General features: G+C 38.6%; 11 protein-coding genes, 1 long non-coding RNA gene and 1 pseudogene across 13 annotated transcripts; 1 reads left to right on the top strand and 12 right to left on the bottom strand.

The window, feature by feature from the left end:
• Positions 1-3,988: 3,988 nt before the first annotated feature.
• On the bottom strand, positions 3,989-13,456 carry LOC120739177. Of its 2 annotated transcripts, XM_040040875.1 has the most exons (6): positions 13,273-13,455; positions 12,801-13,145; positions 12,677-12,718; positions 4,900-5,010; positions 4,741-4,814; positions 3,989-4,265 (listed from the first exon to the last, which is right to left on the bottom strand). In XM_040040875.1, the coding sequence occupies exons 1-6, from the start codon at positions 13,316-13,318 to the stop codon at positions 4,146-4,148; spliced, it is 738 nt and encodes a 245-aa protein (XP_039896809.1). In that variant the 5' UTR covers positions 13,319-13,455; the 3' UTR covers positions 3,989-4,145. The 2 variants fall into 2 exon arrangements, with proteins under 2 accessions (XP_039896809.1, XP_039896810.1); XM_040040876.1 differs by lacking the exon at positions 4,900-5,010 and having other exon boundaries at positions 13,273-13,456.
• Positions 13,457-18,616: 5,160 nt separating this feature from the next.
• Positions 18,617-22,508, bottom strand: LOC120739161. Its single transcript, XM_040040859.1, has 6 exons — positions 22,239-22,508; positions 21,761-22,105; positions 21,544-21,600; positions 20,535-20,630; positions 20,410-20,444; positions 18,617-19,329 (listed from the first exon to the last, which is right to left on the bottom strand). The coding sequence occupies exons 1-6, from the start codon at positions 22,282-22,284 to the stop codon at positions 19,207-19,209; spliced, it is 702 nt and encodes a 233-aa protein (XP_039896793.1). The 5' UTR covers positions 22,285-22,508; the 3' UTR covers positions 18,617-19,206.
• Positions 22,509-23,972: 1,464 nt separating this feature from the next.
• Positions 23,973-26,627, bottom strand: LOC120739167. Its single transcript, XM_040040865.1, has 6 exons — positions 26,319-26,627; positions 25,785-26,129; positions 25,658-25,693; positions 25,429-25,536; positions 25,325-25,347; positions 23,973-24,209 (listed from the first exon to the last, which is right to left on the bottom strand). Exons 1-6 carry the CDS (start codon positions 26,362-26,364, stop codon positions 24,087-24,089), a joined length of 681 nt encoding a protein of 226 aa, XP_039896799.1. The 5' UTR covers positions 26,365-26,627; the 3' UTR covers positions 23,973-24,086.
• Positions 26,628-30,549: 3,922 nt separating this feature from the next.
• Positions 30,550-31,849, bottom strand: LOC120739169. The gene is made up of 3 exons (XR_005697130.1): positions 31,770-31,849; positions 31,629-31,660; positions 30,550-30,808 (listed from the first exon to the last, which is right to left on the bottom strand). It is a non-coding gene; the product is annotated as an uncharacterized LOC120739169 (long non-coding RNA).
• Positions 31,850-45,621: 13,772 nt separating this feature from the next.
• LOC120739164 lies at positions 45,622-47,707 on the bottom strand. The gene is made up of 6 exons (XM_040040861.1): positions 47,655-47,707; positions 47,148-47,492; positions 46,994-47,032; positions 46,792-46,902; positions 46,651-46,682; positions 45,622-45,932 (listed from the first exon to the last, which is right to left on the bottom strand). The coding sequence occupies exons 1-6, from the start codon at positions 47,698-47,700 to the stop codon at positions 45,813-45,815; spliced, it is 693 nt and encodes a 230-aa protein (XP_039896795.1). The 5' UTR covers positions 47,701-47,707; the 3' UTR covers positions 45,622-45,812.
• A 20,464-nt stretch (positions 47,708-68,171) lies between these two features.
• LOC120739168 lies at positions 68,172-69,976 on the bottom strand. Its single transcript, XM_040040866.1, has 5 exons — positions 69,534-69,976; positions 69,380-69,418; positions 69,178-69,288; positions 69,037-69,068; positions 68,172-68,316 (listed from the first exon to the last, which is right to left on the bottom strand). The coding sequence occupies exons 1-5, from the start codon at positions 69,898-69,900 to the stop codon at positions 68,197-68,199; spliced, it is 669 nt and encodes a 222-aa protein (XP_039896800.1). The 5' UTR covers positions 69,901-69,976; the 3' UTR covers positions 68,172-68,196.
• A 3,934-nt stretch (positions 69,977-73,910) lies between these two features.
• LOC120739166 lies at positions 73,911-75,908 on the bottom strand. Its single transcript, XM_040040863.1, has 6 exons — positions 75,829-75,908; positions 75,294-75,638; positions 75,167-75,202; positions 74,963-75,073; positions 74,828-74,856; positions 73,911-74,109 (listed from the first exon to the last, which is right to left on the bottom strand). The coding sequence occupies exons 1-6, from the start codon at positions 75,872-75,874 to the stop codon at positions 73,987-73,989; spliced, it is 690 nt and encodes a 229-aa protein (XP_039896797.1). The 5' UTR covers positions 75,875-75,908; the 3' UTR covers positions 73,911-73,986.
• Positions 75,909-79,263: 3,355 nt separating this feature from the next.
• On the bottom strand, positions 79,264-81,953 carry LOC120739162. Its single transcript, XM_040040860.1, has 6 exons — positions 81,176-81,953; positions 80,706-81,050; positions 80,547-80,585; positions 80,279-80,386; positions 80,145-80,173; positions 79,264-79,466 (listed from the first exon to the last, which is right to left on the bottom strand). Exons 1-6 carry the CDS (start codon positions 81,222-81,224, stop codon positions 79,344-79,346), a joined length of 693 nt encoding a protein of 230 aa, XP_039896794.1. The 5' UTR covers positions 81,225-81,953; the 3' UTR covers positions 79,264-79,343.
• A 2,730-nt stretch (positions 81,954-84,683) lies between these two features.
• On the bottom strand, positions 84,684-86,996 carry LOC120739165. Its single transcript, XM_040040862.1, has 6 exons — positions 86,621-86,996; positions 86,168-86,506; positions 86,016-86,057; positions 85,784-85,894; positions 85,650-85,678; positions 84,684-84,978 (listed from the first exon to the last, which is right to left on the bottom strand). The coding sequence occupies exons 1-6, from the start codon at positions 86,664-86,666 to the stop codon at positions 84,856-84,858; spliced, it is 690 nt and encodes a 229-aa protein (XP_039896796.1). The 5' UTR covers positions 86,667-86,996; the 3' UTR covers positions 84,684-84,855.
• A 1,578-nt stretch (positions 86,997-88,574) lies between these two features.
• Positions 88,575-91,274, top strand: LOC120739180. The gene is made up of 3 exons (XM_040040878.1): positions 88,575-88,759; positions 88,856-89,221; positions 90,140-91,274. Exons 1-3 carry the CDS (start codon positions 88,729-88,731, stop codon positions 90,583-90,585), a joined length of 843 nt encoding a protein of 280 aa, XP_039896812.1. The 5' UTR covers positions 88,575-88,728; the 3' UTR covers positions 90,586-91,274.
• Positions 91,275-91,541: 267 nt separating this feature from the next.
• LOC120739091 lies at positions 91,542-94,340 on the bottom strand (annotated as a pseudogene).
• A 385-nt stretch (positions 94,341-94,725) lies between these two features.
• On the bottom strand, positions 94,726-98,622 carry LOC120739019. Its single transcript, XM_040040628.1, has 5 exons — positions 98,502-98,622; positions 97,686-98,351; positions 96,996-97,118; positions 96,878-96,900; positions 94,726-96,723 (listed from the first exon to the last, which is right to left on the bottom strand). The coding sequence occupies exons 1-5, from the start codon at positions 98,554-98,556 to the stop codon at positions 96,589-96,591; spliced, it is 1,002 nt and encodes a 333-aa protein (XP_039896562.1). The 5' UTR covers positions 98,557-98,622; the 3' UTR covers positions 94,726-96,588.
• A 7,198-nt stretch (positions 98,623-105,820) lies between these two features.
• On the bottom strand, positions 105,821-107,379 carry LOC120739093. Its single transcript, XM_040040757.1, has 3 exons — positions 107,325-107,379; positions 106,782-107,126; positions 105,821-106,691 (listed from the first exon to the last, which is right to left on the bottom strand). The coding sequence occupies exons 1-3, from the start codon at positions 107,377-107,379 to the stop codon at positions 106,324-106,326; spliced, it is 768 nt and encodes a 255-aa protein (XP_039896691.1). The 3' UTR covers positions 105,821-106,323.
• Positions 107,380-114,063: the final 6,684 nt, after the last annotated feature.

Consider the following 114,063-nt stretch of genomic DNA (forward strand, 5'->3'; position numbering starts at 1 on the left):
CCTTGTGTTGGCTTGTCACCACGCCCCCTTTTTTTTCCTTTTTTTCCCTTTCCCCCCCCCCACTCTTCACACACTGATAGCAACAAGGGAAGCAAAACTAATCCCACTGAGAATGGAAAACGAGACTGAAAATAAAACAGGAAACATAATGAGATGTAGAAATGACAACACGAGCTTGAGAATAGGATGTGGAACACGCAGACATGAAATACATAACAGACTGGGAACACAAGGAGAGGAACATGGGATCAGATAAGAGGGACAAGGGACGGACATAACTAAAAGTATAGCGGAAAAGAGAGAATTAGACAGGAAATGGGAAAATGACACAAGCGAGGGAGCATGGAAGATAATATTAACTAAAACCCAAGACACACTAAGGAATAACACGAGAACTTAATATCCTAGTACATCCTAAGAACTCAAAAATACAAAATAAACTCACATTGCCCAGCGCCCTGATAAGTGCGCTTAATCAGCATGAAGTCATACTCTGCCTCTTGTTTTCCCTGGGTTTTTTTGTGAGTTTTGCTTGTTGAATGTTTCTTTTGTCTGCCCCTTTTCGCTTTGCCTGTTACAAAGACTGTCTTCCCGTATGACTGTATGAAGGAAGCTGCCATATACTGGCCTTTAACAGACTGGATTAGCCATAAGTTTTTAAAAAACTTATGGCTCCAAATTATTCATTGAGAGAGCTATAGCTCTGTTCAAATCACACAAAAACAACAAGAGTCAGGCGACATGAGGAAAGCTGAAATTCATGTTGATTAAATTGCCAACAGATATTAGCTCTATAGTGTTATTTATTAAAACAAACAAAAAATGTTTTACTAAAATCCATATATCTATCAAAAGTTACATTTTTATGGTTGTTTCTTCAGTTGTTTTCCCTCTGATTTTCATCTGAAAGGAACCTATTATTTACCTATTTTTATTAAATGTGTGGTAAACAGAAACAATGGAACCTGATGGCTGTCATACTTAGAGTGAGAGTCAAATGGTCTGAAGGGGGAGGAAGAGAGGGCTGAGTGAAATTACTTATCACTTCACAGGAAGAAACAGCACAGTGTGATCTGAGAGCAGCTGAAATCACAAGGCCTCTGCAGCCAGTAATGCTATAGTGAAACCTGGCCTACCTATTGTTTGATTTTATAGGAACAAGACAGATGTTGCAGGTAATGAACAAAGTCTATGCAACAGTAAGACTTCACCAATAATAAGAAATATCAGATGTTCTTATTGATTTCAATGGGAGTGCTCCTTGAAAAAGCTTTCCACTTGCTGATTTACTTATGAATGTTACTTAATATTGTATCCAGTATCGAGTAAATGTATGTATGTATGTATGTATGTATGTATGACAAAAAGAATAGCTTTCTCCCTTGATATCTGAACATGTGTAGCGGCCCACCCCATTTTCTGCTGTGTTGACAACACTGTATAATGAAACCTATATACAGAAATAGCATTAACTGCTTTCACATTAAAGTTTCACATCTTTCTTTTGGTTGTTTAAATCAACTTTTTTAATGCATGTAGACAAGATCAAAACAGTCAGTTGAGGAGGAACGGTGTGGCATCCTTCTGGTGAATAAAAAAATGGATCCAGTCCGAGGCTGTACCCTTACTCTTAAAAATACTTGCTGATAGTAGAGTTTTGAGAAGAATGAGAATGTGAACACTGCATGAACTACATGTAGGACAAATCTTCATGTACTGTAGTGTTTATAACCAGTGTATTATTACCACTGAGTGCAGTGGATAAGCATGCTTAGTTACTGTTGCCTTATGATAGCTGAACCCAATCTCCTCATTCTCCTCTCTCAGATCTCATATTGTGCTGTTTCTTCCTGTGAAGTGATAAGTAATTTCACTCAGCCCTCTCTTCCTCCCCCTTCAGACCATTTGACTCTCACTCTAAGTATGACAGTCATCAGGTTCCATTGTTTCTGTTTACCACACATTTAATAAAAATAGGTAAATAATAGGTTCCTTTCAGATGAAAATCAGAGGGAAAACAACTGAAGAAACAACCATAAAAATGTAACTTTTGATAGATATATGGATTTTAGTAAAACATTTTTTTGTTTGTTTTAATAAATAACACTATAGAGCTAATATCTGTTGGCAATTTAATCAACATAAATTTCAGCTTCCCTTATGTCGCCTGACTCTTGTTGTTTTTGTGTGATTTGAACAGAGCTATAGCTCTCTCAATGAATAATTTGGAGCCATAAGTTTTTTAAAAAGTGGCTAATCCAGTCTGTTAAAGGCCAGTATATGGCAGCTTCCTTCATACAGTCATACGGGAAGACAGTCTTTGTAACAGGCAAAGCGAAAAGGGGCAGACAAAAGAAACATTCAACAAGCAAAACTCACAAAAAAACCCAGGGAAAACAAGAGGCAGAGTATGACTTCATGCTGATTAAGCGCACTTATCAGGGCGCTGGGCAATGTGATTTTATTTTGTATTTTTGAGTTCTTAGGATGTACTAGGATATTAAGTTCTCGTGTTATTCCTTAGTGTGTCTTGGGTTTTAGTTAATATTATCTTCCATACTCCCTCGCTTGTGTCATTTTCCCGTTTCCTGTCTAATTCTCTCTTTTCCGCTATACTTTTAGTTATGTCTGTCCCTTGTCCCTCTTATCTGATCCCATGTTCCTCTCCTTGTGTTCCCAGTCTGTTATGTATTTCATGTCTGCGTGTTCCACATCCTATCGTCAAGCTCGTGTTGTCATTTCTACATCTCATTATGTTTCCTGTTTTGTTTTCAGTCTCTTTTTCCATTCTCAGTGGGATTAGTTTTGCTTCCCTTGTGGCATCATGTTTATTTGTGTCAGCTGTGTTTGCTATGTGTTTCCACTTCCCTCGTTACTCTTATGTGTATTTATGTCTTCTGCCTCCCTTTGGGGTGACTGTGGCTCAGGTGGTAGAGCAGATCAGCTATTGAGTGGAAGTTTGGTAGTTAAATCCTTGGCTTCCCCAGTCTGCATGCCAAATATCCTTGGGCAAAATCTTAACTAAATACTGCTCTCCAATGTGGCCATCAGAGTGTGAATGTTGGTTAGATTGCTCTTGATTATAGAAGGAAGTGATTGGGTGAATGAGGCATGTTGTATACAGCACTTTGAGTACTCTGGCAGAGTAGAAAAAAGTGCTATATGAGAATCACTCTATTTACCACTTTGTTCATTTTTGGGTCCCTTGTCCATCTTATCCTATTTCTTTCTAGTCAAAAACTACATTGTCAGGTTCACATTGTTGAACACACACACGCACGCACGCACACGCACGAGTGCGCGCGCACACACACACACACACACACACACACACACACACACACACACACACACACACACACACACACACACACACACACACACACACTTACCTACACAACGCACAGACTGATACTCTTTATTCACATGTATACCTATGTAAGACGTCATATGTTAATAAACCTATGCATATTCATGTAACCTCAATAAAGAGCAGTGTTACGAGGGAGCAGACGAGAGCAACTAAGGTCAAGCGAAGGAACAGCGCTCGTCCGGTTCTCTCCTTCATGCATGAGTAACACAATGAACTTTGCCTACTTGTGTCTTGCTTTGCTGTGTAGTAAAGTTTTCTCGTTCCAGCGGTGGGGTTGTGCTAGACAGACCCATCATACATATAAACTACAAAAACTACAACAGAATAAGTGAAAATTATTTTCTTTACAAATAACTCTCACTAAACTAACACAGCCAATCACTCAACATGTTTGTTCTCTTGGCTCATATTGACTTCATAGTCAATGATGTTTTTGCTTTTTTAAGACCTTAACTTAACATTGCACTCAAAAACAAACAAATCCACCCTAACAAAAAAAAAAGTAAGTTCAAGGACCAAATTGCATTAGATTTCTTCATGTCAAGGTAGGGGTGACAGGGAAGTGGCCCACGGGTCACGAGTTTGAGACCCCTGCTTTAAATGAAACATTCAGGATGCCATTGTTTCGTCATTTATATCTGTAGAGACCTTGTTTCAGTTGTGTGTGACAAATCACAATGCCTTTGTCTTTTTCTTTTCAGGAGAGAGCTGACATATTAGGACAAAATAATAACCATAACAAAAACACCATTGTACACACAGAGAATGCACTTTATCTGCCAACATAATAAACAACGTGAGTTTCCACTTTTCTCTCTATTGCAGGCCTTCTGCTTCTTGTTTTGGCAAGAAGCCACAATGCTGCAGAGTCCAGGTGAAGAGAGCCCTCATCCTGCAAATGAACAGTTTAGAGTCACATACAAAAACAAAAGCAAAAAAAGAGACTGTCATTGCACCCATCTTATTCCTGACAGTCTGGTGCCTTGTAAACAGATAATTTTGGACTTTTAAAAAGCCATGACTGAGTGCACATCTGAGTGATACTGCTGAACAAGTACAAAATTGCTTTCCTTGAGTGTCATCTACTTAAATCAGAGATATCAGAGAAAAATCTGATGAAGCTCTAAAAAGAGTAGAAGAAATCTAACATCAAAAGGCAGAAAGAGTGCTACAAATAGGATAAGACAGCTTTGCTGGCAATACACGGTTAATGTTGCAAGATCATACTTTATATATATATATATATGTGTATATATATATATATATATGTGTATATATATATATATATATATATATATATATATATATATATATATTTGAAATTACTTCTTTTTTCTAATATAAAGGCTATCACAGTTATAAATTACCTGTAACACAGCTTTTGAGTAACAAAAAATGTGCTCCATCTTGTTTCTTTCAAGATGCAGCTCGTTCTTTGAGGCTAAAACACAAAGTAAAAAGTTAGAAGTTTGTACATGATTGTTACAGATATATGAGGATGTTTGATAAATCACTTGTTTCTGTACCTGCATGAAGCTGCCTGACTTTAATAGCCAAAGCAGCAGAAGTCATCATGAAGAAAACAGCCATGCTGATAAACATCACAGTGCCAGCTTTTGTATTTCCATTACACTCTTCTGCAGTAAAGATTGAAAAGGTATTTAAATGGTGTTAGAAAGTTACCCTAGCACGCCAAACTGTTTAAGTGGATGTTTATCAATTGCAAATACAAGACCAATCAGACCAGGAGTGACATACAGTGGGGCAAAAAAGTATTTAGTCAGCCACCGATTGTGCAAGTTCCCCCACTTAAAATGATGACAGAGGTCAGTAATTTGCACCAGAGGTACACTTCAACTGTGAGAGACAGAATGTGAAAAAAAAAAATCCATGAATTTACATGGTAGGATTTGTAAAGAATTTATTCGTAAATTAGGGTGGAAAATAAGTATTTGGTCACCTCAAACAAGGAAAATCTCTGGCTCTCACAGACCTGTAACGTCTTCTGTAAGAAGCTTTTCTGTCCCCCACTCGTTACCTGTATGAATGGCACCTGTTTGAACTCATCATCTGTATAAAAGACACCTGTCCACAGCCTCAAACAGTCAGACTCCAAACTCCGCCATGGCCAAGACCAAAGAGCTTTCGAAGGACACCAGGAAAAGTATTGTAGACCTGCACCAGACTGGGAAGAGTGAATCTACAATAGGCAAGCAGCTTGGTGTGAAAAAATCAACTGTGGGAGCAATCATCAGAAAATGGAAGACATACAAGACCACTGATAATCTCCCTCGATCTGGGGCTCCACGCAAGATCTCATCCCGTGGGGTCAAAATGATCATGAGAACGGTGAGCAAAGATCCCAGAACCACACGGGCGGACCTGGTGAATGACCTGCAGAGAGCTGGGACCAAAGTAACAAAGGTCACCATCAGTAACACACTACAATGGCAGGGAATCAAATCCCGCAGTGCCAGACGTGTTCCGCTGCTGAAGCCAGTGCATGTCCAGGCCCATCTGAAGTTTGCCAGAGAGCACATGGATGATACAGCAGAGGATTGGGAGAATGTCATGTGGTCAGATGAAACCAAAGTAGAACTTTTTGGTATAAACTCAACTCGTCGTGTTTGGAGGAAGAAGAATACTGAGTTGCATCCCAAGAACACCATACCTACTGTGAAGCATGGGGGTGGAAACATCATGCTATGGGGCTGTTTTTCTGCCAAGGGGACAGGACGACTGATCCGTGTTAAGGACAGAATGAATGGGGCCATGTATTGTGAGATTTTGAGCCAAAACCTCCTTCCATCAGTGAGAACTTTGAAGATGAAACGAGGCTGGGTCTTCCAACATGACAATGATCCAAAACACACCGCCCGGGCAACAAAGGAGTGGCTCCGTAAGAAGCATTTGAAAGTCCTGGAGTGGCCTAGCCAGTCTCCAGACCTCAACCCCATAGAAAATCTGTGGCGGGAGTTGAAAGTCCGTGTTGCTCGGCGACAGCCCCAAAACATCACTGCTCTCGAGAAGATCTGCATGGAGGAATGGGCCAAAATACCAGCTACTGTGTGTGCAAACCTGGTAAAGACCTATAGTAAACGTTTGACCTCTGTTATTGCCAACAAAGGTTATGTTACAAAGTATTGAGTTGTATTTTTGTTATTGACCAAATACTTATTTTCCACCCTGATTTACGAATAAATTCTTTACAAATCCTACCATGTGGATTCATGGATTTTTTTTTTTCACATTCTGTCTCTCACAGTTGAAGTGTACCTCTGGTGCAAATTACTGACCTCTGTCATCATTTTAGGTGGGGGAACTTGCACAATCGGTGGCTGACTAAATATTTTTTTGCCCCACTGTATTTAGCCGCATGTTCTCCTTAAATTGCTGACTGTCTAAGTGGTGTCCAAAGTGGTGGTTCCTGAAAACCCTCTCCTGTCTGATCATTTCCTGATAACATTTACATTTACAATAATGGATTACACAGCAGTGGAGAGTAGACTTTATCAAAGTAGATGTCTTTCTGAAAGCAAAGACATCTTAACTCAGTTTAAAAATATAATCCACCCACTGTTATCATCCTCAATGCCCTGTACCAACACAGAGCAGAGCAGCTACCTGAACGCTACTCCAAACCAAGGTTATTATCGTTAACGAAAACTAGAAGTGAAAAAACATTTTCGTTAACGGAAATAAAAATAAAAACAAAAAAAGGAAAACTAACTAAAACTGTAATGAGTGTTCACAAAACTAACTAAAATTAACTGAATTTATAGCAAAAATGTGTTTTGCTTTCGTAGATGTGCGTGTCATACAATAGTCAAGGGTGAAAATGAAGTTTAGTTTCCAGATTTTTTTCTTGCTGTGTCTCATTATGCCAGCAGGCGGCAAGTACGTTAGTCGAGTCGTCTGTGTTGCTGCGTCCACGCGCAGAATCATGTCAGGAAAAGTCAGGAGAAAGCGCCAGAGTCCAATTTGGGATTACTTTGAATATGACTGTGTTTTGGATAAAGCAAGTGTCTTGTAGTGGAAAGAGACAAATTATGAGGGACATTTCTAAAGGGAAAAAAATCCCAGAAACCTTAAAGTGCACTTGAAAAGCTCACACAAGAAGGCTAACCTAGCTTACCTTGAGAAGGCAAGGGAGCACACTCAACCCTCATCCCCAGAAAACAGAAGCTAACCCCAGGCAAGGCAGCGTGATGCATCCCGAGACAACAGGACTGGGATATCTACACAACTGTGGGAGTCAATTGCCTTCAAAAAGTTTATCAATTCACTTGAACCAAAATTGCGAACACCCGGTGCTGCAAGAGTTAATAGTCTCATTGGGGCCAAGATATACATTTTTATAGTTGCCTGGTATCAATGGTTGTTCATCTGCCTTATTTATTTATTTATTTAAAGAACCCATAGGTGGGAATGTGAGTTGTCTTTCTCTGCGTGTTAGCCCTGCGACAGACAGGCGACCTGTCCAGGGTGCAGGGTATGGTAGCTGGAATAGCAACATACCCAAGGATAAGCAGAAGAGCATGACTGATATGATGAAACTGGGATTTTGTTACACATAATTATTGCAAACACAACTAAAACTATAACTGAAACTAATCAAAACTAAACTGAAACTAAGGATTTTCAAAAAAATAAAAACTAAACTAAACTAGCAAACAATTGGTAAAAACTAATTAAAACTGATATAAAATTGAAAATCTGAAGTCAAAACTAAATAAAAAATAAAAACTAATGAAAATTGCAAAACTATTAAAACCCTGCTCCAAACGAGGTCGATTATCTTGTTAATAATGTTACCTCCCTACTACGTACAACTCTGGATACTGTAGCTCCTGTGAAAACTAAGGCCTCAAATCAGAAGTACCTGACTCTGTGGTATAATTCTCAAACACGTACCCTAAAGCAGATGACTCGTAAGCTGGAGAGGAAATGGCATGTCACACATTTAGAGGATCATCATTTAGCCTGGTGAAATAGTTTGTTGCTTTATAAGAAAGCCCTCCGCAAAGTCAGAACATCTTACTATTCATCACTGATTGAAGAAAATAAGAACAACCCCAGATTTCTCTTCAGCACTGTAGCCAGGCTGACAAAATGTCAGAGTTCTTTTGAGCCAACCATCCCTTTAACGCTAACTAGTAATGACTTCATGAACTTCTTCACAAATAAAATTTTAATCATTAGAGAAAAAATTACCCATAATCATCTCACAGATTTAACATTATCTACAGCTACTCTTAGTACCATTGATGTTAAGTTAGACTCTTTTTCTCCAATTGATCTTTCTGAGTTAACTTCAATAATTACTTCCTCCAAACCGTCTTTTAGACCGCTTTCTTACAAAACTGCTCAAAGAAGAAGAAGAAAGAAGAACCTTCCTTTCATATCAAAAATCCTTGAAAGAGTAGTTGTCAAACAGCTAACAGATCATCTGCAGAGGAATGGCTTCTTTGAAGAGTTTCAGTCAGGTTTCAGAGCTCATCACAGCACAGAAACAGCTTTAGTGAAGGTTACAAATGATCTTCTTATGGCCTCTGACAGTGGACTCATCTCTGTGCTTGTCCTGCTAGACCTTAGTGCAGCGTTCGATACTGTTGACCATAATATCCTATTAGAGCGATTAGAACATGCTGTAGGTATTACAGGTACTGTGCTGCAGTGGTTTGTATCATATCTATCTAATAGACTCCAATTTGTACATGTAAATGGAGAGTCCTCTTCACACACTAAGGTCAATTATGGTGTTCCACAGGGTTCGGTGCTAGGACCAATTCTGCTTACATTATACATGCTTCCCCTAGGCATTATCATTAGAAAACATAGCAAATATTTTCACTGCTATGCAGATGGCACCCAACTCTATCTATCTATGAAGCTAGATAACATGTTCTTTAATTCAGATAAAACTGAGGTTATTTTACTCGGCCCTGAAAATCTTAGAAATATGGTATCTAACCAGATTCTTACTCTGGATGGCATTACCTTGGCCTCCAGTAACACTGTGAGGAAACTTGGAGTGATTTTTGACCAGGACATGTCCTTCAACGCACATATTAAACAAATATGTAGGACTGCCTTCTCCATTTGCACAACATCTCTAAAATTAGAAATATTCTGTCTCAGAGTGATGCGGAAAAACTAGTTCATAGATTTGTTATTTCTAGGCTGGACAACTGTAATTGATTATTATCAGGATGTTCTAAAAACTTGCTGTAAAGCCTTCAATTAATCCAAAATGCAGCAGTAAGAGTACTGACAGGGACTACAAAGAGAGAGCAGATTTCTCCTGTATTGGCTTCCTTTCATTGCTCGCTGGTAAATCCAGAATTGAATTCAAAATCCTGCTCCTCACATAATAACATACTCATAAATATCTTAATGACCTTATGTACCACATCACCCTAATAGCGCATTCTTTCCTTTTTGCTAAAGCATATAGTTAGAGCTGGACCAGGTGACCCTGAATCCTCCTTTAGTTATGCTGCAATAGGCATAGGCTGCTGGGGGATTCCCATGATGCATTGAGTTTTTCCTTTTCAGTCAACTTTCTCACTCACTGTGTGTCAATCCGGTCTTTAAGTCCGATGACATTAGCCGTGCCTGGGCTCAAACTCTGCTGCAGGTCCCTAACTGTGGCATCACTGAGAGTTAAAAACTGTCTAAATCCTTTCATCTGTAATAAAATGATCACCATTGCTGCTCTAAGTTTAACATCCAGCCATCCACGAAAACGGAGTTTAAGAAATTTAGCAGAGTTAGAAGTTAGCATGAAGTTAGCTTGCTACTTTGCATCTACGTGATTGCTAGCGACACAGCTATGTTAGCATAATATAAACAGTGAAGGTGGAGGATGAATGCTAACTTTTTTCCACTCAATAAAAGTTAAGGTGAGGATTCCCAAAGGTTCGGGACAAATGCAATCGCATGTCAGGATGCTGTAAACGGACTGAACTTCAATTGGAAGAACAACTGAGATAATCCATGAACAATACGAGCTTAGTTATCAATACACTGCTGCATGGGCTGAGCTGTAGTTATATTGTAAGGTTTTAAAAAATGAGCTTTAAAATGATTAGCGATAATAAAAAACGAGAGGGCCTGCCAGTGATCACTGACTGCTTTCAGGGGCTTGTTGAGATTAAGTAGAACAACAAATAAAGCATTAAAACATGCAAAGAACACAAAAGCCTTATTAAACGTGGAGTCGTTTGGGCCCGGAAGCAGGATTCATCACGTCATCACTTAAAGACCGGATAGACCTCTCTGCATTGAATCATGCTTGTTATTAATCTCTGTCTCTCTTCCACAGCATATCCTCTGTACTGTCTTCCTTCTCTCATCCCCAACCGATCACAGCAGATGGCCCCGCCCCTCCCTGAGCCTGGTTCTGCAGGAGGTTTCTTCCTGTTAAAAGGGAGTTTTTCCTTCCTACTGTTGCCAAAGTGCTTGCTCATAGGGCGTCATTTAATTGTTGGGATTTTCTCTGTATGTTTTATTATAGGGTCTACCTTACAATATAAAGCGCCTTGAGGTGACTGTTGTTGTGATTTGGCTATATAAATAAAATTGATTTGAAAAATGTAATTGATTTGAATAGTTACGATTATGTATTTCAGTTGCACATAAAAGTTTCATACATTTGGATTTGATAGTTAAAAAAAGATGTAATACACTTGGTCAATCAAAAATTAAAAATGAAGTAACCTAAATTGATGTTAAATATTTTTACACAGCAAATGTATTTAAAACAAAATATGTCGGTTTATTTACTAGATTATTGCTGTGTTTTAAAACATAAAAAAACAGATGCTTACTTTATCTTTAAATGGCAAATATACAACACATTGAGTTACACTGTTACACTGTTACACTCTTTATGTTAAAATCATATAATCCAAATTTGATTTTTTTAGATACGCTGACCTGTACAATAACTGTTGATAATAAAATATAACTTAATAAGTAACAAAACTTAAATAGTGCTGAACTAAATCTAGTGAACTACTGTTTAATGTATCGGTCTCCTTCAAATAATATTGACATGGGATTAATTAATTAAAGCAAATCACTACACAGGCAATAACAGATATAAGATCATGACTAACCAAGCCTGATTATAAGAGTAACTTAATTAGCTTTAAGCTACACCGAGACAGGCCATCAGATCCATAATAATATTTACTTATATGGAAAGAAGATTATAAATAAATACACTGAAAGACATGGAATTACATCACCCCAGTTCTGTATGCTTAAAACTTATTTTAAGCGTACTCGCTCTTAACAGATCTTTTGCCCAGGACTCTGGAATGACCTGTCTGACATACAGCTCACAGAGTCCATCCATCCATTCGCTTCCGCTTATCCTTTTTAGGGTCGCGGGGGGCACTGGAGCCTATCCCAGCTGTTATATGGCGAGAGGCGGGGTACACCCTGGACAGGTCGCCAGTCTGTCGCAGGGCCAAGAAAGACCCCGGCCTGATGGGGGAATAGAACTCAGGACCTTCTTGCTCTGCGGCAACAGTGCTAACCACCGTGCCACTGTGCTGCCCAGCTCACAGAGTCATCCGTGCATTTTCTAAATACTTGTCATTACATGACATATCTGTTATACTATTTTATTCTCTGTTATAGAGGCTAAGACCACAGTTGAAGCCACTGTGGTGTTCATTGGTGGGGTTGACGCAATGCCACTGTTATGAATGAAACTTGTAACCAAGTCCAATAACTCCAGCCATACTTATCTTGTCCATTTAACATCTGTATGGTATTCCATCAGTTGCATTTGTTTTTGAACACAGTTCTCTTTATCCAAAAACATTTATCACAACAGCACGACAGTCACAAACTGGTTCTTCTTCCGACCAATAACACCTGGCGCCAATTACGTATGTCTACCTTAAATATGGTCCCATAAACACACCATACTGTAAAACACATTAACACCTAGCAGCGCATATAAGGTAACAACACAAAAATTGCTTCTACATCAGTTTTCTTGTTTCAGTTGTCTTGTTCAATATTCATTAAATATTTTATGTTTTATTTTCAAAGGTGATATATAAATACATTTTTACTAGATCTTTTTTTTACTCATCCATGTATGTGTTACTATGAATGTGTTTCTAATTTTTACTTCTTTGAAATTTGAGGAAATAAAGTGCAAAGGCATATTAATCCACTTGTATTACTTTAGGAATGAAAATTATGCTACAAAACAGGTCACAGTTTACTAGAGTCAAGTGACAAAAGAAAAACATTTTAGAGAGATAAAATTAACCATACCTTGACTACTGAGTTTCACTTCATCATTGGGTTGACCATTTCCTGTAGGCATGGTATAACTTTATACATAACAATTTGATGATAAATCATGTGCAAGAAATAAGCCTTTACCCCACAAGCTTACCTTGAATTCTTAACTCTACTGCATCAGAAATAACTGTGTGTTTATTTGTGTAAAATCCACAGAAATACAGCCCAACATCAGATAAATTCACTTGCTTGATTTGAAGAAAGACAAAGGTGATGTTGGAACTCATAATAAATTTTCCATTTTGAAATCCATCGCAGAACGATGCTGAGCCACGAGATTCAAACATAGAAGAGACACAAGTGGGCTTAGTTTGGTTGACCACTTTAAACCAGTCTGCCTGTGTTTGATGGTTGGAGATGTTGGTGCACTGCAGTGTCACTTCTTCACCGGGCTGGACCTCCACAGTCTGAAACCCAGAACCTGAGACAGAGATCCAGCCTGAAACAAACACCACAGACAAATTAGTATTAAATTAACTGTAATCATTTTCACAGGGTTCCAAAAATATTTAAATTCTGGTAGGATCCATATCTTGGACTGAGAATCATTAGATGCCAGTACTTACAGTGAATACAGAAAAACAACGCTGTTATAACGGTGAAGCTCCCCATTGTATGCTTAATCCAGTTGCTACTCGGACATTTAGTAAACCACACAGCTATTACAAAGGCTTTTAGAGGGCGAGGTGTTTCTAGTTTTTCATCCTGTCAGTGACCTGTTAACACATTGCAGTACCTTGGCTTAAAAATCGTCAAGCCACTTCCTCTTGGTGGTGACGTGCTATTGGATCACAGCGTTGTCATTTCACTTCCTTTGCTAGTGGTGTTTTTTCTAATCTGCATAGCGCATTTAGTTACAAACCTTTACATAACAATTTAGTAACAATGTTTATTTGCTCCTTGGCCTCCTTTATTAATAAAGATACCTATAATAAATTTAGCCTGGTTGTACCTTTGGAGATCACACTCAGTTAACTGAAGACCCAGATCTGCACCCTTGACAACCCTGTAACCAGCCAGGCCCCTGTGATATGTGCAGGTGAAGGAAGCTAAGCCACTGTTAGGTATTCTCCACCAGATTATGTGTGGGCCTGGACCTTCTCTCTGTATGTTGCTGAATTGTTGTTGATTATCATCTGTGCCATGGATATGTTATCTGCAAACTTATATATGAAATTTGTGCTATGAATGGGATTGTAGTCATGTGTGAAAACTGAATATAAGAGTCGACTGAGACCACAGCCCTGAAGGGTGCCAGTGTTAAGGATGGTATGACTGAAGAAGAGAAACTGAAGGAAAATAGCATTATTTCATTCATTTTTTGCTAAAAAAAGAAAAAAGAAGAGGGTTTTGTTGCTCTGTACAAATTATTATAAAGAATCCCTAAAGCTAAGAAGCCCATAAAGCCAGGAAAGCTTAATGTTGAATAAAATAACATTTAGTGAAGAAAGTAAGAACTCCAGGTTTCATTTCAGCACTGTGTGAAGACTCAGAGTCAGAGATCTGTTGAACCAAGTACTAATTTACCATGAAGCTTAAAAGCCAAATACTACTAGCTCTCAGGTAGCTGTAAATAAATCATTACCTAACGCATCACTTGATCTAGCTTTTATTCTTCCTGTCCTGCCACTCCTGCATCCGCATCAGTCATATTTCTGTAAAAGAAAGGATGGACAAAATGCTGGAAACGAGACCAAGAGTGTCCAATTCTCTTTGGTCCACCTAGCTTACATCTTCATCTACTGCTGCCGACAGAGTACGGGCAAAAACAGAAGCTGCACGTGTCGAGCTCTCCTTTGTAGCTGAGCAATAACATACTGACAAGGTCACAGTGAACTTTCTTAAAACTGCATATATATATATATATATATATATATATATATATATATATATTAGGGGTGCAACGATATTCGTATCGATATTGAACCGTTCGATACAGTGCTTTCGGTTCGGTACGCATATGTATCGAACAATACAACATTTGTAATTTATTTTATCAATTTTCCTTCTGACGATGCTGTCTGTGTTGAGCGCTCAGTGAATCTGTGTTCGACTACTCCGCCTAGGCTGCACTGTCGAGCGCAGATCCACTGAGCGCTCAACACAGACAGCATAGTCAGAAGGAAGAGCACAGGGCAAGCTAGCGAGACAGAAGTTAAGCTCTACTTGCAACATTCAGATCTGGCGTTTGGAATTATTTTGGTTTTCATGTGACGTATGACCCTGAAGGTAAGCGAGTCATGGACTAAAGTAAAACAGTATGTTGGATGTGCCATGCAATGCTCAATTACATTGGTGTGAACTAGTGTGTTAGCACAGTTAGCTCGTTAACCGTGTTTGCCGTCTAGCCCCATGCACAGAGCGATCGGCGGTAGCTCGTTAACGGAGATTTGCCGTGTTGTGGCGTTAAGGTCATTTCAACGAGATTAACCTGAAAGCACTAGTGGGAACACAACGAATATGACTGCACATTTACGCCGACATCATCCTAGTGCAAAGACAAGTGGAAGCAGACAAAAAAAAGCAAGCATGCTACTAACTTTAGCCGAGTCATTTAGACAGCTGTTAGCACATGATTCTCCTTATGCTGCTGAGAATATAGCCCAGAAGAAGCGGATAGTATAGCTTTTACTTTGGAAAGAGACATTTCTCTGTAATAAACTCTCTTTTCCAAAGATGAGTGATTCCTCAATCAGATACAGGGCTTGCAATATCGCTAGCCCGACGTCCCGGAGCTAGCGATTTTTTCAGTCGGGCTACCAAAATCTATCTCTGCCCTGCCCGTCGGGCTATTGTAGGAAAAATATATGTCAATGCTTTTGCATTCTTTCAGAAATGTAGCTGGGTAATTATGTCATTGGCATCGGTGAGCCACTGTCAATATGTGACATATTGAAGTCGCGTTTGAATTTGCGCTTGTTTTTTTGCTTTCACTTTGCAATCGTGCGAACTGTGTATAGAGAGCGACAGCACTGATCTGTGAGTGATGATAATTTGTGCACCAATTCCTCTGACATCGTCTTATTAATCGTTAGCTTACTATGCAAACATGACAAGTGAAATCTCCCGCAGCAAGCTTAAACATGTGAGAGGTTGATCGCGCAGAGAATCGCTGAGCTTATGTGAGTGAGCGTGTAAAAGCATTTCAGTTCTGCTGAGCCAAATAAGACAGGTCAGGGTGAAGAAGTGACAGCCAAAGAAAAGCTTACCACAAAACGGAGAAGTTATGACAAATCAGACTATAAGGCAAAAAGAAAGTGCAGCTTTATGGTTTCATGGACAAAAGAATTTCTGTGGCTGCAATATGATGAGCTAAATAACCAGGGCTGCACATAAGTGGTCCGCAGGTGCGCATTCGCTGTCAAAATAAAAAACACGCACAAGGGTTAGGGTTAAATTTAAAAACTGTACTTTTGAGTTAAAATATATATTTATAATTTTAATAAATGACAAATTAAAAATGCATGAACATTTTTTTGTATCGAAAAAATATCGAACCGTGACACCAAAGTATCGAACCGAACCGAACCGTGAATTTTGTGTATCGTTGCACCCCTAATATATATATATATATATATATATATATATATATATATATATATATATATATATATATTTATACTTATATTTATATAAGTATATATTTATACTTATATATACTTATATTTTAGTTCTGCTGAGCCAAATAAGACAGGTCAGGGTGAAGAAGTGACAGCCAAAGAAAAGCTTACCACAAAACGGAAAAGTTATGACAAATCAGACTATAAGGCAAAAAGAAAGTGCAGCTTTATGGTTTCATGGACAAAAGAATTTCTGTGGCTGCAATATGATGAGCTAAATAACCAGGGCTGCACATAAGTGGTCCGCAGGTGCGCATTCGCTGTCAAAGTAAAAAATGCGCACAAGATATGAAGTTGCAACGCGTGTTTGCGTACATAAGATTTTCAGGAGGAGGACAGACATTTGTTTAGAACTCTTAAAGATGTCGAAGAAGCTCCTTTAAGCAATTACTGTGATGTTCCTCCACCTCCAAAGAAATGTCAGAAGGAGTCCGAACCACAAAAGAAGCGCGTATTCTCGGAAAAGTAGTTGCAGGAGGTGAGCTGGCTTCAAACAAATGATGAACGCACAGAGATGTGGTGCGGAATGTGCCGTGAAAATTTAATAAATGACAAATTAAAAAGGCATGAACATTTTTTTTTTGTATCGAAAAAATATCGAACCTTGACACCAAAGTATCGAACCGAACCGAACCGTGAATTTTGTGTATCGTTGCACCCCTAATATATATATATATAGATAGATAGATATAGATGTGTGTGAGTGTATTATTTAAATGTAATTTGTTTGTAATACTAAGGTTCCACATGCCACTGTTGTAGTAGGGCATTAATGATGTTGCATTTGTGGGGGCTCCCAGCCGGAGTCGTATGGACTTCACGCAGGTAAGGCACATTTCCTCCTCTCCCTGTACTAAATTATAAGTTTAAATTTGGTGTATTTTGTTTTATTAAGCATTAGTTCTGAGGGCTAAATATCCCCAAAGTGCTTTTGATTTCTTTGAACGACGAAAATAGTAACCAACAGCCTTATATCTATTATACCACCTATTTATGTGTTTTAATGGGGGTTTAAATATTAAAAGTGATTATCAGTAGTTTATTTTTGAGTATCCTTTGCTTCATATTTGTCTCAACTTAACCCACTATTACATTTGATTTTGATTTTGCTGTTGAGAGAAACCACACCATTGTTTGATATTTGTATGTTTTTATATACTGTGGCCCACAGTGGGATGAAGAGGCGCCTGCTGCTGTGTGTGTCCACTGATTTTACTGCTGCATTTTGTCTTTTGTAAAATAAAGCCATATTTTGCAACTAGTCCCTGTTTTTCATCACAAGGCAGTCTACCATTTGAAATCTGCTACACAAGCAGAAAGATAACATCCTGAAACAGGATGAACAGCTTAAAAGGAAAACAGATCTGGATGTGACTCTACACATACTCAAATCACAGAAAGCAGCTGCAGCTGCATTAGCTGAGGCTCAAGCTTGGGAAATTTCTGCACAAGAAAGTGAACATCCAAAACAGCCCCAGCTGGGCAACATGCAGCAAATCAACCCAACAGAACAAGTGCAAGAGTGTATGTGGCAACAATCAGTACTCAATAAGGATCTGCAGACTCCGCAATTGGGCAGCCACTGCCATCGAGGCAACAGTAAAAGCTCGCAAAGAACCAAGTATCTGTCAGCCCAGTATAACCAACAACCAAGAGTTCACTCCTTTGCCAGTCATCTGTGTTTTGAACCCAAAGAGAGTCTTGCAACTGGAGTTATGGTGAACAACCAGAAAATAATGATCGATTTCACCATCATCAGTCCAAGATTTGGGCACCCATACATGTAAGGGGTAGACATGCTGACTCTTCAGATCTAACAGAATATCTAATATGAAAGGGAAATGACCTCCACTCCAGCATCTGCCCCACTTCCTTCTTCCACTTTATGGTACGATGCTAGTATGTATTTGCGTGTGATTATCCAGATGAGCTCTTAGAGCTGATCATTCACAAATGACACATTGCTATATAGTAGGGGAGTTAGTTTTACAACATGCATTCAGACAACACGAGTGGTAATTTGAGTTGCCTTTCTGCCACTTTGGTACTTTGTAGTTTTTGACAAAGGAACCTACCAGTTAAAAAACAGGCTGTTAAAAAATGTAGAAAAAAACAATTGTGTGCAAATAGTACAGGATGTGTTGTTTGTGGTTTTAAAGGCTAGTCCTTCTGTGGCTTTTTATTTGGCTTATACACAGAGCCACTGCAGTGGAAAAAGACAGGGGGAGGTGCATAAAACTTGCCAAGCTTTGCACATAGACCATGGTCAGGGAAGAAAGCTGCCCATATAAACACTGGCTGTGTCTTTATTTGCCCCTTTTGTCAGTATACAAAAAAATAACAATTTCAACATATCTAGTTAGAGAACACATCTAAAAACATATGAAGGGATATACCCACACAAAATAATTCTAGCAAAAACACTGATGTTGCCACAGAATTTATTGTTTTATCATTTACATCAAGAATGAAACAACAGCGTTCTTTTTAATGTAGCATTATTCTTGGTGTTGAAATCAACAGTTATTTGATATTTGTGATGAATGAAAAGTCTTTTTCCTTAACTGTCTACACGTACAAAGGCCGATGCGAACTAGTAAAAAGCAGAAAGTCAAATTTCACCAGCTGTAGAGGCCTTGTGAGTTCAGCTGTGCTCAGACCACAGTGTGAAGTCTCTTCCTGTGAAGTGATCAGTATCTCACTCATGCCTCCCCCAAAGACCGCCTGACTCCCCTATGAGTAACTTTGTGTACCCTCATTTTATTGAGATGAAGACAAATTAAGGCAGAAAAAAAAAGACACATAAATGCTTAGTACAGGGTTAAAAAAAAAACTTAACCACTAAGCATGCTTTCTCATCATGAACACAGAGAATCAGCTCTATGCACTGGCAGCATAAACAACATGAGTTTCCACTCGTGTCTCTTTTGCAGGCCTTCTGCTTCTTGGTGTTTGTGGGTGGAGTCTCAACGCTGCAGAGTTCAGGTCAACAGAGTCCACATTCTGTAGGTGAAAAATTTACAGTCACATAGCAAAACAACCACAGACTCAGTACTTTCACTATCCTTGACTGTGACAGTCTGATAGCATATGCTAGATTATTCTAGGCTAGACTCCAAAAAAGACAGAAAGAGAGCCAAATGATTTTTGTTTTAAATGTACCTCTGAGTGATACACTACCAAATAAGTGTGGCATTCATTCATTACATTCATTTGAAACCTTCAGATAAAGATAATAGGGATTGGGACTATCAACTTTGTTTTACAATAACACCAGGTTTCTAATTCAGACTTTGTGTCCACTCACACTAAATTTGGTGTTTGAGGTACAATATTTTCTTCACAAAATGGACCCAGGGCTACCTGCTTCTTAGTGGTTGGTAGATATCTTCAGAACAGAAGAAATGTAACATAAAAATAAGATAAGAGATCTTTTCTTCAATTCTTTTCCAGCCCTTATCCTATTCGGGGTTGTAGAGCACCTGGAATCTATCCCAGTTATCACTGGACAAGATCTGGCTAGGCTTTCCTTTCATACATAGAGCCCAGCCACTGGATTCAAACACTTCATTAAGTGAATTTATGACTATATGATATATACAATTGTTGTAACTTTACAACAGAGCGTCCTTTCGTGGTCAACAAGGAGCAATGCAATAAGCTGGACGTGTGAAATAAATGTATCTCAAAAGTGCAACTTTTTCATTTAGTGAAAAAGTTGCACCTAATTTGCAACCTAATTTGAGGTGACCATTGTTTTGATTTGCTGCTATATAACTAAAACTGAACAAAATAAAACATGTAAGAGATTTCAAGCAAGAAGTTTCCAAGCACCATAGTGCTCCAGCATGGTACAAAGAGCCATGATAATGATAACTTCCAGCCCATTCACACTCAATATGCTGTTTGGATCACCTTCTCCAACATCGTCAATGCTGCTCTGCACTGACCTTAGTATCTTCCCTGGGATATTTGAAGACTTTGAAGAGATTATTATTATTTATTACACAGCATCATAATCACAAGTGATGTATTCTAAGCTTTTTTAGTAAATGTAATTTGCATTTTTTTTTAAAGCGTCACCTTGTTCCTGGGAGTATGCTGTTCTTTGCCCACTGCTGAAAGATAATATAAAAAGGTACATTTTGAGTGTTAAAAGTCATTGTATCACATGTAATAACTCTTAATAAATCCCTTGTTGTATGTACCTGAAAAAAGCGGCACAATCTTAACAGCCAAACCAACGACAGCCATCACAAAGAAAACAGCCAGTGTAGCAAACACCACAGGCACAAGGCTGGACTCTGCAACAGCAAACAGCACTGACTGATAAAATATGTTGTTAAAATGCAATAACGTGTATTTGCAAAATACTTTTTAATGTGCTTTCATGCAAAAAGTCACATTTACTAACTTAAATACAAATCCATACTCTGAAAAATAAAACAGGAAATGCCTTTAAAAAAATAGATTAGATAGTTTTAATATAATCAAAATATCAAAACTGGTGTGGTTATTTATTAGTCCAAACTGAAACTGGTAAAACAAACGTTATTATTATATTTAGAACACTTGGGTTTATTTGTTTAGTTCATGATTTATTATTATTAGTAATGGCTATGGTTATGAATATTCATACTGAGTACACTGAATGCTATATGTGAAAACTTCCATTAATATGTATTATTTTTGTTTATGTCTTTAATTTAAAAAAAACTGTAAATAATGACCAAAATCAAAGTCACTCTGACTGTAAAGCAACCACAAATGTAATTTTACTTTATATTATGACTATTATAAATATAGCAAAATTAAAATTAATGTAAACTGAAATTTAAGACCACTCTCTTGGGCCTCTTCTGCTTTCAGCAGACAGCTGATACTCCACAGGGACTTCTGCTGGCTCCCTTTCGAATTGTTACAAATAATTTTAAAGCACATTAATTTCTCTGTCAAAACACTTAAACCTATAAACTGAAGTTTATTAAAGCTCTGTTATTGTGTATCATCTTATAATGTTGATTAACAATGTTATTAGCGATGATTAGATGCTTATTTATGTAAAGTTCAAAGAAACACAGGCAGAAACACAGGCAATCCATGTACATGAAATGAAGGAAAGAAAAAAAAAACCAAAGTTACCCTGGAACTCATTTCAAATGTTAATATAATTAAAAACCTAAAACTAACTTTTAAGAGAAAGGAAAAGATGCTTACTTTCCACTCCATTCACTTGATCATTAAATTCCACTCCATCATTTGTTTCATCCGTATCTGTGAAGAACCATGGCCATAAAATTATTTTTATGCATAAAAATGTTCTGTTACTCTTTCAGCTCATTTCATGGTACTGTAAAAATAAAATTGATGACAAAAGCTAAACATTACACAAACACATAGGAACATATAAATAGATCATTAACTCCAATCTTACCTTGAATTCTTAACTCGACTGCATTAGAAATGACTGTGTGCCCACTGATGTAAAATCCACAGAAATACAGCCCGGCATCAGATAAATCCACTCGTTTGATTTGAAGGAAGACAAAAGAGACGTTGGAACTCATATTAAAATTTCTGTTTCTAAATCCATGACAGAATGACGCTTCGCTGTCAGATCCATACATAGAAGAAACACAGCTGGGCTTAGTTTTATTGACCACTCTGAACCAGTCTGTCTGCGTTGGATAGGAGGAAATGTTGGAACACTGCAGTGTGACCTCGTCCCCGTGCTGGACCTCCACAGTCTGAAACTCAGAACCTGAGACAGAGATCCCGCCTGAAATGAAAGAGCACAAAATTTATTTCTGTCTCTACGGTGTTAACGTTATTGTGACTGGACAATTGTCAATTAGTTCTGTTTAATGACAATCGTTTAACAATTTACAAGGTAACAAGAAGCCAATACTTACCAAGGCAGAGAAACAAAGTTGTTATCAAGACAAAGCTCTTCATCATGCATTTAATCCTGTCACTGCTTTGATAGTTTCTAACACACAGCTCTTATAAAAGGGTTCAGAGGGGCGGAGTGTTTCTTTTCTTCTTCATCCCACCAATGACCTGCAAACCTTTTCACTTTTGTCCCTCGTTCAACAGGTTCTTTTTAGGGTCTTCCAGCTGTGTGGTGCATGTGAAACCTGAGATCTAGTTGTAGTTACCTGCGACACTAAACAGGAAAGCAGACAGATGATTTTTATTACTCAATTTACAGTAACAGTAAGGTGGTCTTTACTGATATTTTAATGGGCTCAGAGAATCTCAGATTATGCAGAACAAAACTGCAATCTTGGAAAGATTAAAGTTTTTTGAGAAAACTTTAAAAAACCTCAAATGTATTTGTTTCTTTGAACTTCTTCTTTTTTGAACATCTGCATCATTTTGTGATTAAACAAGAGTTTCCAACAGCTGACAAGGTTCTTGCCTTATTGGTATTATCTGGTACACCTACAACTCTGCTAGACTTGCCTATACAAAGTCCTCAGACAGCAGGCTGAAACTAACCATGTTATCAGCAATCCTCACAAGAAACACACAAAACATGCTGGAATTATATCGCTCCCGTCTAGCCAATACTGAGTCAACTTCAATACCTAGACTCAGCTGTAATTCAGACTGAAACAGCTAAGCATAACCAGCTATCCACAAATAAACTCATTTCCTGAATTCCAAATTGAACTTACCAGCATCCATACCAGCATGATTTTGAGAGGTCAAAGTTCCTCCTCCTTTTGCTCCCAATGCTCGGTTCCATTGACAGTTGATGTCAGTGTTGTAGGGACACGTACGGTGCTCTTGAGCATGCTCAAAAAGTAGACCTCCCAGTAGCTTATTTTTCTCACAAATAAATAACCAACATGTCAAATAATCTACTACTGACAACGAGACAAGACTCAGGTTCATGATGTCAGAGAAAAAAATTAGTAAATTATTCTTAAAAGTAGGAACGTGTTCATGCTTTAGCAAAATCTGTTCTTGCTGTTTATTTTTTAACAAAAAAGACATCACGTTTGTGTGAATTTTAAAAAGCTTGTGCAATGTAATGGTCTGTGAAGTGATTGACAATGCCAGATGCGACTGATGGAGGGAAATAGTATTCTTTGCTCATACCTCAAGGCACTGACCTATTGTATTGTTACACAATTAAGATGTGGAAACACAGCAGCTGGTTTAAATAGATCATAATTCTGTTGCTTTTATGCTGTTTAAGAAACTCCAACTTTAGATTTTCAACGCAGTTCTGCTCAGATCACACTGTACTGTCTCTTCCTTACTACCTGACTCCTTCCACAGCAGACATTTAGACTCTCCCTATGAGACGTTTTCACAGTCATCAGTGTCATTTCTGACTTCTCCTCTATATTTACACTTTAATACATGTTTTTTCTCACACAAAAGGTAGACAAAGAGAAATAAAGCAATGGATGAAAAGTTGGAAAAAATGTTTTTATTTTCCAAGGACTCGTGTCAAAAAATATATCAGCATGTCTATTCCTCTCCTCCCAGAACAGACAATGAGACATTCCTCATAAGAAAAGTTCATATTCAGCGTCAGATCAATAACTTTTCCATCATCAACACACTTTAAAGAAAAGATGCACAATAAAAAAGACAGAGGCACAAAAGTAAAGATACAAAGACAACTTCAATGCAAATTTTGTTATTTTTATTTTTGTTAGTACGTTTTGCCACATCATCCACAACACATACACAAAACTACATCAGTGGGTTATTATCCTAAAATATGAGCTCCACCTCCTTGTCTACCGTGTGGCAGCATACACAACATGAGACTCCAGTTCTCTGTGTGTGGCAGGCCTGCAACTTCTTTTGAGTTTTGTCTGGAAACTCATAGCTGCGTAGTTCAGGTCATCTGAGCTCTTATTCTGAAAATCAAAATATTGTAGTAGTGGATTTGTGGGTTACATGACGAAAGATTTCATTTAAAGTAACATTTTAAGAGTTTTAAAGTAAAATATGAAAACAAGATGAATAATGACACTTGGATTCCAAATAATGGGTTTAAATACTGTTTTAATTTGTCAGTGCGCCCCAGGGCGGCTGTGGCTACAATGTAGCTGCCATCACCAGTGTGTGAATGTGTGTGTGAATGGGTGGATGACTGGATATGTAAAGCGCTTTGGGGTCCTTAGGGACTAGTAAAGCGCTATATAAATACAGGCCATTTACCATTTAATTTGAAGGCTTTATGTACTTTTCTACTGAGCATTTTAAACAATTTGCGTCATTCACACTAGCACTTTTTTTCTGCCTTTCTATGTAACACTCCATTGAACACACTAGAGTGCAACTTGCGATACTTGGCATGCACACTGGGAAAGCCGGGCATCAAACTACCAACATTCTTGCTAGTAGATGGCCTTCTCCTGAGCTACGGCCACCCTAAATTATACTTTTTCAAATTCAGCTATTATTTTTATATTATCACTGAGTCTTTTCCGTGCATGCATGTTTTGATTATCCACGTACTTTTCAGCTGAGCTAAATGAATGAAATGATAGGACAACATTGATTGCTTGCCTGAAAAACATGTTCAGGCTGATATAATTCACAGAATAATTAAAAGGTTAAATGGTCTAAGGAGCTTGGAAAGAAAAGCATCTGGACTTGTTTAAGTTGCCTGAAGACGTTTCACCTCTTATCCGAGAAGCTTCTTCAGTTCTAAGGTCAAATGGTGGAGAGTCCCAGATTTAAACGAACCTCTATTTGTCCCCCCAAAGAGGGACAAAGGACCCCCTGATGTTACTCTAATTACTTGAGCCAATTACTTGCTTGGAGACGATCCTCTATTTGTCCCTTTTTGGGGGGACAAATAGAGGTTCGTCTTCAAGCAACTTAAACAAGTCCAGACGCTTTTCTTTCCAAGCTCCTTAGACTACGATGACCTGGATGACTGAGAACCTTCACAGACATACAAAGTTAAATTAATCTTTTCAGTCATGACATGCAATTTACACAGTGTGAGTAAAAACACATTTACCTTGATGTTTCCTGGTTGGGGATCTGGAGTTAAATTGAAAATATAAAAGTGTGTTTAGTTTATTTTTACCAACCATAGAAATTGTCTTTTAAAAGCAACTTTACCTGTCTGAGGTGTTTTGATTTTTAAAACCAGAATGATGACCAGTATAATGAGTAAACCAGTCAGACCACCTGGGATGATGTTCATTGGGTGTATCATTCTCTCAGACTCTGCAAAAAAATTACACTGAAACATTTCAGGCTGTGTACTTCAGGTATAATACTGACAATAGTGAAATAACTATGATCCCAATAAAAATCACATTTTTTAGAGACAGAAAAATAATCTTACCTTCAGTCTTAAATTCTTCATCCTTCATTTCACCACCTGTAAAGAAACATGGGTATTATAATACTTTGTGACTTCCAATTCTTATTTAAAGTCTCATCATGTTGTTGTGCTACTAAGGAAAGCTTACCTTCAAATCTTAACTCTACTGCATTGGAAATAATAATATGCACATCCATGTAAAATCCACAGAAATACAGCCCAACATCTGATAAACCCACTTGTGTGATTTTAAGAAAGACAGAAGTGACATTGGAACTCATATTGAATTTTCCCCTTTGAAATCCATCACAGAAAGAAGCTTGGCCATGAGACCCAAACATAGAGGAGATACAGCTCGTTTTAGTCGCATTGATCACTCTGAACCACTCTGTATGTGTTTGACTTGTGGAAATGTTGGAGCACTGCAGTGTGACGTCTTCACCAGGCTGGACCGTCACAGTGTGAACCTCAGAGCCTGAGACAAAGATCCATCCTGAATCAAACAACAAAGACAAAATGAGATTCAACTCAAAGTGTACGGTACAACAGACGCTGTAACAGGGCAACAACTTTTCATTTGATTTAATTACGTCACTGCTTTCTAAACTCAAATTTAAAATCTGTTGGGCTCCTCGTTCCATTACTTATTTTAAGGTGAGAGTAGTGAGGTGCCAGTACTTACTGAGGCTGCAGAAAATCAAAGCTGTTATCAAGACGAAGCTCCTCATTGTGTGTTTAATCCTTCACTGCTCGGACAGTTAGTGAACCACGCAGCTCTTATAAAGGGGTTTAGAGGGGCGGGGTGATTTAGTTTGTCATCTTGCCAATGACCTGCCAAAGCAATGCAATGCATTTGTAGATATTTTAGCTTTATTCACTATGAGATAACTGAAAATTTTTCACTTATGATTTCTGAGCTTTGAGACTCACAGACTTATAATACCATGTTACATCCATTTCAGAACATATTAAACAGAGTCAAACAATGAGTCACTTATCAATGAGCTTCCTCAAAAACGCTTGGACTTTTGAGCAAATATTCTATTTTACTCCCTAAAAGTCTGGTGTGACACATAAAAGAAAGGAAAGGGGGGGTTTACAGAGGTCTGCCCCCTTCTTGGCAGTTATCCAAGGATGCCATTTAGATTTGATCATAGAGATGAGATAAGGAAGTAACTTTGTATCCTAAAGTTGTAAAATTGTTTAAAGTCTTACTGTTTTCTTGTTGATTCTTGTGCTCATTCCTGACATGACACCATCTAAAATTTTTAGATTTCTGTATGAAATTCAGCTTCTTTTTCAGACTTTTTAAACTCCTTTTCTGATTGCATGTAACGCTGGTGTGGAAACTTGAGTTATAGTTACATTTACTTGTTTATGTAACAACAAACAGCAATAGATACGTTTTTGATCTTTCTATTTAATGGTTATAAATGTTATATATAGGAAGGTCTTTATTCTGAATTACTGGTTGAAAGTGGCACAATGCTCTTTATAAACTTAATTATTTTATGCACACTTTCATGGTCTATAAATGTTTAACTGAGATGAAAATCAAAGCGTGAATTTAAAGATGTGTGTGGTCAGACCCATGATTACTAAAAATTGACTGCATGTACATGTCACCATTGTGTTGTCACCAATGGTTACCACTAGTTTCTGGACTCAGTAAAAGATTTTGGTCACAGTCATGTTGTTTTAATTCTAGCTGGATGTTACTGCATTTAAAAGAGTGGCTGGAGTTCTAAGTTCATCGGCTAATATTCTGAAGCTCGGTAAGCATGCTGCATGAAGACATGTTGGAATGTAGACATGTAAATATGCTGACTGACAATTAAAAGAACACCAACTTCGAGTTAAAGCCCTAAAATAATTCAAATAATTGAGTTACTAACAAAAAAAAATCACTCACAGCTCTTACAAAGGGCAAGAACCAGCCTACTCCTACTCCTACTGGCATTTCCAAGCCCAGACTGGTAGGATTGAGTCAGAATGCTTTACCAAATCATATTTGCAGCTCATCAAGAATGAAATTTCAGTATTAGATATTTGGGTCTAAGTTGACAACAATAACCATCTCTAGTGCTGTTGGCCAACAGGCTGCAAGTGGAAACTGTGCTACAGTTGCCCAAAGACAAAAGAAGAAGAAAGGGGGGTGTCCTGCTAGGAGGCAGTGGGAGAGAAGAAAAGGCAGGAGTGTGGAGGTGAGAGTAAGAGTTTAATGCCTGATCCCTGTTTCAATCCAGGGGGTCAATGTTGACATTGTAGATGACTATAAATACCTCGGAGTATACATTGACAATAAACTGGACTGGGCTAAAAACACCACAGCACTTTACAGGAAAGGCCAGGGCCAACTCTATTTTCTGAGGCGGCTGAGGTCCTTCAACATCTGCTGGACTCTCTTAGGGTGGTGATGGAGAGGCGAATGTCATCCAGGATAAAGACAATGTTGGATAATTCCTTCCACCCACTCCATGACGTGCTGGCTAGCCACAGGAGCACGTTCAGTGAGAGGCTAAGATTACCAAAAAACACCACTGAACGACACAGGAAATCATTCCTTCCTGTGGCCATCTCCATGTACAACTCATCCATCTAACATGCACTGCAATAGCTACACCTTTTTTGCACATGCTCTTCTTTCTTATTCAGATATTTATTAGTAAGTGACTTATATATATATATATATATATATATATATATATATATATATATATATATATATATATATATATATATGCATATATTGTATATGCATATATTGTATATATTGTGCTATTTCTTACTTCTTGTATTGCTTTTTTTTTTTATTACTGTTTGTACTGGAGCATCGTAACCAGCATAATTTCCCCTAGGGATCAATAAAGTATTCTGATTCTGATTTAAATGTAGGGCCTATGACCGGTAAAAGGAGAGATCCAGCTGATGTAATGATGAGAAGGAAGAGAAACGGGCCGAGAAGAACTTGTCTACTCTCCTGGAGTACTCAAAGTGCTTAATACACCACACCTCTATGATTTTTAAGTGCTTACTAACTAACATTCACACTTAGAGCAACTTATGGTTATGCTCTTGCCCAAGGATATTTGGCATGAAGACTAGGGGGAGCCAGGGATTGAACTACCAACCTATCAATCAGTAGATGATCTGCTCTGCCTCCTGAGCTACAGCCACCCATCAGTAAGCTGTGTGTGCATGAGACCAGGTGTGAAGTAAGGCCAGGAACACTGGAGGTGGGTTCAATCTGTTCTACAGCCTAGATATAAAGAGAAATGGAGTAATGGTAATCTTTAAGGAAGAATATGTGACTAGTGTTGTGGAGAGTGTCAGACAGGATCATGAGTTTGAAAAGGGTTGATGTTGAGTATTGTCAGTGTGTCCCACAGGTTAGATGTCAATTCTCGTGATCATCTAAAAGAAATTGAATTGAAGTGAATAACATTGAAAAAAAGGTATCTATGCTTTAATAACATGCAAACTGGAAACTGCTGCTTTTGTATATATGTTGGCTTGGGCAAGGCATTATCAGGATTGGAGCTGATGTTGCTGCACCATCTCCTGACTGGTAGACAAAAACATTGTTGGCAATGTTACACTGGCTGCCTTATGAAGTTATTTTCAAAAACTCCTACTTGTGAATAATAATTCAAAAGTCAGTTCATCAGCTTTTTAAGTTTGCCTCATAGCTGTGTCTTACTGTGAACAGCAGAAGTTGTATATGTTAATTTATTGTCTTTACTGATTTTATAGCTTGTTGTGTATTTATTGCTGTCTTTTTCTATGGATTGTACATTACAATAATAATGTCCATCTATAGCTTAACTAACAGAGCTCACTGCTAAATGGAGTCATAGGTTCCACACAATAAAGGGCGGTACCTAAGATGGGGATGCCACACCCCCACACAGGCACCTCCCACAGTAGACCAGTATAGTGCAGTTAGGGTCACAACATGTGTTCGGAGAACCTGAGTTGTTATTTCAGTTGTGTGTCTGTCACCTCAAGCTAGTCTGGCACTAATAATGTACTGTGACGAAGAGTACTGCCCCTCACTCACGTTTTATGTTATGAAGTTGTTTTTAATCTCTAAAACTCTATCAGTGAATCCATTTGAAAACAGTGAAACCAGCTCGTGGTTAAAGTCACACCTTTGTTCATTCCTCTGTTGCAGGCAAAAAAAGGAGAACGAAAGCAACGCATTTCTGTGAAAACAGCAAAGCATTTGTTGCGTGTGGTTTTAAAGGCTAGTGTCTGTGTGGTTTTCAGTTCATCTGATACACAGTGCTGTCACCGCAGTGGAAAATAACAGGGGGGGATGCATGAGATTTGTTGCACCCCAGAATGTGCACAAGAACGTGGTCAAGCAAGAAAGCTGCCCATATACACACTGACTGTGTCAGGGTGTGATAGAGGTGCAATTAACATTTACAAAGTTAAAATAAATTTAGATGGCGTCCATTTAGTACCACTTATGTGGTAGTAATGTTGTATTAAATCTGTGGTTTCATCATTTCCATCAGCAAAGAGAAAACTGTTGATTTTCTTTGTTTCTTGATCATCTGTAGTCTTAAAATCAGCAAATCCTTACTGTTCCACAGATTTTATTCGTGACTCTTACACTGCTTTTCATCAAAGTTTGCAGGATCAAAAAATAAATTTTCAATTACATTTCATTATAAAACATATTACTGTCTTGGAGTATTTTTCTAAAGTCTGTTAAAGTACAAAGCCTGACGTTATCTAGCTCAAGCTTCAATGCCGTTTCTTAAACTTTGCTGTGAACCATTACTGACTGTACAGGCCTTGTGAGTTCAGCACTCAGACCACACTGTGAAGTCTCTTCCTGTGAAGTGATCAGTATCTCGCTCATGCCTCCTTCCCCCTGAAGACGACCTGACTCTCCCTATGAGTAACTTTATATGCCCATATTTTATTTGATATGAAGACAAATTAAGGCTGAAAAACAGACATAAAAATGTTTAGTCAAGGGTTATAAAGACTTAACCACTAAACACGTTTTCCCATCATGAACACAGAGAATCAGCTCTATGCACTGGCAGCATAAACAACATGAGTTTCCACTTGTGTCTCTATTGCAGGCCTTCTGCTTCTAGGTGTTTGTGGGTGGAGTCTCAACGCTGCTGAGTTCAGGTAAACGGAGTCCACATTCTGTAGGTGAAAACATTTATAGTCACAGACCAAAAAAAACACAGAGTCAGTACTTTCACTATTCTTGACTGTGTCAGTCTGATAGCATATGAGAGAGGCTTCAAAAAAGTAGGGTGAGAACCAGTTGATGTTAGATTTCAGATGCTTGTGATTTAGAAAGCATCTGAAATCTACCACAGGTGTCAGTGGTCAAAAGGCTAGGTAGAACCTGACCAGGCTTTCATTATGTAGAAGTGGCCCAGCCGGGCAGGGGAATCAAACCTCACATTCGAGCTGCAAAAGTTTAACCATGGTACATGAGGTTACTCAGTGTGACTGTATTACAGTCTAATGAAGACAATGCAGAAACATATAATAGTCTGTGCCCAGATCAGTCAAATTCAAATTCAAATTCAGTCAAAGTCAAATTAATTTCATTAATTCAATATTCTCTGTGATAAATAGATTAATCAGTCTGATTGGTGTCACTGCGATACCAGCAGTGTAAAACGGACTATATGCATTACATAATCATGTAATCACTCAATTGATGCATAAATTCAATGAATATCATTTGGACCTACTTTGTTTCTGTGATGTTAGCAAGAAACTGCTGCATGTGTAACATGAAAATATGTTGCAATGAATGATGTCTGAAAAAGATTTAGTGACAATGTGGTGCTTGTAACCTTTGACAGAAACTCTGCTTTTACATTTTTCCCGAATAAGGGGAGAGATTTTCTTCCTTACTTGAAGGCCGAGGTTTCTCTTAGATTAATCACACATTTAATCCTCCTGTTAAATCGTAAACCTTTTAAAATTGCAATAAAGAATGATTTACCTCACCGCTTTGCTCTGGCTGCTGTTGTAGAGCTAAATGCCAAATATAAAAGTGTGATTAGTTTATTACCAACACAGTACTTTTTTAGGACTTGTTGACCAGCTTATAAGAGTAGGTGAAACAAATTATAGCCACATTTACCTGTTTGAGGTTTCCTGACTTATAAAACCAGAACAGTGACCACCATAGTGAGTAAACCAGTCAGACCAGCCAGGATGATGGAGGTGTGGAGGTGACAAAAGGTATATGAGTTTGAAGCTGGAAGTTGAATGGGTGCTTTCAGTGTGCCTGGCCCAAAAGATGGATGTCAATAGGAAGAGACAGAGGAACTATGGAGTTACATGGACAGGTGAACAGAACGGTGGGGGTGGGGGAGGTGTGTGTGTGTGTGTGTGGGGGGGGGGGGGGGGGGGGGGTGAGAAGGTGTTGGGTAATGATAAGGAAAGAAATGCAGACTGCCAGATAGCAGTGGATTTTTCAAAGGGATAAAAAAAAAGCTGTGGTGATGACATACACAAGGAGGGAGGAACATAAGATGATGCAAAAAGGCAAATGATGATTTGTATGTGAGGCTGTACACTAAGGAAACTGTAAAGGACTTCTGTTGGTTGCCAAGGCAAAGATCTTGAGGTGGAAAGGACCCAGCCAACATGCACATATGGGCCTCACCTGGGATTTGCTCGGGGTGGATGGGTACCATGTGGGTACCCCACTTGGGTTCCTCACATTAAACCAGTATGGACAATCCAAAGTGGGCACATATAGTAGGTCCTTGCTGGGTCAAAGATGGGAAATACTTAACTTGGTTCAAAATGGGAAGGACACGTTCACAGACTCACTTGGGTCAGTTGGGGCCCATTCAGTTTCAGATTTTCCCAACATAACACCAATATGAGCTTTTAAAATTGGGGCCATTATGGAACCCGTGTACAATCCCACTTAAAACACACTTTTTAGCTGTTGTGGTACCCAAATGGGACCCACACAAATTTGAAAGATGGGGCCCGGATGGGTTTTTGTGTACTTTGCCCAGTTGGGGCTCATTTAGTGACCAAATTTTCTCAACATAACACTTATATGGACATTTAACATGGGGCCATTACAGATCCGTGGTCATTCCTGTATGGGTTCATTTTTCAGCCCATTTCTAAACCATATGGGCCCCACATGTAAATGTTGGCTAGAGACGTTCAGCAGGTTAGGGTGATTTAGGATAGAGACGTAAATGTCATGTACGGCTTTAAATACTTATTACACACAATAAATATTGAACACTTTGAGGCAAGTCAGTTGCATCAAGAAGCCCTTTTTGTTGAAGACTCATTTCTTCTGTTTATTAGCTAGGTTACAAAATTGTCTTTTGTTTGCCTTTGGTTCACATTTTGTGATATTGCAAAATGTGAGCTTGCTCCTGAGGAAAGACATTGAGACATTTTCATAATGTGTCAGAAATGTTGAGCAGAAATGTTGAGCAGAAATGAGACTAAAAGCCTGAAATACTCAAATTACATCATCTGCTTAAAAAAAAATAAATGATGCATATTTTTGCAGACAGAAACACAAAAGTAAAGATACAAAGACTTTAGTGCAAATTTTATTATTTTTATTTTTTGCCAGCCAGTTTTTGCCATGTCATCCACAAAACATCCACAAAACTACATCAGCAGGTTACTATCATAAAGCATGAGCTCCACTTATTGAGTCTGTCTGGCGGCAGCATACACAACATGTGTCTCCAGCTCTGTCTGTGCCACAGACCTGCAGCTGCTTTCGACCTTCATCTGTATATTCATCCCCGTGTACTTCAGATTTTCTGAGCTCACTTTCTGAAAATCAAATAGTTACACAGCTGTGTTTATAACACATATGTGAAATGTTTATTGACTTGTGGTTTGTACCAAAAAATATTTTGCATTAAATGGGATTTTTTGATTTTAATTCCATAATACCTTATCTATACCAGCTGGGCAGCACAGTATTAAACAAAATTAAATTAAGAATCCAAGTTCAGTTAAAATATTATCATATCCAGTGAACTAAAAGAAATGAGGAGAATTTTAATGACATAAGTCCTACTGATGTTACAGTACTAAAATGTTTCCCTGCTGTGAGTAATAATGTTTTGCCTGATTCAGATAATATTTGGGATATTTGTTTTCAACTCATAACATTAAGCTCGTAAATTCTAATTTAAGACATTTTTTTTTTTACCTTGTTTCTCTCTGGCTTAGGTTCTGCAGATAAGGAGCAAATATAAACATATGATTAGCTCTTTAATACCACCATACTTTCCTTTGAATTTCAAATCAACTTATAAGAGGAGGCACAACAATTACAGCAAATTTTACCTGTTTGAAGGTTCCAGATTTTTAGAACCAGAACAATGACCACCACAGTGAGTAAACCAGTCACACCACTCAGGACGATGCTCATCACATGTGTATTACCAGGCTCTTCTGTAAAAGAGACTATAATAGAACATCACTCTAATTCAATCTGTTTGATTTACACGTAATATTAATAATAATAATAATGATCACAATGAAAAACAAAATGTTAAGAGTCAGAAAAGTAATTTTACTTTCCGTCTTAAAATCCTCTCCTTCATTGGTTTCACCGCCTGTAAAGAAACATGGCCATTATAATATTTTGTGATTTCCTTTTTGTCTGTGAGCTGATTTTGGCTTACGCATGAACATAAAACTAACCTGGAAGACAAAAGTCCTCCCTACAAGCTTACCTTGAATTCTTAACTCGACCGCATTGGAAATGACCGTATGCTTATTCACGTAAAATCCACAGAAATACAGCCCGACATCAGATAAATCCACTTGTGTGATTTTAAGAAACACAGAGGTGATGTTGGAACTCATATTGAATTTTCCATTTCGAAATCCATCACAGAATGAAGCTTTGCCTTGAGATCCATACATAGCAGCAATGCAGCTGGGCTTAGTTCTGTTGATAACTTTGAACCAGTCTGTCTGTGTTGGATGACTCGAAATGTTGGAGCACTTCAACGTGACTTCTTCACCAAGTTGGACCTCCACAGTCTGAAACTCAGAACCTGAGACAGAGATCCAGCCTGGAATGAAAGAACATGATGTTTATGTCTGAGCCTACAGTGTTACAGGACAACAACATCCATTATATCTGTTTAATGACTTCACTTATTCCATTATTTGAAAGTACTGAGGTGCCAGTACTTACTGAGGCTGGAGAGAAATAAAGCTGTGCTCAAGACGAAGCTCCTCATCATGCGTTTAATCCTGTAACTGCATGGATATGTTGTACAACACAACTCATATAAAGGGGGTTCAGAGGGGCGGAGTTTATTTTTCTTTTTTATCTTGCCAGTGATCTGCCTATACAATGTAATGCTTTTGCATACATTTCTGTTTATAAATCCAGTTACAAAGTTTCCAAATGTTACCAAAAAACTTGTAATATTTTCACAGTGTGGCAGAAATTCATAAAAAGTAACTCAGAAAATCCCACAGTCCTCTTCTCGGCCCTAAAATGGTTTACATTTAAAACGAAAGAAGAATGTGGTACTTTGGCATCATAGTGTTCCCATTTTGCTGTTGAATTTCAGCTTCACTGAAAATGCGTTGGAACAGACATTTATGAGAGATGTCCTGAAACATGTCAGAAGTTCTTATTTGCAGTGTGAGCTAAGTATTTATTTACTCAGGCAGAGGCAAAACCACGTGCTTTGTTTGTGGAGAACAGATTGCTGTATTTAAAGTGGACATGGAACACCACATTTATTAAGGCTATTTTACACCATAGAGCCCTACTGTCAAAAACTGTCATAGATGTAACACTGTCTGTGCAGCTGGATTTAAGAAATAAGTGCTTAAAGTTAAAGTTTTCAAAACATGTTTAGTTGGTTGGTTGCAGTCAATAGACTTACTTTATTTATGTTAGCTAACTAATAATAGAACCAATAACTCGACGACCCTAAAACTAAGGATATACATTAAGGATATACTGTCCACTTTCACTCTCTGTCTTATTAGGAGGTTCTTCATTGTTTGGCTAGCTGCACTGAGACAGAAAAACCTAACTGTTAGCTGTAATGTTCGGGTTTGTAAAACACTTTATAACACAATGTCTTTTCAGCTACTCCAAGCCGCTCTGCTCTTTGCTTTTGCTCTGGCTCAAGCTCTTTTCTAATCATCCACTCTGTCCCTCCTCAACTAGGGCTGGGTACCGTCACTGATTTCTACAACTGATTCAATTCTGATTCAAAAGATCCCTATTCAATTCAATTCGATTCCATCTTGACTGAGGAAGTCAGAAATATTATAATTCTGATGATTTATATTGGATATGTACTGTCAAAAGAACCCTCTAAACCTTGTAAATTAAAAAATGTAATTCCAAATTATTTGACTATTTCTCTGCAATCACAAACTCAATGTAAACTATTTAGGTATAAAAAAAATGACACTTGTGAGATTTCATCAGATGTTTTTGTGTCATGGTAATTCAAATATGAAGGAATTTTTCCTGGCCTGGCTTTTTATAGCAGATCAAAAAACAGAAGAAAACCATGAATCAACATATGAACATTACCTGATGCTGAAGTGAAGTAAAGTTACAGAGGTTTTATTAGAGACACAGCCAAGTGCTTTGCAATTTGGTATAAGTTTAAATTTCTTCAGTACTGAACAGCAGAAATAATGATTTCTTGTTGGAGGTCATTTTTGAAAAAAAAAATAAAAATAAAAACAGCGGCCAACAGCACTGAACACAGCGGTAGACTGGTGCTTAGTAAGCGAGTGAATAATGCACAAAATAGACATTTTTAATGGGAAACTGGTCTTGAAGTACACTGAGAAGGAAGTGTGATTTTATCATGGTGGAAGCAAACAGCAAAAGTAAGAGCGAATTCAAGCATAGTTTTGATCTTCTTTAGCCGCTGGTTGAGTGAATTTTGGTTGGAGAGTGACAAAACCTGCTGTTTCGGAACCTGTAAGATTTCAGTTTTCAGCACCCTGATAGTATATACGTACACACTATTGCTGTCTGGTCATCAGTGTTGGTCAAGTTACTTGCAAAAGTAATCAGTAATGATTACTTCCTGAAAAAAGTAATCCCGTTACTTCACTGATTACTTATTTTCAAAAGTAGTTAGTTACTTAGTTAATTAGTAACTTTTTAAAACATGATTTATCCCCTAAATAGGTGATAAAGCAATAGATCTTTCAGCCCAATTCTACTTTTTCTGCATAATCCATCATATAAAATGTAATCAAATGTAACTTTATGCATCAAGCAAACATTAAATTATATGCAACATTCTCTGACTGGAAGAAATATGTTTAACAATTAAACCTATTTTCTACACATTCCAGCACATAAAATAAATTCGTTTTTTGTGTTTACACTCACTCTTTCAATAGATGCACGTAAAACACAGCAGAAAATAAATAAAATCAAAGACTCAGCGGTCCCGTTGCTCTATTTTCACCTGTATAGCAGGAGTGGGGCAGGTATGCTCTGGTGCAGGTGTGCCGCAGTGGTCAGTGGAAGGATACGGCAGTTTCTCTGTGAATTTCCCATTACGTGGTAGCGTACTTGGTGCTTGCTCGGACGTTTAGGGTTTTTTTCACTGTAAAAAGAAGTTTTCTTCCCACGCAGTGAACAGTGGACGCTAATGTTTTTGTCACTTTTCATGGAATCAAACTCAAAGTAAGGTCAGTATTTCCACGCTTTAAACACTGCACGCTCATACTCTCTCCCGCACTCGATATATTATCCATTTTTGATCTGCACACAGCTGTTGCCACGAACGTCGCACTCGCGTACGTCACTGTCATGAGACACACTCGCAAAAAAATCACGGTTTTAGTAACGCAGCGTGCTTACGGGAAAGTAACAGTAATCTAATTACCGTTTTTGCAATAGTAATCCCTTACTTTACTCATTACTTGAAAAAAGTAATCGGAACGCGTTACTGCCCAACTCTGCTGGTCATGCTTTGTGTTTACATATTTTGGGCAATCAGTTTACCTGCTCTTTAATCGTTTGTTGTTTTAGCTGTTTGGCGTTTGTGGAAATACTTTTATGAGCTTTAAGCTGAGATTCTGGCATTTCTGACAAAATACATTGATATTTAAAATCAATTTCAAGAATTAATGAATTGATATTGCATTATTCACATTAAAATTGATTTGAATCAGGAAATCCATTTTTTAAACCTACCCCTATCCTGGACCCAGAATGCTACTGAAATAGGGAAAGTCTTGATGGTCATGATGAACCCTAACCCTGTGGCCTCCACCCTCCCCTAAGCTCTGTCTCTGCTGCTTCATTCCTCCCCTATAGCTGAGCCACCAGCCACACCCCACTACAGAGACCTTTCCACATATAAGCATACATGATCAGAAGATGTTAGTTTTCTTTGAACCTCCCTTCATATTTGAATAAGCAATGATGAAACAGTTCTAAGTGATGAAGTCTAATAAATCCAGATATATATCTCCTTTCAGTAACAATCACTGTCCACTATCCTTCACATTTAAAGCTCAGACGTTGTCCAAAACACACTCAATTTCACCCACCATAAATGAAAAACGAAAAAGATGGTACGTAGCTAAAGTTAAACACTTTAAGATTTTGTCAAAACCTGCAGATTTTTTTTTTGTTGTCCTCGGGTCAAAAATGACCCCAGGTGTATGGCAAACAAGTGTATGGGTTTGAGCCTGATGTTTATATAACTCTAAATATTTATATAATCAATAAATTATCAAAAACAGAAGAAGATTTTAAGACCGCTCCTTACTGAATATCTTTTGCACACACACACACACGTACTGAATGTGTTCTGTGACCATGGCAGATACACAACTTGCCTCTCTAAATATTCAAGGCTTGTGGTCCCTCTTGGTTAAAACACATTCAGACTGCTGTCATGCTGTTTGTATTGCTGTTTGTTGTCTTTGTAAAGATGAATAAAACTCATAAAGAGATCTTGGTTTGTGAAGTGCATTGAAGATGTCCACAACAAACTCTCAAGCACCTGTGTGGTGATACAGCTTGAGGGAAGATCAGTTTACTTCCACAACCATCTTCACTAACCAATCACTAAAACCACACACTTTTTTTTCTGGGGACATCAAGGCTTTTATGGCAATTGTTCTCATGCAGAAGGCTGATGGCCAAACTTTCTGCACCTTCCTGATAGAGACTCTTGTTCAGATTCAGTAGCACACTAGGCTTTTATACTCTCCTTTAGCAATCAAGGTGCTTTATACTGCATGTATCTATTTACACAAGAACTTTTTTCTACACTTAAGTGCTTTCCATCCAATATTCACGCTCCAGTAAAACATTGGGAATCAATGTGGGGTTCAGTATCTTGCCCAAGGATACTTTGGCATGCAGACTGGAACAACAAGGGATTGAATTACGAACCTTCTCAAGAGTTGATGACCTGCCACCTTGTTTTTACATGCTATGATTAGTGTATTATAGGTGGTTTTTAAGGGTACATCTATAGCCTTAACTTGAAGACTGACTATCTATCTATCTATCTATCTATCTATCTATCTATCTATCTATCCATCCATCCATCCATCCATCCATCTTCATAACTACACTGGAGAAAGGAAGAGTGTCAACGTGTTTCACTTCCTGCCTACCTGAATGCGGAACTGTGCATTCTATGTACAATGCATGAAGCTGAGTGGAGTAAGCATGTCAGTGGCAGCAGAATAAAGGCCGGAGCCTAAGATAAGAATGCCACACGTTCACACAGGCACCTCCCACAGTAGAACATTTAGGAAAGTTAAAGTCATAACATACATTCAAAGAACATGAGTGCTTAACTGAGTTAGCACTTTGCCACTAAAGAGGCATTTTGACAAAGGGAAGCGCTGCTCACTGAAGTTTTCTCTCAGAGCCCTTTTTTTCCCCTAACCCTATCAGTAACCCTATCAGTAAATGCATGTGAAAACAGTGAATCCAACCTCTGCTCATGGTTAAAGACACTTAGATCAACTATATTCATTGTTCTGATGCATGCAAAGAAAGAATGAAGTGAAATAAGTAAGTGTGAAAACAGCACAGTATTTGTTGCGTGTGGTTTGAAAGGCTAGCGTTTCTGTGGCTTTCAATTCGGCTGATAAACAGTGCTGTCACCACAGTGGAAAATAACAGGGGGAGGTTCACAAGACCTGTTGCGCGCCAGAATGTGCTCAAGAACATGGTCAGGCAAGAAAACTGTTGATATACACACTGTGTCAGGATGTAATAGAGGAAAATGAAAAAAAAAAAAGTTAAAATAAATTTAGATGATGTAACTTTAGTACCACTAATGTACTTTTAAATCTGTGATTTCATCGTTTCCATCAGTAAAGAGGTAACTGTTGCAGGATTTTGATTTTCTTTGATTCTTAATCATCTGTAGTCTTGAAATCAGCAAATCCTTACTGTTCCAGAGATTTTATTCATGACTCATACACTGTTTTTCATGAAAGCTTGCAGGATTGAAAAAAATGTTTTAATTACATTTCATTATAAAACATATCATTATATTTTTCTAAAGTCTGTGAAAATACAAAGGTTGGTGTTATCTAGTCAAAAGACAGTACTTTAATATCCGCTGCCTCTTCTTAAACTTTGCTGTGAACCATTACTGACTGTACAGGCCTTGTGAGTTCAGCACTCAGACCACACTGTGAAGTCTCTTCCTGTCAAGTGATCAGTATCTCGCTCATGCCTCCTTCCCACTGAACACCAGTTGACTCTCCCTATTAGTAAACTTTATATGCCCTTCTTTTATTTGATATGAAGACAAATTAAGGCAGAAAAAAACAAACATAAAAATGTTTAGTCCAGGGTAAAAAAAAAAACTTAACCACTAAACGTGCTACCTCATCATGAACACAGAGAATCAGCTCTATGCACTGGCAGCATAAACAACATGAGTTTCCACTTGTGTCTCTATTGCAGGCCTTCTGCTTCTGGGTGTTTGTGGGTGGAGTCTCAACACTGCAGAGTAAACAGAGCCCACATTCTGTAGGTGAAAAATTTACAGTCACATAGCAAAACAACCACAGTCATTACTTTCATTATTCTTGACTGTGACAGTCTTAGCATATGAAAGATCATTCTGGGCTTGGCTCCAAAAACAGTAGGGTGGTCAAGAGGCTAAGTAGAGTCTGACCACGCTTTCATTTGTAGAAGTAGCCCAGTCAAGGCAGGCGAATCAAACCTCACTGCTATGAGGCAACAGTAGCAACACTGCACCACTAGATATACTGTAGCACTCTGGCATGATAATTACTTTAACATACTAGTTGCACATTTGAGCTGGAAAAGTTTAACCATGATACATGAGGTTACTCAGTGTGTTGAGATTTGACACAGTGTCACAGCCTAATGAAGAAAATGCTGAAAACACATTAGTCTGTGTCATTTTTAACTGTGACATTTGTTCTTTACAGGATCAAGACAGGTAGGTATGAGATGATGATAAGAAAGCTTGGCTGTTGTAAAAAACACACAAAAAGAACAAAAAAACCCAAAAGAAAAAGTATGTTGCAAAATCATTATTTCAGTTCAGCATGCAGCCCTTATTTAAGGAGCCTCTTTCAACCTGTCCAGGCTTTCACGTGGAGAAATGGTCTAGCCAGGCAGTGGGCCATCAAAACCCCTGCTAGCAACTATCAGTGTTGCCACACTAGGCTGCTTTTTTGGCAGATAAAGATAAAAGATAAAAACTGAACAAACCACAGTTCTCAAACAAGGTGAGAGATTTCGCAAGACTGGGGCCCACTGTGGGAAAAGGTTTATGTCCTTCAATTTTGTCTAGTCTTGTATGATGTACAATAAGTATGATAGCTGCTGCTTCTCCATGGAAAGCTCAAAAAGTTGGAACCAGAATCTTGAAACGTGCTCTGGATTCAAGGCAGTGCAGCTGAATTAGCAATGGTGAGGCATCAGAGTACTTTAGTTTGTGTGTCAGAGGAGGATAATTGCAGTGCAGTCTACAGGTTTGCTGTTTGCAAGCATCTGCACAGATAGCATGCTAGCCAAGAACCCAGAGTGGCACTAATGCCAAGTGAATGTCAACCTCAGCCCAGCACCTTGTTCAATGAGCAAAGCCAGCGACAGGTGAACTTCATCAGGCAACAAACTATTGAGCAGTGAGGCTGCAGCCTCTGTTTCTATCGGTTCATGTGTCTATAGATGAAACACTGATTTTTAGAAACAGAATAATGATGACTATAGTGAGTAAACCAGTCAGACAACCCAGAATGGTTTTCATCATGTGTGCGCTATCAGGCTCTTCTGTAAAGGCAATTATAATAAAACGTCACTCCAATTCAGTCTGGTTAAATTGCACACAATAATAATAACAATGATCACAATGGAAAAAGAAAAAAAAAATTAAGAGACAGAAAAGTAATTTTACTTGCAGTCTTAAAATCCTCTTCTTCATTGGTTTCACCGCCTGTAAAGAACCATGGCTATTATAATACTTTGTGATTTCTTGTTTGTCTCTGAGGTGTTTTTGGATTTCATATGAACATAAAACTAACCTGGAAGATTAGAATTCACGTATGCTTATTCACGCAAAATCCACAGAAATACAGCCCGACATCAGATAAATTCACTTGTGTGATTTTAAGAAACACAGAGGTGATGTTGGAAGTCATATTGAATTTTCCATTTTGAAATCATCACAGAATGAAGCTTTGCCTTGAGAGCCATACATAGCAGCAATACAGCTGGGCTTAGTTCTGTTGATAACTTTGAACCAGTCTGTCTGTGTTGGATTATAATAATAATAATGGATTGCATTTATATAGCGCTTTTCAAGACACCCAAAGCGCTTTACAATGCCACTATTCATTCACTCTCACATTCACACACTGATGGAGGCAGCTACAGTTGTAGCCACATGTGCCCTGGGGCAGACTGACAGAAGCGAGGCTGCCATATTGCACCATCGGCCCCTCTGGCCAACACCAGTAGGCGGTAGGGTAAAGTGTTTTGCCCATGGACACAACGACCAGGATAGAGAGCCCGGGGATCGAACCGGCGACCTTCCAGTTACAGGTGCGCTTCCGACCGTTATTCATTGATAGTTTGTTTCACATAGCTCTTATAATGGGATTAAAGGGATGGAGTGTTTTTTTTTTCTTTTTCATCTTAGTATTGACCTACCTATACAATGCAAATGCAGAGCTCTGATATCTGCAACACAGATAATGGCATGCTTTGATTGGCTGAGGTAGAAATGGGACAAAGGGGGAGGTTTTACAAAAAATAACTGTCCAAATCTAACTGGGAAAATGTCTGGCACTGTCGAGTGCAGATCCACTGAGCGCAGCGCAAGCTAGCAAGACAGAAGCTAAGCTCGTTGGAACATGGCAACTGCCTCAACGTTACCCGAAACTGAACCTCCCCCACCCTCATTCAGATCTGGCCTTTGAAACTATTTTGGTCTTCATGTGAAGTATGACCCTGAAGGTAAGCACGTCATGGACAAAAGTCAAACAGTATGTCGGATTTTATTTTTTAATAATTTTGTTGTTTCAGCAACATTAAATTTAAAAACTGTACTTTTGAGTTAAAATATATATTTATAATTTTAATAAATGACAAATTAAAAAGGCACGAACATTTTTTTGTATTGAAAAAATATCGAACCGTGACACCAAAGTATCGAACCGAACCATGAATTTTGTGTATCGTTTCACCCCTAAAATATATACTTCATTAAGCTAACCCCACTTAGCTTCTGAGAGCAGATGAGATGAGACATCCATGAGTGTGTATGTGATTGTACATTTAGTTGATTCTCTATGTGCATGAGGGTAAAACATGGATGTTAGTGAAGTCATTATAACATTTTTGTGTCCGTTTTTCTGCTGGTTTGTTTGTTTCTATCTTAATGAAACAAGAGCATACAAAGTTACTCATAGGGGGAGTCAAAAGGTCTTTGGGGGAGGGAGGTGTGAGCAAAATACTCGTCGTTTTACAGGAAGAGAGTGCACAGTGTGGTCTGAGCACAGTCAGAAGAGGTTCACGTGAAGTTTAAGAAGAAGAAATGAAACTTGAACTACTTGCTTTTGACCAGATAAATCCAGCCTTTGTACATTTACAGATTTTTTTTTTACCTATTTTAGAAAAAACATTGAGAATGAGAAATTACACACACACACACACACACACACACACATATGTATATATCTATATATATATATATACTTTTTAAAAGAACAATCTGGCACGCTTTGATGAAAAATTATGTGTAGGTCATGACACTTATTATAAAGCACAACGGCTAATGAAAATTATGCAGCCAGGGATTGCACTAGAGCTGTTTCTTAGTACTGAATTAAATAATATCTTATGTGTATTCATTTGAATTTATTTTAACTTCGTCAGGTGTTTTCATTTTTCATTGTCCTCTATTACATCCTGACACAGTCGGTGTGTGTATGGGCAGCTTTCTTGCCTGACGATGTTCTTGTGTAGTCTCATGCTCCTCCCCCTGTAATTTTCCACTGTGGTGACAGCATGTTCTATCAGCTAAAACGAAAGCCCTTTTCTTGCCTGCATCAGAAGAATAAATAAACAAAGGTGATCTGAGTAACTTTGACCATGAGTAGAGGCTAGTTTCACTGTTTTCAAATTTGAGGGTGTTTTTGTTTGACTGATACTTGATCATTTTGCTTCATCTGTTTTTATTTATCATCTGTTTTTTATTTATGTTCCTTTCTCTCCATCATTTCCCTGAATGTGCATTATGCCACTTTAACAATATGTGTGGTTACATCTGGTTATAAACATTCCAATATTATGTCGCCTGTAGAGAGAACGAGAGGGGCAGGTATGTGGTGCATCATGTGTCTTTGAGGAGTGGATGAAGACTGTTGCAAGGGCATTCAGTTTATGTCTCTAGGTGAGGGTGGCAGACTCATGCCTGGTGGATGGAGAGGTTTATCAGTTTCATTCATACATCCTCTTCTTCTTATCCTTGTGAGGGTCACTGGAGGGGTGGGGGTGGGGGGGACTCCGAAGCGAAAGCACTGTATCGAACGGTTCAATACTGATACGAGTATTGTTGCACCCCTAATATATTTACCCTGAATTTCCAATTTAGCTATGTTGCAATAGGCCTAGACTTCTGGGGAGGCTTCCCATGATGCATGTTTGTGTTTTTGTTCACTTTCTATATGCTTATAGACCACTATGAATTTAGTCATTAGTCATTTTTACTCCACAGCATGTCTTTGTCCTGTTTTCTAACCATGGCAGATGGCTGCAGATCCCTGAGCCTGGTCGACACAGGCTTATTAGTGTTAAAAGAGAGTTTCTCCTTCCCACTGCTGCTTACTCATTCCCCTATGAGTAAGCAGCAGTACCTTGAGCTGAATATTGGAAAAAGTTTGCCAGTCTAATGAATCTTGGTTCCTGTTATGACATTTTGATAGTAATGTCCGAATTTGTTAGAAACAACACGAAAGCATTAATGCGTCCTGCCTTATTTAAGGATTCAGGCTGTGGGTGGTGGTACCCTGGTATAAAATGAGTATCATTTGAGCACTACGGCTTATCTCAGTTTGTCCAGTCCACCTATCTTTTCATGGCTGCTTCCATCAGGATAATGTGCTACAACAAAAAGCTCAGATCATCTCAAACTAGTTTGTTAAACATGACAGTGAGTTCATTAATGCTTTCTTCCATCTCCAAATCTCAATCCAGTTGTGCACTGCTGGATATGGTGGAACAGATTTGCATATAGATGTGCAGTCAACACATCTGTAACAATTGTGTAATGCTTTTTATGTTAATATGGACCAAAATCTCTGAGGAAAGTTTCCAGCACCTTTTAGAATGCCACAGAAAATTGAGGCACGTCCAAAGGCCGACATGGCTCAGAGCTAGCTGTACCTAATAATGTCTCCTCTGAGTGTTACAGACCCACGGGAGCTTTTCACCTCAGTTGTACTGTCAGGTGCTGTGATGTTGCTTCCTTTCACTGGTCTATTAGACCACTACGGTCTACATTTTTCGACTCAGACAAAAGTCTGACAAATAAGACAGACACAGAAACACAATAAGGAGTACCCAAACACGGCCCAAATGCAAGTTTTATTTATGCTTTATTTATTCTTAATTCTCTGCAGTTAGGCAGGCAAAGGCTATCCTGTGAGTCTATCTTGTGGCAGCATAGATAACATGTGGCTCCAGGTCTCGTGTGGTAGGTCCACAGCTTCTTTTGGCTTTTTTTTGGAAACTCAGAGCTGCATAGTTCAGATCGCCTGAACTCATATTCTGAAATATCAAAGAATTTAGGTGAACGCTGTGTTTGTTAAAAATATGAAAGAATGGTGGAGTTATAATATCTCAATAATAATACCAGATATACATAACATCATTACATATGCAAATCTGTAACACTCAGATTAACGACTATAGAGTCACCATATTATCATATACAGAAAAACATTGAGTGGAGGTGGAATGACCCAAGCCATCACTGTGATGTACAGTTTATATTGAGTTTTGAAATAGCAAATTCATAGCAGTTTGCTTTATGCACACATGGATACTTCAATAAAATATGGTGGCTGCTTTGTGTTGTAACAACATGGAAGAAAGTCTTCCTTTCTTCTTCTTTGACTTAACAAACTTCATGTTAATGCTTCTGCTTTCTAAAAACAGAAGAACTATTTCTTCGGCATACAGAGCATTTTATTGTTATTGCATTTAATTTATAATCGTCGACTAATTGATTATATATAATACAATACAATTTCTTTATTCTTTTATAGTTTACAACTTTGACAGTTTTAAGTGACAACTACTAAACAATATCTTTGCTGGGATTAATAGTGTTATATTGTTATAATAATTCATTTTTGTTCATTCAAATAAACGGTTTAGAGTTCTTTCTCCTTGCTTGAAGATTGATGTTTTCATAGAGTCATCAAATGTTTAATTGTTCTGTTAAATAATAAACATTTTATATAGAGAGAAAAGATGGATTTACCTCACTGCTTTGCTCTGGTTGCTGTTGTGGACCTAAAGGCCAAATATGAAATTGTAATTAGTTTATTAGCAACACAGTACTTTGCTTTGGGTTTGTTGATCAGCAGCAAGAGTAGGTGAAACTAATTATAGCCACATTTACCTGTTTGAAGTTTCCTGATTTTTAAAACCAGAATAATGACCACCATAGTGAGTAAACCAGTCAGACCAGCCAGGATGATGCTCAATGGTTGGGTCGTTCTGTTGCACTCTTCTAAAAAGTGTGGTTAAGATATATTTTTACAAGATACTGAAAGTACTGCACAGTGAAGATTAAAATCTTTCCACTCATCACGGAATCTCACCTTCAGTCTTAAAATCATCCCCTTCACTGGTTTCACCACCTGTGACCATGATTGTTGTATTATTTTACAATTTGCTGTTTGTAGTTACTGTGTTTCCACATGACATGATGAGAAACACTAAAGTTGCAAAGAAAGGTTTTTAACCTAAACTCACCTTGAATTCTCAACTCTACCCTAGTGGAAATAATTATATGATAGTCCAAGAAAAATCCACAGAAATACAGGCCAGCATCAGACAAATCCACTGACTTTATTTGAAGAAAGACGGCGACGTTGTTGGAAGTCATATTGAATTTTCCATTTTGAAATCCATCACAGAATAAAGCTTGTCCATTGGAGCCATACATAGAGGCAATGCAGCTCAACGTAGCTCTGTTGACCACTCTGAACCACTCTGTATGCGTTGAACTTCTGGAAATGTTGGAGCACTGCAGTGTGACTTCTTCACCAGACTGGACCTCCACAGTCTGAAATTCAGAACCAGAGACAGAGATCCAGCCTGAAACAAACACAAGATTCATCAAAGAGAGCGCAGTACCAGAATATTGTAACAGTGAAACTGTTTTAATGAATTTGCGGTGTCCTAATAATCAAATTGAAATACTGGAAGGTTAGCTGTTGCATAATTTGGAGTAGAGAGTAGTAAGGTACCACTACTTACTTATGCTGCATTGAAACAAAGCTCTTATAAAGATGAGGCTCCTCATTGTGTCATTAAATCTGCCACTGATCGGATAGTTTGTAACACGCAGCTCTTATAAGGGGTTTAGAGGGGCGGGGTGTTTTTCTTTAACTTGCCAATGACCTATCAGTAGTGTGCAATGCCTCTGCATATAGTTTCATCTGTTATCAATAGAATACATAAAGGTTTTGTACATGGAGATTCCATGCTTTTCAGATGCAAAAAGAATATCTCCTATGAAATTTTTATTATTGTGTGGATGCTTTAAGCATCCACACTATTGAGTTCCTGTTTCTCTTTATTCTTTATACTTTATTATTGTGTGGATGCTTTAAGCATCCACACTATTGAGTTCCTCTTGGGACTTCCGTACACTTTTTGGCACTTAACTACTTCCACAATTTTCAGCCGATTTTCACCGTTCAAATTTTAAAGTATTCTGCTATTTCTGCTAATGTGTGCTATGTCTTTTGGTATTTTTCACTATTATACTTTTTAAAATATTAAGCTTAATTTGTCCCATTGAAATGAATGGGAAACGTCTGCAATTCTGCTAAAATTTGCTTGTTTTTGAAACTTAACTACTTCCTCATATTTTCACGTAGAACAACCATTCAAACTTTAAAATGTTCTCAAATTATTGGGCTATTCAGGTATAAATCAGCTTTTTCAAATATTTTACCGTTTTACTTTTATGCCTCTTAAAGTTTTCAGTTGCAAAATTGTGATTTTTCACAAAATACATGCGTTGTTATGGTTGCTATGCACTTGGCTTCCAGTGTGCCACTGAAGGTTTTGCAGTCTTCTCTTCATGTCCGAACAACTTCTTGCTACTTGCTCAATTTTCACTCAACTTCCACAAATTATACATCAAAACGTAGGTATTTTTGCTGGCTTTCCGAAAATGTCACTATCATTGTTGTGGAATTTATAGAATTTTGGCAAATCTCCTCAGACCAACACAAAGTCGCAAAACTCTCCATAGAAAGTCAATGGAGAGCTTGTTCAAAATCACCGCTTGATTTCTGTAATGAGAGGCATATTCGAATCATCATATCTCCTTAACGAAGCAAAGTTAAGACATAAGGCTTGTCCCAGTATATCTTCAGACACTCCTGACGCTCACAATTCAAGAATTATTTTCTCACCTATTACCGTTCTGAAATGAGTTAGACTTGTTTGAGGGTAGGAAATTCGTCCTTCGCTCAGATTTCTTCAGATTTCAAACTCTGAAAATGAACCACTTTTTTCTCTCGTCATATCTTTTTAATGGATTTCCACAAAGACCTGAAAATTTCCATGATTCTTCACCAAAGCCTGCTGTCTCTTACGGTGAAAGAATGATATTGATACTCCAAATACATTTAGAGTTAGAAAGTGTTGTTTGAGGGCAAGTCAAGGCAGTTTTTGCTTCGCTCTACTCAGTTATGGTGCATTAGAAGTCAAATATCTTTAATAATTCATATTTTAATGATAAATTGTCAACACTTTAAGATTCCCCCATCTCTTCTGAACAAAACGGTGTAAGAATGACCGTTCTAGCCCCTACGGTTAGGAAATTATGGTCATTTGTTTGAGGGGAGTCGTCATTATGAGAAATAGACTGCAAAAATAATGTGTCTCTGTGCTGCGTGCACCTGTTTTGGCGGAAAAAAGTGCACAGGCTCTCTGATTGGTGGATTCAAATTCAGCAGCTCCCAGGCTGCTTGAATGGCCTAGAAACTTACTTCTCTCTCCCTGTGTGTGTGTGTGTGTGTGTGTGTGTGTGTGTGTGTGTGTGTGTGTGTGTGTGTGTGTGTGTGTGTGTGACAGAGAGAGAGAGAGAGAGAGAGAGAGAGAGAGAAAGCCTTTTTATGGGATGATCTCATTGTAAGATTCAAATTCAATATATTTAGACTGGTTGACTGAATTGGATCTTGTGTGTGTGTCTCTCTGTGCATGTGTGTTTCCATATGTGTCTATATTTGTGAGTGTGTGGCTGTTATATATTTTTTTGCCGATTTTTTTCATTTAACAAGTATATTTGAGCGACCCTCAGCAATGTTCAGCATTTTTTCAGCTGTCCATTTTGCTTTTCCAATTTTTCTGTTTAAGTTATTACTATTTTGTCCCAAATCATACTATTTCTGCTATATTATATTTTTCTTTCTAAATATAGTATTTCTGCTATATAATTGTATTTCTGCTATGTTATAATATTTGTGCTAAACCAGAGTATTTGTGCTGAATCATAGTATTTCTGCCAAATGATAGTATTTCTGCCAAACTATAGTATTTGTGCTAAAACATAGTATTAATTTAAAATTAATATATTTATAGTTCATCACAGTGTCTCTGGTAAAACACAGTATTTCTGCTATGTTGTACTATTTTTCTAAATCATAGTGTTTCTGTAATGCTTAAGTATTTTTGGCTAAATATATTCTTTCTGTTATCTTTGTCACAGTCCCCACTTAACTCATCTTCACTTGCCATTTGACGGCTATCAGAGTCAGTGGAAAGCATCCGTTTGGAATGGCTTGGCAGTGAATGAGTTAAGTGCTTCCATCCAATATTCACGCTCCGTAAAAACATTGTGGAATCAATGTGGGGTTCTTATTATCTTGCCCAAGATACTTTGGCATGCAGACTGAACAAAACAAGGGATTGAATTTACGACACCTTCTCAGAAGTTTGATTGACCTGGCCACCTTGTTTTTACATGCTATGTTAGGTTGTATTATGGTGGTTTTAAGGTACATCTAGCCTTAACTTGAAGACTGATACTATCTATCTATCTTCATCTACTTTCTATCTATCCATCCATCCATCCATCCATCCATCTTCGATAACTACACTGGAGAAAGGAAGAGTGTCAACGTGTTTCACTTCCTGCCTACCTGAATGCGGAACATGTGCATTCTATGTACAATGCATGAAGCTGAGTGAGTAAGCATGTCAGTGGCAGCAGAATAAAGGCCGGAGCCTAAATAAGTGCCACACGTTCACACAGGCACCTCCCACAGTAGAACATTTAGGAAAGTTAAAGTCACTAACTCATTCAAGAACATGAGTGCTTAACTGATTAGCACTTTGCCACCTAAAGAGGCTTTTTGACAAAGGGAAGCGCTGCTCTATGAAGTTTTCTCTCAGAGCCCTTTTTTTCCCCTAACCCTATCAGTAACCACTATCAGTAAATGCATGTGAAAACAGTGAATCCAACCTCTGCTCATGGTTAAGACCTTAGATCAACTATGATTCATTGTTCTGATCGGTCCATGCAATGCAACGAAAGAATGAAGTGAAATAAGTAAGTGTGAAAACAGCACAGTATTGTTGCGTGTGGTTTGAAAGGCTAGCGTTTCTGTGGCTTTCATCGGCTGATAAACAGTGCTGTCACCACAGTGAAATAACAGTGGAGTTCCAAGACCTGTTGCCGCCAGAATGTTGCTCAAGAACATGGTCAGGCAAGAAAACTGTTGATTAAACAACTGTGGTCGGATGTAATAGAGGAAAATGAAAAAAAAAAAGTTAAAATAAATTTGATGATGTAACTTTAGTACCACTAATGTACTTTTAAATCTGTGATTTCATCGTTTCCATCAGTAAAGAGGTAACTGTTGCAGGATTTTTGATTTTCTTGATTCTTAATCATCTGTAGTCTTGAAAATCCAGCGAATCCTACTGTTCCAGAGATTTTATTCGTGACTCATACACTGTTTTTCATGAAAGCTGCAGGATTGAAAAAAATGTTTTAATTACATTTCATATAAAATACACTCATTATATTTTTCTAAGTCGTGAAAATACAAAGGTGGTGTTATCTAGTCAAAAGACAGTACTTTAATTCCGCTGCCGTCGTCTTAACCTTGCTTGTGAACCATTACTGACTGTACGGCTGTGAGTTCAGACTTCAACCACACTTGAAGTCTCTTCCTGTCAGTGATCAGTATCTCGCTCATGCCTCCTTCCCACTGAACACCACTTGACTCTCCCTATTAGTAAACTTATGGCCCTTTTTTTATTTGTATGAAGACAATTAAGGCAAAAAAACAAACATAAAAAAATGTTTAGTCCAGGTAAAAAAAAAAACTTAACCACTAAACGTGCTACCTCATCATGAACACAGAGAATCAGCTCTATGCACTGGCAGCATAAAACAACGAGTTGTTCCACTGTGTCTCTATTGCAGGCCTTCTGCTTCTGGGTGTTTGTGGGTGGAGTCTCCAACACTGCAGAGTAAACAGAGCCCACTTCTGTAGGTGAAAAATTTGACACTGTGGAGTCATCACTTAGCTAATATCTGACGCCACAGTCTGTGATCACTTTTACTCATCTCGCTTCTGGTCACGTCTCTAGAACTGAACAGATCAGTCCATTCCCGCTTGGACATAACGGCGTCGCGCCACTTGATGGCAAGAGCAGTCCTTTTTCCTACATGCTCCTAATAGTAGCCCAGTCAATGGCAGGGCTAAACCTCTGCATGAGGCAACATAGCAACACTGCACCACTGATATACTGTAGCACTCTGGCATAATACTTTAACATACTAGTTGCACATTTGAGCTGGAAAAGTTAACCATGATACATGAGGTTACTCAGTGTGTTGAGATTTGACACGTGTCACAGCCTAATGAAGAAATGCTGAAAACACATTAGTCTGTGTCATTTTTAACTGTGACATTTGTTTTTACAGAATCAAGACAGGTAGGTATGAGATGATGATAAGAAGCTTGGCTGTTGTAAAAAACACACAAAAAGAACAAAAACCCAAAGAAAAAAGTATGTTGCAAAAATCATTTTTCAGTTCAGCATGCAGCCCTTATTAAGGAGCCTCTTTCAACCTGTCCAGGCTTTCACGTGGAGAATGGTCTAGCCAGGCAGTGGGCCATCAAAACCCCTGCTAGCAACTATCAGTGTTGCCACACTAGGCTGCTTTTTTGGCAGATAAGATAAAAGATAAAAACTGAAAAAACCACAGTTCTCAAACAAGGTGAGAGATTTCGCAAGACTGGGGCCCACTGTGGGAAAAGGTTTATGTCCTTCATTTTGTCTATCTGTATGATGTACAATAAGTTGATAGCTGCTGCTTCTCCATGGAAAGCTCAAAAACTTGGAACCAAGAATCTGAACGTGCTCTGGATTCAGACAGTGCAGCTGAATTAGCAATGGTGAGGCATCAGAGTACTTTAGTTTGTGTGTCAGAGGAGGATAATTGCAGTGCAGTCTACAGGTTTGCTGTTTGCAAGCATCTGCACAGATAGCATGCTAGCCAAGAACCCAGAGTGGCACTAATGCCAAGTGATGTCACCTCAGCCCAGCACCTTGTTCATGGCAAAGCCAGCGACAGGTGAACTTCATCAGGCAACAAACTATTGAGCAGTGAGGCTGCAGCCTCTGTTCTATCGGTTCATGTGTCTATGATGAACACTGATTTTTAGAAAACAGAATAATGATGACTATGTGAGTAAACCAGTCAGACAACCCAGAATGGTTTTCATCTGTGTGCGCTATCAGGCTCTTCTGTAAAGGCAATTATATAAAACGTCACTCCAATTCAGTCTGGTTAATTGCACACATAATAATACTGATCACAATGGAAAAAGAGAAAAAAAAATTAAGAGACAGAAAGTAATTTTACTTGCAGTCTTAAAATCCTCTTCTTCATTGGTTTCACCGCCTGTAAAGAACCATGGCTATTATAATACTTTGTGATTTCTTGTTTGTCTCTGAGGTGTTTTTGGATTTCATATGAACTAAACTAACCTGGAGATTAGAATTCACGTATGCTATTCACGCAAAATCCACAGAAATACAGCCCGACATCAGAATAATTCACTTGTGTGATTTTAAGAAACACAGAGGTGATGTTGGAAGTCATATTGAATTTTCCATTTTGAAATCATCACAGAATGAAGCTTTGCCTTGAGAGCCATACATAGCAGCAATCAGCGTGGGCTTAGTTCTGTTGATAACTTTGAACCAGTCTGTCTGTGTTGGATTATATATAATAATGGATTGCATTTATATAGCGCTTTTCAAGACACCCAAGCGCTTTACAATGCCACTATTCATTCACTCTCACATTCACACACTGATGGAGGCAGCTACAGTTGTAGCCACAGGTGCCCTGGGGCAGACTGCCGAAGCGAGGCTGCCATATTGCACCATCGGCCCCTCTGGCCAACACCAGTAGGCGGTAGGGTAAGTGTTTTGCCCATGGACACAACGACCAGGATAGAGAGCCCGCGGGAGATCGAACCGGCGACCTTCCAGTTACAGGTGCGCTTCCGACCGTTATTCATTGATAGTTTGTTTCACATAGCTCTTATAATGGGATTAGGGATGGAGTGTTTTTTTTTTCTTTTTTCATCTTAGTATTGACCTACTATACAATGCAAATGCCAGAGCTCTGATATCTGCAACACAGATAATGGCATGCTTGATTGGCTGAGGTAGAAATGGGACAAGGGGGAGTTTTACAAAAAATAACTGTCCAAATCTAACTGGGAAAATGTCTGGCACTGTCGAGTGCAGATCACTGAGCGCAGCGCAAGCTAGCAAGACAGAAGCTAAGCTCGTTGGAACATGGCAACTGCCTCAACGTTACCCGAAACTGAACCTCCCCCACCTCATTCAGATCTGGCCTTTGAAACTATTTTGGTCTTCATGTGAAGTATGACCCTGAAGTAAGCACGTCATGGACAAAAGTCAAACAGTATGTCGGATTTTATTTTTTAATAATTTTGTTGTTTCAGCAACATTATTTAAAAACTGTACTTTTGAGTAAAATATATATTTATAATTTTATAAAATGACAAATTAAAAAGGCACAAACATTTTTTGTATTGAAAAAATATCGAACCGTGACACCAAAGTATCGAACCGAACATGAATTTTGTGTATCGTTTCACCCCTAAAAATATACTTCATTAAGCTAACCCCACTTAGCTTCTGAGAGCAGATGAGATGAGACATCCATGAGTGTGTATGTGATTGTACATTTAGTTGATTCTCTATGTGCATGAGGGTAAACATGGATGTTAGTGAAGTCATTATAACATTTTTGTGTCCGTTTTTCTGCTGGTTTGTTTGTTCTATCTTAATGAAACAAGAGCATACAAAGTTACTCATAGGGGGAGTCAAAAGGTCTTTGGGGGAGGGAGGTGTGAGCAAAATACTCGTCGTTTTAACAGGAAGAGAGTGCACAGTGTGGTCTGAGCACAGTCAGAAGAGGTTCACGTGAAGTTTAAGAAGAGAAATGAAACTTGAACTACTTGCTTTTGACCAGATAAATCCAGCCTTTGTACATTTACAGATTTTTTTTTTACCTATTTTAGGAAAAAACATTGAGAATGAGAAATTACACACACACAACCCACACACACACACATATGTATATATCTATATATATATATATACTTTTTAAAGACAATCTGGCACGCTTTGATGAAAATTATGTGTAGTCATGACACTTATTATAAAGCACAACGGCTAATGAAATTATGCCGCCAGGGATTGCACTAGAGCTGTTTCTTAGTCTGAATTAAATAATATCTTATGTGTATTCATTTGATTTATTTTAACTTCGTCAGGTGTTTTCATTTTTCATTGTCCTCTATTACATCCTGACACGTCGGTGTGTGTATGGGCAGCTTTCTTGCCTGACGATGTTTCTTGTGTAGTCTCAGCTCCTCCCCCTGTAATTTTCCACTTGGTGACAGCATTCTATCAGCTAAAACGAAAGCCCTTTTCTTGCCTGCATCAAAGAAAAATAAACAAAGGTGATCTGAGATACTTTGACCATGAGTAGAGGCTAGTTTCACTGTTTTCAAATTTGAGGGTGTTTTTTGTTTGACTGATACTTGATCATTTTGCTTCATCTGTTTTTATTTATCATCTGTTTTTTATTTGTCCTTTCTCTCCATCATTTCCCTGAATGTGCATTATTCCACTTTAACAATATGTGTGGTTACATCTGGTTATAAACATTCCAATATATGTCGCCTGTAGAGAGAACGAGAGGGGCAGGTTGTGGTGCATCATGTGTCTTTGAGGAGTGGATGAAGACTGTTGCAAGGGCATTCAGTTTATGTCTCTAGGTGAGGTGGCAGACTCATGCCTGGTGGATGGAGAGGTTTATCAGTTTCATTCATACATCTCTTCTTCTTATCCTTGTGAGGGTCACTGGAGGGGTGGGGGGTGGGGGGGACTCCGAAGCGAAGCACTGTATCGAACGGTTCAATACTGATACGAGTATTGTTGCAACCCTAATATATTTACCCTGAATTTCCAATTTAGCTATGTTGCATAGGCCTAGACTTCTGGGGAGGCTTCCCATGATGCATGTTTGTGTTTTTGTTCACTTTCTATATGCTTATAGACCACTATGAATTTAGCATTAGTCATTTTTACTCCACAGCATGTCTTGTGTCCTGTTTTCTAACCATGGCAGATGGCTGCAGATCCCTGAGCCTGGTCGGACACAGGCTTATTAGTGTTAAAAGAGAGTTTCTCTTCCCACTGCTGCTTACTCATTCCCCTGAGTAAGCAGCAGTACCTTGAGCTGAATATTGGAAAAAGTTTGCCAGTCTAATGAATCTTGGTTCCTGTTATGACATTTTGATAGTAATGTCCGAATTTGTTAGAAACAACACGAAAGCTTAATGCGTCCTGCCTTATTTAAGGATTCAGCTGTGGGTGGTGGTACCCTGGTATAAATGGTTCATTTGAGCACTACGGCTTATCTCAGTTTGTCCAGTCCACCTATTTTTCATGGCTGCTTCCATCAGGATAATGTGCTACAACAAAAAGCTCAGATCATCTCAAACTAGTTTGTTAAACATGACGTGAGTTCATTAATGCTTTCTTCCATCTCCAAATCTCAATCCAGTTGTGCACTGCTGGATATGGTGGAACAGATTTGCATATGATGTGCAGTCAACACATCTGTAACAATTGTGTAATGCTTTTTATGTTAATATGGACCAAAATCTCTGAGGAAAGTTTCCAGCACCTTTTAGAATGCCACAGAAAATTGAGGCACGTCCAAAGGCCGACATGGCTCAGAGCTAGCTGTACCTATAATGTCTCCTCTGAGTGTTACAGACCCCACGGGGCTTTTCACCTCAGTTGTACTGTCAGGTGCTGTGTGTTGCTTCCTTTCATGGTCTATTAGACCACTACGGTCTACATTTTTCGACTCAGACAAAGTCTGACAATAAGACAGACACAGAAACACAATAGGAGTACCCAAACACGGCCCAAATGCAAGTTTTATTTATGCTTTATTTATTCTTAATTCTCTGCAGTTAGGCAGGCAAAGGCTATCCTGTGAGTCTATCTTGTGGCAGCATAGATAACATGTGGCTCCAGGTCTCGTGTGGTAGGTCCACAGCTTCTTTTGGCTTTTTTTTGGAAACTCAGAGCTGCATATTCAGATCGCCTGAACTCATATTCTGAAATATCAAAGAATTTAGGTGAACGCTGTGTGTTTGTTAAAAATATGAAGAATGGTGGAGTTATAATATCTCAATATAATACCAGATATACATAACATCATTACATATGCAATCTGTAACACTCAGATTAACGACTATAAGAGTCACCATATTATCATACAGAAAAACATTGAGTGGAGGTGGAATGACCCAAGCCATCACTGTGATGTACAGTTTATATTGAGTTTTGAATAGCAAATTCATAGCAGTTTGCTTTATGCACACATGGATCTTCAATAAATATGGTGGCGCTTTGTGTTGTAACAACTGGAAGAAAGTCTTCTTTCTTCTTCTTTGACTTAACAAACTTCATGTTAATGCTTCTGCTTTCTAAAAACAGAAGAACTATTTCTTCGCATACAGAGCATTTTATTGTATTGCATTTAATTTATAATCGTCGACTAATTGATTATATTAATACAATACAATTTCTTTATTCTTTTATAGTTACAACTTTGACAGTTTAAGTGACAACTACTAAACATATCTTTGCTGGGATTATATGTGTTATATTGTTATAATAATTCATTTTTGTTCATTCAAATAAACGGTTTAGAGTTCTTTCTCCTTGCTTGAAGATTGATGTTTTCATAGAGTCATCAAATGTTTAATTGTTCTGTTAAATAATAACATTTTATAGAGAGAAAGATGGATTTACCTCACTGCTTTGCTCTGGTTGCTGTGTGGACCTAAAGGCCAAATATGAAATTGTAATTAGTTTATTAGACACACAGTACTTTGCTTTGGGTTTGTTGATCAGCAGCAAGAGTAGGTGAAACTAATTATAGCCACATTTACCTGTTTGAGTTTCCTGATTTTTAAAACCAAATAATGACCAACCATAGTGAGTAAACCAGTCGACCAGCCAGGATGATGCTCATGGTTGGGTCGTTCTGTTGCACTCTTCTAAAAGTGTGGTTAAGATATATTTTTACAAGATACTGAAAGTACTGCACAGTGAAGATTAAAATCTTTCCACTCATCACGGAATCTCACCTTCAGTCTTAAAATCATCCCTTCACTGGTTTCACCACCTGTGACCATGATTGTTGTATTTTTTACATTTGCTGTTTGTAGTTACTGTGTTTCCACATGACTGATGAGAAACACTAAAGTTGCAAAGAAAGGTTTTTAACCTAAACTCACCTTGAATTCTCAACTCTACCCTAGTGGAGAATAATTATATGATAGTCCAAGAAAAATCCACAGAAATACAGGCCAGCATCAGACAAATCCACTGACTTTATTTGAAGAAGACGGCGACGTTGTTGGAAGTCATATTGAATTTTCCATTTTGAAATCCATCACAGAATAAAGCTTGTCCATTGGAGCCATACATAGAGGCAATGCAGCTCAACGTAGCTCTGTTGACCACTCTGAACCACTCTGTATGCGTTGAACTTCTGGAAATGTTGGAGCACTGCCGTGTGACTTCTTCACCAGACTGGACCTCCACAGTCTGAAATCAGAACCAGAGACAGAGATCCAGCCTGAAACAAACACAAGATTCATCAAAGAGAGCGCAGTACCAGAATATTGTAACAGTGAAACTGTTTTAATGAATTTGCGGTGTCCTAATAATCAAAATTGAATACTGGAAGGTTAGCTGGTGCTTAGTAAGCGAGTGAATAATGCACAAAATAGACATTTTTAATGGGAAACTGGTCTTGAAGTACACTGAGAAGGAAGTGTGATTTTATCATGGTGGAAGCAAACAGCAAAGTAAGAGCGAATTCAAGCATAGTTTTGATCTTCTTTAGCCGCTGGTTGAGTGAATTTTGGTTGGAGAGTGACAAAACCTGCTGTTTCGGAACCTGTAAGATTTCAGTTTTCAACACCTGATAGTATATACGTACACACTACTGCTGTCTGGTCATCAGTGTTGGTCAAGTTACTTGAAAAAGTAATCAGTAATGATTACTTCCTGAAAAAAGTAATCCCGTTACTTCACTGATTACTTATTTTCAAAGTAGTTAGTTACTTAGTTAATTAGTAACTTTTTAAAACATGATTTATCCCCTAAATAGGTGATAAAGCAATAGATCTTTCAGCCCAATTCTACTTTTTCTGCATAATCCATCATATAAAATGTAATCAAATGTAACTTTATGCATCAAGCAAACATTAAATTATATGCAACATTCTCTGACTGGAAGAAATTTGTTTAACAATTAAACCTATTTTCTACACATTCCAGCACATAAAATAAATTCGTTTTTTGTGTTTACACTCACTCTTTCAATAGATGCACGTAAAACACAGCAGAAAATAAAACAAAGACTCAGCGGTCCCGTTGCTCTATTTTCACCTGTATAGCAGGAGTGGGGCAGGTATGCTCTGGTGCAGGTGTGCCGCAGTGGTCAGTGGAAGAATACGGCAGTTTCTCTGTGAATTTCCCATTACGTGGTAGCGTACTTGGTGCTTGCTCGGACGTTTAGGATTTTTTTCACTGTAAAAAGAAGTTTTCTTCCCACGCAGTGAACAGTGGACGCTAATGTTTTTGTCACTTTTCACGGAATCAAACTCAAAGTAAGGTCAGTACTTCCACGCTTTAAACGCTGCACGCTCATACTCTCTCCCGCACTCGATATATTATCCATTTTTGATCTGCACGCAGCTGTTGCCACGAATGTTGCACTCGCGTACGTCACTGTCATGATGCACACTCGCAAAAAAATCACGGTTTTAGTAACGCAGCGTGCTTACGGGAAAGTAACAGTAATCTAATTACCTTTTTTGCAATAGTAATCCCTTACTGTACTGTCACTTGAAAAAAGTAATTGGAACGCGTTACTGCCCAACTCTGCTGGTCATGCTTTGTGTTTACATATTTTGGGCAATCAGTTTACCTGCTCTTTAATCGTTTGTTGTTTTAGCTGTTTGGCGTTTGTGGAAATACTTTTATGAGCTTTAAGCTGAGATTCTGGCATTTATGACAAAATACATTTATATTTAAAATCAATTTCAAGAATTAATGAATTGATATTGCATTATTCACATTCAAATTGATTTGAATCAGGAAATCCAATTTTTAAACCTATCCCTATCCTGGACCCAGAATGCTACTGAAATAGGGAAAGTCTTGATGGTCATGATGAACCCTAACCCTGTGGCCTCCACCCTCCCCTAAGCTCTGTCTCTGCTGCTTCATTCCTCCCCTATAGCTGAGCCACCAGCCACACCCCACTACAGAGACCTTTCCACATATAAGCATACATGATCAGAAGATGTTAGTTTTCTTTGAACCTCCCTTTATATTTGAATAAGCAATGATGAAACAGTTCTAAGTGATGAAGTCTAATAAATCCAGATATAGATCTCCTTTCAGTAACAATCACTGTCCACTATCCTTCGCATTTAAAGCTCAGACGTTGTCAAAAACACACTCAATTTCACCCACCGTAAATGAAAACAAAAAAGATGGTACGTAGCTAAAATTAAGCGCTTTAAGATTTTGTCAAAACCTGCAGATTTTTTTTTGTTGTCCTCGGGTCAAAAATGACCCCAGGTGTAGGCAAACAAGTGTTGGGTTTGAGCCTGATGTTTATATAACTCTAAATATTTATATAATCAATAAATTATCAAAAACAGAAGAAGATTTTAAGACGCTCCTTACTGAATATCTTTTGCACACACACACACACGTACTGAATGTGTTCTGTGACCATGCAGATACACAACTTGCCTCTCTAAATTTCAAGGCTTGTGGTCCGTCTTGGTTAAAACACATTCAGACTGCTGTCATGCTGTTTGTATTGCTGTTTGTTGTCTTTGTAAAGATGAATAAAACTCATAAGAGATCTTGGTTTGTGAAGTGCATTGAAGATGTCCACAACAACTCTCAAGCACCTGTGTGGTGATACAGCTTGAGGGAAGATCAGTTTACTTCCACAACCATCTTCACTAACCAATCACTAAAACCACACACTTTTTTTCTGGGGGACATCAAGGGCTTCGTTGATGGCAAGTGGTTCTCCCCATAGCAAAGAAAAAGGCTGATGGCCAACTTTCGTGCACATTCCTGAGTAAGACTCTTGTTCAGATTCAGTAGCACACAAATAGGCTTTATACTCTCCTTTAGCAATGCAAAGGGCTTATACTGCATGTAAAAAAATCTATTTACAAACAAGAACTTTTTTCTACACTTAAGTGCTTTTCCATCCAATATCACGCTCGCAGTAAAACATTGGGAATCCATGTGGGGTTCAAGTATCTGCCCAGGATACTTTGGCATGCAGACTGGAACAACAAGGGATGAATTACGAACCTTCTCAAGAGTTGATGACCTGCCACCTTGGTTTTACATGCTATGATTAGTGTATTATAGGTGGTTTTTAAGGGTACATCTATAGCCTTAACTTGAAGACTGACTATCTATCTATCTATCTATCTATCTATCTATCTATCTATCTATCTATCCATCCATCCATCCATCCATCCATCCATCCATCCATCTTCATAACTACACTGGAGAAAGGAAAGAGTGTCAACGTGTTTCACTTCCTGCCTACCTGAATGCGGAACTGTGCATTCTATGTACAATGCATGAAGCTGAGTGGAGTAAGCATGTCAGTGGCAGCAGAATAAAGGCCGGAGCCTAAGATAAGAATGCCACACGTTCACACAGGCACCTCCCACAGTAGAACATTTAGGAAAGTTAAAGTCATAACATACATTCAAAGAACATGAGTGCTTAACTGAGTTAGCACTTTGCCACTAAAGAGGCATTTTGACAAAGGGAAGCGCTGCTCACTGAAGTTTTCTCTCAGAGCCCTTTTTTTTCCCCTAACCCTATCAGTAACCCTATCAGTAACCCTATCAGTAAATGCATGTGAAAACAGTGAATCCAACCTCTGCTCATGGTTAAAGACACTTAGATCAACTATATTCATTGTTCTGATGCATGCAAAGAAAGAATGAAGTGAAATAAGTAAGTGTGAAAACAGCACAGTATTTGTTGCGTGTGGTTTGAAAGGCTAGCGTTTCTGTGGCTTTCAATTCGGCTGATAAACAGTGCTGTCACCACAGTGGAAAATAACAGGGGGAGGTGCACAAGACCTGTTGCGCGCCAGAATGTGCTCAAGAACATGGTCAGGCAAGAAAACTGTTGATATACACACTGTGTCAGGATGTAATAGAGGAAAATGAAAAAAAAAAAAGTTAAAATAAATTTAGATGATGTAACTTTAGTACCACTAATGTACTTTTAAATCTGTGATTTCATCGTTTCCATCAGTAAAGAGGTAACTGTTGCAGGATTTTGATTTTCTTTGATTCTTAATCATCTGTAGTCTTGAAATCAGCAAATCCTTACTGTTCCAGAGATTTTATTCATGACTCATACACTGTTTTTCATGAAAGCTTGCAGGATTGAAAAAAATGTTTTAATTACATTTCATTATAAAACATATCATTATATTTTTCTAAAGTCTGTGAAAATACAAAGGTTGGTGTTATCTAGTCAAAAGACAGTACTTTAATATCCGCTGCCTCTTCTTAAACTTTGCTGTGAACCATTACTGACTGACTGACAGGCCTTGTGAGTTCAGCACTCAGACCACACTGTGAAGTCTCTTCCTGTCAAGTGATCAGTATCTCGCTCATGCCTCCTTCCCACTGAACACCAGTTGACTCTCCCTATTAGTAAACTTTATATGCCCTTCTTTTATTTGATATGAAGACAAATTAAGGCAGAAAAAAACAAACATAAAAATGTTTAGTCCAGGGTAAAAAAAAAAACTTAACTACTAAGCATGCTTTCTCATCATGAACACAGAGAATCAGCTCTATGCACTGGCAGCATAAACAACATGAGTTTCCACTTGTGTCTCTATTGCAGGCCTTCTGCTTCTGGGTGTTTTGTGGGTGGAGTCTCAACACTGCAGAGTAAACAGAGCCCACATTCTGTAGGTGAAAAATTTACAGTCACATAGCAAAACAACCACAGTCATTACTTTCATTATTCTTGACTGTGACAGTCTTAGCATATGAAAGATCATTCTGGGCTTGGCTCCAAAAACAGTAGGGTGGTCAAGAGGCTAAGTAGAGTCTGACCACGCTTTCATTTGTAGAAGTAGCCCAGTCAAGGCAGGCGAATCAAACCTCACTGCTATGAGGCAACAGTAGCAACACTGCACCACTAGATATACTGTAGCACTCTGGCATGATAATTACTTTAACATACTAGTTGCACATTTGAGCTGGAAAAGTTAACCATGATACATGAGGTTACTCAGTGTGTTGAGATTTGACACAGTGTCACAGCCTAATGAAGAAAATGCTGAAAACACATTAGTCTGTGTCATTTTTAACTGTGACATTTGTTCTTTACAGGATCAAGACAGGTAGGTATGAGATGATGATAAGAAAGCTTGGCTGTTGTAAAAACACACAAAAAGAACAAAAAAACCCAAAAGAAAAAGTATGTTGCAAAATCATTATTTCAGTTCAGCATGCAGCCCTTATTTAAGGAGCCTCTTTCAACCTGTCCAGGCTTTCACGTGGAGAAATGGTCTAGCCAGGCAGTGGGCCATCAAAACCCCTGCTAGCAACTATCAGTGTTGCCACACTAGGCTGCTTTTTTGGCAGATAAAGATAAAAGATAAAAACTGAACAAACCACAGTTCTCAAACAAGGTGAGAGATTTCGCAAGTCTGGGGCCCACTGTGGGAAAAGGTTTATGTCCTTCAATTTTGTCTAGTCTTGTATGATGTACAATAAGTATGATAGCTGCTGCTTCTCCATGGAAAGCTCAAAAAGTTGGAACCAGAATCTTGAAACGTGCTCTGGATTCAAGGCAGTGCAGCTGAATTAGCAATGGTGAGGCATCAGAGTACTTTAGTTTGTGTGTCAGAGGAGGATAATTGCAGTGCAGTCTACAGGTTTGCTGTTTGCAAGCATCTGCACAGATAGCATGCTAGCCAAGAACCCAGAGTGGCACTAATGCCAAGTGAATGTCAACCTCAGCCCAGCACCTTGTTCAATGAGCAAAGCCAGCGACAGGTGAACTTCATTCAGGCAACAAACTATTGAGCAGTGAGGCTGCAGCCTCTGTTTCTATCGGTTCATGTGTCTATAGATGAAACACTGATTTTTAGAAACAGAATAATGATGACTATAGTGAGTAAAACCAGTCAGACAACCCAGAATGGTTTTTCATCATGTGTGCGCTATCAGGCTCTTCTGTAAAGGCAATTATAATAAAACGTCACTCCCAATTCAGTCTGGTTAAATTGCAACACATAATAATAACAATGATCACAATGGAAAAAGAAAAAAAAAATTAAGAGACAGAAAAGTAAATTTTACTTGCAGTCTTAAAATCCTCTTCTTCATTGGTTTCACCGCCTGTAAAGAACCATGGCTATTATAATACTTTGTGATTTCTTGTTTGTCTCTGAGGTGTTTTTGGATTTCATATGAACATAAAACTAACCTGGAAGATTAGAATTCACGTATGCTTATTCACGCAAAAATCCACAGAACTACAGCCCGACATCAGATAAATTCACTTGTGTGATTTTAAGAAACACAGAGGTGATGTTGGAGTCATATTGAATTTTCCATTTTGAAATCATCACAGAATGAAGCTTGCCTTGAGAGCCATACATAGCAGCAATACAGCTGGGCTTAGTTCTGTTGATAACTTTGAACCAGTCTGTCTGTGTTGGATTATATAATAATAATGGATTGCATTTATATAGCGCTTTTCAAGACACCCAAAGCGCTTTACAATGCCACTATTCATTCACTCTCACATTCACACACTGATGGAGGCAGCTACAGTTGTAGCCACATGTGCCCTGGGGCAGACTGACAGAAGCGAGGCTGCCATATTGCACCATCGGCCCCTCTGGCCAACACCAGTAGGCGTAGGGGTAAAGTGTTTTGCCCATGGACACAACGACCAGGATAGAGAGCCCGGGGATCGAACCGGCGACCTTCCAGTTACAGGTGCGCTTCCGACCGTTATTCATTGATAGTTTGTTTCACATAGCTCTTATAATGGGATTAAAGGGATGGAGTGTTTTTTTTTTTCTTTTTCATCTTAGTATTGACCTACCTATACAATGCAAATGCAGAGCTCTGATATCTGCAACACAGATAATGGCATGCTTTGATTGGCTGAGGTAGAAATGGGACAAAGGGGGAGGTTTTACAAAAAATAACTGTCCAAATCTAACTGGGAAAATGTCTGGCACTGTCGAGTGCAGATCCACTGAGCGCAGCGCAAGCTAGCAAGACAGAAGCTAAGCTCGTTGGAACATGGCAACTGCCTCAACGTTACCCGAAACTGAACCTCCCCCACCCTCATTCAGATCTGGCCTTTGAAACTATTTTGGTCTTCATGTGAAGTATGACCCTGAAGGTAAGCACGTCATGGACAAAAGTCAAACAGTATGTCGGATTTTATTTTTTAATAATTTTGTTGTTTCAGCAACATTAAATTTAAAAACTGTACTTTTGAGTTAAAATATATATTTATAATTTTAATAAATGACAAATTAAAAAGGCACGAACATTTTTTTGTATTGAAAAAATATCGAACCGTGACACCAAAGTATCGAACCGAACCATGAATTTTGTGTATCGTTTCACCCCTAAAATATATACTTCATTAAGCTAACCCCACTTAGCTTCTGAGAGCAGATGAGATGAGACATCCATGAGTTTGTATGTGATTGTACATTTAGTTGATTCTCTATGTGCATGAGGGTAAAACATGTATGTTAGTGAAGTCATTATAACATTTTTGTGTCCGTTTTTCTGCTGGTTTGTTTGTTTCTATCTTAATGAAACAAGAGCATACAAAGTTACTCATAGGGGGAGTCAAAAGGTCTTTGGGGGAGGGAGGTGTGAGCAAAATACTCGTCGTTTTACAGGAAGAGAGTGCACAGTGTGGTCTGAGCACAGTCAGAAGAGGTTCACGTGAAGTTAAAGAAGAAGAAATGAAACTTGAACTACTTGCTTTTGACCAGATAAATCCAGCCTTTGTACATTTACAGATTTTTTTTTTTACCTATTTTAGAAAAAACATTGAGAATGAGAAATTACACACACACACACATATGTATATATCTATATATATATATACTTTTTAAAAGAACAATCTGGCACGCTTTGATGAAAAATTATGTGTAGGTCATGACACTTATTATAAAGCACAACGGCTAATGAAAATTATGCAGCCAGGGATTGCACTAGAGCTGTTTCTTAGTACTGAATTAAATAATATGTGTATTCATTTGAATTTATTTTAACTTCGTCAGGTGTTTTCATTTTTCATTGTCCTCTATTACATCCTGACACAGTCGGTGTGTGTATGGGCAGCTTTCTTGCCTGACGATGTTCTTGTGTAGTCTCATGCTCCTCCCCCTGTAATTTTCCACTGTGGTGACAGCATGTTCTATCAGCTAAAACGAAAGCCCTTTTCTTGCCTGCATCAGAAGAATAAATAAACAAAGGTGATCTGAGTAACTTTGACCATGAGTAGAGGCTAGTTTCACTGTTTTCAAATTTGAGGGTGTTTTTGTTTGACTGATACTTGATCATTTTGCTTCATCTGTTTTTATTTATCATCTGTTTTTTATTTATGTTCCTTTCTCTCCATCATTTCCCTGAATGTGCATTATGCCACTTTAACAATATGTGTGGTTACATCTGGTTATAAACATTCCAATATTATGTCGCCTGTAGAGAGAACGAGAGGGGCAGGTATGTGGTGCATCATGTGTCTTTGAGGAGTGGATGAAGACTGTTGCAAGGGCATTCAGTTTATGTCTCTAGGTGAGGGTGGCAGACTCATGCCTGGTGGATGGAGAGGTTTATCAGTTTCATTCATACATCCTCTTCTTCTTATCCTTGTGAGGGTCACTGGAGGGGTGGCGGTGGGGGGGACTCCGAAGCGAAAGCACTGTATCGAACGGTTCAATACTGATACGAGTATTGTTGCACCCCTAATATATTTACCCTGAATTTCCAATTTAGCTATGTTGCAATAGGCCTAGACTTCTGGGGAGGCTTCCCATGATGCATGTTTGTGTTTTTGTTCACTTTCTATATGCTTATAGACCACTATGAATTTAGTCATTAGTCATTTTTACTCCACAGCATGTCTTTGTCCTGTTTTCTAACCATGGCAGATGGCTGCAGATCCCTGAGCCTGGTCGACACAGGCTTATTAGTGTTAAAAGAGAGTTTCTCCTTCCCACTGCTGCTTACTCATTCCCCTATGAGTAAGCAGCAGTACCTTGAGCTGAATATTGGAAAAAGTTTGCCAGTCTAATGAATCTTGGTTCCTGTTATGACATTTTGACAGTAATGTCCGAATTTGTTAGAAACAACACGAAAGCATTAATGCGTCCTGCCTTATTTAAGGATTCAGGCTGTGGGTGGTGGTACCCTGGTATAAAATGGGTATCATTTGAACACTACGGCTTATCTCAGTTTGTCCAGTCCACCTATCTTTTCATGGCTGCTTCCATCAGGATAATGTGCTACAACAAAAAGCTCAGATCATCTCAAACTAGTTTGTTAAACATGACAGTGAGTTCATTAATGCTTTCTTCCATCTCCAAATCTCAATCCAGTTGTGCACTGCTGGATATGGTGGAACAGATTTGCATATAGATGTGCAGTCAACACATCTGTAACAATTGTGTGATGCTTTTTATGTTAATATGGACCAAAATCTCTGAGGAAAGTTTCCAGCACCTTTTAGAATGCCACAGAAAATTGAGGCACGTCCAAAGGCCGACATGGCTCAGAGCTAGCTGTACCTAATAATGTCTCCTCTGAGTGTTACAGACCCACGGGAGCTTTTCACCTCAGTTGTACTGTCAGGTGCTGTGATGTTGCTTCCTTTCACTGGTCTATTAGACCACTACGGTCTACATTTTTCGACTCAGACAAAAGTCTGACAAATAAGAAAGACACAGAAACACAATAAGGAGTACCCAAACACGGTCCAAATGCAAGTTTTATTTATGCTTTATTTATTCTTAATTCTCCACAGTCAGGCAGGCAAAGGCTATCCTGTGAGTCTATCTTGTGGCAGCATAGATAACATGTGGCTCCAGGTCTTGTGTGGTAGGTCCACAGCTTCTTTTGGCTTTTTTTTGGAAACTTAGAGCTGCATAGTTCAGATCGCCTGAACTCATATTCTGAAATATCAAAGAATTTAGGTGAACGCTGTGTTTGTTAAAAATATGAAAGGTTGGTGGAGTTATAATATCTCAATAATAATACCAGATATACATAACATCATTACATATGCAAGTTTGAATCTGTAACACTCAGATTAACGACTATAGAGTCACCATATTATCATATACAGAAAAACATTGAGTGGAGATGGAATGACCCAAGCCATCACTGTGACGTACAGTTTATATTGAGTTTTGAAATAGCAAATTCATAGCAGTTTGCTTTATGCACACATAGATACTTCAATAAAATATGATGGCTGCTTTGTGTTGTAACAACATGGAAGAAAGTCTTCGTTTCTTCTTCTTTGACTTAACAAACTTCATGCTAATGCTTCTGCTTTCTAAAAACAGAAGAACTATTTCTTCGGCATACAGAGCATTTTATTGTCATTGCATTTAATTTATAATCTTCGACTGATTATATATAATACAATACAATTTCTTTATTCTTTTATAGTTTACAACTTTGACAGTTTTAAGTGACAACTACTAAACAATATCTCTGCTGGGATTAATAGTGTTATATTGTTATAATAATTCATTTTTGTTCATTCAAATAAACGGTTTAGGGTTCTTTCTCCTTGCTTGAAGATTGATGTTTTCATAGAGTCATCAAATGTTTAATGGTTCTGTTAAATCATAAACATTTTATATAGAGAGAAAAGATGGATTTACCTCACTGCTTTGCTCTGGTTGCTGTTGTGGACCTAAAGGCCAAATATGAAATTGTAATTAGTTTATTAGCAATACAGTACTTTGCTTTGGGTTTGTTGATCAGCAGCAAGAGTAGGTGAAACTAATTATAGCCACATTTACCTGTTTGAAGTTTCCTGATTTTTAAAACCAGAATAATGACCACCATAGTGAGTAAACCAGTCAGACCAGCCAGGATGATGCTCAATGGTTGGGTCGTTCTGTTGCACTCTTCTAAAAAGTGTGGTTAAGATATATTTTTACAAGATACTGAAAGTACTGCACAGTGAAGATTAAAATCTTTCCACTCATCACGGAATCTCACCTTCACTCTTAAAATCCTCTCCTTCACTGGTTTCACCACCTGTGACCATGATTGTTGTATTATTTTACAATTTGCTGTTTGTAGTTACTGTGTTTCCACATGACATGATGAGAAACACTAAAGTTGCAAAGAAAGGTTTTTAACCTAAACTCACCTTGAATTCTCAACTCTACCCTAGTGGAAATAATTATATGATAGTCCAAGAAAAATCCACAGAAATACAGGCCAGCATCAGACAAATCCACTGACTTTATTTGAAGAAAGACGGCGACGTTGTTGGAAGTCATATTGAATTTTCCATTTTGAAATCCATCACAGAATAAAGCTTGTCCATTGGAGCCATACATAGAGGCAATGCAGCTCAACGTAGCTCTGTTGACCACTCTGAGCCACTCTGTATGCGTTGAACTTCTGGAAATGTTGGAGCACTGCAGTGTGACGTCTTCACCAGACTGGACCTCCACAGTCTGAAATTCAGAACCAGAGACAGAGATCCAGCCTGAAACAAACACAAGATTCATCAAAGAGAGCGCAGTACCAGAATATTGTAACAGTGAAACTGTTTTAATGAATTTGCGGTGTCCTAATAATCAAATTGAAATACTGGAAGGTTAGCTGTTGCATAATTTGGAGTAGAGAGTAGTAAGGTATCACTACTTACTTATGCTGCATTGAAACAAAGCTCTTATAAAGATGAGGCTCCTCATTGTGTCATTAAATCTGCCACTGATCGGATAGTTTGTAACACGCAGCTCTTATAAGGGGTTTAGAGGGGCGGGGTGTTTTTCTTTAACTTGCCAATGACCTATCAGTAGTGTGCAATGCCTCTGCATATAGTTTCATCTGTTATCAATAGAATACATAAAGGTTTTGTACATGGAGATTCCATGCTTTTCAGATGCAAAAAGAATATCTCCTATGAAATTTTTATTATTTTAAACTATTATCCTTTTCTAGTCCCTAAACATCTGGTATAACATGGAAAAGAATACCTGCAGTATCATTATGTTATATTGGGTACAGTTTTCTATGGTCTCTATTTGGAGTTTTCATTTTGAGGATGATATGTGTCCTGGTGAAGCTCACCAACATTTTCACATTTCTGGTGCACACTCAGGTCTTTCTTAAATTTTACATGTAAAACAAGTGTAAAAACTTGTGTTCTGGTTACATACCTGTTTCAACTTAGTACATAGTTTAGCCAAGGTACATTATATAACTGTGTGTGTGTGTCTACATCTAAGGTAAAATGTGATTTTGTCTGATGGACGCAAAAGTAGGTTTACATAGTTTTCTGGGCGATACAGTCATGAAACTTTACAGGCGTGTAGCTCAGTTCAGAGAACTTCTGTACATTAACATTAGCATTTTAATTATGCTGGTATTTTTGTCCCAGAAGTGAGAACATTTAGACAGGAGTGGATAGTGCTATGTTATGAATGCTAACATTTGCAGGCTTGATTATTCAGCAGCATTTAAAAGTTACAGACAAGAATTACAAAAGTACAATTTACATTCATACCTGCCAACTACTAAACCTTTTTAGTTCATAGTGACTCCATGACCACAGAATCACATACCTGTTTTAGTGTTTTTCACATGGTTCTTCATACAGCATCGTAGTTACACAAAGACCAAATCCTTAAAACTGCAATTTTAAGCATGTTGTCATATAAGGGTCTAACACTGAGGCAGAGACAGAGTTTGCAGTTTATATTTTCTGACAGAAAAGACTGTCTGAAGAGGGAATATTCAGACGTTAAGTGGGAATAACTGAGCTTAATAACTTTTGTGTTTCTCTCAGGGCAGCAATGACTACAGTTGTGGTTTCAACTTGTGCTATATTAGATACCAAAGGTTTAGTCTAGACTTATTGAAAGGACCGATTTTATCTGGTTATTTTGTCCCATTTATAAGCGCCTGTTTAAAGTTATTTTTAGAGCAATGCAGCACTTCCCTTTTTATCTATTTTTTAACTCAAGCCCAAGCTTGGAGAAGCCAAAAGGTGTGGGTTTAATCCAATTTAATACAACTGAATCCTAAAAAAGTGAGAACTCATCAGATGCTTTTGAAACCTCTCAGCTTTGATGACTCATGATTCATTGTACTCTGTACTTACTGTAACTTCTGGTTTGTGGAATGATGATACTGTGGTTTTTCCACCTTTGTCAGGAATGGGAATGCATCTTCCATACAACAGATAGAGGTGTTAAAGCATCCACAAACCTGATACACTGGGTTAGATGTCGTAGTCTCTTAGACATGCTCTTAGAGGAGTGCTACTCACCACAGTTCATTTTCTTTTTCTTTTTTGTTGAATAAAATATTTAAGGATAGCTTTTAAACAGCATCAGATTAGGAGTGTTGGTTATTTATTTGCTGATCACCTGAGTGATTACTAGTTGATGGACTGGGACAAAAAATCGGCCCTGGCATTTTTGGTCCTGGCAGCCCACCATGGTCACTCAAAAATAAAAGGAAAAAGGAAAAAAAAAAGAATGTATATGTCATGCATACACATAATATGTGTATACTACCAGTTAAAAGTTTGGTCACACCTTCTCATTTAATGATTTTGCTTTCATACATCGAATATATGATGCAAAATATATGTAGCAAAGATTGATAAATAACTCTAAATATGTCTTACATTTTAGATTGCTGAAAGTAGCCACCCGTTGCTTTGTTGACAGCATTGCAAACCCTCGGCCTGCCCTCAGTGAGCTTCATGATGTGGTCACCTGAAATGGTTTTCCCTTCAAAATTTCCATCAATGTCGCCTGCTCTGGCACCTGGAAGAAAATTGACTATGGCTGGTGGTGTCTCTAGCTTCACATGTCTCAGAACAGAATTGTCAAAAACCAAAGTTTGATCTCAGTCAAGTGTGTCGCCGAGTAGGGAAAAGCGTTTAGAGGCTGAGGAGTAACTAAACATCTGACACATGAACAGGAAAGTGCAGGAGGGACCGGTAAAGAGGCCATGCTGCTAGCTCGTCGGCTATGAGCTAAGCTAAGCTAGCAAAACCCTAAAGACACAGTGAGTGAATACTGTAACTATACATTTACGAGTGAAGCGAGTGTGCTACTGGTGAAGCACGTGAAGATTACACTGCTACGCAGATAAGCTACCCAGCACATCACCGTTTGATGGAAAAGGCAGGAAGTGATACTCTACCACAGAAAGAGTGAACACCAAGTGACAGCGCCTCAACCTAGATATTTATACAAACAGAAAGGTTTCTGAAAGTCAAAATTATTGGATTTATGAAGCTGAATTTAATAAATTGTGCATAAATTAGCAGTATTTATTTTCCCATTTGGATGTAGGCATTTGTAAAATAGTTTTACGTGTAACCAAATTGCTGTGTTTTTGTGGGTGGATTCAAGCATGTGCTTGGGAGTCTTCAGAAGTTGCACACAAATAATTGTACACATTCTTAAAGCTTAGTTTACACTTATGGATCATATGTTGCACATTTGCAACCCTTTTGAGACATATTTCTCTCAATACAGCAGCAGCGTACTGTCACTGTGAGGCCAGGTTACTAGCTATAGCTGGTACTACTGGCAGCACTGACAGCTAACATGCAGGTTAATTTTGTACATTTTGCTGAATCTATTTTTAGTTTAGTTTCTTTTTATTGTTTTCTGTCAGCTTTTGACCTCCACCTTTTCATCACTTCTTCTAGAAGCTGCGTAAGAGGTTTGATTAGGCATTGTCCAGTGTAAGTAATGAAAAAGAAGGAATGGATTGCTGTCAGTGCTTGTACGGCCAGTACATCGGCCCAAAAGTGTGTTGGCCCACCAAGAAAATGCCCAGTAAGCCACATTACCAGTCCAGACCTGGTGATGACCTGACTTTAAATCTATTTTCACAGTGCTTTTCATTTATGTTGATCTGATTTCTCAGCAACTCCTCCATGAATTTCAATGATATTTTATGACCCTGACACTTGGATTATGTGATGACACTAATCATTGATAAAGAACATTACTGAGAACACTGAGATATTTTTTAAATTAAAAACTTGTTCATAATATGGCCAAAATATGTTCTGTGTTTAATCTCTAACCATAGGCATTATGATTGTATAAAACTGAAGCAACTCGTGTAATAAAATGTTGAGTGACGTTGTTATTATTGCCCAATAAGTTTGTTTGACAGCCTAAGAAATTTAAAAGACATTGAAGATAAAGTTAAGACATGTAAACACAGAAAGCTAGTTTGAATCGATCATTATTCTGTTGCTTTTATATCGTCCGCTAGCTCTGATTTTAGTGCCCTTGTGGTTTTCACCTCAGCTCTGCTCACACCACACTGTGCTTTTCTTATTATCTGTCTCCTCCAGACCATTAGACTCTGAGAAAATTGCATTAATCAGTTATTTCTGAATCTTCTTTATCATGTCTACGTTTTTCTTCTCAGACAACATGTGAATAAATAAGAAAAACAAAGAGGCACAAAGCAGAGATTTAGAAGAAAAAACAACCTTGAATGCAAATTTTATTCATAATTTTATTTTTTTCCGAGATTCATGTCACCCACAACACACACACAGAAATATATCAGCAGGTTATATTAATAAGAACTAATTCTTCTTCCTAAGTCTATCGTGTGGCAGCATACACAACGTTAGGCTCCGGCTCGCTCTGTGTCGCAGGCCTGCGGCTTCTTTTAGCTTTTGTCTGGAAACTCAGAGCTGCGTAGTTCAGATCATCTGAGTTCATGTTCTGAAAATTAAAATACTTTTTTAAACAGATGAACACAATCAGCACAATCTGAAAGGCTTGTGGATTTGTGAGTTACATGACATAAGATTTCAGTAAGATTTTATTAGTTGAATTAAACAAGAATCAATAATGATTCTAACGTCTTAGAGTGGTTGCATTAATTTTCTTTAAAACACTGTTTTGCAACTGATTTACTGGTTGCATATGGATTTCACAAACTACACACAACTTGCTTTAATGTAAAGAACAGCAGAGCAGGAACAGACATTTTTATCCTCCTCAACAAAATAACTTCTAACCAACCAGGAACATTTATTTTGAGACATACTTTAGAAGAATAATTTATAATAATAATATAATATATTCATGATATATTTATAATTTTTTGTACACTAACTTTTAAAGTTACAATTGGTGTTAGAAATCTGATTTCACAGACAATTTATCACAATAGTGTATGTACTCCTTGTATTTTTGTGTATGATTTTCAAATTACTAAACTATTACTTATTTAGATGTATCATTAAGCTTTTTTTCTGCTGGGATTATTTTTTTACTTTTTTAAAATTTCTGTCAGATACTAATGAATGTGGTCAATGAGAAGAAAAGACATATGGATGCCATAGGTTGATATTAGTCATAGAACAATTACATGTTTAAATGCATCTTTTTAAATCATGACATACATTTCACACAATATGAGTAAAAACACATTTACCTTTAGTTCTTCACCCTTAGGTTCTGTAGCTAAACACCAAATAGAAAATTGAGCTGAGTTAATTTTCACAAACATATTTTTTATCTTCTTGTTTCTGTTTACTATAGCAGGTGAAACAGTTACAGCCAAGTCTACCTGTTTGTAGGTTCCTGACTTTTAGAACCAGAACAATGACCACCATAGTAAGTAAACCAGTCAGACTACCCAGCACGATGCTCATCAGGTTTATGCATCTTTCAGGCTCTTCTACAAACATAATTGGAGTGGAATATTTCAGTCTGGTTGAAGTCTGAGCTCAACAACAATCAAAATGCTTAGAGACCAGGAAAATAATCTTACTTTCAGTCTTAAATTTTTCATCATTCGTTTCACCACCTGTAAAGAAACATGGGTATTATGATACTTTGTGACTTCCAGTTCTTATTGAAAGTCTCATCATGTTGTTCTGCTACTAAGGAAAGCTTACCTTCAAATCTTAACTCTACTGCATTGGAAATAATAATATGCACATCCATGTAAAATCCACAGAAATACAGCCCAGCATCTGATAAACCCACTTCTGTCATTTTAAGAAAGACAGAAGTGACATTGGAACTCATATTGAATTTTCCCCTTTGAAATCCATCACAGAAAGAAGCTTGGCCATGAGACCCAAACATAGAGGAGATACAGCTCGTTTTAGTCGTGTTGATCACTCTGAACCACTCTGTATGTGTTTGACTTGTGGAAATGTTGGAGCACTGCAGTGTGACGTCTTCACCAGGCTGGACCGTCACAGTGTGAACCTCAGAGCCCGAGACAAAGATCCATCCTGAATCAAACAACAAAGACAAAATGAGATTCAACTCGAAATGTACGGTACAACAGACCCAATAACAGGGCGACAACTTTTTATTCAATTTAATTACATCACTGCTTTCTAACAATCACATTTAAATTTTGTTGGGCTCCTCGTTCCATTACTTATTTTAAGGTGAGAGTAGTGAGGTGCCAGTACTTACTGAGGCTGCAAAAAATCAAAGCTGTTATCAAGACGAAGCTCCTCATCGTGTGTTTAATCCTTCACTGCTCGGACAGCAGTGAACCACACAGCTTTTATAAAGGGGTTTAGAGGGGCGGGGTGATTTAGTTTTTCATCTTGCCAATGAACTACAAAGGCAATGCAATGCATTTACATATCTTTTAGCACTGGCTAATATCAAATAACAATAAAGTAGTTTGTTTATTTGTTTGTTTATTTCTTATTTTGTGTTATGATATTCACACTCTTAGGATCCAATCTTTTATCTGTTTTTTGATCAAGTATCCTATTTTAGTCCCTTAAGACCTGGTGCAGCATATAAAGAAAAACAAAAATGGGGATCAGTAGTGTTTTTAAAATTTAATATACTTTTCACATATGATGTTTGCATTCAGTAGACCTAAGTTAAAGCTCATTTTATATATCCTAAAGTTGTGAAATTATTTAAAGCTGTTTAACCCTGTAGTTGTTTTCCCATACTTTCTGTGAGCTTTTGCAATCAGAATTATGCAGATAACCCTGCAAAGTCGATAGACCATGCATGCAAATCACATGACCAATTTAAGATGATATAGCAGCAAGGTCCACCCTTGATAAGTCTTCGTTTCAACTTGTGTTGAAAGTGCAGACTTCAAACTACCAAGTAATAAAGGCCAAGTAAAAACAAAGTTATGATAAATAATTCACACCATACTTTGTCTCAATACTATCATCATTTAGTACAAGAAAAAACTAAAACGAAAACAAAAAGTATTTTCTAAGAAACATGACTTAGTTAATAACCTTAAAGACGTAGATCGGTAAACCAGTAACCAGTAAATTGAGAGCTTCACTCTTGCGCTCAGCTCTCTTATCACCACGACTGACCAGTACAGCATCGGTGCCACTGCAGCCATAGCACCTATCTATCCGTTGATTTCCCCCTACCCCTCTCCCCTCACTTGTGGACAAGATCAAAAGACATCCTCCACTTGAGGCAAAAGCTCATCTCTGATCTGGAGCGGGCACTCAACCCTTTTCCGGTTGAGGACCATGGCAATAGACTTGGAGATGCTGATTCTCATCCCCACCATTTCACACTCGGCTGTGAACTGCTGCAGTGGGAGATTGAGGCCACCGCCTGCTGAAACCAACAGAACCACATCATTTGCGAAAAGCAGAAACAAGATTCTGAAACTACCCAAGCAGAATCTTTCTGCCACTTGGCTATGCCAAGAAATTCTGTCCATAAAAAATATTTTTTTAAAAAGTCAGAAAGTACAGTCCTAGCAGTCCAGGAACAAGTCTACATCGCCACTGACACTGACCTCCCACTAAGCCACCTGTAGCTCTGTTGTCATCATTCTCCTGTCAAGCCAAGCGAGGCTTCGTGTTTCTGATGATGGCGACTTGCCAAACCCGAAGATCAGGCCTCAGAGGCCTCAGCCTCTGAATGCTGCTCTGTGACCTTCAGACCACCTAAACTGCCTTTGGGGGTTTTTGTTTGTTTGTTTTTTTTTGGACTCTTGTGCTTCAGATTGTCTTTGTTCAATTCTTAATCTAACAAATGTACTTCTGGAAGAATAGTCAAAACTTCCCATAAATACACACCTAAACCTTGTAAAAGCCTTCCCAGAAGGTGCAAAGGGTGGGCTGGTATCACATTTGACAGCCAGTTGAGGCTTTGTCAGGAGAGGAAGGAGGAGTAATGCTGACTCTGGCATGCTGGATTTTAATAACAAAGAAAGAACGTAAAAAGGGAGAAATATTGAAAAAACAAAAGAAAAAGTTCTTTCAGAAGTAAAAAGTTTGGACCAGTTGAATGGGATACTATACACAGTATATACACTACCAGTCAAAAGTTTGGACACGCCTTCTTATTTAATGTTTTTTCTTTATTTTTACCTCTTTTCTACATTGTAGATACGAACTGAAGACATCAAATGGTAAATGGTAAATGGCCTGTATTTATATAGCGCTTTACTAGTCCCTAAGGACCCCAAAGCGCTTTACATATCCACCCATTCACACACACATTCACACACTGTGAATCAATCAAATATATGAAACAGGAAATTTGGAATTATGTAGCAAAGAAACAATTGATAAGTATCTCATGAATAAATAAATATGTCTTATATTTTATATTCCTGAAAGTATCCACCTTTTGCTTTGTCGATAATATTGCAAACCCTTGGCCTTCTCTCAATGAGCTTCATAATGTAGTCACCTGAAATAATTTTCTCTTTTTCTCTGGTGGAAAAGTCAAGTTGGTACACAGCTGACAGCAGTATTTTGACAACTTCATATTATAGCAAGAACCAATCAGGTCAGTTGGTCCATAAAATTGCAAATTGTAAATGTGTGCAGTTGCAAAAACCATCAACTACTCCTAAAAACTGTCCTCAACTAGACCTCAACTATGTCCAACAGTCGCTGTTTATTGAATCTGATTTGTGGGTTCAACCAGCCCCACGCTATGACAGAGGTCCAATAATGTCTGGTAGTGCCAGATGGATCGGACACATTGGCATATAAGGACAGAGCTGAAAGAGCAGTTCAACACAATGATCTCCAATTGAAGCTCCTGCACATTGGATCTGCAGTAGAGACTGACAATCATACACCTGGTAAGCAGAAATGCTATTACACCACCAGCAGGAAAACCAACAACAGAACAAAAGCAACAACAAAGTCAAATCTGGGTCTTTTAAATGAACAGAGCAAACAGGCAGAGAGGTTTTCATTACTTTTCAATTATTGCGTAAAAATGTAACTAGAAGTCTAAAAGACTGCAAACTCTTCTACTGTAAAAATTAATTTGACTGCCTGCAAAAAAGGAACTGTACAGTGTTCTTCCTCTTTTTAATAAAAATATAAGTAGAGCACAGGAAATATGTGGCACTCTGCCCTAAACATTTAGGATAAAGTATGGCAGCGAGAGACAGACAGTGAAGAGTTATAGGATCTCTGCTTTGAGCCACTAAAACTCCTAATATTAGCTATTCCCACCACATCAGGCAGCTTTTTGGGGATTAAATTTACTGCAACTGGAAATTCACTTTAATATCCAGTAAATTACATGCGACAAATGTTACTGAATGAAACTCTGATGTTATCAAAATGTCTAAACATAACAACCAGTTTAAATTAGAACTATGTCACCTTTATACTTCCTGAAGGGCTTGGAAACCTTGTGATTTTAACCTCAGTTGGGCTCAGACCACACAGTGCTGTCTCTTCCTGTTAAAATGTATTTCTACTCTCCCACAACAGAGCATTAGACTCTCCCCAAAAGAAAGTTTCACAATCGGTGTAAGACCATTGACTTCTCCCTCATCAACATACTTTAAGTGTAGTGTTTTTCCTCTCCAACAAAAGGTGGACAAATAAAAAAGACAATGACACAAAAGTAAAGATACAAACACAACTTGAATGCAAATTTTATTTGTTTTATTTTTTGCCATATCCTCCACAAAACAAAACCTTATCTGCAGGTTATCACAAAGCACGAGTCTATCTGGTGGCAGCATACACAACATGTGGCTCCAGCTCTCTCTCTGTCACAGGCCTCCGGTTTCTTTGGACGTTTTTCTGGAAGTTCAGAGCTGCGTAGTTCAGATCGTCTGAGCTCACATTCTGAAAACCAGAACATTTACACAGCTGAGTTTGCTACATATATATCATGCATTTGCTGATATGTGGGTTAAACCAAAAATGATTTTACATAAAATGTGATTTTTAGAGTTTAATACTAAAACATCATACTGGAAGAACACCTGTGCTGTCCAGTGTTAAACACAATTCAATTAGATTATACAGTAAAAAAAAGAGTTTAGCTTCAGTAACATAGGCCAGAAATTGGAACTAATGCGGCTATCAATCTACGTAAAGATGTCTTTAAAAAAACATTTTCAGAGAAGAAAACAAAAATCTTCAGAAGACGGAAACTACTGAGCAGGGATAGTTCAGTAGGTAGAGTGGTTGCCCCATAATTGGGAGGTTGGGGGTTCAAATCCACTGAACGGCTACCCTGAGGTACACTTGAGCAAGGTACCGTCCCTACACACTGCTCCCCGGGTGCCTGCTTAGTGGCTGCCCACTGCTTCACTGAGTGTACGGGTCAAATGCAGAGAAAAAACAAGCAATTTCCCCATGGGGATCAATAAAGTATACATTATTAATTCTACAGTTACAATGACCTTAACAAACTCTTAGACACTTCTCTTTCCAACATTAATATATCATGACATATTGGTTGCGCATTCTAAGGAAAAAGAAAACAACAGGAACAACAAAAAACAAATAAACATTTACCTTGTTGCTTTTTGGTTCATGTTCTGCCACTAAATACCAAATACAAAAGTGTCATTAGTTCATTATTACCAGCGTACAAGAGGAATAAGATTTACCTGCCAAAAAGAGGTGAAACAAATTAAAGCCATGTGTACCTTTTTGAAGTTTCCTGATTTTTAAAACCAGAATAATAACCACTATAGTGAGTAAACCAGCCAGACTACCCAGGATGCTTATCAGGTGTGTCATTCTGTCAGACTCTTCTGCAAAAAACAAATCAAAACAAAAACCCATCAGTCCACTTTAGTTGGATTGATTGAAACATAATATATATATATATATATATATATATATATATATATATATATATATATATATATATATAAGAAAAGCAAAATTTTAGAAGCCATAAAATAATTTTACTTTCCGTCTTAAAACCCTCTTCTTCATTGGTTTCACCGCCTGTAAAGAAACATGGCCATTATAATATTTTGTGATTTCCTTTTTATCTCTGAGCTGATTTTGGCTTACGTATGAACATAAAACTAACCTGGAAGACAAAAGTCCTCCCTACAAGCTTACCTTGAATTCTTAACTCGACCGCATTGGAAATGACCGTATGCTTATTCACGTAAAATCCACAGAAATACAGCCCGACATCAGATAAATCCACTTGTGTGATTTTAAGAAACACAGAGGTGTTGTTGGAACTCATATTGAATTTTCCATTTCGAAATCCATCACAGAATGAAGCTTTGCCTTGAGATCCATACATAGCAGCAATGCAGCTGGGCTTAGTTCTGTTGATAACTTTGAACCAGTCTGTCTGTGTTGGATGACTCGAAATGTTGGAGCACTTCAACGTGACTTCTTGATCAAGTTGGACCTCCACAGTCTGAAACTCAAAACCTGAAACAGAGATCCAGCCTGGAATGAAAGAACATGATGTTTATGTCTGAGCCTACAGTGTTACAGGACAACAACATCAACTACATCTGTTTACCGGCTTTTCTCATTCCATTATTTGAGAGTACTGAGGTGCCAGTACTTACTGAGGCTGGAGAGAAATAAAGCTGTGCTCAAGACGAAGCTCCTCATCATGCGTTTAATCCTGTAACTGCATGGATAGTTTGTATCACACAGCTCTTATATGGGGGTTAAGAGGGGCGGGGAGTCTTTTGTTTGTGTGTGTGTGTGTGTGTTGGCTTTATATTTTGTGTTTCATCTTGCCAGTGCCGCCCTATACAATGCAATAGCTTTGCATGTTTTAGCTTAAGCGAATATCCATTAACATAAAATTTCCACTTTATCATTTTACATTATGTCTGCTTGAGATAAGATTTTCAGAAAATTATACAAATACTTAAAAATCCAGTCTGCAGCTTCTGCAGTTAGAAGTATTTATGTGTTTCTAGTCCTTAAAGGTCTAAAAGGAAGCAAGAAGGGGGTGCATTGGTTTTATGCTTGGTGCATTTATTAAGGATCCCATTTATCATGTATTATAATGTATTATAATCCAAACTTCAGCTCTAAATTGTCTTTGATCTAGTGACACAAGACACAAAATAGAAAATATGAAATGTACACAAGTATTCACGACCTTTCCTCAATACTTGAAGCGCTTTTGGCAAGCTCAAGCTGCATCAGACTGGACGGGGAGGATTGTGCACAGCTATTTTCAGATCTCTCCAAAGACATTCGGTCGAGTTCAAGTCTGGGCTCTGGCTGGGCTACTCAAAGACATTCGCAGAGTGGTCCAGAAGCCACTTCTTCCTTGTCTTGGATTTCTGCTTAAGTTTTTTGGCCTGTTGGAAGATGAGCCTTTGCTCCAGTCCGAGGACCACAGTGCTCTGGAGCAAGTTAATATCAATGATGACTTTGTACATTGCTGCATTTATCTTTCCCTCGACCTTGACAAGTCTCCCAGTTCCCACAATATAATGTTGCCACCACCATGCTTCATTGTAGGGATAGTATCCTTGTAGCATTATTCTCAGACTTGTGGCTGTAATTGCTGTCAAAGGTCCTTCAACAAAGTATGGAGCAAAGGCTATAAATTCTTATGTATATGTTATCCTTGACCTAGCTTTGACCCAATATTGGTCATGTGAAACATCACATAAGCCAAGATGAGAAAAAAGGCAATTATCATCATTAATGGTCAAGGGTGAAACGTCTGTGAGACCTTGCCCCACCTCATCATGTGACTTGTTAAAGTTACTGGAGGCAAGATATGAAGAAGAGGTTGAATTTGAAGGGAAGGGATCATAAGACTGGATTATAAGTGGCTGACAGCTGATGTTATAAGCCACCACCTCTGTTCAATGGCATTCTTGAAAATATTGCTTTGCATTTTGTACAGATATGACCTTTTTACTCTAGTACCACCATGAACATGACTTTTGTGGTTCCAGTTATCAATAAGATAAGATAAGATAAGATAACCTTTATTAGTCCCACACGTGGGAACTTTGTTTGTCACAGCCGGAGTGGACAGTGGGCCAAAAGTTTGAGGCAAAAATTTTAATACAAATAAGAATAAATACAGGACACAAACTGTACAGAATAGAATAAAATACTAGATATCAGTAGAATAAAATAAAATAAATATACAATAAGATAACAATAGAAATACAAATACAAATACTATATACAACTGAGTAAAAATACAACGATGACAGAAAGGATTATTGCACTGATATTATTGCATATGTATGGATTGTGTGTTTGATCAGTTAAAGTCTTTATTATGGAGTCTGACAGCAGTGGGGAGGAAAGACCTGCGAAATCTCTCCGTCCCACACCGTGGGTGCCGCAGTCTCCCACTGAAGGAGCTGCTCAGTGCTGTCACAGTCTGCTGCATGGGGTGGGAGATGTTGTCCAACAGGGATGACAGCTTAGCCGCCGTTCTCCTGTCACTCACCACCTCCACTGGGTCCAGAGGGCATCCTGGACCCAGTATGTCCTTAACCTGCTGTTTGAGCTCTTAGGTATAAGAATACCAGTCCTTTATTCTATGTTGTTTTTTTTGTTCACATTGTGGTGGCGCGAAGGAGGATAACCAGTGAAGGTGACTAAGGCATGTTGACAACATCACCTGGGGAGGGAGCTACACCCCACGAGAGATTTCTATAGCCAATGTGGATGTTATACTAGCTACCAAAGCCCACAGGCTCGTTATTAGCGAGCAGAGGTGAGGCAGATTAATTTTACAAATTAAAATTCATTCGGAAAAACTACTAAAAGCATATAAAATCAGTTCTTAAGGTAGCAAGGCTGAGAATGCAAGACTGTTAATTAAGGTCAAGGTCAAGGTAACTTTATTTATACCCATAGGCAAGGTAAATTTGCTTTACAGAAACAAATGACAGCATTTGGCAACCTCACTGTCACTCACACTGCAATCTAAATGGTGCAATTCCCGGTGTGTACACTCTCATGCATCGGGGGCGTTTTCCACTTCACGTGGCTAGCCCCACAGCAAGCGGCCGTACCTCCACTAAAGCAACAAAACAACAAAACATATAAAACATTAAACAAGTCAGTAAAAGAGACTAAACAAAATACACCCTAAGATACACTTCTTTATAAAAGCATGATTAAAATATATCAAACAATTCAGAGTAAGAAACAATGAAACCAGGAGTCAGTCAAGGCCAGTCCATAAGCGTTTATAAAATGACAACAAGACTACACAAGACAGCAGCAGTGGCACAATCCACTCTCTAAAGAGCAATACTAAAATGAGCAGCTTTCCTGAAGAAATCAAACTGCTCTGCAGTGCTTAGCCATCTATCGCGCTCGGCCACCTTGGATGTGAAAAGAATGCCAAATTCTCTGTGTGGTAGTGAAGCGCAGGTGTTTATTATAAGGCCTCTAATTATCTGCTGGGAAGGTGTGGATGTTAGCGCTGCATTCGCGGACATCATGTAAAAGCCTACCCAAAATCTACTTCACTACAACAAGCTAAACAATTTCAGTGAATACCTGAAAATATTCGGCTCTTGACCAGACTATGGACAAAGGTCTTCACTTTGTATAAGTTCGAAGCATAAATACTTTACATGTTTACCTTCACACAAGTAATGTGACAGTGAGTGAAGTGATTTACCATTGTCAGATGAGACTGGTATATCCTTTAAATGGAACTGTGTGTTTGTGGTTTCTGGTGAATACGTTATTTTTAGGTCACATAGTATTCGCACATAGTCACTTCTGGGCACTGGCATATTCTGTGATTATTTTTACAGTATTTCAGATGTATAAATATAGCCGCTGGTTTTAATAGATCACATTAATGTTGATTTTATACTTTTTTAAAGCATTTTTTACTATCGAAGCCTCATGATTGTCACCTCAGTTGCGCCCAGACCACATGTTGCTCTTTCTTCCTGTCAGACGTCAGACTGACACATGTATGTCACTCCACCCACAGCAGACCATTAGATTCTCCCACGAGGAAGTCAACAGACATCACTCTCATTTCTGACTCACTCACTATAATCACTTAAAGCTTTTTTTCTAATTTTATTTTTTTTATCTCAAAAAATCATCTGAAAATAACAAAAAAGCAGAGGATGCAAACATGGACTGGATGCACATTTATTTAGTTATTTTGTAAGACATTTATGTGAACCACGACACATACAAACAAAAAGAAAAAAATCCTCTGAAAATTAACAGGAATAAGGTATATTCTGTTCAGAGCTGGAGCTGCAGGTGCTTCCTCAGTCTATCTTGTAGCAGCATACACAACGTGAGGCTCCTGCTCTCTCTGCGTCACAGGCCTGCAGCTTCTTTTGGTCTTTTTCTGGAAATTCAGAGCTGCGTAGTTCAGATTGTCTGAAGTCATGTTCTGAAAATCAGGATATTTAGTTAAACACTATATGAGACAACCAAGGTGGATTTGTGGGTTATGTGAGTTTCAGATTGAGATTTTTAGAGGTAAATATAAATATAAATGAGAAATCACATGTACAGTACAAATTCTTTTCTTTCTTTTTTTTTGAAGCATTCTACACTTTACAATTATAATTCAAAAACTATCACACACAGCAGACACTCAGGTTTTGATAGAAAAAGTAAAAAAAAAAGTCCTTTTGGAAAAATGAACGTGCTTAAAAAGCTTCCCAGACAGCAGATATGTCATAAGGACCAACTCTTCACAGTGAACGCTTCAGCTAGCATTTACCCACATTACATTTTAGAGTTATAATTTGAGTTTTGCAAACTATAGATTTTGCCTGTTTAAAAAAACACAAACAAAAAATTAACTTTTTATTTAGTCTTAGTCATTTAGATGAACTACTACTAAATAATTTAAAGTTATTAAGTTTTTCTACATTTCTGATATTATTTAAAGTCAAAGAAAATAAAATATTACAATTGCTTGCTTGAGTTTACTCTATGATGCATCAGGTCGAGGCTACTCACTGAGTAATTTTGCATTTCAATGAAGCTTTTGAATCCCAGAAAACAGTTGTTAGTTGAAATAAAAAGAAGAAAAACTCAAAAAACTTAGTTTACCTTGTTATTTTCTTCTTGCTCTCCAGCAGCTAAATGGAAATACCAAAAATGCTTGTTATTAACAACCAAATACATTGTTTTGGACAGGTTAATCAGTTTAGAAGATGAGTGAAATAATTTGTAAGTAACCTCACCTTTTTGAGATTTCCAGATTTTTAGAACCAGAACAACGACCACTAAAGTGAGCAGACCTGTCAGACCTCCAAGGGCGATGATTATGAGGTTTGTCGTTCCACTGGGCTCTTCTACAAAAATAATTAGATAAAAACATAATTTTTATGATTACTTTAGATATACTATTGATGATAGTGAAATAACTACATGGAAACTGAAAAACATCTTTTGAAACAAAAAAATCAATCTTACGATCAGTCTTATTAAAATCCTCCTCTTCTCTGGGTTCACTGCCTGTAAAGAATCATCGTTATAATATCATTTTGTGATTGCATGACATGTTTTCATGCTAAACATGATGAAGAAACGAAACAAAAATATCTAAATCATGAACAAAAGCTTACCTTCAATTTTTAACTCAACTGCATTGGAAATGACTGTGTGCCCACTGATGTAAAATCCACAGAAATACAGCCCAGCATCAGATAAATCCACTCGTTTGATTTGAAGGAAGACAAAAGAGATGTTGGAACTCATATTAAAATTTCTGTTTCTAAATCCATGACAGAATGACGCTTCGCTGTCAGATCCATACATAGAAGAAACACAGCTGGGCTTAGTTTTATTGACCACTCTGAACCAGTCTGTCTGCGTTGGATAGGAGGAAATGTTGGAACACTGCAGTGTGACTTCGTCCCCGTGCTGGACCTCCACAGTCTGAAACTCAGAAGCTGAGATCCAGCCTGAAACAGAAAAACAGATACAACATAACACTTATTTATGTAACGGACAGAGAGAATTACATTCGTTTAACATTAAATGAGATTTTTCTTTCAAATGTAGAGAATAGTACTTACTGCACCTGCAGAACGCCACTGCTGTTATTAAAGTGAACCTCCTCATTCTGCGTGTAACCGTCTTACAGCCAGGAAACTTTATGTTCTGTAGGGGGGTTTCATTTCATTAGAAAGGGGTGTGGTATTGAATACATCATGCCAGGAGATTTGAATCTACACAGCCTATTTTCATCAGTACCGTTTAAAATGTCAGGCAGCAATTCATTCACACTCGTGCAGGTTTATAGAAGAGTTATCGACGCCTTGTGTGCAAGTAACAGCACACCAGAAAGTGAGACAATAAACATGAATCTGGTGCTGTGCTTTATTGGCAAGAGAATTTGTTTTGAAGGTATGTAAGACTCTTATTTAGGTACTCCCCCCACGCGCTAAGAAACCAGCTGATTCCACTTATGTCCAACTGCAAATAGTCGCTTCTGCTTCTTATTGCAGCCCATGAGCGTCTCATGTGTCCTCATAAAGATTCAGGTTATCCATTCTTTGCTACACAAGTTGATGATGATACTTCCTCTTTCTGTTTACTGCTGATCATTATCAAACTTACCAAAGCTGCATAGTGTCAATAGTACTCAGTCAGCTATGTAGCCTTTTGGGATACCAGTGCCCAGTATGGAGGGGGTCAAAGGTGAACAGCCACAAACCCTCTGAGGCACTAATGTTTATTCAATATTTGTTAGTAAGAACGCTTTTTAATAGTTCATTCTGTTCTATCTCGTGTTTTATGAACACAAAGTCTTCCAACATGTTCTTTTTTTAATGTAGTTATCACAACCTCTGTTTCCTTGTCATGTCTAGGTTATATCACTTAACTAAACATGGATGTATAAAAAACACTGAACCCTCTAGCTGATGTGTGTGTTTGAACAGGAGACTGACCAGGAATTGCATGTTAATGAGGTCAGTATGTTACGTTACGTGCTTTCATGAAAAAATGAAAAATTTATTATCAGTTATATCAAAAACAAATTGTTATGCTCACTTCTAGCTCTGGTATTTGATTCTTTAATACCAAATAATCTGTATTTATCTTATACTGGGTCTGATAGGCCCTTGGTTCATCCGCCGTCTGAAATGAGTCTGCAGATTTTCTTGGGAGTTGCTGCCTTTTCTAAACAGAAAACTGACCTGAATGTGGGGCTTCTTCTTTTAGGGAGATCAGTTCTTGCTCACAGGTAGAAAACACTGGAGTGGAAGGAGCATTTTTTACATTCAATAATCTCATTTTATGAAACTTTGGATTTGTTTGATATGAGCATTCATATCAAACATATAATGCTATACACATGGAAGAAAATGGGAAAAGGGTTTATAGGCCTAGTTAAATATATGCAAATTTAGGTTTGTTAGAAAATCAGACAGTTTATATCACAAACAGCTCTGTTTGTGGATGCAGCTTCTAATACTCTATAAGACCTCCAAGAGTCTTCTTTATCAGCTGATTCTCTGAGATCATAGTCTGGCTCTATGAGTCAGTCTCAGCAACACGACCACCTGACTCACCACACATTTCAGCTTGTTAGCTCTAGGAGGCACTCCAGATCTCTGTATACTTAAGAAGAGCTGAATTCCACTGCAGTAAATATTTAGCCTGAGTCAGTTTTACTGGTGTTTTGAACAGTTTGAACAACTTTTCACCAGGACATCATTCTTTTTGGTCTGAAAAGAACTTTGAATTTGCTCTCTGTGTCAAGTTCAATTAAACTACATATAACTGACAAACAATATTAAATGTTTAGTAAACAAATGACTTCATGAGGACTTAAATATAAATTTGTTTCTCAAATATAAGTGTTTTGTCTCATATACATAGTTACAGTCAGGTATTACAAAAAAGACTTCCACATATTTATTTTATTATTATTTTTTTTAATTTTAAAAATAGATAATATAACTGTATGACTATTTAAAAAGTGGAGAAATGTAGAATATTCTGTATTTGACATGTGTGGCTTTGCTGTAAAACGGATTTATTTTTCTATGACACTGAGACGGAAGTTTAAAACAACACACGGGGTGACCCTTTTAAGAACCAATCAAGAGTAACCCAGTTTTTATGCTGTTGGCTGCTCTTTTCCTCCAAATCTTCAGTTGACGAGACCTCTGAAAAGATGCCTCTCTGTATCATCCTCTGTGGGATATGTAAGTGTCTCAGTAGAAGATTCATGTATATTGAGGTAGGGTTATATTTTCATACCTGATTATGCTTCTTTAACGATGTGTATTTTTCTGACACAGTTCATCTGTCAGCTGTGATCCAGTCAGCTACAGTCAAGCAGGAGACTGGGGTGAGATTTGCTGCTGTTGGGGACAACGTGACTTTGCGTTGCTTTTATGAAAGCCAGGTGGCGATGCACTTCTCCTGGTACCGACAATTCTTAGGAAGCCAACCTAAGCGCCTCTCTACAATTTACAAATATGATAAGCCATCTGAAGTCCTCCACACATTGGAGAAGAACCCTCGTTTCTCTGTGGAAAGAAAGGAAGGGACCAATCATCTACAAATCTCTGGTGTCCGCCTCTCAGATTCAGCTACATACTACTGCGGGAGCTCTCACTCCAACATGGTGGAATTTGGAGAAGGGATCTTTCTGAGTGTTCGAGGTATTTTGCTTCTATTTTTCATGAACACCTTTTATTCCATGTTCCTTTAGCGTTCCCGTGCTTAGACTCTAGGGCCGATGTGCCATTTCCCCCCAGTCACTTCCTCCAGCTCTTCCAAGGGGACACTGGGGCCTTCACAAACCAGACAAAAGATTTACTCTTTCCATTGAGTCGTTGGTCTGCCTTGTCTGAATGACCTCAACTGGCTTATTTTCTTTTTTTAAAATCCTTACCATCCAAAAAGATTCGTGTTTTATTGTCTAAATATTATAACTGGTAAATGAACTGGTTCTTATGGAGCTTTTCTACTGTAACTGAGCACTCAAATCGCTTTAAACCAGCAGTCCCCAACCTTTTTTGCGCACGGACCGGTTTATGTCCAACAATGTTTTCACAGACTGGCCTTTAAGGTGTTGCAGATAAATACAACAAAATAAAACCAGTACCAGTACCACCCCCCCCCCCAATATTTATTCATAACACACGGGAAAAGACCTAGGGAAACCAAGTAAACAATAAAAACCAGAAAAACCCTGAAAACCATAAATTTCACACGTGATGTGGATTTTTATATTTCTACTTACCTCCTTTGTTTTTTGTCCTCTCCACTTATTATTTTTTTTAGTTCACCTTTGCCTTATCAGCCTTTGTCTATTCAGTCTAGCCTAATGTGCATTTAGCTTATATTTTTTTTTCATCTAGCCAGTTAGCGAGTATATTTTTTTACCTGCCGTTATTGTGCATTTTTTTGGTTTTTGTTTATTTTGCAGTGTCCTTTTCTTTGAAAACCTGTTAATATTTTGTTGGTGTCGATTGGGAAGATCATCAACAGTATGTTCATTAATACATGCATATACAATCAAGATGTACAAAAAATGACACATAAAGCTACTTTCTCAAATTTCTACTTTTTTTCAGGAGCTAATCACCAGACAATTGACCAAGAACCAACATCCATGACCATCCAAGTTGGCGACTCAGTGATGTTCAACTGTACAGTACACACTGGAACCTGTGACGAAGAACATAGCGTCTACTGGTTTAGACGCGGATCTCACCCAGGAATTGTTCACACACATATAAATACAAGTAAACCGGTCTCTGTGAAGTCTCCTTCACAGAGCTGTGTGTACCATTTGCAGAAAATGAACCTTAGCTCCGTTGATACTGGAACCTATTACTGTGCAGTGTCCTCCTGTGGGGAGATACTGTTTGGTAATGGAAGCAAGCTTATCATCAGCGATGATGTTAAAGACCGAGATGCTGAGGTAAACATTTTAGTGTGGCTCTCTATCATTAGAGCCGGGATTCTCTTGATCTTTCTACCCTCGTGTATTTGTGTGTTTGTCAGAAAGAGCTGTTAATTCAATAAACTTGTGTTACGCAAAACTTAAACACAAGTTTATTTGTTCAAGAAGAAAATAGATGAAGAGATGAACGGGTGTCAACATGTTCATGTACTCGCAATATTTGCCGTTGTACATTTTTATTTTTAGAATATAAGTTTATTACTGTAAAGACTTTTAAAAAATTGGACGCAATTAGTAACACCCACCCAGACACAGGGCATTTCAAAATCTGTATTATAGATTTCATACATTCTTTGTCATAATGATTGATTACATTTTCACATTGTGTTAGAGTTTGCTCATGTTTCATTTATATTCATTTTTTACATGACTGTATAAGTACTCGTGTGTAGTTAGTGTGTAGTTAGTTTGTTGACCATCCCCGTGTATACACATATAGTTGTAACTGGAGTGATAATATGTTTGTTGCTTAATAATTGTTAAAAATAAAGACGTATCAAGAAACTTGAAATTTCTTGTTTGACTTGTATCTTCTTTTAGTAAATGAATTTAACCTCCTTCGTTCCTAATTCACAAACCATAAGCTCACACACACACACACACACACACACGCACACAGACACACACACAGCAAAATAATGCAAAGAACCAAATTTTTAAGACTGAGAATCCTTTGCAAACAGTAATAGTTAATTAGTAATCAGTAAGTTTCTAAGCAGAAACATAGCTTACTTTTCTTTAGTCATTGTCTAAGAGGGGGAGATGTCATTGTATTGCATATCATGCTTAAAACCACCGATGTGTAAGAATAAAGTGAATGTGGAGTTTCAAACAAGCACATGACGTTTTGTTTAGGACTATGATAAGATCACTACTACCATTATTTTTTGATATGTAGAACACAAAAAACTGATGACGACATAACATATAGAAATGAGACTGATACCTAAATTCATTATACATCTATAATGTAAAAGCATAAACATAAAGTACGGTAGCACACAATATTTTCCGATACAATCATAATGTTAAATAGGATCTTGCTGATACTTCTGTAAGAAGCTTTCCAAGTCACAGTGGTACAATGGTCCTTTTTTTTCCTGGTGTATTTCGATTCAGGCCTTTCAGTCTCTTTGACTGACCATGACATCAGAATAAACCACTGTGTCCTGACTGTTTTTCACTGGAGATCTGCAGGCGGAAATTCTGGGAGCAGAAGACACTGAAGCATAGATGACTCCAGATCTACTCTGAAAAAACATGAAATTTCTATAGATACATCACACATGTTCTGACTGCTTGGACAAAGAGAGACAACAGCTCACATTTTATTTTATGAGCTAGGTAAAGGGCCATTGGTCCTCATGTAGTTATAGTTCAAATAAAATGTCAACACTTTTATGCTTGAAATCCCTTGTCTGTAATAGCATAGCAGTAAGTCTATTTATTCCCAAATAGCTAACATATTGCACTTTAAAGCCAGTATTTACGTTGTTTTTGATTATGTACAAGGGCTGAAAACTATGACCACAAATCTGGCACAATGCTCACAACATTTTTCAAATTCTTAACTCTGAGGTTGCATTTCCCAAAATAGCTGATGCATGCAAACAGGAGAAAACAGGAATTTCTAACACCAGATAACACTAAATTAAGTCAGCAGTGTAATGCATATGCATGTATAGATAGGTGGCAGTATATGTAGAAAGCAAAATCAAGAAAGCCAAAGAGCTTGCTGTAGGTGTGTTTGAGAGTCATAGAGACAAGCAGCAGGAAGGAGGGAGCTGAGCACACCAAGCCCACACCAAACCAGCGAAGCTCGTGCAGCCAATGAATCTTCAGTTAACTCCTGCATGACAAAATATAGCACAAAAGAAAACAAAAGAGAGACACCTAGTGCCAGGATGATCTTGAGATAACCAAACGTGCAAAGAGGTGTAGCTCTCTCACAACCTATAATTCATGTTTCAAAATGCCAATTTTCTTTGTATGAGAATAAACCATCGCAATGATTGTAATACACTGTCTACTAGGGAATAATCTTTCACCTTACAAAGCAGGAAATATAAGCCCTGTCTTCCTGACAAGAAATTTAAAGCTTTACACTCTTAAAATCTCAATTTCAAGAGATTAACTTGATTGACAGACTCTGCAAAGACATTTAGAACAAAGCCTAACAGACACACAAAAGTCCACTATTCTGAGAAAGTTTCTGAAAACTTTGATGTCAAGGAACCATGTTTGTTACTGCTGATGATTTATTCATCATCACTGAATTAAAGATTTTGAGTGACTTCAGGGATTTTGGAGACTAACTATAGTTTTTACTTAAGTGTTTTGGTAAATGCACTTGGACCTCTTATTGAAAGGCTAAAACTGACACATTTATACTGAGTATAGTATATTTTGGATCTAATCATTGGTATATGCAGTTTGCATTTAGGTTGTAAGGTATCTAACGAGTGTGGAAAGAATAATATGAGCGTTTTAAGAAAACTTTAGGGTATAAAACTTGCAGAATAAACAAAGGACAAAAGATACAAAAAACATTCATGAAATACTTGGCTGTTTTGTGGAGATCTATCAGATTCGGATGGTACTGTAAACAAAGATGTAGACAATCAGTGGAAGTTTGAAATGTCAACATATAGAATGAAAGCATTATGTTCTAAAGTGACATTTAGCCTCTCAGCTGGATAGATAAAGAGAGAGAGCGTTCAGTGTAAAGTATAATTTTACATACTTTTCAGGTCTTTTCTGTGATTCTTCCAATGTGCCCATGCAAGTAGAAGAGTCGTTATCCCAAGGATAATATTTGAAAGCATCAATGCAATAAAAGCAGGGCTGATATCATGTAATTTGGTGACACGAGCATCTCATTAATGAGGAGAATAAAGAAATAATTACATTTACATTACATCAGCTCAGGTATGTTAGACTTACTGATACAAAACATGCACGTCTTACTGGGAATTTTGATTGTGGTTCCAGTTGCAAACATTGTATCTCCACATGAAGTCACAGCACAATAGTAGGTCCCAGCATCGTCCAAGGTGAGGTTCCATATGAAGCGGTTATACACGCAGATCATTTCTCCACTTTCAGTCCTCTAACATGTGTTCTCATTTCCAGATGAATAAATCATCTCTGGAGCAGAATTCTCAGAGTTTTTTATCCATGTGATACTAGTATGTTCTGGTGCACACTGAGCAGAGGTAACTGAACAGCTGATAGTCACAGAGTCTGCTAACTGCACTGTCTGGGACTCTGACTGATGGATGACAGAGTCACTGATCAGGTTTGTACCTTGGAAAAGAAACCGTTGACCCAGTTATTAGCTTTGTAGTCAATTTGAGAGAAAGAAAAAAAGATAAATGAATGAATAAAAACTTTTGAAATGTAAACACATTGTACCTTTAATCAGGAGAAAGGTTCCTTGTCCAAATTCACACTTATTTAGTGTTAACACTCCACAGTAGTATTTACCAGTGTCGTCCCGTATAGTCTTGGATATGGTCAGATGACTCTTGAAGCTTTTAGATTTTAATTAAAAAAATGCTGAGACGGTTCTTTGACTATTGTCAGATAATACAGATTTCTGGAAGAGCTGTACCACGAACAAGCCATTTATTAAAGGACCATTAGGTACACATAGAAACGTCCACTCCAAACTTACCCACCGTACACCTCCTATCAAGGAGAAGCAGCTGAAAAAACAAACTGTAAGAAGAACTACCTCAAAGCCAACTCTGAAGAACACTTAAAGGTTGGAAAGTCAGATTACGCTGATAACTAACCAATTACATCATGTTACAATGGATCTAAATACTTTTACTGAATTTTTCCATTTTTGTGTTTTGCACATTATATAGAAGCTAGTTTGTCACATCTATGAAATGCTGGTTTGCCATGCGCCATAATGTTATCATAATGTTGTCATAATGTTGTCATAATTGGGGTGGCTGTGGCTCAGGTGGTAGAGCAGATCAGCTACTGATTGGAAGGTTGGTGGTTTGATTCCTGGCTCCTCCAGTCTGCATGCCAAATATCTTTGGGCAAGATACTAACCCCAAATTGCCCTCCGATGCGTTCATCGGAGTGTGAATGTGTGTGAACTTGAGTTTAGTGTGATTGGGTGAATGAGGCATGTTGTGTAGAGCGTTTTGAGTACTCCGGGAGAGTAGAAAAGCGCTATATAAGAATCAGTCCATTTACCATAATGTTGTCATAATGTTGCTATCTAAGGTCATTTAGGATACCACAGAACAGGCCAGGAGAAAACAGAATGACATTATGGGTAAATGGTTTAAATGCATGGTTCTCATAAACCAGAATTCTGAAGGCCTTTTTTACTCTACTGACTATATACTGCATTCACCTGACTTTTAGCACAGACAACAAATCAACCTCAGCAAACTGAGAGCCACAGATGCTGAGACATCCTGCTTAAACCACAAGGCATTTTTACTGTTAACAGCAAAGAGTCTATAAAAGTATCCTGCTTCTATAGTTAGAGTCAACAAGTAGAAATAACATGTCAAGACATATTTAGAAGACTTGACCTAATGTATGTTCACACCTTACACGTAATTACTGTGTGACAGGACCTGTTGGCTAACCTCACCAGCGCACAGAGGTTTAGGTGATTTCTTTTTCTTAGAAAAGGTCCACCCATTTGTGGTAAGTGCTTAAATTTGAGCTCCACTGCACCTACCATTTGTTAGAAACTCTTTCAATAAGCAATGAATCAAATGTCATGAGTTACATTACTCTGATGAACCCTTGTCTTTTAAAAGTTCTGAATAGGATAAATAGTAATCTGTAACATATTGCATATGAAAAGTAACCCTCCTGAAACCTATTATTAAATGCCAACCCAAAACACAGTAACTGGATACACATGTAGAAACACATGTTTCTGCACATGTAGAAATCATGGAGATTGTGCAAACAGCTGTCACCATCCTTGTATCTCTGTGGTTCCCTATTACACACCCTCCTTTTTTCTTTTTTCTTTTTTGAGGGTTTGTTTCTTGTGTTTTTACTTCCTGGCTTTGTTCTTTGGGTTCCCTTTTAAGGTCTATTTTACAAAGAAAATTTAACATGCACTGCATCTTTTGCTAATCTGCTTTCATAATTGTAACAGGTTACTTAAAATTCCAAGGAAACTTTCACCAGTGAAATTGTACCATAATATAATCTTTTATGATTAGCTGATTAGCCACTACTACCCAAGACTCTGTGAAACCAGCCATTTCAAGATGCTTGTCTAAGTGTGGTTGTATATAAACCACTAATTTGCACCTCCTCTTGCATGTTGAAGTGTCCTTAGAGAAGATACTTATCCTCAGTACCTCCAGGTTGTTTGTACACTTTACTTAAAAGGTCATTTTTAAATCATGTCTTATGTTTGCCGCCTGCCTTGTGGAGTTCATTTGTCATTACAATACAATGTTAGGCCAGTATAACATTATGATGAAGTGCTTCTCTTGCATGGCTCTCATAAACCACACATCAGAGCGCCTTTTTTTTCTTTTTACATGAGAGTTCTGTGAACTACTGATGCTACAACATCCTGGTGAAACCACAGAGTATATTTTACTGTTAACTCCAAAGAGACTATAGAACAGCATCTCTTCTTTTTGATGGTACACATCAGCAAGAGGAAAGATGCTTCTCTGTGTAGCAAACAGAAAAATAACCCACCAAGAGTTGCTCATAATGACTTTGACCTGGTATTTAGTAGATGTTATGCCAGTTAAGCAGCACTGAAGCATGGTTGGCTAATTTTGCATGCAGTGTGCTGAGGGGGCAGAATGCACAGCTGTGAATGTGAATCTTCTCTTTCAAATGTTGAGCTTGGTTGTTGACATGCATCATCATCATTCTGTGTTGAAACAGCATTGGTCACTTCATGCAAACCCCCCAAATACATTTTCAAAGAGCTTTTATTAATAAAGGGCAAACCTGTAATTTATACAATTTCAAACAAATTTAAAGTACATTCTTCTGAAACCTCCAGAGCAACTTAAATAAAGACAGTTTTGGTCCATTTCTTCACGTCTGTTCCTTCACACTGGAGTATACACACTCACTCTGGGTTTGATCTGTTTTTTTTCTTGATCTGTTAGTCTTGTGGTTGCGCAAAGCAGCGTAATGAAGGTTTTCTTTGTATTCGCTGTCTTGATGTAACTGGTGATAAAAAAAGAAAAAAATGGTCCACCATTATTGTATAAGACCTTATAAGACATTATTGTATAAAGAGCTAAACTGCAGCAGCTTACAGGAGAGAAAGAATAAAGATGCTATGCTATTATTAGTTTTTATAGTAGAAAACGATTCCTACCTCTGTGCAAGTTGTAGAAGTTTCTGAAGGTGTTACAAAAAGAAATTAAAACATTATTTTGATTTCAATGGAACAGGATGATCAAAACTTAATGTTGCCTTAAAAGAGTAACACTTACCTGCGCACCGCCTGTGCTGTTTGCTCAGTTTGTACAACTTGAATGCCAGAAAACCAGTCAGGATGGCAGTTAATGCCAAGGCTCCACTGAAGAAATGCACCAAGAGAAGAGATTCAGCTTTTTCTGCAGAGAGCAACAAATATGACAGTCCTTTTAGCCTTTTTTTTTTTCTGGTTTAGGAAAAAAAGACTTAAACAATACCAACGTTCAAACAGTACTAACATGCCTGTTTCTACTGGTTGATAGTGGTTGTTGCAAATTGTTGGTCTTAATCATGATTATCACAAAAAGACACCAAATTAAAGAAATTTACTTTAGGCTGATATAGGACAGAATTCCAAAGTATCCATGAAAATGCATTTTACAATTATCTCCAGCTAATATGGATGCAGCAATTTGGTGAAGTGGTCAGCAGTTATGCCTCACAGCAAGAAATGTAAACCTGCTGATAAACAGGAACCTTTCTGTCTGCAACAGAAAGGTTTAAATGTTCTCCCTGAACCTGCATGTTTTCCTTTGGTTTCTCCAGCATCCTCACGCAATTCATTTTTAATGGTCAGATAAGAAAGGCTAACAGCAGCCCGAGTTGGAAAATATGTTTATGAAAAATCTTTATTCTTGATGGGTTGTACGTATTATATCTAGATCTACTTTTATGCTTTAAGGAATTAATCCTACAAAGTTACTTACCCTTCACTGCAGTCCCACTTCCATACAGTATGTGTCCACATGAGGCCAGAGCGCAATAGTGCTGAGAAAGATTCGGGCTCTTCATCGGCAAGTTGTACACACAGGTGCTACTTTGTGTGTTGGGTTTCCTCTCACAGGGATCGTTCCTGCTTCCATTGGTGTAAATGATTCCTGGAAGAGTTGCTTCAGACTTTCTGAACCAGTAAACACTGTGTTCTCCATCACAGGTCCCAGGTTGTAATGTACAGTTCAGAACCATAGAGTGCACTGGCTGTAGGGTTTCAGATGACAACTGGTAGACTAAAGCTCGGATGTTCTGATCTGAACCATTTACACTGATAATTGTGCCTTCACAAAATTTAAAGTCATATAAATTGCTCATTACGCAGTAGTAAGTAGCTGAGTCTGAAGTTCTCAAATCTGATATCTTCAGTAAGTTTCCAGTACCCAGTGAAAAACGGGGATCGTTGAACGGATCCTGAAAAGTACCATTATGACTGTGCTTGTAGTATGTAGACATCAGCTGTGGTCTATTTCCTAAAGTTTGCTTATACCAGTAAAGCATCACTGCTGATTTGTCTTCACATTGGCATTCAAAAGTCAGAGTTTCCCCAACATGGGCTGGTTTAAAATGTAATGCTGTATTTTTCAAGAGCGTTGTATGAGCTGAGGAGAAAAAATGAGGACACAAATCACATAAATGTGAAAATAAATGTAATATATATCCAAAATATGCATCTTCCACCATAAGAATGCAACAAGCAAACATGTTGGTTTTAGGTTAAAATGAACAAGAAGGTACAAAGCACAACTTACCCATATTTGCCACGAACAGACAGATGAAATACAAAGCACAGGTTGGAGGTGTCATCGTGCTTCAAATGCTGTGAGGAATGAACACAATCTGTATACGTTTTCCACTCTTCACAGAGAAGACTGTGTCTGATTGGCCAGTCAGTCTGAAGGTCCTATTTTGGAAACAGTCAAAATAAACTCTCTCCTTAGCAATAGATTGCATGGTTTATATATTTATACAATTCAATATCTATTTGCAATTCCAACAATATTTCTATTAAGTCAATTAACTATGATTACATGTATAAAATATAAAACTTTATAAAGTTATATCCAACTTCATAAAAGCTTCAAAAGGTAAGTTTTTGTAATTAAACAAAACTATAGCGTTTAACTTTGTTATAACCCACAAATGAAGAAGAAATGAGGATTTACTTCCCTGCTTGGTAATATTAGTACAGTCCAGCAGCGGGACAAGCAGTGTTTTCATTGAATTGGCATTGTTAGCAGTGTAACTTTAATTTTTACACTTTGTAAAGTTATTCGGTGGATTAGATTAAACCTTCAGGTCAGGCAATATGTTTGACAGCTCTGCACTAGAATAAGAATCACATATGGAAAAGAAATAGTAAAAACTTATATGATTTACTCATGAAAGTGGCCACTTTCTCATTACTTTCATATATTGTTTTAGTAAGTATCCAAAACATACAAGTTTCATTATATAATTTTTCAAGGGATCTTACATCTGTTTTCACTCTCGTATGCTTTTCGTACAAGTTTCACACAAGGCAGATACAAACTTTATAAGATTTATATATATCTTTTCCATATGGTACCACATACCACACAATATACCACAATATCACAGTGGCCCATAGCGAGGGTGGGAGTAGGAGTCAATGCAACTACTGTTGGTTTGATTAGCTTAGCAGCATCAGAAATGTTCATGATTCAAGTGCAAATTTCTGAAGTAGTTTAGGACATGAATGTCTGCTTTCAAAAAATTAGTCACCTTCATTTTTCAATGGACACATTTGAGTTGGTTATGCGTATACATAACTGAAATGAGACAACTGACATCTGACCCATTTGGATAATCTCAAGAAGCCAGTGCACAATTCAAGCAACATATAACTTATAACTAACTGCTATCAGTGATTGCATTGATAAGGGAACGCCTAAGACTGTTCACTGGTCGATAGACATCAACAGTATGATGTCTGTGATGCCCAACTCTTGGTTTTATTTCATCACTTTATAAACCACTTCACTATAAATTATGTTAAACAGTATCAAGTACATTTAGTGATTAAAACACTGTAAAGTGTTTGTCAAAGTAAATAAAGGAACGCTTCAGTTAATGGAAAGCTGAATGTAACATGGTATTCACTTCAATACTGCATCTCCCACTGCATTAAACATGAACGTGCTACTCCGTTCAGACATTTTCTAAACAGGGTTGTTGCCACTAATGAGGTAACACGCAACACACAAAATGGCTTCTCTTGACTCTTCTGTCTGAACTTGAGCACACTGTGGCCTAGAAGCCACAGGCCAGCCTTCCTGTACACAAGCTAGGTCTCAAGTTTCCACCAGTGGAAACCTGTTCTCACCTTATTCACCACAGGACTCAAAACAAAAGTCAACTGCTATGCGCTGGCTACTTTAAAGGTTGCACCCTCCACTCAAGTCACTGGTTACACGGGAGTATTAATAGATCAGATGGGTTTTTTGTGTTCGTCTTTGTCAGCATCTATTTCTCACCATTACATTACCTTGTTTCTACTCAGTGGTTTTGTTTGGCTTTGCTTTTTTTAACCGTAGTAAACAAACTGTACACTAATTTCTTTGTGTTGTGTCATAACTTTTGCAAAGTGTAAAGCCTCCTGTGGTCGTGGGCGACTGTTTTCACACATTTATTCCTGTACACACTTCACCAACTAGATTTAAGGTGTAGTTGAAAAATACTTTCACCACTGCATTTCATGCTGTTTTGGTTTTGCTTCCTGGAGTTTTGAGATATGCATCTATAAGAGACATCATATTTTAAGATGGTCAAAACTTTGTAAAATTGCATTAGATCTTCCACACAGCTACAGTGGGGCATAAAAGTACTTAGTCAGCCATAGATTGTGTGAGTTCTCCCACGTTAAAAGATGAGCGAGGCCTGTAATTTTCATCATAGATATACCTCAACTATGAGAGACAGAATTAGAAAAAAAACCCTCAGAAAATCACATTGTCTGATTTTTAAAGAATTTATTTGCAAATCAGGGTGGAAAATAAGTATTTGCTCAATAACAAGACTTAATGTCAGCACTTTATTACAAACCATTCAAATGGTTAAATGTTTTCTTTAAGTTTTCAGAAGGTTTTCACACATTGTTGCTGGTATTTTGGCCCATTCCTCCATGCAGATCTCCTCTAGAGCAGTAATGTTTTGGGGCTGTCGCTGGGCTAGATGGACTTTCAACTCCCTCCAAAGATTTTTTTATGGGGTTGAGATCTGGAGACTGACTAGGCAACTCCAGGACCTTAAAATGCCTCTTATGAAGTGACTCCTTTGTTACCCGGGTGGTGTGTCCAGCCATGTTTCATCTTCAATGCTCTTGCTGATAGAAGGAGGTTTTCAATCAAAATAGAATAGAATAGAATTCAACTTTATTGTCATTGCACATGCACAGGTACAGGGCAACGAAATGCAGTTTGCATCCATCCAGAAGTGCTTTAGTGATATAGATATATTACAATATATATTAGCAATAATATAGATATGTGAGTATATTACAGAAATGGGTCTATTATGGTATGTTATAATGTACACGGTATGAAGTATGTTGTGAATATTCTATAACTATAAGTATGTACAGGCTGTAGTGAGTACAAGCTATGTACAGGCTATGAACAGGATATAAATATGAAAAACTATACAGAATATGAAATAAATAACTTTACAGAATCTGAGATATACAGCTATACAGAAATGGGAACTATGCAAGTTGTAAACAGTTGTAGGATTAAAGATTATCGAATGTACAGAATGATTATTTACACAGAGCTATACAGTAGTGCAGTTAAGATAAGTGAGGGTGTAGATAGTTTCTACAGAGGCTATATAAAGTGCTAGTGGTTGTGAGTGGTGGTTCAGTCCATGTTATTATTGTGTGTTTGAGGGTACAGTTGTCCATTGTGGGTGTGTGTATGTTCAGTCCATGTGTTAACGTGGGTCAGATGTCAGGAGGCAGAGTTCAGGAGTCTGACAGCTGTGGGGAAGAAGCTGTTCCGGTACCTGGTGGTCTTAGTCCGGAGGCTCCTGTAGCGCCTCCCAGAGGGCAGGAGGGTGAAGAGTCCATGTGATGGGTGACTGGGGTCTTTGATGATTTTCCCAGCCCTTTTCAGACACTGCTTCCTGCAGATGTCCTTTATGGCAGGAAGTGGTGCTCCGGCGATGCGCTGGGCAGTTTTCACGACCCTCTGCAACGCCTTCCGGTCCGAGGCAGAGCAGTTCCCATACCAGACTGTTATACAGTTGGTCAGGATGCTCTCGATGGTGCAGTGATAGAAGTTCACCAGGATGTCTGAGGACAGGTGGTTCTTCCTCAGAGTCCTCAAGAAGAAGAGGCGCTGGTGAGCCTTCTTGACCAGCTTGGAGCAGTTGGTCGTCCAGGTGAGATCCTCGGAGATGTGGACTCCCAGGAACTTGAAGCTGCTCACTGATGATACATGGCCCCATTCATTCTTTCCTTTACATGGATCAGTCATCCTGGTCCCTTTACAGAAAAACAGCCCAAAGCATGATGTTTCCACCCCCATGCTTCACAGTAGGTATGGTGTTCTTTGGATGCAACTCAGCATTCTTTCTCCTCCAAACATGTAGAGTTTTTACCAAAAAGTTCTATTTTGGTTTCATCTGACCATGTGACATTTTCCCCATCATTTTCTCGATCATCCAAATGCTTTACAGGAAACTTCAGACAGGCCTGGACATGTACTGGCTTAAGCTGGGGGACACAACTGGCACTGCAGGATTTGAGTCCCTGGCGGCGTAGCGTGTTATTGATAGAAGCTTTTGTTACTTTGGCCTCTGCTCTCAGCGCGTCATTCACAAAGTCCCCCTATGTGGTTCTGAGATTTTTACTCACTGTTCTTGTGATTATTTTGACCCCATGGGGTGAGATGTTGTGTGAAGGAAATAATGGAAATAATTTGGTTGCTATAATAACATGTTACCATATGTTGCAAGTGCACTCTAGGCCAGCTAGCTGTTAACCAGACTGTTGACAGCTAGCCAAGTGACCTTTTCAGTTTCAGCTGACTGCAGGTTTCCCCAACTTTATAAACAGATCATGAAACTGATGTCATTGTTAGTCAGTGGTGCCAGTTTCAGTCATTATGCAAATGTACTGTTTTTACGGTTGGGAAAATCTGCAGTCAGCTGAGACTGAAGAGGTCAAGTGGATGAGTGATGAAACATTTCTCTCATGGCTACGTCCAGATGAACAGAAATAACTTTTTTGGGATTTTGTTACCTGGATGATTGAGCATGCATCAAGACATCGGACTTGTATAGTTAAGTTATAATTCTTTTCATAGCTATCGTATCTTCATCTCCTGAAATACAAAAACTTAATCAAAATTAAGTTTTGAAAATGTAAAATAGATGGATAAAATTTACAGAATGTTTGAGCCCTCAGACAGACTGCAAATCAACTTTGTGTCAATGATTCCTACAAAGACGACAATTTACTGTGTTAACATCCCATCTGAGTGGGGTTTGAAAGTTTTTGTCCTTCTGTGGGAGATGTGACCAAAGAATCTGTCGTATTACTAATGATAGCCTGTGCTGTCTGACCTGTACGTTCTTAAAACTATGATGGCAATTTTTCAAACAATTTTTTTACACTAAGGTGTGGACCCTCCTCTTTTGGAGTGCCCATTTTAAAGCACACTTTTGGAGGAGAGATGTAAAATGAATAATAGGAATAGTTTTTGTGGACAATGTATCAATCACGTGAGAATAAGTGTGATAGCTGCCTATGAGTGGCTTTTTATTTGAAAAGTCAGTAATGAGTGTGCAGTTTATACAGATGTGTTTTCAGGAGCTGAGCTCCACAACCTATTTCTGCCTCTCAGCAATATTGGTATTTGAATGTAACAGTGCAAAGAAGAGTATTTGCCCAACACAGGCAATAATTGCCACGTGTGTATTAAAGTTATTTTTTATAGCGAGCAAAGTGGTTTGTAGAGTCACAGCAAATAATTCCACACGTTCACATCTCAGTCACCCACAAAAAGAAAGGTAGAACAGCATTCTTCAGGACAATTTGTGAAATGGAAAGACTTTCATCCAAAAGTAGCATTATTTTAAAACAGTACATTTTGTTTCTACAGTGCAACGTACAGTAAATAACTGAAGAGAAATACATTCTGTTAGTGGTAAGCAGGGTTTTAAATATGACATGCTGGTTTTTGAATCTTAAGTATATAAAAATATAGTTTAGGTGAAGTTGCCGAAATGTACTAAGCTTCAGTGACTGAGAAAGATCTCCAATCAGGAAGAACCTGCAGAAACTCTTCAAGGCGCAAGAAACAAACAGAACAAAATCCAGCAACCACCATGAGCGTTGCAAGACATCCCTTAGCTATTATTTGTCATAGCTTGGTCGTCAAAGGAGCTTGCAAAGAAAAGCGTCTGGACTTCTTTAAGTTGCTTGAAGACGTTTCACCTCTCATCCGAGAAGCTTCTTCAGTTCTAAGGTCAAATGGTGGAGAGTCCCAGATATAAACCTAGTGGGAGTAACCCCCCACAGAGGGACAAAAGGACCCCCTGATGATCCTCTAATCGCCTGAGTCAAGGTGTGAAACTGGGTGTGGGTCCCAATCAGCCAGAGTTTCGGGTGAGTTCGTTGTGAAACCTGGCCCCACCTTATCATGCGAATTCCTGAGGTCAGATGGCCCAGGATGTCAGTGGGCGTTAAGGCGTCTGGGAAGGGATCTCAAAACTGGATTATAGATGGCAGACAGTTGGTGTCGTAAACCCCCGCCTCTGTTCAAAGATGGTCGCTCACAGTGGACATAGGTTTCTTCTTTCACTCCTCTTTCAAACCATCTGTCCTCTCTGTCCAAAATGTGAACATTGGCATCCTCGAAAGAGTGTCCTTTATCCTTAAGATGCAGATGGACTGCTGAGTCTTGTCCTGTGGAGGTGGCTCTTCTGTGTTGTGCCATGCGCTTGTGAAGTGGCTGTTTGGTCTCTCCAATGTAGAGGTCTGAGCATTCCTCGCTGCACTGTACAGCATACACCACATTGTTAAGTTTGTGTTTTGGCGTTTTGTCTTTCGGGTGAACCAGTTTCTGTCTGAGCGTGTTGCTGGGTCTGAAATACACTGGGATGTCATGCTTGGAGAAAACTCTCCTGAGTTTCTCTGATACACCGGCTACATAGGGGATGACAATGTTGTTGCGTCTGTCCTTCTTATCCTCCCTCGCTGGTGTCTGGTCTTCTTCTCTGGGCCATCTGACCTCAGGAATTCACATGATAAGGTGGGGCCAGGTTTCACAATGAACACACCCGAAACTCTGGCTGATTGGGACCCACACCCAGTTTCACACCTTGGCTCAGGCGATTAGAGGATCATCAGGGGGTCCTTTTGTCCCTCTGTGGGGGGTTACTCCCACTAGGTTTATATCTGGGACTCTCCACCATTTGACCTTAGAACTGAAGAAGCTTCTCGGATGAGAGGTGAAATGTCTTCAAGCAACTTAAAGAAGTCCAGACGCTTTTCTTTGCAAGCTCCTTTGACTACGATGACCTGGATGACTGAGAACCTTCACAGACATCATAGCTTGGTCGCATTCCCATGATGAAACTTTGATGTTCTGTTGTCAGGGTTTGAGTGTAGAGTAAATTACAGCGTCTCCATTGGCTTTTACTGTAGGTTGTCTGGGCCTGATACTACTGTGAGCCAAACCCACAGATGTATAGATGACTGTATCACCAGTCTGTGAAGAAAGGAAATTCCAATAAAATAATCTATTGCTCTTTGATGACTGGGATAGGCTATCATGGGGTGGATGGATGGATTAAGACAAACTCTCACTTGATCGCCTTCATCGGCCGCTTCTGTGAAAAACACAAGCATTAAAAGATACCAATAGTTAGTTACTGCAGAATAACAGAATGTGGATCTCGTCCTGCATAACGTTTTACACACCTGCAGATTTTTTCATTCTTGTCTTGCAAAATGTCACTACAAGGAGGAGCGTCACAGTTCCAAGAACCATGTTTGACAGCATCAGTGCAATAACGGTCGGACTCAGTGATATGCTTTCAGTGTCTGCTGTAAACATGATACATGATTTAACATTTAAAATTCGATTTAGAGAAATTAATTGTGACAAATTGGATTTTTGTAAGTTTAGCTACTTACTCTGACCACAGGCATTTCTTTTTCTACACAAATGAGCCAAATTCAAACAGCAGAGAAACAGATAAAAATAAATAAATAAATAAAGTAAACACCATATTTAGAATTCCTTTTATAACGTTCTCTGTGATAACCTGTTGGCAAGTGAAAACCTTATCTCATCTCTGATCTCTTCAAAGCTACCACATTTCTTTGACAAACACTTATCTCGGAGAGGAGGATCTGCCACTTGACTGAGCGGTTTGTGGGGTTTGGGGGCTGGTATTTTTAAAGGGTTTAATTAGATCTGACATTCTGATAAAAAGGACAAATCTGGCAAAGTTTCACAAACTTGTTGTCTTTGGATCTAATCGACTGGAAACGACACTTTAAAGAAACACATTTAAAAACCGTTGAACCTTAAAGTGGAAGCCTTAAAAAGTTGAAAAATGTACTGCTAGTGTCTTACCATTATTGATTCTTGTCCCATTTCCAAGCAGTATTTGTCCACATGCATTGACAGCACAGTAGTAGACCCCAGCGTCATCCCGGCTCCTGACGACAAAGTTGTACTCGCAGGTAGTTCGTCCTCTGTCAGTTCTCTGGGAGATGTTGTTCTTATTGTCAGAGCAATAAATCATCTCTGGAGCAGAACGATCCGAGTTTTTCAGCCACATGAAACTAGTGAGTTCTGCTGTGCATTGAGCAGAGTGAACAGAACAGCTGAGAGTCACAGAGTCTCCGGACCTCACTGACTTTGATTCTGGCTGCTGGACGACAGAGTCGCTGATTGTCTTTGCACCTTGGAAAACAAACCATTTGGACTGTGATTGTTAGCACTGTGTTCATATTCAGTTGAAATTATTTGAAATGCAAACATGTCCAAACATACCTGTCAACATCAGAAATGTTCCTGACCCAAACTGAACCTCACTTATGTGTAAGACTCCACAGAAGTATGTTCCAACATCTTCCCATGATGTTTTATTTATGGTCAGATGATTGTTAGTCATGTCAAATTTAACTGACGAACGGTTAACAAATTCATCACTGAACTCTCTCACATTATACTGAGAATTTGTTTTTACCACCAGCTGTAGTTTCCTCCCTGTAGTCACCTTGTACCACACGGTTTTCTTTGATGCGCTCTTTATGAAGCATTTAATAGTAGCCGAGTCGCCAATCTTCACTGTTTTCAAAGATTCAGGCTGAGAGACTTCACTTAACTGTGCTGCACCTGAAATAATTCAGACTCAGTTTCACACAAATGAAGATCAAAAGTTTACACAAGTAAATTTTTTTACTTACATAAAGAGCAGATCAGGAAAACATTCACAAAGGACATCTTCATCTTGTCTCCTTCTTCAGTACAGCAGTCCACACCTAATGAAGCAGCAGTATACTTCTCAGATTTAAAAACGCCAGCTTGTCCTACATTTTGCCACATCTGACAGGTCTGATTGGTTCATCACCATCACACTGCAGAACATGATTGGCTCTGTCGAGTAACGTGGCGTAATGAGAGAGATTTAGGTCCCCCTGGCCGCCCCCTGCCATCAAAGCTGAGGGGGTAAAAGGACTTGACATTCAGCCTTGTGTGTTAAAAAAGATCAGAGTGCTAAAACAGAACTTTTTCCTACAGTTTTTTGATCATCTTCATTCGTAATCAAAGACAAATCACAAATGTAAGTGATCAATGTGCAGAGAAATGCAGTTTGAGTTTTGGAAATGTCTGTTCTAATGTTTAGAGTTTTGTGTGTAGACATGAGCCATAATCAACCTTTTGTATTCATCTGTTGGACTGAGAAGATAAGAACTGTGTCACCAACCCATCATTATACTTTTGAACGAGTGTCAAACACAGGTTGATGGTTCATGTGGTTTTTCCGGGATTGTATTGAGTAAATTGTAATTGAAAAACACAGTTTTAAAGAGAAAAAGTATTTGGATTAAAAGTGAATTTACTAATGAAATCTAAAATGAATGAAACTTGAAGTGAAGAATGATACGGTGTGGCGGAAGATCAGTTGACCTGATTGATTGACTATATATTAGAGAGAGAGAGAGATGTGGCGAGTCAGCACTTGACAAAGTCTAAACTGGGATGGATGGAGGTGTTGTGGGTCAGTTCTCAACGGTCCTGTGAGATTAGCAGCAGAGTCCAGCCGAGATGCAAAGAGGTAGCAGACTGCCCACAATCTGGACTTCCTGTGATGTCAATAATCCAGTCATTCATAACACAAAGAAAATCCAGGCATATTTTGAGTATTTTTAAGTATTTTTACTGAGCACATTACATACTCCATGTGGTTTGTGTATACTGAGGTGTAATAAAGCATTTGATTTTTTTCCCCATGTTTTTTACACTTAATGTTTCAGTTTGTACATAACTGTGCTGCACCTGAAATGCGATCCACATTCGTATATACGCAGCTAATCAAGTGGTTGACAGGCTACGACAGCGTCCTTATGTGCCGACACCGGTGTTTTAGCTAGCAAAGCGGCGTAGCTGATGTGGAGTGAAGCCACGTTAATGACAATGTGTACAACCATTGGAGATGTGAGCAGGACAGACGGAAATTGACGGAAAAAGTGTGGACTTCATACCAGTTTTTAAATTGTGTTGATAGACCACGTAAAACCAGAGTTATGATAAAAATATGCAATGTTTTGTTTTCTTCCTGAATACTATCGTTGTTTATATTTACTGCAGGAAGAAACGGTAAAAATGGCGTTTTATAAGGAAAATGCTTGAAAGCGCTCTCCACCCGTGAGCAAAAACAAAACCAAAAAAACCCCACCCTTTCCTATTGGTGGAAAAATGTACCATGTTGACCAATCAAAAAATGATATGGCAACATGGCATTTAGTTGTTTAGGAAGGGGGAAGTTTTAGGAGTGACGGCGGTGTTTTGAGATGTGAGAGATTTGCGACGTTTAGCGCAAATCTTGTGTAGTTAGTGTGTAGTGTAGTCAATAGTTTTGTTGTGTGTGTCAGAACAATGAGGCGACTGCTGAATGTTACAGGTGTTACAGGAGTGATAGATCTCCTGCTGTCAGGCCTGCAGGTATCAGGCTGTTGTTCTCCTTTATCTCATAGTGGACAGAAATTATTTTTGGAGTGACACAAATAATTTGTGTGGCAGCAAATTTGATGCAGAACACCTGATTGTTCTGTAAATAGTTTGAAATGTTTATTTAAAAAAATGCCTTGGCTGCATTTTCAGGTAAACAGCTGCAAAACACTTTGTTTGCATAACTCAGTTACTTTTCTGAAGAAGTAACTATAGAATTAATTGCCCAACATTGGTCATTATATACTGTATTTTGCAGACAGAGAGTTACAGGAATCTCTCCCAGACCACAGACTCATAATACAAGTCATATATATATATATATATATATATATATATATATATATATATATATATATATATATATATATATATATAGCGTAGGTACAACACAAATGCAAGGAGGAGTCAGGACGCCAGGTCAGGGGGGAGATATCATCACCCCCACCCGAGATTGGGTACATAGCCCCAAGTGCGATAGGAGAAGGATCGTTGAGTGCGAGAGGAACTGACCTGAAAAATAGGATAATGGCCAAGCTTGAAACCTGGATCCCCCGTAGCCGGTTACCAAGATTACGTGAAGTACCCTCAGAAGGTCTTCTAGATGATGTTAATGCAGCACTACGGACAATACCTACAACCACGATTACCGACACTAACAAGCTGATCTACAATACGGCAGCAGTGATCAGTGAGATGCTTGGCTACAAGTTGAACAGCCACAAGGGGCAGTACCCTCCATGGAGAAGGAGGCTAGAGGGCAAGATCAAAGTAGCACGGAGGGAGGTTAGCCAACTAACGGAGTTGCAGAAAGGTGCGACAAAGAAGGTGCATAAGAAATACAGCAAGCTGTCCATACCTGAGGCCTTGGAAACTGCCAAGCAAAGACTCACAGCCTTGGCCAGCCGCTTGAGGAGGTACACCAGAGAGATAGAAGGCAGGAGAATAAACCAGCTGTTCTCCACAGAACCAGCAAAGGTGTACTCTCAGTGGCAAGGGAACAATAATAAGAGAACAGCACCACCAAGGCTGGAGACGGAGCAATACTGGAAGAGCATATGGGAGAAGGACGCAACCCATAACGGCAATGCTCAGTGGCTAGTGGATCTGAGGGCAGACCACAGCGACCTCCCTGAACAGGGTCCAGTAACCATCACAGTGGCAGATATCCAAGAAAGGGTCTCCAGTATGAAGAGTTGGACAGCACCAGGGCCCGACATGGTTCACGCCTACTGGCTAAAGAAGCTGACTGCACTCCACGAGCGTCTGGCAGCACAAATGAACCAGCTGCTAGTTAACGAGAGACACCCGGAATGGCTAACCGAAGGTCGGACGGTCCTGATCCCCAAGGACCCCAAGAAGGGACCGGTCCCCTCCAACTACCGACCAATAACCTGCCTCAGTACTACATGGAAGCTCCTGTCAGGCATTATATCGGCTAAGATGAACAGGCACATGGGTCAATACATGAGCGGGACACAGAAAGGAATTGGCAAGAATACCAGAGGCGCAAAACCCCAGCTACTGGTAGACAGAACAGTCAGCCGAGACTGCAAGACCAGACTGACCAACCTGTGCACTGCCTGGATTGATTACAAGAAGGCCTATGACTCAATGCCCCACAGCTGGATACTGGAATGCCTAGAATTGTACAAGATCAATGGGACCCTAAGAGCCTTCATCAGGAACTCAATGGGGATGTGGCGTACAACACTAGAGGCCAACTCCAAGCCCATAGCACAACTCACCATCAAGTGATCTACCAAGGAGATGCTCTGTCCCCACTGCTGTTCTGCATAGGCCTGAACCCCTTCAGTGAGATCATTAACAAGACTGGCTACGGATACCGACTACGGAATGGAGCAGTTTTCAGCCACCTCCTGTACATGGATGACATCAAGCTGTATGCCAAGAGTGAACGAGACATCGATTCACTGATCCACACTACCAGGCTATACAGCAATGACATTGGAATGTCGTTCGGACTGGAGAAGTGTAGTCGGATGGTAACAAAGAGCGGGAAGGTAGTCAGAACTGAGGGGATTGAACTACCAGAAGGCAACATTGCAGACATAGAGGACAGTTACAAGTACCTGGGGATCCCACAGGCGAATGGGAACCATGAAGAGGCTGCTAGAAAGGCTGCAACCACCAAGTACCTGCAGAGGGTCAGGCAAGTCCTGAGGAGTCAGCTGAACGGTAAGAACAAGATCTGGGCCATCAACACGTACGCCCTGCCCGTGATCAGGTACCCTGCTGGGGTAATAGGCTGGCCAAAGGAGGAGATAGAAGCCACTGACATAAAGACAAGAAAGCTCCTTACCATGCATGGAGGGTTTCACCCCAAGTCCAGCACCCTGAGGCTGTACGCTAAGCGGAAGGAAGGGGGCCGGGGACTGGTGAGTGTTAGCACCACAGTCCAGGATGAGACAACGAACATCCAAGAATACATTGGGAAGATGGCCCCAACTGACCGAGTGCTCAGTGAATACCTCAGGCAGCAGAAACCCAAGAAAGAGGAGGGAGACGAGGAACCATCATGGAAGGACAGGCCCCTGCACGGTATGTACCACCGGCAGATAGAGGAGGTGGCTGATATCCAGAAATCCTACCAGTGGCTGGACAAAGCTGGACTGAAAGACAGCACAGAGGCACTAATCATGGCAGCACAAGAACAAGCTCTGAGTACAAGATCCATAGAGGCTGGGGTCTATCACACCAGGCAAGACCCCAGGTGCAGGCTGTGTAAAAATGCCCCAGAGACAATCCAGCACATAACAGCAGGGTGCAAGATGCTAGCAGGCAAGGCATACATGGAACGCCATAACCAAGTGGCCGGCATAGTGTACAGGAACATCTGTGCCGAGTATAACCTGGAAGTCCCGAGGTCAAAATGGGAGATTCCCCCAAGGGTGGTGGAGAATGACCGAGCTAAGATCCTGTGGGACTTCCAGATACAGACGGACAAAATGGTGGTGGCTAACCAACCGGACATAGTGGTGGTAGACAAACAGAAGAAGACGGCCGTAGTGATCGATGTAGCGGTTCCGAATGACAGCAATATCAGGAAGAAGGAACACGAGAAGCTGGAGAAATACCAAGGGCTCAGAGAAGAGCTCGAGAGGATGTGGAGGGTGAAGGTAACGGTGGTCCCCGTGGTAATCGGAGCACTAGGTGCGGTGACTCCCAAGCTAGGCGAGTGGCTCCAGCAGATCCCGGGAATAACATCGGAGATCTCTGTCCAGAAGAGCGCAGTCCTGGGAACAGCTAAGATACTGCGCAGGACCCTCAAGCTCCCAGGCCTCTGGTAGAGGACCCGAGCTTGAAGGATAAACCGCCCGCAGGGGCGTGCTGGGTGTTATATATATATGAAGAAAGACAGTTGGGTTTTCAAAATTGGAGTTTCATGGTAAGTGGGCTAAAGCAGTTAATTAAAAGTAGTCTAACATAAATGTAAATGCTGTAATTTGATTATTTTAATAAACCATGTAACTTGGATGGATTCGATGCTGCCGTGACCACAGTGCACACGTCTAATGTTGCTCACAGTGGTCCAAGAGACCACTCAGGGAGTTTGTGTTTGCTCAGACACATGAAAAATTAGAGGGAACATTTCTGAACATTGCCCCCCACCCCCCAATTTCCTGATTTCTAATGTTTTTATTTTGTCAAATTTAAATTTACGAGATCATGAGACAAATTTAAATGTTTGACTTATGTTTAACATAACATAAGTAAAGATTACATGCAACTTCTAAATGATCGTGTTTATTATCAGGGCAAAAAACCCTACATGACCCTGTGTGAAAAGGTGATTACCCCTAAACCTAATAACTGGTTGGGGAACCCTTAACAGCAACAATTGTATTTATGTGATAACTGGTTGTCATGGTCCTGAGGCTGACTCAGTGTTTGTTTTTTGATTATTAGTATTGTTTGTGTCTGTGAGTATCTGGTTATATTTTAGTGATTTTTTTCTTTGTTTCTTTGCCTGTCCTGTGTTACATGTTTCCCATCTAGTCTCCTTCGTGCCTCCTGGTAAAGTCTGTGTCTCCATGCCTGTTTTGTGTTTCCTGTTTTACTTTGGTAGTCTTGCGTCCTGGAGGGACCAAACAGCCACTTCACAAGTGCATGGCACAACATAGAAGAGCCACCTCCACGGGACAAGACTCAGCAGTCCATCTGCATCTAAAGGACACAGGACGCTCTTTCGAGGACGCCAATGTTCACATTTTGGACAGAGAAGACAGATGGTTTGAAAGAAGCCATTTATGTCCACTATGAGCGACCATCTTTGAACAGAGGCGGTGGCTTACGACACCAACTGTCTGCCATCTATAATCCAGTTTTGAGTTCCCTCCCCAGGCACCTTATCGCCCACTCACATCCTGGGCCATCTAACCTCAGGAAATCACATGATAGGGTGGGGCCAGGTTTCACAATGAGCTCACCCGAAACCCTGGCTGATTGTGACCCACACCTGTTTTCACCTTGGCTCATGTGATTAGGTCGAGGATCATCAGGGGGTCCTTTGTCCCTCTTTGGGGGGAAACTCCCACTGGGTTTAAATCTGGGACTCTCCACCATTTGACCTTAGAACTGAAGAAGCTTCTCGGATGAGAGGTGAAACGTCTTCAAGCAACTTAAAGAAGTCCAGACGCTTTTCTTTCCAAGCTCCTTAGACTACGATGACCTGGATGACTGAGAACCTTCACAGACATCTTGTGTCCTGTGTTCAGTGGTGTGTTTTGCTTCCCCCTCGTCTCATTAAGTCAGATTGGTCCCAGCTGTGTTTCCCATTCCCTTTTTACTTCCTTGTGTATTTTAGCCCTGTGTTTTCCTCTGCCCTTTATCATGCCGTACCCTCACAGTGCTGTGTTTTTCCCTTTGTGTTCCTGGCCAATTCTACTCTGAGTTTCTTGTTTTTTGTCATGTGTCAAGTTTAGTTTCATTTTTGATGTTACAGTTTTTTCCCAGCAAATAAAGCTAGAATAGAGCTGTTGAGTTCACCTGTTTGTGTTCGAGTCCTGCACTCCGGTCCTATATTATATATTGTCTAATGTTGAAAAATTGTTTGATGATCTGAAACATTTAAGTGTGA

This window comes from Simochromis diagramma, unplaced genomic scaffold, assembly GCF_900408965.1.
Source record: "Simochromis diagramma unplaced genomic scaffold, fSimDia1.1 OVJJ01000317.1, whole genome shotgun sequence".
Lineage (NCBI taxonomy): Eukaryota > Metazoa > Chordata > Actinopteri > Cichliformes > Cichlidae > Simochromis > Simochromis diagramma.

Coding starts and splice junctions, on each gene's coding strand:
- LOC120739177 (XM_040040875.1), bottom strand. CDS start 13,318: ATGGGGAGCTTCACCGTTATAACAGCGTTGTTTTTCTGTATTCACT. Junction 5,011..12,676: donor AGTGAAACTCAGTAGTCAAG/GTATGGTTAATT, acceptor TCTTTACTGCAG/AAGAGTGTAATGGAAATACA. Junction 4,815..4,899: donor AGTCAGGCAGCTTCATGCAG/GTACAGAAACAA, acceptor TTTGTGTTTTAG/CCTCAAAGAACGAGCTGCAT.
- LOC120739161 (XM_040040859.1), bottom strand. CDS start 22,284: ATGATGAAGAGCTTTGTCTTGATAACAACTTTGTTTCTCTGCCTTG. Junction 22,106..22,238: donor AACTTTGTTTCTCTGCCTTG/GTAAGTATTGGC, acceptor CTTTCATTTCAG/GCGGGATCTCTGTCTCAGGT. Junction 20,445..20,534: donor GATTGTGCCGCTTTTTTCAG/GTACATACAACA, acceptor ATTATCTTTCAG/CAGTGGGCAAAGAACAGCAT.
- LOC120739167 (XM_040040865.1), bottom strand. CDS start 26,364: ATGAGGAGCTTCGTCTTGATAACAGCTTTGATTTTCTGCAGCCTCA. Junction 25,537..25,657: donor TGAAGAATTTAAGACTGAAG/GTAAGATTATTT, acceptor ATTTTTTTGCAG/AGTCTGAGAGAATGATACAC. Junction 24,210..25,324: donor CCCAACCAGGAAACATCAAG/GTAAATGTGTTT, acceptor TTTGATTTTCAG/AATAAGAGCTCAGATGACCT.
- LOC120739164 (XM_040040861.1), bottom strand. CDS start 47,700: ATGAGGAGCCTCATCTTTATAAGAGCTTTGTTTCAATGCAGCATAA. Junction 47,033..47,147: donor GGTAGAGTTGAGAATTCAAG/GTGAGTTTAGGT, acceptor TCATGGTCACAG/GTGGTGAAACCAGTGAAGGG. Junction 45,933..46,650: donor AACCAGAGCAAAGCAGTGAG/GTAAATCCATCT, acceptor TTGATATTTCAG/AATATGAGTTCAGGCGATCT.
- LOC120739168 (XM_040040866.1), bottom strand. CDS start 69,900: ATGAATCTTGTGTTTGTTTCAGGCTGGATCTCTGTCTCTGGTTCTGAA. Junction 69,069..69,177: donor AATCAGGAAACTTCAAACAG/GTAAATGTGGCT, acceptor TTTGGCCTTTAG/GTCCACAACAGCAACCAGAG. Junction 68,317..69,036: donor AACCAGAGCAAAGCAGTGAG/GTAAATCCATCT, acceptor TTGATATTTCAG/AATATGAGTTCAGGCGATCT.
- LOC120739166 (XM_040040863.1), bottom strand. CDS start 75,874: ATGAGGAGCTTCGTCTTGATAACAGCTTTGATTTTTTGCAGCCTCA. Junction 75,639..75,828: donor TTTGATTTTTTGCAGCCTCA/GTAAGTACTGGC, acceptor TGTTTGATTCAG/GATGGATCTTTGTCTCGGGC. Junction 75,203..75,293: donor AGTAGAGTTAAGATTTGAAG/GTAAGCTTTCCT, acceptor GTTTCTTTACAG/GTGGTGAAACGAATGATGAA.
- LOC120739162 (XM_040040860.1), bottom strand. CDS start 81,224: ATGATGAGGAGCTTCGTCTTGAGCACAGCTTTATTTCTCTCCAGCCTC. Junction 81,051..81,175: donor TTTATTTCTCTCCAGCCTCA/GTAAGTACTGGC, acceptor CTTTCATTCCAG/GCTGGATCTCTGTTTCAGGT. Junction 80,586..80,705: donor GGTCGAGTTAAGAATTCAAG/GTAAGCTTGTAG, acceptor GTTTCTTTACAG/GCGGTGAAACCAATGAAGAA.
- LOC120739165 (XM_040040862.1), bottom strand. CDS start 86,666: ATGAGGAGGTTCACTTTAATAACAGCAGTGGCGTTCTGCAGGTGCA. Junction 86,507..86,620: donor AGTGGCGTTCTGCAGGTGCA/GTAAGTACTATT, acceptor TTTCTGTTTCAG/GCTGGATCTCAGCTTCTGAG. Junction 85,679..85,783: donor AATCTGGAAATCTCAAAAAG/GTGAGGTTACTT, acceptor ATTTCCATTTAG/CTGCTGGAGAGCAAGAAGAA.
- LOC120739180 (XM_040040878.1), top strand. CDS start 88,729: ATGCCTCTCTGTATCATCCTCTGTGGGATAT. Junction 88,760..88,855: donor TATCATCCTCTGTGGGATAT/GTAAGTGTCTCA, acceptor TTTCTGACACAG/TTCATCTGTCAGCTGTGATC. Junction 89,222..90,139: donor GATCTTTCTGAGTGTTCGAG/GTATTTTGCTTC, acceptor ACTTTTTTTCAG/GAGCTAATCACCAGACAATT.
- LOC120739019 (XM_040040628.1), bottom strand. CDS start 98,556: ATGACACCTCCAACCTGTGCTTTGTATTTCATCTGTCTGTTCGTGGCA. Junction 97,119..97,685: donor AAGTGGGACTGCAGTGAAGG/GTAAGTAACTTT, acceptor TGCTCTCTGCAG/AAAAAGCTGAATCTCTTCTC. Junction 96,901..96,995: donor ACAGCACAGGCGGTGCGCAG/GTAAGTGTTACT, acceptor TAACACCTTCAG/AAACTTCTACAACTTGCACA.
- LOC120739093 (XM_040040757.1), bottom strand. CDS start 107,379: ATGTTCTGCAGTGTGATGGTGATGAACCAATCAGACCTGTCAGATGTG. Junction 107,127..107,324: donor CCTGTCAGATGTGGCAAAAT/GTAGGACAAGCT, acceptor GAATTATTTCAG/GTGCAGCACAGTTAAGTGAA. Junction 106,692..106,781: donor AACATTTCTGATGTTGACAG/GTATGTTTGGAC, acceptor TTGTTTTCCAAG/GTGCAAAGACAATCAGCGAC.